This window comes from Marmota flaviventris, chromosome 1, assembly GCF_047511675.1.
Source record: "Marmota flaviventris isolate mMarFla1 chromosome 1, mMarFla1.hap1, whole genome shotgun sequence".
In the NCBI taxonomy this organism is placed as follows: domain Eukaryota; kingdom Metazoa; phylum Chordata; class Mammalia; order Rodentia; family Sciuridae; genus Marmota; species Marmota flaviventris.
In genome coordinates this window covers 96,418,398-96,520,992 of record NC_092498.1, presented here as the reverse complement: position 1 = coordinate 96,520,992, position 102,595 = coordinate 96,418,398, and the positions used below count along the sequence as shown (strand labels likewise).

Genomic DNA, 102,595 nt, shown 5'->3' with positions numbered 1-102,595 from the left:
CTTCCATTTTGAGTAGGATTTGAGTTTTGAAAGGTTTTTCTTCTCGTCTTATCATCTGGTCCTTTTCCTTGAAAGCCCCAGGGAAGAAGGCATGCTGTGGGCTCTAGCCCTACTTCTAGCCATCCTGCCTCCTGGTAAGTATGTGGCACAGATGATCATGGGGCGTAGTTTTCCCCAAAAGAAGCCACAACAAAGAATTCCATTACCTCTTTGTCATTAATTTTTATTGTTACCATTTCAGGCAGTCAAACATCTTCCAGTTTGGAAGGGAGAATGATGTCACTCAAGAGAACAACTGGGTCCACTGCAGTAATTACTTGTGATTTTGCTGAAGAAAGAAATTTCATCCACTGGTACCAACTCAAGGAGGGGAAGGCCCCACAACACCTTCTCTACCATGATTTTTACAATTCCAAGATTGTGATGGACTCAGGACTCGATCCAGTGAAATACCATGTGTATGAAGGCACAGGCCAGAGATCTAAATTCATAGTGCGAAATCTGGAAGAGAGTGATTCTGCTGAGTATTACTGTGCTTACTGGAGTGCCTGTCACAGTGATTCAAATCTGCTCTGTACAGTACACGAAATGTTACTTGTGGCTGCACATGAGACACAAAAAAGACCAGCCTCCATCTCACTTCCTGCTGCCGGCCTCACTGTTTGCTGAACAAAGTGAAACTCTGAGACCAAAATCTAACCCCAAAATGTATGTGCTACTCCCCTCTCATTAGCTTTATCCTGATAGAAATCATATCCACAGGACATTCTACTATCACCAAAACTTGGCCAAGTAGTCTGGTTGACAGCATCATTTCTTTCAGCTCTTCCAGGGACTGATGACGTCCCATTCAATTTGCTGTCTAGGATAGACAAGGTCACCTAGGGTTGATAGATTATGGGAGACATTTAGGAGACCATCATAGTTTAGGTTTAGGGGACCATTATATTTGTATTTAATCATTTATCCAATCATGATCTCTGGATAATGGCTGGGAATGATGCTCATAACCTTACTTAAGTTTATAAGTAATAAGGTGATGATAAATTTGGGTTTCATGAATACTTCATGCTGATGGTCATATTTATTATCTTTTGAACAAACTGATATTTCCCTCCCCATAATCAACTATGGTATTATTGGTATGAATGATAATGTAGGAAAAAAGTGAAAACATTTTATCTACTTACCCAATGAAAAAACATAACTTAAAGAAATCAAAAAATGTGTCATTTGTTAATGATTCATAAACCAGATAGCATCCAGTCTGCAAAATAGGTGGGAGCTCCACTGAATTGTGACCACTGTTGGTGATTTCAGGAAAGCCTGAGGAATAACAAGGAGAGAGCAATAGTGCAAAGAGCAGATTGGCAACATCTTTCTTACTCACACATTCCTGGTATGGGTTAAAATGGAGGGACTTCCTTACCATGCTACCTAGGGTTGACTGGGCCCTGGGTGATTGGTGGCTATGATTTCCTGGTTGTTTATTTTGTTATGTTTGCAAACTGGCTTGTTTAGGTCTCTGGCTATTACCTCTCTCATGATTTATTAGATGATCCTATTGAATGAGTAAAGAGTTTGGGTTTAGTTTGGTGGCATCTAAATATTAGCCTGAGTGACTCCATTTTGGGTTATTTGATTGGGCTCCTAAAACAAGAGCTCTGTATCAATCAATTCCCTTTCATAAGTCTTACTTGATACACTGTCTGTTGAAGTGCATCCCAAAGCCAGATCTGCTCTCTTTTTTTATTTTTATTTTTTAAAGAGAGAGAGAGAGAGAGAGAGAGAGAGAGAGAGAGAGAGAGAGAGATTTAATATTTATTTTTTAGTTTTCAGTGGACACAACATCTTTGTTTGTATATGGTGCTGAGGATCGAACCTGGGCCACACGCATGCCAGGCGAGCGCGCTACCGCTTGAGCCACATCCCCAGCCCAGATCTGCTCTCTTTAAAGTGAATGAAGCTAAAACTCCTTTCCACTATTATCCTCCTACATAAACACATTAATTCATTAACTGGAGTACAATTATTTACTTCTACAATTATTATTTTTGCTCAAGGATTGAAGCTGAAGAACTCTTTGAGAGAATAATCACATTATGAATGGCATATATTTAACTTAAAAATTTTATTCAGGGAAATGATGATAGCTACTCTGCTAGACCTCTTTTAAGGATCTACAACTAATTGAGATAAGAGGAGAAAGAACAATACTGTTGTTTGAGGGCCTCACTATGATTATCAGAAGATATTGATTTGTAGCAATTTTAAAATTCATGTTCTAAAATTTCATTTTTCTATTTATGAATTTATTTTAATTAGGCATATATGACTGCAGAATGCATTTTGAGTCATTGTACACAACTGCAGCATAACTTCTCATTTCTCTGGTTGTACACAATGTAGCATCACATCATATGTGCTAGAGTGTAGCACTCCATACATGTACCTAGGGTGATGATGTCCATCTCATTTCACTATCTTTCTTGCCCCCATGCACCTTCACCACCCTCCCTCCCCTTTGCCCAATCAAAGTTCCTACATTTTTCCCATGCCTTCCCCCTCCCCATTTGTTACTACTATAAAGAACTGCAGTCAATTCTGTGAGGGTACATATTTAGGATATATATATGTATGTGTGCGTGCATGTGGTGTGTGTGTGTGTGTGTGTGTGTGTAGGATCTCATGGATCTTAATTTTATTGATCCTTTTTTTGGGGGGGGGTTCTTTGTTATAAATTTACTTCATTTGAAAATGAAGGCAGCTTCAGTTCTTCCTTACAATCCCTTTAAATAGTATCCAATCTGTGACTTTAACGCCCTGGTTGAGACTTCTGGTACAATATTTAGTAAAAATGAAGTTGACTAGCATCCTTCTCTTAGTCCTGATCTCAGCTGGAACTTCTATGTGTATATATCCCTTGCTACTTATTCAGATTTCAATTTATGGTTCTTAACAAAATCTGTAGTTATCCCTAACATGCACTTTTTGAGTACTGATTTCCTCTCAAATTGTATATGAAAAATTGTATATTGCCTGGGCTGTTCAGATTCCCCAGACTATGTTAATGTCAGTCATGATGATGCTCATCTCTTTTTTATTCCTAAATTTAATGAGAAAGCTTATAATATTTCATCATATTTACTGAAAGCTTTTGTAAGATGCCCTTTCTTAAATTTGCATATTTAGTTCTATTTTGGACTTGCTAGAATGTTTTCTAATCATGAATCAGTGTTGAATCGTGTCATACACCCTGCTTTTAGTTTGTCTTTTCCTTTTTAAAGTGTAGATTTTCTAGTGCTGGGCAACCCTTGCATTTGTAAGATGGCTTGAACCTGTTCATGCTATCATGAACAATGCTGCTAATTAAGTGTTGCATCTATGATTAAGTGAGATGGGCCATGCTTTTCCTTTTTCCTTATTGTCTTTGCCTGCTTTTAGAATTACAGCTAGCAGCAGAGGTTTCTTTATAGACTGTGCCAGGTTAAAGACATGCAATAAAACAAGTGCAAGAAGTCCACTCTGATCTGTGTGCTGGTTTTCAGGAGCCAAAGATGAAATTCCTAAGTGAAGGATGCCCTGGAGAACAGGCAACATTCTTGCTATCGGGGATGGAAAGTTAAAGTTTAAAGCTTGTGGAATCTGTACAAACCTTGTTAAACTCACCTTGATCCTCCTTCTTATTTCTCCACCCAGTTAACCCTCCCAGACCCCTCCTGTCTCCTCATCACATGTCAAGACTCTAATCTTCATCCAATACAGCACAGAGGTGATGGGCTCTAACTGCCTCTCTGTCTTCATTTCCTTAGGAGGGCTTCTGCATCCTGTGAAACTTCTAGTAATTAATTCTCATGCTTTTCTCCTGCTAATCTGTCTTAGATTTAATTTTTGGATTCAGTCATGAAGCTAAGAAGGTGAAGGTGATTTTTTTTTAATTTATTTTTTTATTTTTTAATAAAAATGTAATAAAACATTACATAGCTTTTGACATATCATATTTCATACATTTGATTCAAGTGGGTTATGAACTCCCATTTTTACCCCATATACAGATTGCAGAATCACATTGGTTATACATCCACGTTTTTACATACTGCCGTACTAGTGTCTGTTGTATTCTGCTGCCTTTCCTATCCTCTACTATCCCCTCTCTCCTCCCCTCCCCTACCATCTTCTCTCTCTACCCCATCTACTGTAGTTCATTTCTCTCCCTTGTTTTTTTTCCTTTCCCCTCACTTCCTTTTATATGTAATTTTGTATAACAATGGGGGTCTCCTTCCATTTCCATACAATTTCCCTTCTCTCTCCCTTTCCCTCCCACCTCTCGTCCTTGTTTAATGTTAATCTTCTTCTCATGCTCTTCCTCCCTACTCTGTTCTTAGTTGCTCTCCTTATATCAAAGAAGACATTTGGCATTTGTTTTTTAGGGATTGGCTAGCTTCACTTAGCATAATCTGCTCTAGTGCCATCCATTTCCCTGCAAATGCCATGATTTTGTCATTTTTTAGTGCTGAGTAATACTCCATTGTGTATAAATGCCACATTTTTTTTTTATCCATTCAACTATTGAAGGGCATCTAGGTTGGTTCCACAGTCTAGCTATTGTGAATTGTGCTGTTATGAACATCGATGTAGCAGTATCCCTATAGTACACTCTTTTAAGGTCTTTAAGGAATAGTCCGAGAAGGGCACTAGCTGGGTCAAATGGTGGTTCCATTCCCAGCTTTCCAAGGAATCTCCATACTGCTTTCCAAATTGGCCGCACCAATTTGCAGTCCCACCAGCAATGTATGTACAAGTGTGCCCTTTTCCCCACATCCTCGCCAGCACTTGTTGTTGTTTGACTTCATAATGGCTGCCAATCTTACTGGAGTGAGATGGAATCTTAAGGTGGTTTTGATTTGCATTTCTCTGACTGCTAGAGATGGTGAGCATTTTTTCATGTACTTTTTGATTGTTTGTATGTCCTCCTCTGAGAAGTGTCTGTTTAGGTCCTTGGCCCATTTATTGATTGGGTTATTTGTTTTCTTATCTTCCCCTACAATTGGCATAAAGTTATTAATTCAATTTATCTTGAATTTAAATTTCTATATTTATATTGCCAGTTATTTTTCTGCTATTAGTGCCATTTGTATATTGTCTATTTTTTCTTTCACTACTTTACCAGCAATGAGAACATTTTTGTAATTTTTCCAAGGAACCAGCATTTTATTTTATTTATATATTTAATTTCTATTTCATTTTTTCTTATTGTTTTCTTCCTTCTATTTTACTTGGTTATGCTATTTTCTTTTAACTTTTTGGGTTGGATTTGGAAAACTAATTTTTAGACATTTTTTTCTTCTGTTTAAGATACATATGTTTATATATGATATGTATATAATTCTAAGAATCCTTTCAACTCCAAAGAACTCATTTTGAAATAAAATTTTTTTCCTTATACAATTGTTATTATAGATCCTGCTTCATTGCAAAAAATTTACTTAACTGTGGCCTTTGTTTCCAAATACAGGTATTATGGTACAAGCTTGGTTATATACTCTGTTGAATCAGCGTATATTTTTTCACTTTGGAGATTTTATTTTATATTTGCTTTTCCTTTCTTTCTTCCTTCCTGTTTTTTTTTTGGTAAGCATATTTTCAATATAGTAACTACTATTAATAAGTATAAAAATCTCTATTTTGGGGGAGTAGGTTTCTATTTCTATTCATTCTATCAAATTACTAACTATATTAACTGTTGTTAAATCTTCTGTATGATGTTAAATCTTCTGTAACTTTCTCATTCAAATGGAATATTTATGAATTTATCTATAAAGTTTGAGAATTATTGCTTCATATAATTTTATTCTATGTTGTTAGATTCTTAATTTCCATTTGGTTCTATTTTATATAATATTTGAAACATCTATCTTCATTCCCTTGCTTGAACCTTACTTTTTATCATAATACAGTGAACACATAATTTATATTTTGTGAATTCCTTCTTATGCCTTACTTTTCAGAATAATTATTTTATTTGCACATTTATCTTTTAAAAGTAATAAAGATCTCAAGCATACAGAAAGAGAATAAAATAATAACATCGAGGTACTCATCATTCGGTTTTGCTTACTCTTAAAATTTTGCCACATTTGCCTCAGGTGTTTTCATTGTAGGGAATAAAATATTATACAAGTAGTTGAATGCCTGGGGTATATGTTCCCATTCCATTTGTTATGGTTTGGATGTGAAATGTCTTCCAAAAGCTCATGTGTGAGACAATGCAAGAAGGTTCAAAGAAGAAATAATTGAGTTGTAAGAGTCTTAACCCAATTAGTGAAGTAATCACCTGATAGGGGTTAATTGAATGGTAATTGAAGTGGTAGGGTGTGGTTGGAGGAGGTGGGAATTGGGGTGTGGGTTTGGGGTATATATTTTTATCTGGAGTGTGGAGTTTTTCTTTCTCTGCCTTCCGATAATGATGTGAGTTGCTTCCCTCTGCTATACTCTTCCACCATGAAGTCCTGCCTCCCTTACAGACCCATGGAATACAGCCTACTGTCTATGGATTGAGACCTCTGAAACCATGAGCCCTGAAATAAACTTTTCCTCCCCTAAATTATTTGGTCAAATCCTTTTAATCACAGCAGTGAAAAAGTTGACTAAAACACTGTTCCTTCCCCATCTTTCCCCAGGGGTAACTATTACACCTGAATTTGGTGTCAAGTATCTCATATATGCTGCAAATATATGTATCCAAAAATAATTATATAGTATGCATCATATTTTAAAATTTTATAAAATAGGATTTACATATGTATAACCTTAAAAATTTTTCTCTGCCAAATGCTTTATTTACTCGTGTGAATGTATAAGACTTTAGTTTACTTATATTAATGAGTACATGGTATACCCAGTGTAAAAATATCATAAAATTTTTACTCAAAATTTCATTAAAAAAAAGCCTGGTGCTTGAAAAAATCCTGGCACTTGAAAGTATCATACCACTTCCTTCCCCTTTTCTTTCTGTCCTATCTCAGCTTTTACCTGTGTGACACCCTCATTCTCTAAGGCTGCTCTATGTGTCAAGAAATGTGTCTACAGTCATATCTAGAGACCCAACATACAGATGATGGCTTACCCAGGCCAACTGAGACGACTTCCTTTAGTCTCCTCTGTGTGTACTGTAATCAACAGACTTGGATGTTTGATTGGCCCTGGGATCATTAGGGTGACCAGGAGGCCAAGGGACTATTATGGGCTCCAATTGGTGGAGTGCCCCTCTGGTGGATAGGGATCTTCATCAGAACCATAGAGGGTGAGGGCTGAAGAGTTTCCCAGAGAAGAAAGATACTGGTTTAAAAATTGTGGTTTAAAAATTGTTTAAAAAATCAAAACAAAAGTCATCGATGTCTTCTATATAATTCATGAACAATTTGTGTGTATGCAGCATGTGTATTTTATTTTGACACATGCAACACACACAAACACACAAACATACATATTCTTTTTTACCCTTCAGTAGATTTTTATAGTTACGTCCATGTAGATGCTATATATATTCTTCTAATATTGCTTCTGGTTTATTATTGCTTTTGTTGTAGTAAATGAAGTATTTGGTCTTTGCATTTTCTAAATGTCTATTTTTAATATATAAGAAAGTTATTAGTGCTTATGTAAATTACCATTATCTTTATATCTCCAATGTTTTTGATAGTCTCAGATTTTCTAATTATCATTTTAAGATGATATGATATATATTTTTTTCTTTCCAATACTTTTATATATTATATTATCTTCTCCAGTTGTATTACTTTAAACCACTTGCAAACTATTAATTGTTAATGATGCCAATTGGCATTTTATTTTTCACTTTAAAAGGAATACGACTATATCCCTAAGATGATGGCATCTGAAACACAAAGCATCACACATAAACTTCATATATGACATTTAGAAAATAATATACCAATGTTTTGAACTTTACCTTTTAAACACGTTCCTACAAATTTCCTAAAAAGTAAGTTTTGTTTAAAACAAATATCTATGAGCCTCTTGAAAACTATTAAATCTGTGGAGGAGGAGAGGATTATTGGGAGTATAGTGATCCTTGTAGATGGACAAATAATGAAAATTAACCTCAGAAAAATCCCTTAAGGTGGGAAGAATAAGTAGGAGAATCCAATCTCCTCAGGCACATAGAATACATTAAGAGAGGTAAAATAGAGGTAGGCCACCTGTTTCCCCTGGCTTCCCCTGAGGAAGAGTTTGAGAAGGGCTTGTTTGTAACATCCAGATTGATTCAGAGTCAACTCAGGCTTCACTCTCATAAAATCTTTCCATCAGTTCGCAAGGATTGACAAGAACTCAGTACCCTAACACTGCCAATGACAAAGGAGAGAGACCAGTGAGATCTACAGGACTCCATTGAAATGTGCCCCTTAGCTGTCTTCTCCATTTCTGAATTCCCCAGAACTGGCATAGGGTGACTTGATCCTATCTCCAGGTCTTCAATGTCCCTTGATCCAACAGAGGTTTCTTCCTTCACACATACACACACAGTTCTTTCAAATTGTCATCTCTATAATTTTTACTTTATCTGGTTCTAAGAGATTATCTATTTCAACCTGTCCTGTTTTGAGATGACACAATAAAACTTCACATTTCTTGAGTGTTTTCCATGCCATCTGCTGCTGCTGGTCTATGTGGTTTGGTCACAGGATCCCAATTATTTCATGCAACACCTTGAGGTTCCTTTTCGGAGAAGAAAAGGGGGCAAAATAATTTTTACAGGTTAGTCTCCTGCTATTTCAGAGGAGTGAAAATCTTGATCAGAACCTCTGGGTGACATGTTTAGATAAGGAGTGTGCGTTTCTTGGCAGGGATTGCTTTCCTATGCTTATCCCTTCCTCCTTTGTAACCAGCATGCTGGTGGCCTTATTAGTATAGATTGTCCCAAAGAAGAAGGGGATTTGGGTACAGTCAACCTGACTTCAAATCCCAACCCTCATGCTATTTATGTGTTCAGATGTTGACACATTACTTAAATGACAGCAACACTTTGCACTTTTCTAAATTGAGGATAATACTATTTATACCACTGGGTTATTTTCAAGATCTAATAAAACAAAACCCATGAGCCAATCATGGTGCTGCCTGAGCCCCTGCACAACTATTTGGGTGTTACTGTGGAGGAGGTGGCCCACCAGTGCTTTCCATTATTGATATTATCATTGCAGCAGCAATTTCTAAGCATTTCTGAGACCCCGTAACTATTCAGCCTCCCTTCCTTCACCTTGTGGTCAGATCTGTCTTTCTACTGTCTGGGCCTCTTCTTGTCTTCCCTGTTTCTCTCTCCAATTACCTCCTTGTTCCAGGAAAGCAGCAGCTCACACCCTAATGTGACCTGTACCAACCACCAGGATGTGGCTCATGCCAATAGTCTGAGATCAGTGTTCACCATGGGTTCCTCTTCTCCTGTTCAGGATGCAGAGCCATGACAGATTGTCTTGCCCTCTGGAAATTCCCATTCCAGGTAAGTCCCCCACCTCTTACTCTACAAAGAGAGTCTACAAAGACTGCCAGGCTTGGATCTGTCCCTGCTGCACCACTCTCTACCTCGCAGCTGACCAGTCCCTCATCATGATGGAGCAGCCAACATGGTCCTGGGACACAGTGGAAGCTTGGTCTTTCTTCAGCGGTCCACACCAGGATCATCTACATCTACTGGTACCGGTAGCAGGAGAAGAATGTTCTCCAGAGGCTCCTCTGGCTGACCATGTTCAGAAGGAATGTGCACACCCCCCAAAAAAGATAAAATCATAGCCCTGAATACCAAGGATGGCAGTAGTTGTTACCTGTCAGCATTGGAGGTGGAGAAGGATGATGAGGACATGTACTATTGTGGGCTCTGGGGACAAGTACAGCCCTGTGTGCCAACTCAGACCCTGTACAAGAATGTCTCTCTGTTTGAACTGTTTGGTGGCAGGGATTAAACTCAGCGGCACTTAGTTACTGAGCTACACCTTCAGCATTTTTATTGTTTACTTTGAGACAAGGTCTTGTCAAAACACCTAGGGCCTTGCTGAGTTGCTGAGGCTAGTTTTGAACTCACTGTCCTCCTGCCTCAGCCTCCCAAGCTACTGGGATTACAGGTGTGCACTCCCATGCCCAGCCAAAAATATATTTTGCTTCCCAGTCCTGCCAGGCCTTGGACATGTTCACTGACTCTTGATCTTTCGAATTTGCCTGTTGCATGAGAGAAAAACTCCATTCCCTATGTTTCCATCTCCTGTTCTTTCCCAGATGCCCCTCAGTATTCCCACTACAGATAAGAGTATAAAGCTAAAGAGAGGTGAGTGTTCAGGCTGGCACAGACTCCGTGAGAAATCCACGGAGGGCCTCCTGTCCAGCATTTCTGAAATATTTGGAGGATGAGCAGTGTTGATCTGTACAGATGCCACTGGGCCCATGTGGTTATCGAGCACTTGAAAGTTAAGTGCTGCAAGAGTCCATGTTGAGATGGGCTGTAGGTCTAAAACTTTTGAAGATCTCATGGGAAAAAAAGTGAAATAATTCATTGATAAATTTGTATGGGTTGACTTCTTAAAGAGTTATATTGTGGCTATCTTGGACTAAACAGCAATAATATTAATGTTCCCATTTCTTTGTAGTTTTTAATGTAGCAACTAGAAAACATTGAATTTGTGGCTCACATGAGTTATTTACAATTGTTTCTAAAAAGACAATATCATTAGAGATGGGAAGTTTAGGAATCTGACTATCTCCACTGAAGAATGCACAAATTATTTGGCAAAAGATTTCAAAGGTGAAAGATTCTGGAGATTTTTCCACACAATGATCGAAAAGCTAAATTGAGAAGATTACTCTGGTGTCCAGCTTTTCAGTTCTTGCCCCAGGGATTAATCTCATGTGGCAGTAGAGTGAGCAATTGTTGGGAAACAGCATTGTCAATACTTAGCACCTAAATCAATTGGAGGGCTGGCACAGGAACGATGTTAAGTGTTGTATTGTGGCAGGGATGAACCCTAGAGCCAATGGGCACTTCACCTTCTACTTCTCCTTGAGCATCACCCAGCATGAGATGTGGATGCACTCAACTTCTCTGGATTTTTGTTCTCTCATCTGACAAATGAAAGGATTAAACCAAATGATTGATAAGTTCTGATTATTATTCCTACAATAAATCAATGCCATTCAAATAACATTGTGCTATCAATCCTCCAGCACCACCCAGGAAGGCTTTCATTTCACCATGCATACACACATCAAAATGTCTCATTTCATACATTGAATGTGCACAGTTTTTATTTGTGTTATACCTCAATAAAGCTGAGAAGGAACTTTATAATTTCAATATGACACAAATTGTTCTTTTAGAGACATTTTTATTCAACAAAGTGCTATAAAAATATCAACTGAAATTAAAGTAAAATTTTATCTTTATGTTCTACTCATCTGTATATATCAGTGGCTTTCCTCTGGGGTTTCCCAGACTTGGCCATTTTATTAGTAATTGTCATCACATGCACATCCAATTTATTCTATCGGGCTGAAAGATGAAGTCAAATTAGGTTCATTCTCAGATCCTAGAACGGCCAGAAGCCTGACATCCTGGGTCAAATACAACAGGCAGGAGATTCAGGACTCAGGTCACAAGGCCCCACCCACAGCAGCAGCAGCTGGATCTTCATTCAGAATCTGATGAGTCTGGACTCACTCTCACCACCCTCTAATTGGCCATCCCAGGCTGGCTGAGTCTGATCCACCAGAGTGTTTTCCTCTGGAGGAAGCTGTCAGAGGATACTAGATGGCAGGGTATAATGTTCTCTCACACAACCTCTTATTCCTTTTTTTCTGAAGACCACGACAGTTTAGATTTGAAATTCCAAATCCCTACTGAGGGCTGAAAGAGCACACTTTTGACTTATTTCTCTCCTATTTCCCCTCCCCGCCAGAATGACAATCAAACTCATGGCCTTGTGTGTACCAGGCAAGCACTCTTCCAACTGAGCCAAATTTCTAGTGCCACCTCTGTCTCCTTTTGACTGTGTCTTGCCCCAAGAATTTCTCCATACTATTTGTTTCAACTTGTAATTTAGATAACTATAACCTGTTGGTCCATTGGAAAAGGATCACAGATGCACTGTACTAGGAAGAAAAGTGCACCAAAAAAAAAAAATGTCACCCAAAATATAAGTGGCTTTTTAACCCACAAGAGTAAGGGGCTGCAGATTTATGGGTGATTTTATTAAAATTTATTTTTGTCAATTGCAAATGATTTTCAAGTTTTAATGAGCAGTAGCTGATTAAAATGGTCACAATAACAACTGAGAGACAAAATTTTGAGTGTTGACAACACAAAATAAAATTTATTTTCATAAAATAGTGGTTACAAACACAACCCCCCAATAATGTCATCTTACTGTTGAAAAGCTGGAAAAAAAATAAAAATAGAAAGCAAGTGATTTGGCCATTTTCCCACCACCACATTGCTCATGGTCTCCACTGTGACTCTTTCTAACTGTTTTTCATGTGGAGATGGCATAGCTGTCACTTCCTAACTCTTAACTATAGCAGTACTAGATGTCGAGAGAGGGTATATATAGGGGTACCAAAATATCATTCTTCAAAATTTTCTATTTCCTTTATGTTTGACGAGCAGGTCACCAACTCCGTACAACCTGAAGCCTGGTTCTGGGGACACTGGAAACTTTGGTTGCACTGAGCAAGCCTGGCTCTACCACAGAAGAGGAGCTCAGGAGCCGGATCTGGCGTGGAACCTCAAAGACCCATAACTTCCCTTAGGGCCAAGCCCCCTTTCCTGCCATGCCCACCGCCTTCCCTCATGGCCATCTGCCTGACTACTTAGAAGATCCTTAGGTGTAATTAGCGTAACTGAAAATAGACTTCCATTTCCCCTGGAGTCAAAGCCAGGTCTGTTTCTCCAAGCTTCAATGCAGATGTGTGACCCCTTCGATGTTCTTCCCAACATCTAGGAATCTCATGATCCTGGAGTGACCTGGGCCTGCCTCTAGGTTCTGGTCCTTGGTCCAATGTAGGCTTCTTCCTTCTCATATGCACATGCACGTGTGCGCGCGTGCGCTCACACACACACACACACACACACACACACACACCTCTAAAACCATCATTTCTATTTCACACCAAGTCTCCAGAGAACGGAGAACATCTACTGAACTCCATCCAGGGTGAGGCGGACTAATAATACCTCATATCCTTGCATATTTTCTATGCATCTGAGACTGTGGCAAATGCATTGCTCACATGATCCCTTTTAGTCAGTCCTCTGGCAACCCATGATGTCCCTCACCATGGAGGAAGAAAAGGAAGAGAAACAACAGAGCTGTTGTGCTCTTTAAGGGACTGAAATTCTTCCACAGGACCTCTGGGTGACAAGCTCCAGTGACAACACTGAAGGGAAGCATGTGTATTTGGCAGAGTTTGCCTTTCAGTGTTTGTCTCTTCCTCCAAAGTAAGCAGCACACTCATGGTTCTATGAGGGTAAAGTGTCTACTTGGTCTCCAGCCAGACCTATCTTCATGTTCCATCCTCATTCCCTCAGGTGTCCAGCTTTTGACAAGTTCCTAAAAATAACAGCCTCACTTTCTACACTTCTAATCTGAAAGTAATAATTTGGGTAACACTGGATTATTTTCATGATTTAATAAACAATGGCCATAAATCAATACTTAAGGTGCTAGAATGCAGGTGTCCCCAGCAATCCCCGTTGTGTTGTTGTTTTTATTATTCTGCCAATGTTCTCTAAGTGTTTCTCAGAAATCCAACCACTCAACCTCCCTCCCTTCACCTTGTGGTTATTTTTCTGTCTGTCCTCTGTCTTCCCCTCTTCCCCATTTCTTTCGCCAATTACCAATTAGGGCCTGAGCTGCTGCTTCCCGCCCTACCCCGCTCCCTACCACCACCGTCACCACCAAGCTGTGGCTCTTGGCAGCAGTTTGACACAAGCATTCACCCTGGCCACTGTCACCCTAGTCACAACATAGAGCCATGCTGGGCTATCTCACCCTCCTGTGGGCTCTCCTGTTTCCAGGTAAGTCCCCCACCTTCTTTCGTGGTGAAGTTTTCAGAGACTGAAAACTTACCCCTACCTCACTGCTCTCTCCCTTGCAGCTAGCTGGTCATTCACTCATCCAACTGGAGCAGCCAGCCCAGGTCCTGGGACACAAGGGAAGCTCTGTCTTTCTGCAGTGCTTGGTCCATATGAGGGTCAGCTACATCCACTGGTACGGGCAGCAGGAGGGCCAAGCCCCCCAGAACCTTCTCAGGATGGGCGTGTCCAGGAAGGATGTGCATTGGGATTCAGTTCTGAAAGCAGATAAAATCACAGGCTTGAACAACAACAATGGCAATAGCTGTTCCCTTTTGGTGCTGAACCTGGGGAAGAGTGAGGAGGGCATGTACTATTGTGCAGCCTGGGACCAGCACAGCCCTGTGTGCTAAGCAAGATCCTGCACAAAAAGGTCTCTTACTCCCTGATCCTGCCTGGCCATGTTCACTGACTCTTGGTCTCTTGGGTTTCCCTGTCTCATGCAAGTAAAAACAAAATTTGTCCTCTGTTTCTCTACCTCCTGGGTTTTCTGAGATGTCCCTCTTTGTTCTTTCAATTCAGGTAAAATGATATGACTAAAGAGAAGTGAGCTCTTAGCCTGATGCAGACTTGAGAAACAATTCAGTCAAAAGGGGCCTTTCAAAGGTTCTTCGTTCAGCATTTCTACTGTACTGGAAAGAGAAGCTGTGCTGTGTGGGAGGCATCCTCTCATGTGATTTGAGTTTCCTCCCTGGCTGGGTGAGAGGCACTTAGGAACATCATGTGTCCAGAGCTTTCCCCACCCTTCTCAGGTCCTATGGCTTGTCCATGTGGAGGCGTGTCTGGCCACTACCCCAAAGACCCAATTGTCGCCCCTGACCTTGGGATGCTGCCCCTCCTTAATCTTCATTGGATGGGATTTTCCCCAGAATTTTTTGTTCCCCAATAAAAGTCTACTCCCTGGCATGTTCTCTCTCTCACTAGCCTCTTCAGTAAACCTTGCTACAATAATAGGTGGCTGGAGGCTGGAGCTAGGAGGAGCCATCCTGGAGCTGGTTTAAAGGTAATTAGAGTCTGTCTCTTTAATTCAAAACTCCCTAGAGATTTCTCAGGTTTCAAACCTTCATTCATGAAGCCGGTGCTGGTTGCGGGCTAAAGTGCTGATCAATCCAGGTGTCCCTGGCTTGATGAAGTTATTGAGTATTTGAAAGTAGGTACTGCAATAATCCAAGTTGGAATGGACACTAGTTCTAAAATAAACACTGTACATTGATGGGATACTGGGAGAAAGTAAAATAACTCATCAATAACTTTTTAGCTTCTTGAATGTTAAAATGATTATATTTAGGATATCTTGGACTCAATGACAGTAGCCCTATATCTAGCTTTACCTGTTTCCTTTAACTTTTTCAATAAACCCCATAACAATTTTACTTTTGTGGCTGAACTTACTAATTCCCATCAATTTCTATCAGATAGAGTCCAATTATTAGAAACTGATAATTTCAGAATCTGAAATTATCTGCACCTCTCCAGCTTCCTCATTTTGTACCCACTGACTGATCTTATGTGGCAGTAGAGCCAATAATTGGAAGTTTGGAAAACAACATTACCCATGTTCAGCACCCTCATCCAGAGCTTGCACCAGAACTGATGTTACAAGATGGTCATCATGTGGGGGATGAGATAAACCCTGGAAGAGACCTTGGACCCTTTCATTGCTCCCTGTCCTTGAACATCACTCAAATGTGGGATGTGGAAGCACCCCAGCTTCTCTGATTTTTGTTTACTCATTTGAAATATATAGGAGTTTGACTAAATGTGAATATAATTTCTGCATTAAATCCAAGTCATTTCAATAAGATATCACTATGTCCACTATCTTCCTATAAAGAAGCCAACTTCCATAAAAGAAAAATAAATGAATAAAAGGAAGAAAACCTGTGTTCCAATGATCCAGCACCAAATAGAAAATCCCTATGCTGCTCTATGTGTGGAAGAAAAATAGCAAAAGGCTCTTTAAATTCTAAGCTGAATATATACATGTTGACTCTTCTTTCAATGGAAGAGTCAACATGTATATATGACTTCCTCATTAAATCAATAACATAAAAACATTAATGTTTGGAAAGTTCAAATGATTCTGAGAGAAACTGATTCCTCAGATTCCTTAATTCATAGTTTCTCTCTCAACTTCAGATGTTTGTGGCTGGAGATTTATAGTTAAAAATATGCCTGGCTTCTGCAAAGGCCACATATTAGTCCCCTCTAGTGAACCCCCAAGTCCAGGTGGGAGAGGGGATGGGTAAAGAGGGGTCAAGTCCTACTTTCCTTTTGTTCTCAGCTTTTTCTCTTCATTTCTTGTTCTCCTTTGTGCTGATGAAAGTGATGGGCACAGGAGGATAGGCCCTGCACCTCTCCCAGAACCTGGCTCCAGATAGGAGTGAATCCTGAGAATTGGCTGTGATGGGGCACCTAGACATTAGGAGGGAAAAACTCCTCACTCACTTCCTTACCGAACAAGATTCTCACCTTTAGGATAATCATGACAACGTTTCAAAATTTTATTTCTAAGGAGTGGTCCCAAATTCTTTCACTCTCACTGTCACTTGATTCTGGGAGCCTTGCTGCTGGCCTGTCTCTACGGGAGGGAGTCAGTGTGACAGGAGCAGGACTGGTGTGCTTCTGATGCTCACCTGGGCATGTTCATTGAAGGCAGCATGGCAGAGTCTGCCAGGAACCAGTTTCTGAGGGCTCACTGTGTGTTAGGCACTGTTGCAAACCCTCCACCTGGGCTAACTTATTTATGTTTCAAAAATATCTAATAAAGTGGGTCCTGATTTTATTCTCACTAGATAAATGAGAAAAAGGAGAGGGAGGAATTCAAATGGCACAGGCTTTGTAGCTAGATAGAACCAATCTCAAATCTGTCAGGGACAAGGTATTAAACCTTGAGCCTTTTCTATATTTGATTCCCATCAGGCCCCATGGAATTACATTAAAATTTTGGAGTTCAATATGATAGTGGCTACAAAGTACTTTAAAGGCTTTAAGTACTTGGTAACTCTTCTTTACAAATTATACTTTAAATGGTGATCTTTCACTGATATCAGCAAGAGGAGAAATACTTCAATGTTCACGCTTCCACTCATTATTTCATTCTTTCTCCTATTCTACAAACACCTGGGAATATAAGAAATACAAGATATGGTCTCACTCCTCTGCTAGTGATTGCCTGATGAGTCTGAGAGAACAATGAATAAGCAGGCCAAGATTTAGGCAGGAATGGCTATGAGAGAGGGAGACACGAGGTGGCGCCACTAAAAAGCAATTGGAGGCACATTCACCCCTGACTTCCTCCTAGGTGAGAAGCTTCCTGGAGGATTCAGTGTTAAGTTGAGCCCAAACATGAAGAGGAGTTCAGCAAGAAGTGTGGGATATACAGTGGTCCAGAGAGGAAAACTGCCAATCAATGTATAGATTTGGATCATGTGATTCTGGGGAGAGAGTGGCTGAAGACAGAAGGGAAGGGAACAGGTGGTTACCACATAGGGACCTCAGGTCCTAACAGCTCTGACTTGATCCTCAGAAGCAGAGTAGAGCAAGATGGAGAATCCTAAGCAGGGAAGTGACTAGGTCAGTTCAGTCCCCAGGTGATGGAGAAATTGGGACGGAGGGACCATGTTGGTGGCAAGGCAAAGAAGCGTTGGAGGCAGGGTGAGCCAGGAAATGTTTGAGTAGAAGAATCCACAGCAATTGAAGTGTAAAAAATTAGTTAGAGGAGAGAATTCAGGCTTACACTCAGGACCCTGGCTTGGACAACGGTGTTCCCTAATTTAGGGAAATGTTTTTCATTAGAGGAAGAGTTCACTCTGTCTTTGTTAACTTTCACTTTGAGGTCCTGTGTAAACAAACCTGTAGCTGTCTGAGCTGGAGATGTGCACATGGAGCCCAGGAAACAAGAGTGGGCTGGCAATGGAGGAGTAATGTCCCCATCATTCCTTCTCTCCTCCCCTCTAGGATAATTAAAGCCACCAATGGGGAGCAACCACTCAGGCAGAGTAGATAAAGTAAGAACAGAAATCTACACAACCACCCCCTTTAAGCATTTTGTATAAATACTCCAGCACTCACGAAATATGTTGGTTTGGGAAGTGACACAGAGAAAGCAAGCTCAGTAATCCATAAAGAGGGAATATGGCTTCCCCCCTCTAGGGGAAGCTAGGGTTTAGTAGAGATGTATAGCTCAGTAGCTGGGAGAGGACATGAACTTCACACTTCAACAAAAGTCAGTCACCAGGAATGGAATATGAAGATCTGTGGAGTGAGGTGACCCTAAACTGTAGGATATGGGAGTAGCTGAACAGGGGTCAGTGGACTGATGATCCAGAGTCTCCAGCTGAGTGAAGATACACTCTTTGTGGGCAAATGATACACAGCACAGCCTGACCACCTGCCACCATGGCCTGACAGGTGGGGTTATTGAAGATCTACTTTGTGAAAGATACTGAGTCCATTAAAAGAAAGAAAAAGCTGGGCACGATGGTGCAAGCCTGTAATCCCAGTTTGAAAGTTCAAAGCCAGCCTCAGCAATGGCGAGGTGCTAAGCACTCAGTGAGACCCTGTCTCTGAATAAAATACAAACGGGGCTGCAGATGTGGCTCAGTGGTTGAGTGCCCCTGAGTTCAATCCCCTCCCCCACCAAAAAAAAATGAAAGAGAAAAAGAACACACCCTTGCCCATGGCTGTGACTCATGCCATCTCTCTGTTAGTCAGCTCTGTGGTCAGAGGTCATACCACTGAATCTCTTTTCCTAAACCCCATCCCTTGCCCACAGTGGGAGCTGCATGAATACCAACTGTGTAAGTGGGTCGTCTCACCGTTCAGAGATGCCATCTGTGCTCCATGATCTGACATAAGGTGTGGACCTTGAATTCCTATCGTCACAGAGTGGAAGTGCTAATAGGTGTTGGGGACCCCCTTCAGGAAGAGGCAGGAGAGCTGCATGGGGAGGCCCATTTCACCTGCTCAGTGGGGAGTTTGTCTCCTTGACTCACCACTAAACCACAGGAGTCTGAGCCTCTTCTCAGTGAAAACTGGCTGCCCCAGAGGAGAGCACAGTCTTCAGTCATGCTGTCACTGAAGCCAGCAGTGGCTCTGGCCATCCTTGGAGTTTGTAAGTTTTGTTTACTTACTTTTGACTGATGTTCTCTAATTTTGTATTTTTTATAAAATCCCAAGAGTTTGTTTTATTTACTGCAACTTCTTTCTTTTCAGTGTATGTGTATGGTGCACGTCACCTGGAGCAACCTCATCCTTCCATTACTAAAACCCTCTCCAAAACAGCGCGCCTGGAGTGTATCGTGTCCGGAGTAACTATTTATGCCATGTCCATATACTGGTATCAGGAAAGACCTGGCCATCCCCTGAAGCACCTACTGTTCATTTCAGCTGATGACACTGTCAACCTGGAACCAGGCATTACAGTGGGCAAATTTGAGGTGGACAAGATACCTGAGACATCTACGTCTACCCTCACCATTCACAATGTAGAGAAAGAAGACTCAGCTACCTACTATTGTGCCTTCTGGGAATTGCACAGTAGTAGACAATCAGAGCCATCTCAATCAATAAATGACCTTTGGTTCTTCATTCATTATTATGAATTGGGGAACCACAGTCACCACCAGCATGCTTTTTACAGTCTCCTAGGTAATTGTTCAGTGGTGGATTTTACATATAGTTGCTAAATTCTGCATTTTCTGGACCTAGAGACTTTACATGAGAATGAACCAATGCTCAGCCTCATCTTTTTCAGACATTTTCTTTCTCCAAGTATTTCTCTAGGTCTCCCATGTTTATTCATCTGGGACAACCTCCACACTCACTATTCTTTTATGCCAAGAGGTTATAATAATTTTTCAAAACTTCTTCTGTCCTAGTCAATTTGCATTACAATGTTTTCTCAGATCCATGTATCCCCCTCAATTAGAAAAAAAATATATTAGATAGTTTTCATTTTTCCTAGAGGGTAGAGTATAAGACACACTGCAGGATCTAACCATACCCAGGGAAGACTGCAATGACATGTTCATCTCATGCATGCCTTGCAGTGGGTGATGTTTGATTCTGCACAAAACTTGGAAACCCTCCTACTAATCGAGTCCAAGCCCAAGTTCTACTCTGAATTGGGGTTTGTGGTGTAGTTCAATTTTTGGCCTGATTCCATTAATCTGACAATAATTCTTTTTAATGTTTGTATTAAAAAATAAATTGGCAGTATATGTGCTTAGCATGAAATTCAAACAGGGCAAAAAGATATTAAGGAAAACTTTATTGCCACATCTGCTCCCAAGTAAGTCAAACAACCAACCGCTAACATCAGAGATACTTAGTGAAATGCTTTCCTTTTTTTGTTTTTATTTATTTTTTACTATTAATTAATTAACTTATTTTAATTAAGTATATATGGCAGCAGAATGCATCTTGATTCATTGTACAGAATCGCAGCACAACTTTTCATTTATCTGGTTGTACACGATGTAACATCACACCATGTATGCAGTCATACATGTACCTAGGGTAATGATGTCCATCTCATTCCACCATCTTTCCTGCTCCCAAACCCCCTTCTCACTCCTCCCTACCCTTTACCCAATCAAAGTTCCTCCATTTTTTCCTATGCTCCTCCCCCCCATTATGGATCAGCATCCACTTATCACAGAGAACATTGGGCTTTTGGTTTTGGGGGATTGGCTTACTTTGTTAGCATGATATTCTCCAACTCCATTCATTTACTTGCAAATGCCATAAGTTTTTTCTCTTTTAATACTTTCACACCAGTCAGAATGGCAGTTATCAAGAATACAAACAATAAGTGTTGACGAGGATGTGGGGGAAAAAGGCACACTCATACATTGCTGGTGGGACTGCAAATTGGTGCAACCAATCTGGAAAGCAGTGTGAAGATTCCTTAGAAAACTTGGAATGGATATTAGGGCTCTATCTGAAGTGTGAGGAGTAAAGATTTGTTCCCCGGATGTAGGCTCCCTATTTACCTCTCTTATTGTTTCTTTTGCTGAGAAAAAACTTTTTAGTTTGAGTAAGTCCCATTTGTTGATTCTAGTTATTAACTCTTGTGCTATGGGTGTCCTATTGAGGAATTTGGAGCCCGACCCCACAGTATGTAGATCATAGCTGACTTTTTCTTCTATCAGACGCCGTGTCTCTAATTTGATATCAAGCTCCTTGATCCATTTTGAGTTAACTTTTGTGCATGGCGAGAGAAAGGGATTCAGTTTCATTTTGTTGCATATGGATTTCCAGTTTTCCCAGCACCATTTGTTGAAGATGCTATCTTTCCTCCATTGCATGCTTTTAGCCCCTTTATCAAATATAAGATAGTTGTAATTTTGTGGATTGGTTTCTGTGTCCTCTATTCTGTACCATTGGTCCACCCACCTGTTTTGGTACCAGTACCATGCTGTTTTTGTTACTATTGCTCTGTAGTATAGTTTGAAATCTGGTATCGCTATACCAGAGTATACAAAGAACTCAAAAAATTAAACAATAAGAAAACAAATAACAAATGGGCCAAGGACCTGAACAGACACTTCTCAGAGGAGGACATACAATCAATCAACAAGTACATGAAAAAATGCTCACCATCTCTAGCAGTCAGAGAAATGCAAATCAAAACCACCCTAAGATATCATCTCACTCCAGTAAGATTGGCAGCCATTATGAAGTCAAACAACAACAAGTGCTGGCGAGGATGTGGGGAAAAGGGTACACTTGTACATTGCTGGTGGGACTGCAAATTGGTGCGGCCAATTTGGAAAGCAGTATGGAGATTTCTTGGAAAGCTGGGAATGGAACCACTATTTGACCCAGCTATTCCCCTTCTTGGTCTACTCCCTAAAGACCTAAAAAGAGCATACTACAGGGACACTGCTACATTGATGTTCATAGCAGCACAATTCACAATAGCAAGACTGTGGAACCAACCTAGATGCCCTTCAAATAGAGGAATGGATAAAAAAAATGTGGCATTTATACACAATGGAGTATTACTCTGCATTAAAAAATGACAAAATCATAGAATTTGCAGGGAAATTTGTGGCATTAGAGCAGATTATGCTAAGTGAAGCTAGCCAATCCCTAAGAAACAAATGCCAAATGTCTTCTTTGATATAAGGAGAGTAACTAAGAACAGAGTAGGGAGGAAGAGTATGAGAAGAAGATTAACATTAAACAAGGACGAGAGGTGGGAGGGAAAGAGAGAGAGAAGGGAAATTGCATGGAAATGGAAGGAGACCCTCATGGTTATACAAAATTACATACAAGAGGAAGTGAGGGGAAAGGGAAAAAAAACAAGGGGGAGAAATGAATTACAGTAGATGGGGTAGAGAGAGGGGAGGGGAGGGGAGGGGAGGGGGGAAAGTAGAGGATAGGAAAGGCAGCAGAATACAACAGACACTAGTATGGCAATATGTAAATCAGTGGATGTGTAACCGATGTGATTCTGCAATCTGTATACAGGGTAAAAATGGGAGTTCATAACCCACTTGAATCAAAGTGTGAAATATGATATGTCAAGAACTATGTGATGTTTTGAACAACCAACAATAAAAATTTTTTAAAAAAGAAAACTTGGAATGGAACCACCATTTGATCCAGCTATCCCACTCCTTGGCCTATACCCAAAGGATTTAAAATCAGCATACTACAGGGACAAAGCCACATCAATGTTTATAGTACCTCAATTCACAATAGCTAAACTGTGGAAGCAACCTAGATGCCCTTCAATAGATGAATGGATAAAAAACTGTGGTATATATGCACAATGGACTATTACTGACAATCATTTTTAATAGACTACTCTGGGCCAGGCATTATGCACAGCAGAAATTACAAGTTTTATTTGCTCTGTCAAGGGTGGAGGTTGCTCTTGTTAAGTCACTTTCTGCTTCCAGGTTGCAGTTTGCCACTGCAATGACAGAGCTCAACTTAAAAGGCATCTCATGGTTGTAAATCTCCATAAATTGTGGTTACATCTAGCTCAGTTCATGATTGTTTGAATGTGTTTATAAAACACTTTCTTGAAATATGGTCTTAAATATATAAACAGAAAAAAAATTCTATATTTTTGCTGATAAAAGGGTTGAGGTAAGAATAATTCTGGTTCTTATCTTTTCCAATAGCCTTTATATTGATCTTCCCATGAATATGGAGGACAAAGTGGTCAGGTGGTAGGCCTCTCACAGAGATGCTCAGGGCTCACTTGGGCTACCTCATTTTGGGCTGTGTGGTGATGCATAGGCTATTGAGCCACTGCAGCCTTATCTCCTCACCTGTAAACAAAGGTCTTGTAATTATCTTATATTTTTCATTAAAACTGGTCATGTGGTAAAAGTGATATTTATTACGTAGGAATCTTCTATGAAAGTCATAATTCTAGAAATTGCTAGACGCCGTTGGAAAACCATGTTTGATACTTGTCTTGAGTGCTCTTTTTGTAGTCCTATGAATGGGCTCCCTAGAGGCAACCTGGGGTACAGATACTGGCAGAGACTTGGGAGTGGACATCTCTAGATGCTGACCTTATGAACACATGATTATTTTTTCTTTCATTTTTGTAGTCTCTAAACTAACAGCAAACATTTATTTTTTTATTTTTAAATTTTTTTAAACTTGTTTTAACTAGCTATACATGGCAGTAGAATGCAGTTTGATACATCACATCAAAATTTCTCATTCTTTTGGTTGTACATGATGTAGAATCACACATTTCTCATTCTTTTGGTTGTACATGATGTAGAATCACACTGGTCATATAGGCTGGTCCCTAAGATCACTCAGACAACAAGGAACTATTAATGCAGCCCATGGGTCTGACCCTTAAGGAGTGGGGAGGGCAGAGAGAGGTGGAGAGTGGATCTGGAGGAGCAGAGAAGACACAAAGCAGATGCCAAAGAAGTAGGGTGATAATATCTGATTCATTCTACTATCCTTCCTACCTCCATACCCCCTGGACTCCCTTCACTCCTCTCTACCTAATCTAAAGTAACTCTATTCTTCCTTGGCCTCTCCCATTGTGAATTAGCATCCACATTTATCTCTTAAAAATATTATTTTAAAATTTACTTTTTAAAAGAATTCATATGCTTCATGATGAAACTCTCTCTACATATTATTTAGCACTTAGAGAACACCTAAAAGCCTAGGATGGGCTCTGCTTGGCCACTAATTTTTCTTCTTTTTTAAAAACAGACCCTTCTTTTAATAAATAAACTATGCCTTTTCTCCTCATTCCTACTGATAGAATCTGACAAGTTAGAGACAATGCTGACACTTTGGGTGCTCAGAGTAGCTTAGTGGGCTTGTGCATCTCCTTGGGACCTGGGATTTCAAGCCTGTGGATTCAGGTGCCAGTGGGAAAATCCACAGACTCCTCAAGTTGGCTAACTGATGTGGAAGAGTGCTGGGAGCCATTAGCCAAGTAGGTATGACAATTTCCTTGCCAGCGTACCCCATGTTGCAGTGACATTGAATGTAGGTGACCTTGCTCAAGGACCAAGGCGGTAGGGCGTTCCCGGTTTAGGTTCCAGGTTTAAGGTTTAAGATTATTCCTGCTGGGAATAGGGCGTATCCTGCTGCCTGAGTTCCCCTTGAGTTCTCAAGGGATTCAGACAGTATATATTTTGGAGATAGAAGCCCAGTGGAGGTGGATTTGGGCAGAGAACGTGGATTTCCCCGGAACGTGATTGTAGACGGCTGGTGTGAGTTCGGGAATAAAGAGTTGCTGTTTGAATCTACAAGCTGTGTGGTGGCTCGTGATTGTGTGCCCAGCCAGACTGCGGCATTTGTGCCCAGCCAGACTGCGGCAGAAGAGAATGGGCTTTCCTAGCTCCACCTCTTGGATCCTGGACATGAAGCTTCTGGCCATGGGGTGAATGCCACTATATCTTGGCCACTGGGGAAGATGCAATCAACTCAAGGCCACTTGTCAGGGAGGGAACCCTGGCTTCACCCCTCTCCCTCTTCCTAGTCCTCTACTGGTGCTTCCTTTGGCTGGTCCCTAAGATCACTCAGACAACAAGGAACTATTAATGCAGCCCATGGGTCTGACCCTTAAGGAGTGGGGAGGGCAGAGAGAGGTGGAGAGTGGATCTGGAGGAGCAGAGAAGACACAAAGCAGATGCCAAAGAAGTAGGTGAGGCTTATCCCCCAGTGAGCACAGCACTCTGAAAGCAGGAAGACAAATTTATCCAACAGCGTTCACTTCACTTTCCACAAAGCCACCACGATCTCACCTCTAACATAACAGGATGTGTGGCCGTTCCTTGAGTGATACACAGGAACCTCTGCAAGTCTTGAGGGAGTATCATTAAATTCTCTTCTTTTGAGAATTTAATGAACTTTTTTCTTTTATTTTTCATAGTCTCTAAACTGTCTAATAGCAAACATTTATTTTTTATTTTTAAAAAATATGTGGTAATTGCAAGACCTTTGTTTACAGGTGAGGAGATCAGGCTGCAGTGGCTCAATAGCCTATCAAAATAGAGAGGATCATGTAGAACACTTGTAATGTAATTATTCTTGTGTTATGTGATGGATTCTTATCTCAGATATTTGTGGATTTGTTAAGTAAATCTCTGACACATAGGTAGAATAAGGTCAATAATACAAGAGATCTATATTTAGATGAATGTTTACTGTGCTTTGTGAACCAATATTATGATAAATCCAATTCCATGCACTTAATATATTGTGTTTATTTGTTTGCAGTGCTTGGGACTAAATTCAGGACATTACCAATGTTGGGTGAGTGCTCTATCACTGAGCTTGATGTTCTTTAAAACCATAGATAAGGGCAGGGTGGCAAAACAATCCAAATTTTACTTACCTGTTGAGGGAGAGGAGTGCCTGATGCATTCATCTAAAATCCAATTCTACTATTGCTAAAATAGATCTGTCTCTTCTGCGGATTTAATCCACTTTCTTGGCACTTCTAAGTCACATTTTTTGGTATTTTAATTAAATGCCAATCATTAGTATTCTACTATGGGCCTGTTGCCTTTATTTTGTTCACATAAAATTGCAGAATAATTACCAAAATTTATACTTATGTATAGAAAATTTGCAGTCTATGAGTTGGTAGATTGGGCTCTTATTTTCTTTGCTTAGTAAAAAAAAAAACTAAAAACAAATCAACTAAACCAAAAAGACAATGGCATAACAAAACAACAATAACAAAGAACACCTATAAGTTAGCCAGTTTATGTGCACAGGATTGAATACACAGAGTATTTTCTCAAGGACCTTAGTTCTATAGGAAAATAAAAATTTTAATAAAAGTTCTGATAAGATTATAATAATAATAGCACTTACGTGCTAGGTACAATAGGAAGCAATTTATATACTTAATTCTAATGTTTATAGCAGCTCAATTCAAAATAAGCAAAGTATGGAACCAACCTAAGTGTCCTTCAATAGATGAATGGATAAAGAAATATTGTATATATTCAATGGACTATGACTCAGCTCTAAAGAAGAATGCAATTATGGCATTTTCCAATAAATGGATAGAGTTGGAGAATACCATGCTAAACAAAATATGCCAATCCCCCAAAACCAAAGGCTGAATGTTTTCTCTAATATGCGGATGCTAATTCACAATAAGGAGGGAGGCAGTAGAGAAGAATAGCGTTAGATAGGTGGAGAGAAGTAAAGGGAGGGGAGTTCAGGGCATATGGGGATAGGAAGGATAGTAGAATGAAACAGACATTATTTCTTTATGTATATATGAGACTGCATGAACAATATAATTCTACAATGTGTACACTCAAAAATGAGAAATTATATCCCATCTATGTATGACATATCAAAGTGCATAAACATATTCTACTGTTATGGGCCAGGCTATATAAATGACCAAACAGACTCCATTTTACCCTGAAACTTCATATTATGTAAGAAACGCTTCTCCGGGAAAGCCCCACCTCTGTACCCATTAATAGTTACCTAGCATAACATACTGGGCAACACAAAATAGCAATTCTTACACAATGTAAAATTATTCTCTTTGGTTTCCATTTTTCTTGGGCAATGTACCTTGTCAGAGATTGATTGTTTAGATATTAGTAACCATTCTCTCACTTGTACTGAACTGGGGTCATTTTGACCACTTCCCTTCTGCTTACTTGCTGCTATACCACCCTGGAAAGTCCCATGGGAAACACCAATGTCCCCATCGCATTGTCTCACTAACTGTCCAATTGTCTCTGTATCTGCTTGTTTGCAGTTATGTCAACCCAGGTGTGGTTTTTTTGCCTTTAAATATTCTAAAATGCTCAGTCTCCTTGAAGCGACAGTTATGAAAAGCAGTCGCTGGCTGGCCAGCTCTTTGATTTGGACAAAACTGGGACTTGGTGTGTTTTCTGAATGACCTGCCCCACAACACTACTACACAAATAAAAAAACTTTTATAAAAATAAAAGCTTTCTATTGTTATTATCTCAATATTATTAATATCTTACAGTTATAAATTTGGCACTTTAATCAAGAAAGTGACTTGATAGCTGGTATTTAAGCCCAGGTCTGTCTGATTCACACTCTACTGCATGGATTGCAGAGTGATTTGCAAAAAGTACTTTTGAATGGAGACATTTTGGGAGAAATCAAAGAATTTTTCCACTCACATTATGATTTCTTTCTTGAACTGTGTTCTTAAGCTCCATTCTCCAGGGCTACATTAAAGCATTTAAACTGTTTAAATACAATGTTTACTTAGAAACCATCTGCAGATAAATTTATTATGCAATCATTTTTTTTCTCACATTGAAGTTCTAATGATCTATATTTAAACAAGGAAAAAGGGCACAACAAAAAGCTGTTTATTGAGCATCAGAAGTTTGTCAAGATGGAACACAAAGATATAAACCTTTATAAGCTTTGACACTGCAATTCCCACAGTTAACCTGCTAGGGAGCACAGAAATATTTTCCAACATGGATGGGAAATAAAGTTCGAACTAGACAAAACCACAGTCTTCCCTGAGAAGGTCACATTCCGTTCTGCTTCCTGTACAACTATCCAGGGAGGGACTGGCAGGGGCTTAGGACCAAGCAGGTGTCAGATCCTGAGCTTTACATAGTTTTTCTGACTTAGATATTATTGTCCACCTCTAATAGATGAGGGGTGTGGTGAAAACATAGAGTTTGCAGCATCCAAGATCCTGCAGACATTGCCAGCAGCAGGGAAGAGATTTAGAGCCATGTATAACCATCATTAAAACTTGCCATTCCCATCACACTACACTGAACCAGCAAGACCTGGAATCCAGTGCAAAGAAGAGAACTAAGATTAGGCTTTTCTGTTCGTGAAGGTCAGACTGCAGATTGCATTCCTACAAAAATGTACCCAAGTAGGAAATTTGACTGGTTAATGAAAAGTGTTGAAGTTGAGAGATTTACCATTCACAGATAATTAAGCAATCAAATGGCTTGAATGTTTGAGTAAGTAATGCCAGGAATAGAACTCTGTTATCACTCTGTACCTCAAAGGAGAAAAAAAAAATAAACTAATGATTCCTTGATTTCATTATGATCCAAGTTTCCTGAGAAAGCAGAAATGAATGGGTCATAGGGTAGGCTTCATGGAGCCAGAGATTCCAATAAAGGTACTGCCAAATAAAAGAAATAAACATCCACTTTTATCACACAACCCAGTAGAAATAGTAAGAAGAATGCATTCAGTGGTTTTTCCACCAAATTATTTCACATGATGAAAGAACCTGTCTTAGAAAAAAATGACTTCCTCAAATTTCAAATATTGTAGATCTTTATTATTTTTAATCATATCTTTGTATTAATTATTTTTCTCAGCCACAGAACAAATAGGACATTACAGTCATTCCCATCCTTGACCATCTCTGGAAAGAGGTGGGCTATAGGGGTGTCTCTGAAGAAAGAAGGGGAGGTGGCTGCTCAGGATCTTGACCATGAGGCTCCATCCCCCAGGGCATCTACCAGGAGAGCAAAGCTGAGTACCCCACAGTGCCTCTTCCCTCTGGAGGGGCTATTGATGTGATTTAAGTCAAGGAACTAAGATTATATAAAGATAAGGGTCCCAATCCCAAATGGTAGTCACAACAGTAGCTCTGTGCTGATCCTGCTTCAACAAGGAGGCAGAAGAGGGAGGAGGAAGAATGGAAAGGATACAGAATCCACTGAGCTTCAGTGTTATGCTCTGTTCTGTGCCCAGTTCCTTTCTTAAAATGATGCTGAGGGACAGATGTGCTTATTTCACTTTCATAGTTGAGGTCACTGAGTGTCAGACAGAACCAAGTTAAGCTAGTAACAGGCAGAATTGGAAAGAGAAGCTGGAGTGGATAGTTTCATGCTCCCTTTTGTGGTCCACCAAGTTGACTTGGTGTGCAGAAATGGAATAGAGTTTCCAGCTCTACCATTTACTAGCTTATTCCCTCTGGGACTCTCTCTGGATTTAAAATATCATTGATTGGGTAGAATAAGCCAATGTCCATAGACATCTTTTGGAAATTTTAACCACCACATAAAAGTAAAGGATTGTGGTTTTATTTTAACATTTTTCACTCATTCCAATTAGATCTCTAGAAAAATTATCTCTAAATGATAGACAATATTTATGGAGCTCTCACTATATGGAAGGTATTGTGGTTTACTTATGAAAAAGATAATAATCACTAAAAATCATAGGCTGATGTCAAAAAAAGGAATTTATTATCAAGTATATGAAAGTAACAGGCAACAATTGGTGAAGCAAGGCAGCAGTGCTATCTGCTAAGTGATAGAATTATCATTATGTCCACTCCTATTCCTCAATAAAAGATATTGTACAAATAAGAGTAAATGATTTTGCTCATGAGCTAATAACATGAGATTTTTTTCATATTGGAATTTAGTGGAAATTTCATTTTGCTCACATCTTGGCTGAGAGCTAAATTAAAAAAAATAATAATCAGTTTTATGTGTTTCTTAAAACAGCACTAGTTTTCACCTGAGGGCAATCCCCTCTCCAGGGTGCATTGGCAATGTCTGAGGATATTTTTGGTAGTCACAGAAGCGTGGGGGGAACACTACTGGTATGTGGCTGGTAGAGGCCACAGATGCTACTAAATATCCTACAGTTCATAAGACTGCTTCCCTCTCTTCTACCATGACCAAAGACTATATAGCCTTAAATGTCAACAATGCAGAGGCTGAGAAAACCTGGACTAAATACATTTCCCAAGGACATGCTAAGTGATGGAAAAAAATTGTTGACCCCAACCATTGGCTCATGAGCTATGTCAATACTGAATGTAAGAGGAGCTTAGAGAATTTGGGGGGACAATATCTGTGTAAACTTTCTCTAAAAAGCCCTGTTGGGAGTGCCATGGCAACGTCCTCCCCTCCCAGGGAGGAAGGAGGGAATAAGTGCTTCCCACATTCACACCAAAAAGGATTCACCAGATGCTGGAGCCAATGTGAGTCCAGAGCAAAACCCTATGTGAGAGTCATGGGTGGGTTTGACCTTTGTTGTGAGGGTTTGGTGTACACAATGACCAGTGATGGCCTCACCTGGAGAAGTCCACAGGTGCCTTCAGGTCATGGCAGACTTTTTAACTTAATCCAACTTTTCCCTGATATCCATTAAATAATGTTGATAAAACATCAATTATAAAAAGAAAGCACCCTAAAACCTAGAATGTAAATGGACTGATTATTTTGGTGTCCTATAGAAAAGTCTTATAGAAAGAATGGATCTGGGCGGAGGGGTCTGAGATACCTATTTTCTCTTCTTACACTCTAGGACTCCTTCCCCTACATCCTGGTATGTCGACTACTTTGCTTCAGTATCCCACCTCCTCCGTCTTATCCTTTGGCACACAGTGTAAAAGGCAAGATGTTATAGCTACAACGTTCATCTGCTTGTTGCTCCAGAAATATGATTTTTTTCCTATTTCTCAGATTGATTAATGGATATTCAGAAAATGAATGCTTTTCTCTTGATAATTTTTGTTTTGTTGGAAATACTATTGTTGAAATTGAATAAATACAATGAAAACAAGTGAAAATATTATTTCAGTAACAGAAAGGAAGCATATATTTCACTGCCTGTTATCCAGGCATAATTTTTCATACACATTTTGGTACTGACAAACTCCAAACAGTGTTTTTGAGGATTTGATATTTACTTGGGGAGAAAAGAAATTTTTATTTAAGGTCGGTTATAAGCAAATAATTCCATTCATGAAATATATATTCTGTCTGCCTCCTTTTGGTATTCAAAATAAAATTCACAGAAAAGTAAGACATTATGACTTAATATTATAGCCTCTGAAACTATGTCATTAGAGCTAAAATAATGAGCATACCCACCCCTCAATATGTCTGTGACTACCTGCTCCCCAACATGGAGCTGCCTCCTTCAGCCCTGAGCCCTGCTAGGCCTCAGCCCCAGCCTGCAGCACTTCCTGTCCTCCTTAGGTTGAGGCCTTCCTATAGAGGAAACAGGAAAGAGAGTCTGATGACTATCAACTGCACCCTCAGATGCTGGTAACTGTGCCCCTAATGTCTGGTTTTGCATAATTGCCTGCTGAGTTGGTTTCATATGTAGACAATGAGTATGTTGAAACTGCCTGACCATCTCAGAGAGCAGGCAAATTCCACTAATCCATTTCCCTGAGATTTCTAGTAATGATGAAAAACTCAGGATAAAAGTGCTGGGAAGCAACAGCGCTCCCATTGGTGCCTCATAGTGTGTGTTAGATGTTTTAAATGTGTTCCGAATCTCAGGGAATCATCATAAATCCCCTGAAAATAGAATTATTCCTAGAAAAAATAACTACTAATTAGAGGTGGTCACTGTGTTTCAGTTTGCACAATTGGGCCATTTCAAATAACTTCATAGGTTACTAACATCACAAGAACATACTGTGGAGTTTAAGAGTAAATGTGACTTGTCCAGATTTACTGCCTACCCAAGCCCAGCCCAGCTAGGACAGATGGAGTAGTTGCCCAGGAAATCATGGCTGAGTTTCACTTTGGGCACACATCAGGAAGAGATCCAGTCCTGAATATTCTGCCCCAAGACCCTTTTCCATGCCAGAGAGGAAAAGACTATGAAAGCCACTTATCAGTTAAGTTCATGAATTTGGTTTAGCATAAAATGTCATGGGTGGGCTACATGGAGAAATATTAAAACCACAAAGCCAGGACTCAAGCAAGTGATCAAAATGAGTAATGAGGATCAAGTCTTAGAAATAGATATTGACCATATTTTCATTCTCTCCTTTACATTTTGTCTCCTATTGCACTTTCTTTATTAAAACTGAACAATGAGATAATGATTGATTGATTGATTGATTGTGCTGGAGAATGAACCCCGGGCCTCACATATGCCAGGCAAATATGCTCCATCACTGAGCCACATCCCCAGCTAAACCCTGAGATTTAAAACCCATGGAAGGAGATTGTAGATGTGACTAAAACAAACTTACTTTTGAGTTTATTGTAAGAGAGTAGGCTTCAAGACCAGTTAAGTTTAAAGCAAATGCTATTTTCTTTCTTTTTTTTTTTTTTGAGAGAGAGAGAGAATTTTTTAATATTTATTTTTTAGTTTTCGGTGGACACAACATCTTTATTTTATTTTTATGTGGTGCTGAGGATCAAACCCAGGACCCCAAGCATGCCAGCCAAGTGCGCTACCGTTTGAGCCACATCCTCAGCCCAAAGCAAATGCTATCTTCTAATGATGAATCTGCATTTATAAGTCAGAAGACAAGCTTGGAAACTAAGATGAGAATTTTATAAGAGGTATTATATAAGGAAAACTCAGGGTATGAAATCAGCATTCGCCCAGAGGAAAGGGTGGCATTTCCTGCTGGGAATTTCTGTGAGATTATAGGAAGAGTTAAGAGAGGCAAAGAATTGAGTGAAGGCCATTCCTGTTCCGCATAACCTGAGTGTCCTAGCCCAGAAGAGGTAGAAACACTAACAGAACTCAAGATAGACCTGGGGAGAATCTGAGAGTTTCAGTTGATGTTGAGCTCCTCCAATACTGCCAGGGTAGAACTTCACCAACAGAGGCAGGTATAAACAAATATGAGCCCAACCCAGCACTATTTTCTGCACAAGTGTTTATAGAGGAGATCTAAATGCCTTTCAGGGTTTCTAATAGGTTACAGAGGTACTGAGAGTGTCAGGGAACATATTGAATAAGATTTGGATGACAAGCTGCAGGGGGAAGCTTTGCACCCCAAGGGCTTGGTGTGGAGTCAACAGTGATGAGTTCAGGTCTGTTAGTGCACCAGCAGATTCAGAGGGGTAGTCAAAATCCCAGATGACACAGAGCAAAGTGCTGGATGCTGCTGAGGACAGTGAGTAGCAGAAAGATGACTAAAAGGATGATACCCGACTCCTAGTGGGTTCCAGGGTGGCAAGGGCAGCCCAAGTCTTAACAGCACCCAGGGCCCACAGACTGACTGAGGCAACAGCCTCCACTTCTTTTCTACTTTCTCTACTGGAGACAAATACCTGTGTGAATGTTCAGCCAGCCCTTCTAATGGTACCCCATGGGACTTCTGGCCTAGGACTTCCAGTGTTGAGCATCTCAGAAATGATATTTATTGGAAAAGAGGGAAAACAGGGCCTCAGAAGGAAGATGCAGCTATCTGAGCCAGAGGGGTTCTCCTTTCTCCTCTGTAGGAGCTGTGGGACCTGTATTCATACCTGCTGAATGTGGGACCTGACAGGGGTGACACAGTGTCACTTATGATCACTGTCTGGGGCTACAGGAGCCCTGATGCACTTAGATTATGTAGGAAACCATATGGAAACCATGATGAAGTTGGTTTAGGAAAGAACAGAGTAAAGGGAAGCTCCCCAAAGTGGAAAAATATGTTAACGATATTTAGTGATTTTCCTTGATTTACCCAGGTTACAACTTCAAATTAATCACCAAAATTTTCAACAGGTGAAAGCTGAGAGAAAATGAAATGGTTGAAAGGAAGAGGAGGTTAAATTTTAAAATGTAATAGTGATAATTATAAACAATAGAAATTTACTATATCTCAGAAACCATCAATATGCTTTATTAAATTTGCATAAAATTTCGATATATGTATAATTATTGCAGCCATTTTCAGAGGAAGTATGTGAGGCTTAAAGGGATGAGGAAATTTTCACAAGACAGACAGGTCCTAAATGATAAACACAGACCATTAATAGTTGTAGACATCAAAAAATGCCTCAGTGCTATGGGAAGTTTTTCAGAATACTTGATGAACTGAATAAAGAAATCAAAATTCTGTACATATAAATATATTTGTAGTTCATGGAAACATATTCCTATCAATGTATCTGCAAATAAAAAAATCTGGAAATTAAAAAACCATAATGATTTATAGCTGTTGTCCTTCATGATCTGATCATGGATGTTGTCATTTTTATCTTCATTTTGTTTCTCTGAGTTTCTTCATGAGTATATTTGCCAGCATGCTCTGCTTTTCAACTATGTGAGTTTGTGAAGTCCATTCAGCAGTCTGTATCCTCATTTATATAATGCAACTACAAGTGTCTATACTGATTATTGTGGTGGCTATAAAGGTGGAGAACATTTTTTTAAAGCTAAATAAATGTTTATTGAATATTTGATACAATTAAAATTAATATTTATTAAATATGTAATATATAAAAATGGGATGTAGAGAAAAGGAGTTCATAAAATATCTCCTGGGCACTTCCCTTGAAGCTAGGGCACCTTCCTGTTCTCACATTCATGCAAAGAGCCCTATGACCATCAGCCCTATTTCAATATGTACAGGGCAAGCCTGCTGGGCACAATGTTCAGTCTGAAGCCAGTACTGAAGGGCCCAAGAATCACCCAACCCACTAATTCCTTTCCTCACCCAAGTTCAGGTCACACCCTCCTGTCACTGACCTGAGACATCCAGACACCAGGTCCCCACTTCTTGAGTACACAGCTGGCAGTCAACATGTCACTACTGCAAGTTGTAACCTTCTTCTCCTTCTGGGCTGGTGAGTCACTCTGCCCAATTCATTTTTTCTTTATGAGTGACTGTAGTGATTCTTTCATGTTTACTTCTCATATTCTCCTTTTTACCTCACAGTTGGACTTGGATGGTCAGAAATGGAGCAGTATGATGTATCTGTTTCTGCAGAAATAAAGAAAAGTGTTAACATAAATTTCAAGTACATATTCAACACATATTCTGAAAATGAAGCCATTTATTGGTACTGGCAGAAACCAAATCAGACCTTGGAGCATCTGATTTAAGTTACCTAAACAAAATCCCCAGCTCGAGGTCCCTTGAATGGGAAGAAAAACAAAATTGAGGCCAAAAAGTATTCTCGAACTGTTGAGGTGCAAACGTATTTTTGAACTCTGTCTTCAGTCCTTACCACACATTCCATAGAAAAAGAAGATGCAGCCATGTACTACTGTGCAGTGGGGAAATCCCCTCCTTGGGCTTGAGTACTCCCACATCCCTCCCTAAACAGGCAACCACAACCAGTTCCACAGCTGGGCTTCCAGTCTCAGGCTGCCTTCTCTGAGCTCTCCTGGACTGCCCAGAAGCTTTCATGGGCCATGCCTACACTTGAGTTCACAGCTGGACCCAGGCACTGTGCTTCCAAATCTTCACTTGACTGTTTCCCAACCAATTCTATCCCTGTCTTTGGACTGAGAGGCATGGGCTTTGCCAATGTTCATCATGCCAGCATCCAGAGATGTTTGCTAAGTGCAAGGTGCAGGTAGAAAGTTACTCATGGTGTGCCATTGTTGTCACACACAATCAAGACAACCCCTGTGCAATGCACCCCTCATTGGTTCACTAATATTTCTTTAACTCACATCCTTATCTAGGCTGTTTCTGACCATGACCAATTATTAAGGGTAGACCTTTAACTTTCTTAGTTCCCTATGTTTTTAAGCATGTCAAATAAAAATAAGCATCTGGGAGAAACACACTAAATGTAGGAAGATGGGTATTTACCAAGAGAAATGGATGAAAAACGTGAATTAATTTTTTTCAAAGACCTTTGATAAAGTTTCTGCATGGATATCCTCGTGTAAGGGACAGAAGATCAGTGTGCCTTGGTAAATAATGTAGTATCTCCAGAGGAGTTGGCCTTATGAAAAAAAAAATTTAGCAGATTTTAATATGATCCCTATAAAAAATAGTGACACAGTTCAGTGATGAATGAAAGAGGCAAGTAATTTGTGTTGCATTCAAATGATAGAAACATGGGAACTTAAAAATGACATTTTGAGCATTTATAATAAAAGTGAAAATGTTTATAATCCAACATAAGATAACATATAAAGTATGAATATGTGTATATTAACTCTCAAATATGGAAATTTCTGTATTGATGGAAGAAATAAAATTTTAAAAAAGCATTAAAGTTTAAAGATGGGTTTTATTTCCTAACAGGGTGAATGGGTTATTTCTTCTTTATACTTTACCCTGTTACATACATCTGAAAGATATTTAGGCTATTACAGATGTAGAAACTGAGAAACAAAAATTTTGTATAATTTAGTTTACATCAGAGAGGGTTAGTAGTTAACAGGGGTGCTTATTATTATAGGTCATTAATTATGATATTTACCTAATTCTTTTAAGGACCTGATATGTTTTTAAACATAAGGCTTACTCAGAGAAGAGACCAGGAAACTACCTGTAAAGGCCATCTAAAGTAAAATATATGCAATGATCCAGACATATTATAAGTATTATGAAAATGCTTAAAAGAAAATAATGAATGCTTTTATTATCATCATTTCATAGCACATTTACTCAGATATCTTCAGTGAGCATGTGTTACTTATCCAAGCTCACATGGTTACCAGAGTTATGATTGGAGTTAAGTCATCTTTGTCCTACTCTTCTCACCTGTCACAGGGAGATCACTATAATACCACTTCTCAGGATTTGGTGACACGGAAAATGGCAGCAAAAGAATCATTTAAAACACCATTAGCCAGTCCTCAGTACATGTTAGATATGTTATTAATTGTAAAGCCTTATTGCTACAAGTAAAAATGAGCAATACTTAAAAATAACCCTCTCTTTGACAGTATAGGTGAGAAAGCTCCAAAATTGTTTTATCTAGTGTACCAGAGAGCCCCAGAGAGCAGTGGAGAGGTGTCTGCAGTGAGATGCCTGGGCTAGATCTTAGAGAACTCCCTGGCAGACTTGCAGGACTCAAAATATTAGGCAAATAATGGGGAAAGAGACACAGAGCCCCAGCACTTTCCAGGGATGGAATACCACACAGCCTCTGAAATCAGTGTATTATGGATTTAGCAGCAAAAGTAGAAAATGTTCACAGTACAGTATAAAGAAGTGTTTATGGAGTATATAATAACTTTTTAAAATTTATATTTGTTTTGATAGAAGGATTTTTTTTTAAAAAATGGGAATATAATTGTTCAAAATTTGAAGAATGATCAAGGAAATTTGAAAATTCCCAAGGAAATACATTACTATGCGTTCTGCCACACGGTGTTCTTAATTTTGCATGTTTTCCTTAACAAGAAACTATGGTTTTGTTGAAAAAAAATTTCAAAAAGTAATTTTATCTTGAGGCTGGGTTTGTGGCTCTGTAGTAGAGCATGTGCCTTGCACACGTGGGGCACTGAGTTAGATCCTCAGCACCACATAAAAATAAATAAAAGTATTGTGTCCATCTACAACTAAATAATATATTTAAGAAGTAATTTTATCTTGATAGATGATAACAGTAATACTAAGAATAGATAATATCATTGAAGAATCATGATGTGTTGAGTACTAATATCTGGGAATTTTATGCATTATCCTTGTATAATATGATAATGTAAGCACTTTACCACCTCTAAAAATACTTATGTAAGCACCATACTCTTATGAAAACTGAGGCACCAGATCTTAAATATCTTATTTAATATTCTATATAGTTAAGTGATAAAGGAGGGCATTAATTGTCTCTTGTCCTAAAAAATAATGTTCATATAGATTATCTAAAGATCTGCATTATTGGTCCCAATTATTTAACCATAATAAAATAATATAAAGGCAATTATGCAAATCTCACTAAATATATATATATCTATATATATATGAATAACACCAAGCAATCACATATCTATTCATTACTATGTAGAAAAAAGTTTTGAATAAATCATTTAATGCTTTTTCCACTGCCCTTCTTCTCCAGATGGAAATGATTGTAATACCCACTTCACAGGACTGTGGAGAGAGTTAAATGAAACAACATAAGGAAACCTCTCGAGCTTTGTCTGAGAAGTAGCAAGTCCTCAGTGGCTATTAGATGCTATCATTGAGTATTAAATATAACATTAATTTGAGACCACCCTTACACACAACAAACATTCATGAAATTCAATGGATAAGGGAGAATAGAAGCTGATTCCTAGAGATTTTTCTGTATTGAACCTTCCAGAAATTGCAGTCCAGTTTCTTCCTAGAGGTACCCAGATTAAGGTTGAAATGTGACTCTTCTGAGTGATAATCTGCTTGGAGATATCCCAATTGCTTTAAAAAGAAACAGAAATATACTCTAGTACTTGTATATATGACATATTGAATAATGTTACTGAAAGCCTCTGAGTCTCTTGGTTGTGATATTGAAAAATTAAGGTCAGGATTCTTACCTGAATTCTGACTCAAGAGCAAATCACAGGCAGACAGACATGATGACAGGATGCAGCAGCCATGTCTTCATAGGTCCAAAGCAATAGTTTACAGTGTGAAATTGCAGAGGGAAAGGGTGAGTAGGTAACAGAACCATTCCTCCCACCAAACAAGAATAACAGTGTGTGTCAGGGAGTCTTTTCACAGAGTTAATACATATATCCAATCTGCTCAGCTCATGTGGTGCAGGAAACCCCAAAACCACTCATAATAGCAGCAGATCTTGAAAAACCCAGAAAATCACCTGACCCTCCACTTTTTTGAGACACTAGAACATCCATACCCTCCTGCACTGACCTGAGGCCTCAGCTCCCAGGATCGTCACTTTCTCATCCTATCTTCCCTCTGGGCTTGTGAGTTGCCCCTTGCCACTTTAGTCTCCAGGAGAAAATTAAGTCATTCTTTTTTGTAGCTTCTTTGTGTATCATTTGTTCATGGGATTTTTTTTTTTTTTTTTTTTTTTTTTTTGCAGTTGGACTTGGGCAATTGGAGCAACCTGAAATATCAATTTCCAGAGCAAAAGATGAGAGTGTTGACATACATTGTAAAGTGTGGTTCCAAGATAGTCTCAGATTAAGCTTATAATGGTACCAACAGAAACCAAATCAAGGTTTAGAGCATCTGTTATATGTCTGAACAACTGCTCAAAGGGATTTAGGCAGGAAGAACAAATTTGAGGCCAGTAAAAATACAAAACACTTTCATTTCAATCTTGACAATATTTTTCTTAGAGAGAGAAGATGTGTCCACTTCTTACTATGCCTATGGAGAGGGCACAATGTTATAGTTGCCAGAATAACCCTCACGAGAAACACCTCCAGGCCTCCTTCACATATGGGCAGCCACAGTGGCTGCTAAGCTGGGTACTCAGTCTGAGCCTCCTCTCCCTATTGCACTTCTAGAGTTTCCCAGGGTTTCTCCTGGATTCTACTCTTCCATTGATCCCTGCACAGTATTAACAATTATACTCTGAAAATACAGGGTGGATGGCAGACCAACAGTACAGTCATTGTTTATTTGACTGTACAGATTTCCAACAATTGAATGGTTCAAAATGAAGGCAGGAGAGAGTTAAATGCCTGGAGAGATGTGCAACTATTATATGGATATTTTCTGTGACTGTCATTTTCCCATTTTACACCTGAGCACTGGAAGTTTTCAGAGATAGGATGATCTGTCAGACATGATAATTGTATGCCTTCATTGGTATCCTGAGACAATCTGAAAAAATCTAGTGATATTTAAATCTATAAGGAAACAATCAGCTATTAGGGGTCTATGAGAAATCATTGTACAAATCTTGTATATGGGGAAAGAGGAAGCAGCTCTCTCTACACTCAGGACTCCTGGATGGGACAAAACAAGCTCAGCATATGCCCTGAAAACTTTATGTCAGCATTCTGCAAAGAAAGCCAAAAATCCCGAATAAGAGGAATAGACAGTTAAAACGAGATAATACCTCCTTCCTGCATCTACAGAGAATGAGAAGCTAGTATTTCCCACAATCAGCAAAGGAAAAAGTAATTATTGACAATTATTTTACATCTATTCTGTTAATACAAGTTGGATGTTTGAGAACAACCAAAAAGTAGAGGGACAAAATGTTAAGTGCAAAATATGAAAACTCCACTCCTACCTTTGTTATAATCTACTTTCAAACAAGGCAGAAATTAATGTGAAAAATTCTTACATTGGACACTTTTCTCATATTGATACCTTTTATAGATTTCTTACCACATAGTATCCATGCATATAGTTTTTCTGAAATTACTGCAATGTGGTCTTGCTCCATTTCTCTCTTCTAAAGATCAGGTTGTGCTATTAAGAGCAGAGATGCTGTTGAATCCCAATGACGGAACACCAGGGGGCTCCAGGGCATGTTTGGGGGGTAGACTTAGGACCTCAGCTCCCACACCCTGTTTCTGGTGATTCCTGACCCTGGGGTCACAGTAGGATGGACCAGAACACCTAAATCTCAACAGACATTGATGAAAAAAAATTGGAAAGAAGTTTTAAAAAATTTAAGGAGTGATCATCTGTGAAAGGATGGATCATTTTAACTTCTTGATAATTTAGTAGTATTTGTGCATTTTAACAAAAATCTTCTACTGAATATAAAAATAATAATAGTTTAACAATATATTGTTTTTCTACAGTTTAAAATTGCTATGTCATACTTTGAATATACACTTTAAAGACTTTTCTGGAGTCTTTCTGCTCTATTTATCTATCTCATTCTTCTTACATCATTACCACATTATGTCAGTAGCTCTGCTATTACCATTAGTATCTACCATGCTAAATGTCTACAACTAGTTTTTAGTCACAGTCTCATGTTTATGCATCCTTTAAGAATATATAATATGCCCTATTTTTAACATAACCTAGAATAAAAAATAAAATTTTATGGCGAATTTGATTAGAATTGCAGTCATTTACATATAAATTTAGTAGGTATAGTCTTCATTATTACTGTAGTTTTTATCTTCTTGAATTTGCCTTTCCATTTATTAAGGTTTTATTGTGGGTCTTTGGTAAAACTTCACTCAGTGCTGTTAATAGATTTCTCACATTTTTTTGTATAAATGTAATAACAAATTTTAAAATTAACTCCTTTTCCATTTTATTAAATTGTTCATGGCTCTAGAAATACAGTTTGAGGCTTCTGATAATTCTTCTTATGATCTTAGAATAAGGGAAAAACAGGGCAAAGGGATTGAATGGTCACCATTCACACATTTACTCAAGGTGCAAAGTATAAATAACAGCTCTAAATAATAAAAATAATGAAATTGTTGGTTTCAAAGAAAATCTTTATAACCAATGAATCAATCAACCAGTCATTCAAAGTTTAAAAACACTTTACAAGTCTTGGAATAAGCACCCAATGAAGTGTAAAGTATCTGATCACTGATAAAAATAAATACATCTATGTATAACATTTAAAAACCCCACTTTCTGAACATAATTTTTATCCAGTTCTCTTGTTCTAATTGGGCTGGTAGTTGTGAGCTGAGTGGGGACAAAACGTAATCCTGTTCCAGGTTAGGGATGGGGAGAAGGGGATGGAAAATATGTTGATTTTAAAATAAGCCTCAGTGGCAGAGCATCAGGTTAATTTTTTCAGTTTAATTTATACTTATCTGAACTTTAGCTGTTCATGGTAGGTGAGTGGTATTATTTAAAAGGGCATCACTTTTATACCAGTTCAAATAGAGCAGATTTCTAAAAATAATATATTAAATCTGTAGAACACTATATTTTCCACTTTATACAAATTTATAGTTGTTGAAATCAATTTGATTCCTGTCCCTGGGACCAATTTGTTTCAAATTCATCTGCTTCAGAGTTCTAGAAATTGGGGAATCAACTGAAAGAACTATTTGTATCAGAGTTGGGGAGCTGACCACCTGGGAGGATAAGGAGGTGTTCGGTGGTGGAAATGTGGTGAGCGACACTCCTGAGTGAAGCAGCAGTCTGAGCCAAAGTTTAGAGTGGAATAAGCAGGGTCTGTGGGAATCTGGCATGCCCAGGGCTGAAAGGTATATGACGGGTGGGGATGGAGACGGAGCTGGAAAGAGAAGCAGATCACATACAGGGGAGATCCCACAGGACCTAATGATGCCCAAAAAACACTTGTTGAAGAAACAAAACAGAGATGGTAGGAGCCAAAGGAGGAGGTTTGGACCACATGGTTCTTCTAAGCCATTGTGTTCCCTGACAACTAAGTAAGACACTTCTCGAGGGTAGGGATGTCCAATGCACACTGTCCTCCCTGCCCCACTCCCCACTGGAAAATGGCTCCCTAACAACTGAAAACACAAGTAGAAGCTCCTGAGGGAGTAAGGACCCTTTCCTGGGGGCTTCCTGTGAGTTCACCACACAAAGTTGGGAACAGACAATTCTATGGTGGACCAGTCTTTCATGGAAGACAACATGCTCATGAGATGTCATAAGATGGAGTCCCTTATTCCATCAACTGCCAACCACTCTACAAGCACCCGCCCAAGAATTCCTGAGGCTCAGAACCCGGTGATCTCATCTTTAGAGAACAATGGGACTGGGACCTTCTGGGGACTCCCATTGGTGGGCAGAGTAGTGGGTGAGTTCACTCTTTGCAGAGCTATAGTCCTGGTAACCAGAGTGAATTTTATGGATTCGCGAAAGGAGGACCTGGGCCTCCCTGGCCATAAGTACACCCAGACCTTTTGAGTGTGAGCGACAAACTTTCAGGGAAGACCCTTTGCATGGATGGGGTGGTGGCTGCCTGAATGGAATGCTATTTAGTTAAGAGACAGACTCCTCTAGGAAACTAAGGACTCCTCGAAGGCAGAGACCATGTTCTGCCCAAGCAGAAAAGATACAATTGAGGTCCTTGCCCTTAGTGAGGCTTCTCGGTCTGAATGACTGCATGGGTCCTGGACTGGGAGCCAGAAGGCCTGTCTTGAGTCTGGGCAGGTCTGGCCACTCTACACCTAGTGTTCCTTATCTGAAAAAGGCTAATGGGGTCTCTTATGTGCCCTGCAAATATAGCTTTGACTGAATCAGGAAATTATTAGGCATGTCTTTGAGAAGGGTGGGAAGGAATGAGAGGAAGAATGAGCCAAATCCAGGAGAGGAATGAGAAACAGTTCAGGTCCCAAGTTAGAGCTGTCAGTCAGCTTGCCTCTTTTCTTTTCTTTTTTTTTTTTACTGCCTCAGCATGGGTCCCATGGTATTTCGGATTGTTGGGGCTCTGCACCGTGATAACTGGTGGCTGCATGCTCTTACTCCACTGGAGGAAGAACCTGCGGAGGAGACAGCATGCCCAGCAGTGGGTGGAGGTGATAAAAGCTGCGACCTTCAGTTATAATCCACTGCTCTACTGGGTCAACAAACGACGCAGATATGGCATGACGGCGGCCATCAGAATAGACCCTCCCCGGGCTGTTGCCTATACTGATATTCAACTCGAAATTCCGGATCTTCCATCAGAGCTGCACCCCCGTGAAGACAGGCGTCATGCCTTCAGAGGCAGCAGCCCCGAGGCAGAAGACCCTGTTCCCCTCCAACCTGCTCTGGTGGTCCCACAGCAGCCCTCACCTAAGGGGATGCCAGAGCGACAGACCCCATCGCCCTTCCCAATTGTCTTTCCAGAGATCCCCTCTGCCCCTCCCCTCTGCACCCTGAACTTTCCTCACATGCTGTCCCACTCGGCCTCCTACCCCTTTCTCAAGGCTCCTGAAAGGCAAGTCCACTTCTATTCCCTTTCCGCACTGGCCCAAGGGATGAACTGACCCAATGTATAGACTTTTACTTCAGGGTCGAAGCCTACTGTCACTGAAAGTGAGAGCTTCAGGGGCCAGGTATTAGAAAAAGGAGTCAAAGTCAAGCCTGTGATCCTGATCATAACCCATATAGATGTTACATAGTAAAGTTTTTTTGAAAAATCAGAATCATTTGCGTCTCATTTGCCAGTAAGAAGGCAACGTCCTTCCCCAGTGTGATGGTGGCACAAGTCTCACCAATACAATGGGAACTGGAGGCTGGCTCTGAAGAGACACATTGAGCCAATACTTGTGGATGAACTCAATTTCCTCCATCAAGTATTCAATGTGTTCAAGACCCTGGGCTAGGTCCCCAAAGGCACTGCTCTTCTGCAGGATGGGAAGTAAAATTGCCACAAGAGTAACGGTTGTCAATGGCACATGGCTACAGCAGTCCGCAGTGGCTATGCCACTGGCCAAGCAAGTCATCATGAGGTCAGTGAACCACACCACACTATCTGCTGACTGGGTGATATCTATGATGTATCGATTCTTAGCTGGTTTTTCTCTACATTATTTCTAACAGAACAACACTGCAAACTGGTTATTATGATTTTTCTTTTACTGATGAGAGGAGACAGGTTCCAAGGTTTCTTTTTTGTTGTTATTTTCTCCGAGCCTCTTCTCCCATGTACATCTGCCTGGCATTACAGTTCCTGCTCTTCCACCCCATGGTATCCCTTCCCTAATCACATCTTCTTAAAACATCCTTGGTGAATGAATGCTTCACTGTGTGTGGAGTGTCATCAGCTTGGCCTGAAGATTTGCTTACTGGAAGGGCTGGTGGTAACCGCCTAATATTATATGGAGTAACACATCCAAAGCATGTAACTTAAGATATCCATGGCTGCACAAAAGTTGAGTCCCCTGTCATTCTTCTACATGGGAATATTAATAATTTTTATACTTTCTGGATAAGGTCCAAAAAGGAGACACAAAGATAATTATGTGATATTTGCCCCAGTTTAAAGATAAGAAAACCTGATCTTTCCCAAAAATTTTTCCCATTTACTCTAAAAAATGAGCAAAACCACTTACCATATTTCATCTAAACTTTAAATGTACATGGCCCTGAGAGAAGTGCCTGTTTTTGCCTATTTTGTGGTGTGTGGTGTGTGTGATTGTGATTCTCAGAAGTTAGTAAACATGTAGCCAATCCCCCCACCCCTGTGTGGGCTGAAGGGCTTAGATCCAGCAACTGCAAAGAAAGCCTGATTCCTATCTATATGACCTCTAGCAATATATTTTAAGCCATTTTTATTTTTTAAAGTTAAGTGGAACCATTTCTTTCTTGTGTAAACATGATCTTATATTGTATCTCAAAATACAAAACAGGACTAAGCAGATCTTCTCTGGAAGAACAGGGGCAGAGGTTCACTTCTCCCTCACCTTGGCCTCTCTTCACCTTGCCCCCTTCAACTCTGCAGAGACCTTAAGCCCCTGACATATAGTCTTCACTTCTTCCCATCCAAGACTCTAATTATGAAGGTAGATTCTAGAACATTAATTTGTGCCAATGACCAGTTAGACCCTGCTGTCAAAGGAGGAGAGAAGCCATAAACATAAATCAAAGATTTGCTTTCTCTTAAGAATGAAGGGAGTGGGGGGAAGCTTTGTAACACACAGTGACAAAAAAAAAAAAAAATGTTTTATTCAGATAAATTAAAATGGCTATCACTGATATGAAATGAAGCTCAAACTGAGTTTAAAAAAAAAAAAAAAAACAAACTTGAATTCACCCCGTAAAATGAACCAAAATTGCTTATATGTGACCAAAATAGCTCCACTAGAACAAAAGTAGATTTGCATTACTTCATATGAGAATACAGGTTAGGTTAGGTTCATGTAACAAAAATTACATGCTCTGTAAAATCTCAGAATACCCAAATGTATTCTGGTTTGGATATGATAGAAACAAAATCTAGTTGGTGTTGGTAAGCAGTCAATGAGATGCACAGCAAACAAAAAGCTGTCAATAAAAACTACTTGACAGGCCACTGATCCCATAGGAGTCAAAATTCTCCACTGTGACCAGCAGCACCAGCACAGGCGGGTGGAGGGGTTATGTGCAGCAATGCAAAGAAAGGAAACTGCTGTAGAATGCAAAACAGCCAGCAGCAGAGGAAGGGTGTCCACTCCTCAGCTTTGTTGCCTCAGACCCATTCTTGGGTGCCAGGTACATTGCAGCATCTTGAAGCCAGGCACTTTATTCCTCTGGGAATTCTACAGGACCTGTTGCCTCTCTAAATAATGGAGAGACTCTTTTAAGTAAACATTATGATGCCAGATTATATATATATATATATATAAAATAATAATAATAATAATATATATATATATATATATATATATATATATATATATATATATATATAATCAGAAAGCAATGCTTCGGGAAACTAAAGAAAGAAGAAGTAGGAGCTGCCACACAGAATAGCTAAAGGATTGCAAGTGAAACCCAAACTCAGATCACTACCCAGTCTTTCTCAGATAGCTGAGGATGTGGCAGTTGATGCTTGACTATAGCTCAACACAAGGACTAGGCTGGGTAAGTGAGGACCCCATACAGATATAAATCCCACATTCACAGTAAGTAATTGGTTTCTGGGGCTTCTAAGCTGGTCTTCTTAACAAGAACAAAGGAAGTTGAGACAATGACCTGTGTCTTTATTTAAATTAATTTTTAAACTAATCTTAGAAAAATTCAATAAAATTTTAAATGTAAATCATAATTTTATTAAATTAATAAATAAAAATTAATAAAATGAATTAAATTAATGAAATAAATTAAATTTGTAATTTAATTAATGAAATAAATTAAATTATTGAAATTAATTCATAATAAATTATAATATGATTTACCTTAAATAATTTAATTTATATTAAATTTTATTTGAATCAATTTTAATAAAAATATTCTTAATGGTTTTAGAAATTACAGGTGTCAGTGAAGCATTTGCTACATAATCTGCTTTCTGAATTCTCTGATATCACCTGAATTAAGCTAGAAACTTTTGATTTATCTTTTACATTAATTTACCAAAATAAGAAAGGATTTAATTGCCCCTTTGTTAACTTTTTCATCTTTCAAAACTTTGAAATGTTTTATCTCTCTATCCCACTTTTTTCTTGATCAAATGTTTTTAAAAATGTGTTTATAAGCATTACTGAAGGGCCCAGAGCAAAGTACGTAAACAGTCCAGATATTTAATGATACATTCTTACAAATTAAAAAGGATGCATGTGATTGTACTTTGGGTCTGACAAAAGTCATCTTCCTTCTGGACTTATTTGACACCTAGAAAACAAAATGAACGTCAAATGATTTTTATACAATGAAGTAAAGTGGATAGGTGTCATAGTATTTGCATTAAAAGAATCTTAGAATTTATACACTAAACTTCATGTTCAGGCCCTCCCACTGTAATTTTCTTTTAGTAGTTATACAGTGTTTTCTTTTATAAACTAAAAAATTCACAACTTTTTGCTACATCATATTTTGTTTTCAGCTAGCCGAAATTCTGAGGTATGTATCTTTTTCATACGGGTTTCATATGGGTTGGATGTTTCCTCTACTGTGTTATATAAATGAATCATTTTTATCTTAATATAATTAAATTTAACAAATATAATACTAAAAAGGGGGGTTGGAGCTATATTTATTATTGCTGTTGATTACCTGATAGCATCAGAACAAAATATCATATGAAAAAGGGGACTACGATAAACAAAGAAAAATTTATTTTAAAACAGTGCTACGGCAAACAAACACACATTAAAAATGGGGAGGGGGAGACAAAATACCTGGTACTTCTATGGATCAACTGTTTTCTTTGTCCTTACAAATACACAACTTCTTTTTGTAAAGGCCACTTTATAAAAAGAACAAAATGTTTATTTCTTCTTTAAAGTGCTAACTCATCTCTGGCTTGAGAATCACTCTGAATTGCTTTCAAAGGTCCTTTAGTACAACCCTGGCGCTATAGTCCAGCGACACTGGCAATGGTGTAAAGGTGGCATGAAGTCTGCGATGGGATTCAAAAGGAGATTCCCAGGTCCACCAGGTCCAAGTCCAGCTAGGCTAATCAGTGGCACAGCCGCAGAACGCGGTGCCAAGAATGGATTCACAGCCTCTCTTTTACCAGCTCTGAATTCTGCTGCCTCTTTCACACTTCTTGGTACATTTGCACATTCCTTTCTCCTTCCTCTGGGGTCTAGAAACTTCAAGGCATGAGCAGAAAGTTTTGGTGATGGAATGGATGAATGAAATTCTGTTTCCAGAAATTTGACAAAAAGTTCTGAAAAAGAACTCTTCAGCCCAGGTTGCTCATTTGGTGTCAAAGGTGTGTTGAGGACACATTGGGATCCTCCTGCAAGCCAACTCGTCATCCACTTAGTAACACCACCATCATCTCCATTCAGCAACTGCTCCATTTCCTCCTTTTGAATGCCCAGGATGCTTCCCATTAACCTTAACACTTTGGGACACTGATTTTTTGGTTTCTGGAAATGCCCAGTGAACAGGTTTCTCATTAAGGCTTTGTCCACTTTTCCTTCTGTGCCATTTTCCGAGTTCATCAATTTCTTTTGGGCATCGTCCAATATTTCACTTGGGAGCTCACTTTGTTCAATCTGTTCTTCCTCTCAATGGAACTGTTGTGTAAGTCTGGTTGCTGGATCCATCACACGGTTGGCTTCTCCCAAGCGTTCCTGTAATAACAATACCTCTCTTTCTAGATTTTCTGCCTTTTCCTTCCATTCAGTTGTATGTTGTCTTTCCTTTTCTAATTCAGTGGAATACATAGCTTTTTCTTCTTGTTGGAATGCTCTAGAACCTTTTGCAGGTTAGTGAGTGACATGGCATACTGCTTTCCTTGTTCCTGGTAGAGCAAAAGCTGCAGTGTATTCCCATCCCTCTCTTGGGAGAGGAAGCACACCTGATTCAGCAGGGACTCTACCTGCACACTGGCTTGATGACTTTCATTAGAAGAGGAAAGTAGCTTTTCCTTCAATAGTGTGAATTTCTCTCTCAGGTTCCTCTCTCTCTTCTCTGCAGCTCAAATTTCCTGGGTGTAAGAATCTTCTGATTCTAGAAGATGGCTCCTCAGGCTTTGAACCTCCTGCTTTAAGTGTAATTCTTTGTCACGTAAGTGTTGAACCTCTTGCTCTAAGGTCCGGTTTGCCATTTGTTGGTGCTTTAGAGACAAGGTGACTTGGTCTCTCTCCTGCTGAAATAGGATGGTCTTCTCCTGCATGGATTCAAGTGCTTTTAAAAGCTGACTTAAGTCCCCAGCTTTGCCATGTTCTTTTTCTAGTAACAGCTGCTCAAAGGCAAGAGCTCGCTCCTTCATGGACTGGCACTCGTACTCTTGTTCTAGCAGGATCACAGAGAACTTCATGTTATTCTCTTGTAATGCTTGATACTCCATTTCCTTTTCTTGGGATGTTTCTATCATTTTTTCATTTTCGCCTTTGAGTTGAGAAATGTCCATTTCTAAAATTAATATTCTCTCTTTTAGGTTTGTTGTTGCTTGCCTCAACAACTCGTTTTCATTCACTTTGTCAGTGAGCTTTTCATTTGAAGAAGGTACCTGATCACTTTTGGCTTGGATGAAGAGGTCTTTTTCCTTCAGTAAAATTTTTAACACATCTTGTTTTTCCTTGAGCTCTTTAATTTCAGAATCCATTTCTTCATGTTCTTTGTTTTCTCTCTCTCTGGCGGCAACAATTGCATCAGACAACCTGTGGTTATTTTCCTGGAGCATCCTAATGGTGGCCATTTTTTCTTGCAGTGATCGTCTCAGCTCTTGGACCTCTTCTGACTGGGAGGTATGTGATGATGCAGCCAAGAGCTGGGGTGGAATCATATCAAGTTTTCTTTAATAAATTTTTGCCTGAAGAGCTTGTATCTCCATGCCTTCCTGCTGAATAGCTTGAGTGAGTTTACCAACTTGAAGTGGGTTTACCAACTGCTGATTAATCTGGTTGGTTAAAGATCTAATCTTTTCATTTACAAGTTGCATTTCAAGTTCTCGTTCTTGGATTCCTTTCACTCCTTTTTCAGTTTCATAGTTGTGTTTTTCATTTCCGTTTCCTATATGAAGATTTTTGACTTTTGTTTTTTGAAAACTATCAGAATTGTCTGCTGGAGTGTTGTGTGTGTCTTCCTGCAACTGGCCTTTTATTTGTTAACTGGTTTTCTGCAAATTCTTAATTTCCTCATCTTTCTGCTCCATCACAGAAGGCTGCAATTGACTACATTCCAGCTTCAAGTTTTCACACTGTTCCAGTGTTTGTTGCTTTTGCACACTGAGCTGCTCTTTTTCTCTCTTCAAGACCTCTATGTCATTTTGTGCCAAAGATAATTGTTTATTTATGTCTTTTAGTTGATCCTCAAGTTGTTCGATCTTCCTGGCAGACTCTAGTTTTTCAGTGCGTTTGGCATTGCAGTGGCCGTAGCAGAAGCCACATTCTATGTTCCCTTCCTTGCTGCAGAGACTTTTCTGAGTGGCACTCCTCATGTGCTCTCATAGGGCAGATTCTTCAAGGCCACACCTACTCAGCAGGCCAGGTAGGTGCTGTGCCACTGTGGCCTAGGCCTTGGGCCTTCAGGCTCCTTAGCTTCCCTTCTTCTGGTGCTGGGTCCCCTCAGTGGGAGTCACCACCATGATGGGCCATGAGGGGTCCTGGTGCAGAACCTAGAGCATAGGGCCTTCCCACTGGCTCCCCCTGCTTCCTGGACACTGTGTGTGTGTGTGTGTGTGTGTGTGTGTGTGTGTGTGTGTGTGTATTTTGCAGGAATTGGAGCCAGGGCCTTGTGCATACAAAGCATGTGCTCCAATAGTGAGCCACACCCAGCCCTATGTATAACTTTTCCTCTCAGCATAATGTTTAGGAGACTTAGCTGTGGTGTTTTGTGTACTAGTACTTTATGATTTTTATTATTGCTGATCATGGTCCATTGTATGATTATATAAAAATGTTTTGTTTTCTGTTGATAGATGTTTGTATTTTGTCGAACTTTTGGCTATCAGGAATAATGCTGCCAGGAATGTTCTTGTAGAAGTCATTCATGGGCAGTGAACTAATCTCTCTTGAGCATGTGGTGTAGTCCTGAGTCCTAGAGTAGGTGTATGTTTGGTTTCATAAGGAACTAACAAATAGCATGCATGAGAGTTCCAGTGACTGCATATCCTCAGCAACCCTTGAGAATGACCATTGAAATTCATTAACCATTTTGCTGAGCATCTGTTTGTAGTTTTAATCTGCATTTCTTGGGTCATATCCTGAGCACCCCTAGGATCTATGTTGGTTGTTAGAATGTATTTTGTGAAATGCTTGCTCAAGTGCTTTGTTCATTTTAACGTTGAAATAACTTTTGCTTATGGATTTTTAGGGTACCTTTGTATATTCTCTATATAGATTCTGTATTAGTTGATAGCTGATGTATTTACAGCCTTAATGATATCTTTTGATAATGAGATGTTTATGATTTTAATCCGGGCTGATTTACCAATTTTCTGTTTTGGTTTAATGCATTGCGTCCTGCAATATAAGAAATCCTTACCTACCCCAATCCAATATCAGAAAAAAATTTGTTTTTGATTTTTTATATAGATGTAGACTAAATCTAAAAAACATTTTTTTTTTTTTTTGTGTGTGTGTGTGTATAGCTTGGATGAAGGACAAGAGTTTATTATTCTCCATGCTCGTGTTATTCCAAAACCATTTTAAAAAATACCATCCTGCCCTATGTGATTGCAGAGGTGATCTTAGATGTAAATTAAGTAAACATACAGTAATCCCCTTCCTCTTGATTTCCCTGCCTGCTGCAGCCAGGGGCGACCTCTGCAGAAGGGGCTCAGCTCAGGGGCAGGGTAAGGGGACTCGATGTACAGTTTGTTTCATTTTCATAATTACACATAGAGGGTCACTGGCGGGGAAGAGGTGGGAGATGCCCTGGAAAACTGAGGCGCTCTGCCCTTTGGATCCTTCTGTTGGCCCCCAGGTCCCTCCAGAGTCTAGTCAGCCCTGGCCCACGTCGCATTGCGCTGGCCTCGGGTCTGCCTGGGACCCCACCTCAGTGGCCTGACCTAGGAGACCAAGGTCCCTGGGACCTCACCCGCCCAGCTGGCGCCTCACCTCAGAGGGCAGTGCTCCCTCAGAAGCTCCAGGAGGCTGTCGTTGACCTACTGGTTACCCAGGAGAGGCAGTCAGAGACGCCAGCTTCCAGAGGCGGCAGGAGCTTGGTGTGGGTCCCTCCAGCCTGGGAGCGCGACGAGAGCCCTCAGAAAGGCTGGAGAGACACAGCAATGGCTGCTGGAGGGCTCCTTACTGAGAGCTGGAGCAGGCTGTGAGGGGCCCCGCCTGGCAGGAGAGCGTTATCTGCCAATCTCCTCTGCTTTGCATATTCATGAGACTGACTCCGCCTCCTGTTCCTGAAAGCCCGTATGAAATATATGTCAAGAGCTATGTAATGTTTTGAACAACTAATAAAAAAAAATTAATTAAAATTAAAATTTAAAAAAGAGAAAAATACATTATTCAAGAGGAAGCATCACCTCGCCCAGGAAGGCTGGGCTGATTATTCATGAGGCAGCGTCCATGGGCCCAAGGAGACTAGTTGATTATTCATGAGGAAGCGTCGCCCCGCCCAGGAAGGCGGGGCTGATTATTCATGAGACAGAGAGGTCAGTTTGGAAAAGGCCCAGGAACCAGGGCAACAGGGTGAGAGGGAGGCTTTGACCTCTGAGGTGAGCGCTGTCCTGGGCCCTGTCTCCAGAGAAAGGGTGCTTGGGCCCTGTTAGTCCAGAGCTCTTCATGTTGAAAGGGCTCTCAAAAGATGTCAGAAGATCAAATTTCCAGGACAAAGTTGTTAAACTGTTGATCATATCATGAAGCTTAAGAATAGGCTGAGATTTTTGTAGAAACTGTGAGCATTGTGATGACAAAGATTGAATCAAGATATTTGCAGAAGGAACTAACCTCATAGTTAACTCCCCCTGGTAAGTAACAGTTTTCTATTTTTATCCTAGTATGAAAAATGGACCTAAGCTTTGTAGAAAAATTAACTTACCATCAACCTTCTCTGACCCTGCCTGAGAACATGAACAGAAATTTAACAGGTATTGGGTACTGGATATGGCAACCAAACTACTTTGTAACTGGTTTCTTCCCTTTCCTGTTAGGAAGCTGACTGAAATTCTACATTCAGTACTGTGCCTATATATAACAAATAATAACAGGCTAGAAATTAACAGGTTCTGAAGACCATGTATATAGCCTATTGTTATCAATTTTTGCTTTAAATACTTTTTAAATAGAAGATTTTTTAATTGAGAATTCTCAAATGGAATTTTATTAGTTACCTCTTCTCTATATTTTGAGGTATGAGTGAAGTTTTGTCCAGATAACTTGCAAAATATCTGTTGTTAGTTTTGATCTCATGCAATAGAACAGTGAAAAAATACTTTGAGTAAAGAGCTATATAATATCAATGAATCCTCTTCTTATTGCTCTAACTCCTTAGAAGGTGAACTGAAAATAGTTCAAAACTGCTACTCTTATATTACCTGGAGAAGCATAAATTATTACAACCTGAAATTACACAAATTATTTCAGCCCAAGATCTAGTGAAACGTTCTTCATGATTTTACAATCTCATTTGCTCATTTATTTACTCAGAAAATATTTATTGAAACCAGTTTTTGTGTTGTGTTTTTATAAAGGCTTTTTTAATAGTGTGTCATGGATTGCAATGTAATCAAAGTGTTTGGTGCTGGCACAAAGCTCATCATTTCAGGTTAAATTTTCTTTCAATTCTGCACTGTTAAGTAGGGAGTGGAACCAGGGATGCAGGTGCTGCAGGCTCAGGGTGGTGCTGATCAGAGTTCTTGGAATTGCTCCTAGTTTGTTCACTTATCATAGTATGGCCTCTGGAGTGGTCTGGAGACTTGGTCCAGGTCCAGAGAGGCAGTATTCTCCCTGATCTGGCATGGGAGACATTAACAAGGAATTCAGAGTGACTGTGGATCCCTGAGGGATGGAGGCTTAAAACTTTATGCATAAAGGTAAAAGAAAACTGTAGTGGAACACATGATTTTTTAGTAATTTATTTTAAAAGCACACCGAATTTTCAAATACAACATTTTTGTTATAAAATTAGAAAAGGATATCAATGCATGAGTCCTTTAGGAGTAATGGGAAGTATGGGGTGTATATGCCCTACAATATCTATTTGGAAATGGCCCTTAAATTGTCATGTTGGAGCACACAGTCATAGAAAACAAATTACTGATGATGATGATGATAGTAACCTCTTGTGTCACTGTAGTGGTTTTAATCAAATTGGTTTTTCATCTCATTCCATTTTGGTCTCATTTCCTTTCTGGTAACAATACTGAATGGATTTCCACTTTCATCATTGTTTCCAGTTAAATAAAGCACAAAAAACTTTAAAGTTATTTTATTTTCTCAGCCACAGAACTTGTTTTGAGCAAACTAAAAAAGGATCAAAACACTGCTCTCAAGAGAATTCCAGGGCATCATGTGGCCACAGGAATTTGAAGAGCACAACCTAGTCTAACATTTTTGATATGGCTAAAATCACTGTGGTAATTGGATGAGAAAGTCTTCAGTCGTGGAACTAAGCTTGTTGTCACAGGTGGGTATCAGAAGTATACAACATTTCCAAGGTAATATAAGGAAAACTAGGAAAGAGCCTATTGCAATAATAGTTTTAGGGGACAAAAGTGGAACGTAAAGGAGATTTTATGGAGAACTCTTAGGAGAGATTTTAATTGAATCCTTATACTGAAGGAGAACATAGACAATGTTGTGCAAATGCTATGAGATTGGTTTTGTGTACATGTGAACTTTTAAAAGGGCTTATATGTAATATATAGAATAGTATCATTAAGGTGTTTGACTCTGAGGCAAAGTTAATTATTACAGGTAAATTTGTGATAGACTCAAAAGAGAAGACACATTTCCTTTTATTAAGGTCAAGCATGGGGCAGACTTGGAGCTCTTTCTCCACCACTTACTGCTTAGTGAACATGGGAAATTGTTCTTTGGCCTGTTTCCTTCTCCATAAATGGTACAACAATATGAACCCAGCAAAATAAAATGAGAATAGCATGAAATAATGTGAATGAAGTTCTTGGCATATTGTTGAATACATAATAGGTGTCCAAGAAATATTCTTCCAATTAAAATGTGAAGGGAATGTTATATCCACTGTGCAGAGCTATTTCCAATAAATAAAATTTACAATAGATTGTCAAAAGGATTTATATATTTTTAAATATTTAATTTATAAATATATTTATATAAAATATATTTATATATTTATAAATATTTAAATATTTATATATTTATATATATTTTGATTCATGAAAATGAAAGGCTAACATCCACTCACACAAAAAATTTAATGTGGAGGTACTTGATTCTATTTAGCAGGCATCCTTTTGCAAGAAAATCTACACTAAAATGTGTTTTACAAAACATTTAATTCTTAACCTTAATTAATAATAAAATCTGTAGACAATAAGACTAGTCTTTTGCCTATATCAGATCTTTAAATTCATACAGAAAGTGATCAGGATATAAAATCAACTAAATATAGTTGGAAATATTATAAATCTTAAATGAAAAGGTAAATATGAAATAGCTATTACTATTTAATGAAAGAAGACACAAAAATAGAGAACAATTAAATAAAACTTCATAAGCAGATTTGAAATATAATACTTTAAATATAAATTGTGATTGATATTTGATCAATTTATATGGAATTCATATTATTATATCTTAAGTTATAAGCAACTTGGGTAATTTAACTCAAATATATGGATTGATTATTTAATTTAACTCAAAATATGTTGTTTGATTGCTCAAAGGGATAAATGTAAATTAATTGGACAGATTTACTATTTTTTTTAAAGAGAGAGAATTTTTAATATTTATTTTTCAGTTTTTGGTGGACACAACATATTTATTTTATTTTTATGTGGTGTTGAGGATCGAACCCAGCACCCCATGCATGCCAGGCGAGCGCGTTACCGCTTCAGCTACATCCCCAGCCCCAAGATTTATTAATTTTTAAAATACCTGAAATAAACAGTAGCCATTCTATTAGCTGTGCAAATAAAATAGAATGACTGCCATGGTAAGCATCATACAAAATTTTGAGCAAGAAAAAAACCCACTTTTAATATGTACATTTAATAGTAAAATTTTAAAAGACTATGCAATATGAGGATCCAGAATGCAGATACTAATTATATTATAAAGAAGTACACTACTTGATGCTTAGGTATGTATTATGTAGAGAAAATGATGGAATTTCTAGGTTATTTTTATCCTAAAGAGAGTGAAACCTAAAGAATCTAGCTAAGAAAAGGAAACAAAAAGTAGTGAATGGTGAGTTATAGTACAGAAAATTTTCAAGTTCATCATTTTTCAATTTCTTTAAAGTAATGAAACAGAAGTATTCCCATGAAGAAAAGCAAGTTTCTAAGATGAAAATTAGACTTGTCAATATATAGAATAAAAAATAAAAGTATAGTATTACAAAAATTTTACCTTTTAAAACCTTTTATTGGAGAATACACACTATCTAAGTATGTGCATTAAAAACAAGATTCATAAAATTAAGCACATTATGACCTTATTTTTAGGCCAAAAACTATTAACATATTAACATTATATGCTTACTGATTTTGTATTAAAAAAAAACAAAAACAGGATCTCAGCTGCAACAGGCAGAAATCAAGAATATTTTTTTCCTTTTCTTTTCAAATGAAAAACCCAGTTCTCCTTTTCTTAAGAAATTATGTTGAATTATTATAATAACTTCAAAGTAGCTAAAACATAATAAGTTGGTGAAGTATTTGATTTTCTACTGGAAATCAAATTAGATAGGGTTCCAACACATATAATTTAAGTCATTAGTTTAATATGTGTCTAACCAGTGAACATTCGAGGTGATATAGCTTTGTAAACACATGATGCTTCATTTTGTTGGTATTATGGTTGTGAGAAACTTTAGAACCTTAACTTTCAACCTTACATCAATTATAAATACATTTTATTCAGCAGGTTAAGATGAAGAGAAAAACTGAGTTCCAAAACAGTTAAGTTACATATAGATTGGAACAAATTTGGGGAGAGGCAATGATATTCAAACGTTGATATAGAGATATGTATAGAACATCTCGGTAGACTCAAACGAATATAAAAATACCCCACTGGTGTAATCCTAGTGATACTTGAATTTCAAGTGAAATTACAAAATGAAATGTGCTTTTGGTGAATATTTTCTAAAGCCAAAAAAAATTATGATAAGTGCATTAGTTGATAAGATTAACTTCACCAGAGTATTTCTGAAAATAATCAATATGAATTTAATAAAGTTGTGGAAATGCTACTATTTTGCTTGCAAATTCAAGGCACCAAATATTTTGGAGGTGCAACTTTAACTATTACCTGCCCCAAAACTTTGGAGTAGTTCAGATGTGACAATGAGATGTTAAATCAAGTTAGAAATTGATTAGGAGAACCTCAGAAATATCAGAATAGGTCTCAGGATCCTCATTTGAATCTCAGACATCAACTTGATTGTTAAGTTTACATGGCAGTAGATTCCTGTTAAAGCAAGTGACTGCTTATTATTACAAAACAATTGAAAAATCTACTTCCTGACACTGATTTGTAGAAGAAATAAGATAAATAGTGTGCATTCTAGAGTCAGCTAAATAAAAAATGGGTTGCACAGAATTGCAGAGTATGAGACTGTGAGCTACTTGGCCAGAGAGCAGAAGTGACAAAGGATGGGCAAAGGAAGCACTTTAGAAGGTCACTAAAGTGACCTGATTTCCTTCTCTTCCCTCTTATCCCTGGCAATATTCTCTACTATGAGAAAAGCAAGGAGAGTTAAATAATACTACTTCTAATAAATAATAATAATAATAAATCAGTGGGATTTCATGAGTTTTGAAAGCCTTGGTTAGGAACAGTTAAAAGTCATCCCCTTCTTAGCACATGGAGAAAGGACAAAGGCCAGATTTGCCTTCAGATTTGCAGAGCCACCTAACCTCTTGAACCTCTCTCCACAACTTCCAATAAGAACAATAGAAAGTACTTTGCAACCTATGCGGGAATGAAAGACCATCTTGGGCACTAATTCAATGTCATCTTATTCTCATGCACTAGGTTTTTCCAAACTATGTAACGTTTCTGTTTCTCTAGTAATTCTTTTTATTGATATTCCATTTTCTCCACAGATAAAAGCTCTGACACAGACATTTCCCCCAAGCCCACGATTTTTCTTCCTTCAGTTGTTGAAATAGACCTCCATAAGGCCGGGACCCATCTTTGTGTTCTTGAGAATTTTTTCCCTGATGTCATTAAGGTATACTGGGAAGAGAAGTATGGTGAAAGGATTCTGGAATCCCAGGAGGGAGACACCACAAAGACTGATGACACATACATGAAGATGAGCTGGCTAACTGTGACTGGAGAGTCAATGGATAAAGAGCACAGGTGTATCGTCAAACATGAGAATAATAAAGGAGGGGTTGATCAAGAGATTCTCTTTCCTGCGATAAATAAAGGTACGTGTATTTAAATGTACATATAACCTCCTTGAAAACTTCCATTTTCTTTTCTTATTTTTGAAATTGGGTCTCCTTATGTTGCCTAGGTGAACCTCAAAATCACAGTTCTCCTGTCTCAGCTTCACATATCCCTTGGATAACAGTTGCTTGCTACTGCTCCAGAAAACATATTAGATGAAGAGTATCCTACCCTTTTAGGATGTAGTAGTGAACAAGGATGTAAATCCTTCTTAAATGCCTTTGTAGAAAATGGAAGCCTAAATGGTCTACTGTTTTTCTGTTCATTTAAAATGGTATTGACTTTGGAGAAAAAAAAAAGTTGAAAATTTTTCTTCATCTTTCTTGGCCTCAGTTTCATCATTTCAAAGATTCAGATCACATGATATTCTGTAGATTTTTTTTTTTTTTTAATGAATTAGGTCAAACAACAGGGCTCAGTGTGTAGCTCCACGATAGAGGGCTTGTCTGACACATGCAAGGCCTTGGGTTCCATCCCCAGCATTGGAAAAAGAAATGAAAAAAGAAAAAGAAAGAAAGAAGGAAAGAAATAACATATATTAAAGCACCTAGCAACTTACCCATGATAAATACTAAAGAAAAGTTCCTACTTTTGATAAGTTAGCAAAATAGGAGTAGTTACGTCTCTTCCAGGAATGTTCTCTCAAGCAAACAAAGTCATCAACTTACATCTTGTTATACACAAAGTTTAACCTGCACAGAATGACAAAATTTTCTGACAAGATCCAGGGCATGGTTCAACAAAACAGAATCACCTTGGCTGTTGAGTTCCATGAAGGCCTTGGGTTTTTCTGGTTTTTATTTCATATATCATCATTACACAAAATTTCATCATTAAAGATTGGGTGAGGCTAACATGCACAAAAATGCTTGTATTCTGTATAATGAATATATTTCTCACCATTGGTAAACACAGGTCAAAAAATATTTCCTGTACTTCTAGCATATGCCAGGCCTGAACGGCATCCATCTAGGAGAAGAGAGAATCCTCTTTTCCTAATCACTTGGGGTCATACATGAGTTAGGCACAGTTCCTAAAGGAATTCCTTTGATGCAATGAGGTACATTTCCACACAGCTAAGCAGGGGGCTGAATCTGCAGGGTCCTGATGGCAGTTCAGTGACAGTGCATCATAGTCCTGAGTGTTAAACAGAAGTCCAAATGCCCCAGAGTGGCCATAAGGACTTGTTCTTGTTCTATTCCTTGTGGCTATAAGCCCTTTTCCACCAATAGAACAAGTACAAAATAGAACATATGAAGACCTTTGCCATTCAAGACCCAGATTTCTTAAGTGAGGCTTTGTCTTCTGTACTCTTAGTTTCTGCAGTGATCCATGTGGTTTGAATAGTTGGATTGGGAAAATGCATGATTTGGAGTAAAATTTTAAATAAACCATAGCTGCTTTTTGTTGCAGGTGATCTCAGACATTTATCATAACAGTGGTTAAAAATGTATCCTTTATAAGCAGAAACATAAAATATAAATAATATCTACTAAATTATAATTATAGCGTGAGACCAATTATTTCTGTAATAGGGGGGCTTAGATTTTTAATGCCGACCTGTCTCTGGGTGGACTTATTGTATATATTTATTTATGTACACATTTAAATAGCACATACACTCATGCTGTCAAATATCTGCCATGAATAATTGACCAGTACTTGCTCTGGTTTTTAGCACGTGTCAACAAGACTGAAGCTTGCTTTAAAGATAAATATGGTAAGTTTTTGTGTATGTTTGCCTGCATGTCAAGCTTTAGCACTTTTCTCCTTCTTTATCATCTTCACTTTTGAACAGCCCTGGTATAAGGTGGGAAACCAGAATGGCTGCCTGCTGTAGAATAGACTGAGTGATCTGTTAAATTAATGCCTCACTTCTTAGGCATCGTATTAACACAGAGAATTATTGATTTGCATAGGAGATGACTGTGATTGGAGGATACAATGATATGTTTGAAATATTTCAACAAAGGAACTTCTTTCATTCACCTGTCTATCATTTCAAATGACTTGGGAAAACGTGATATCAGGTTGATTCTAGATTTATTTCAGAGTTCAACCTAGTTACTAACAAGTTGAACTAGTGCCTACATAAGGATCTTTGACAGAAGACCTTGGATTGTGTCCTCTGTGCATTTTCTTGTTTACTCCTCATCATACAGATATTAGTGGTACAGTAGTTTTCTCTGTTTTACTGATGAGGGTGATGAGCTAAAATTGATTGAGTCCCTTGCACATGCCACACAACCAGACCTTGGGTTTCAACTCAGGCCTTCAAATGAAGAGTTACTCAGTTCTCTATTCTTCCTTGAAGATAGAGTCACAGAGCAAGAAGTTCCAAAGCCTGGGTCCTGAGGCAGAATGGATACATGGTGGGGTGGGAAGTGCATGGGCCTCAGAGTACCACAGACTGGTCAGTTCCTCGTTCTCAGGGCAATCAGTTGTATCCACATGGGTGAGTAATTTCTATTTGTAAAACTCTGCCAATGATGAATACTTATACTAAATCCACCTATATTAAAGAGATAAAGGTACAAATGTGAATGTCTAGCATAGGGCATATCTTTAGCAGAATAAAAACTAGTTTCTGGCCCTTTTCTCCCTTCATATGCACCCAGAAGGTGACCAGAGGCATTGGCTCCAGCCAGGCCTACCTTTCCTGCATTTCCAGTATCCCTGGTTCTGGACCTCAACTGTACCTCCACTGCCATACAGGCAAGGAGAGGCTGGAACCCACACCTGACCCAGGGCAGAGAACCATGAAAACTTTTCTGGAGATCTCTTTGTACACTGAGGGTCAATCTTGAGTTCTGACTCTATGAAGATGGAATATGTACACGGAATTTTCTACAATAAGAGACTTGTCCTTGTGGCCACAGTAGCCCACTGTCATTATCTTTAATTGTTACATGATATCATATATTTCTTATAAAACTTCCAAGGATATCATATGTCATTACCCCAAAATATTACAGCATCAACAAAAGCATTTAGAGAAGTAAGGGGAGTGTGACCCAAATCCCCTAATATCTCCAGGAATTTAAATTAACTTCTTTTTTCCATTTTACATGATGTCCTCTTTTCTAAAATCTCCCATTCATCCTGCTCTGAAAATTCTGCCCCCTATCTCAATTCTTTATCCCCTTCTGAGAGATCTCACTGAATACACAATGTGCAATGTCTTAATCAGCAGTTCATCTTTGTATATGCCTAACCTTCTTATCTACAGGGTGGTGATTACACTTGGAGATGAAGAGTCACAGAGTAGATGAAAATGTATTTATTAAAGTCATGTTGCTGGGATCAAAAATCTATGGTTGTCACCAAATACCTAACATCAGCCAAATTATTTATTACTGTGTCCAAAATTTGTATGCAAAATGAGAATGGAATTAATCCTTCTCATAGGTCATCGTAAAGATTCAGTAAGAGGAGAACTTTAAATATGAAGCTCTTAGAATACTGTTTGGCCTTTGTTTACTGGTTGATTAATATTGTCTCTAATTATTATTCAGAGACAGGTTAGGGTAAAGCAATTTGACTACCTAATTTTCACATATACTTTTGCTTCTTGTTGACTCATCTATTAAAAATGCAGTTCTGCTTTTTGACATTAGGAGGTTCTAAGTGAATATGACAGAGGTTGTTAATGAACTTGATTATAAGCTAAATCTTGCTCTTGGTAGTTTGGGTGAGATTGGTAGATGTTGACCTTTGGGGTTTGGTGGGGGTGGTGTCACTTCTGTGTATGTCACAAAAAATAAACATCTATGGCACCCTCCCCCATGAGGAGTCCTTTCCTGTCAAAGAACAGGTGAAATTAATTGCACAACTTCTGTTTAGATGCACTGAGGCTGCAGCTCACATATACCTCCGCCTACACCTCTGCCTACTGCACCTACCTCCTTCTGCTTTTCAAGAGTGTGGTCTACTTGGCCATTGTCACCTTCTGTCTGCTAAGAAGAACAGCTGTCTGCAGCAATGGGAAGAGCTCCTAACAGACAGTGGTACAACAGGATCGTGTTGTGTTCTTCATTTATTGTCCTGAACAGCATTTGATGAGGACCTGGCTGGGTTTGTTTACTGAGTTCGGGCTCCTTAAGTTCATATGTGTATTATTCTGTCGTTATTGCAGAAGGTTTTAAAACCAATGGGCAAACTCAGGAACTTCACTCTGCAACAACAGGGAGTAAGCCCATGGTGGCCCCTTGTCCCTCTGTCTCCACAGTCCCCATCAGCCCCTCCAGCCAACCCAAATCATGGCAGTGTTTGGTGTGAACAGAGTACACCTTTTAGTCACAGCCCTCAGTGCCCTTTAAGCAAAGACTCTCTTAAAGTCTTCCTTTCTAAATACCCTAAAGCAGCCTTGTTTGCTACTTGAAATCTCTGCTTTGTCTTTCACAGTAGACACAATAAATTTTAAAAATCAATATCTGCATTTGGCCGTGCATATTTTAATTTGATGAAAATGAATGTTTCCAAGGTGAGATACAGAATGACGACTTAGCCATGACCTAGCCGAATGTGTCCCTCTGTTCAGAGATGTGGAACTCTCCCTGCCCTGGGAAAGCAGACACAAAGGCAGGAATTTTGGAAATCACTGAGAGCTTTGTGGGCTGACATCACTGGCTGGGCACTAGGCAGCTTTTTCTGTGGTTTCAAAGGGGTTTTCATCCCCTTCCTTCCCCCAGTGCACCTGGATGGCCCTGAAGTTGAGCAGTGCAGAGGGAGAACACTGGTGGTGGGGGACACAGAGTGGGTAGGGGTGGGCACTGGTGTGGCTGATGGTGTTTTAATTTCTCAGGATTCTTTTGTTTCCGTGCTCTGTCAAATGTGGTTGATTTGTGGAAAAGACTCAGTGTCAAACCAGCCCCTGCTGGTTAGGGCAGCTCAGGGGTGGCTGGAGTGTTAGAAGAGAAGGCCAGGGCAGTTAAACCACAACCGACTTTGTCACTTTTGAAAAGTCACAGTGAGTGGGAAAAAAAAAAAAAAAAAAAAAAACATCCACCTTTATATGGGTGAGGCTGGCTGGGACCTGCTCTCCCTGCTGTGATATGCTGGGCTCTCTGTGTTATATATGCAAAGTAAGTTATCCTTTGTGGGAGGAGTTGGGAATCTGATGTTCAGGATTGTTCCGACACCACACCTTCTGTCCACTGTTCTCATTTCTTTCTTTTCTTTTCTTTCTTTCTTTTTTTTTTTTTTTTTTTTGTTGTTGTTTTGTTTTTGCTTGTGGTGCTGGGGTCCCAATACAGGACTTGAGCATACTATCTATGCAAACTATCCCTGAGCCTCATCCCCACCCTTCCTGACACTGTTCTGAAGGAAAGAGCAAAGGTGAAGCCCCAAGAAAATACTTAACATTCCAACAAGTGTCTGGCTTTTCTCAGGTATTTGATTCAAGGATTCTGGTACCTTTTTGTTTTATTTTCTTGGTATAGACCAAGGAGGAAAACCCATGTCTTGAAGCCATTAGCATAGGTATCTATAGATATAGACAACAGCAAGGTGCTTCAGGAGTAGAAAGACATATATAGAATCAAAATAGTCCTTCTTCAGAGAAAGCATGACATCAGACTCAACCTAAGTGATGTTTTACACAGGACATTAACATCACATAAATAGGTGTTCGGAGTCAGTGAGAAGAGGGATGTAGGCTAATTTGAGCATAAAAACAAGAAAGTCCCACCCCTATCCTACCCAGCCATGGTGCAGAGTGGATGCTTAAGTCCTGTCCAGTTCCAGGGGTAGTGTAGACTTTTTCAGTCTGACTTTACAGCACATTCTAATCATACACTCATTTTACATTTTCTTTGCTCACTGTCAGCCTTTAAGAGGACAAATATTTCATTCCTCCTATGAGGATGAGCTCCATTCTACTGGTTTATACCGGTGTATCTGGGGTAACGCTCCTTCTTAGATAAAATTATTAACCTGACATCTGGCTAATCTGTGGATTTAGTGTAATTTCAATTCCACTCCTGAGATGTAAAAGGCATTTTGCTTACTAAATATGTGTTATTTCAACACATCAAGCATTCTTTCCATTAGGATCCAGGATGTGATTTTCTTTCAATTAGTAATTGACAGGTCAGATTCAGTTTTTCTGAACAGAGGAAGGATCATGATATGAACTGACTGACAGTGGAGCATGCTGGGACCTGCAAAGTCATCCCGCATGTGACCTAGGCCCTCTGTTTCAGAGTTCCTCCTGTGGTAGCTTCATATGCCCTTCCACTATCCCCACGTCCCACCCACATCTATTTGTTTGAGTAGTGTCATGTGCAGCCAACATCCCCAGTCCCTTTTAATAAAGTAGATCTAAGGATGATTATTAGATTTGCAGTTGTTGGTTGCCCAAAAGTCAACTTAGAGATGAAGTGCAGGTTTCAGGCCATAATAAAAAAGTTTTATCTCAGGACAAGGTCATGGCAGCAACAGAAACCTGAAAACTCTGAACTTCAGGAACCTGAAGTTCAGGAAGATAGGCATTTTCATACAGGGCTCTGCCTCTGACCATATTTGTGCTCAACCTGATTCAGCTCTTGTGTTCTCCAGGCTCCTGGCTTCTCCTCCTCTGCAGAGGGCCTGCCCTCAGGGTCCACTGGGGGGCGCTAGAGAATTGAGCAGAAACAAAGAGGCTGGGGCTCCTCCCAGCACCACCCCTTCTGGTAAACAGCTGGGTGGTCTTCTCAGGCAGCTCCTCAGTTCCTTCTCCTTGTCTCTGACTCAGTCAGGAGGATCAGGAGGATCTAAGTCAGTGCTGGAGGTATCACTTCCAGTTTGAGCAGGATTTGAGTGTTGGAAGGCCTTTCTTCTCCTCTTATCATCTGGTCCTTTTCCTTATAAGCCCCAGGGAAGAAGACATGCTGTGGGCTCTAGCCCTACTTCTAGCCATCCTGCCTCCTGGTAAGTATGTGGCACAGATGTAATGGGATGTTGCTTTCCCCAAAAGAGCCACAACAAGGAATTCCATTCCCTCTTTGCCATTAATTTATATTCTTGTTACCATTCTAGGGAGCCAAACATCCAGGTTGGAAAGGAGAATGATGTCAGTCACAAGTTCACCTGGGTCATATGTGCCAATCACTTGTGATTTACGTGAAGCAAGTACCTACATCCACTGGTACCAATTCAAGGAGGGGAAGGCCCCACGATACCTTCTGTACTATAATCTTCTCAATTTCAGTGTTGTGGTAGACTCAGGAATCATTTCAGAAAAATATGATGCTAATAAAGGCCCAGATAGGAGATGTAAATTAGTAGTACGAAATGTGGACGAAAGTGACTCTGCTGTGTATTATTGTGCCTACTGGACTCGCACAGTGGTTCAGACCTGCCTGTATCTGTACTCAAAATGTTGCTTTGACTGCTCCTAGTACACAGATAGAGATCAGCCCCTTCCTATTTCCTGCCCCTGACCTCACTGTAATCTGAACAAAGGGAAAACATGAGCCCAAAGCTTAACTATTGCCCTGTATCTATAACACTCCCACTAGCACTTATATCCTGCTCCCATTTGCACCCCAAGACCAAACTCCCGTACTGCTATCTCTCATCCTTGGTCAAGCATCCTGGCTGACAGCATCATTTTCTCAGCTCTCCTAGAGCCTGGTGGAGGCTCATTCAATCTGCTGACTAGGAACACAAGGTCACTTAGAGTTGATCAGTTAGAGGTGACATGTAGGAGAACATTATGGAAGGCACATTGCATTGTATCATTTATCCAATCATGACCAACATATAATATCTGGGTATGACTCTAATTCATAACTTAAGATTAAGAGAAATGATAGAATGAAATATTTGGGCTTCATGAAGACCTCATGCAGACTGTCATAATTATTGTTTTGAACAAATTAATATTTCCTCCACCATAACCAACCATGGTACTGCTTGTATGAGCGAGAACATAGGAAAAGATGATTGTTGTAAATATGCTACCTTTTGTATCTAATTACACACGTCAGAGAACATGACTTCAAAGTCCTTTTTGGATATCGTCAAAGATTCAAGAACCAAGAGGCTTCAGTCTTCAATATTGATGGGAGCTTTTCTGGGTGTGACAAGTGGTGGTGGTTGCATGACAGCCTGAGCAGGAACAAGGATGCAAGATAGTGCAAGGAGCAGACTAGTGACCTTGGGTTTTCTCCGTGTGGCTTAAAGCCTAGGGATTTCCTTAACATGCCTGTAACTGTTGATTAGGCCCCTGTAATCGGTTGATGTGAATCTCCTATTAGTCTATTTTTACATTGTTTACAAACTGGCTTGTTTGGGTCTTTGTTATTCCCGAGATTTCTTGGAAGCTTTGATCTTACAATTAAACAGCTTACATTTTGGGATTTTTGTTTTGTTTTGGTTTGGGGAACTAGAATTGAACCCAGGGGTGCTTAACCACAGAGTCACATACCCAGCCCTTTAAAAAAAAAAAAAAAATATATATATATATATATATATATATATATATAATTTAGAGACAGGGTCTTGCTCTATTGCTTAGGGCCTCACTAAGTTGCTGAGGTTGACTCTGAATTCATGATTCTCCTGCTTCAACATCCTCGGCTTCTGGGATTACAGGTGTGTACCACTGCTCCTGGCAACAGTTTAGGTTTAATGATAGGGAGTCTTTGCACAGTGACTCTATTTTGGGTTAATCTGTTAATCTCCTAGTACACAAGCACAAGCTCCATCTTTATAGATGACCTCCCATAAATTTTGCTAACATACCTCTTATTGAAATTCAGCCTTTAGTCAATCTATTCTCTTCTAAAAGAACAAAACTGAAACTTTCTATCCACATCTGCCCTCTTTTATGAACAAACAGATGTGCCATTAACTAGAGTTTTTATTAATTTATAACTTTTCTCAATAATTAAAACTAACAATCTCTTTGATGAACAATCATATAAGGATATTTTATTTTTAAATCAAAAAGTCATACAGAGAAAGGGGAAATCACTATTAAGCCATGGTTAGTGTTATAATATTAATCCAGATAAGAGGAAAGTGAACAGCGCTAGAGGGTTGGCTGTGACTATCAAGGGAAATAGGTTTGTAGAAATTTTAAATTTCATGTTCTGAAATTTCATTTGTTAATGGTATAGAGAAATAAAATAGATTCTGCAAGGGTATGGGTGCATTTTACCCATTAGTCTTGCTGAATTATCTTATCAATTTTTATTTTATTCATTGATTCTTTAATTTTTCCCTGTTACTTACAAATAAAGATAGTTTTATTTCTATTTGAAATTCCTAACTTTTATTAATTTTGCATTCTTAATGCCCTCTTAAAGACTTCTGGTAGAATATTTTTAAAAAGTGAGGTCACTGGCATCCTTGTCTTAGTCCTGATCCTGCAGGTGTTTCAGACCCAACTGTGTCACACAGTGGACATTTATTCCATGGTTTTGTGTTCCTGGTTATGTATTTCTGTTTCAGTTTAACTTTCTTAGCAACGTTCTACCGTTTTCCTTTAAAGGATCCTGGATGTCATATTGCTAAACTCATTCCTATGTATCTTACAGTACTTATTTGTTTGTGTATGGTAAAATTTTGTTATGTACTTCTCACTCTTCACTACTGTGATATAGAAATACTACTGATTATTTTCTGTGTTGACATTCTATTAAACAAATGTGGTGAATTTTGGTATTATGCTTATTTATATGGAAGTTTTCTAGTTGGTTATAGTATCATTAGCAAATCATGACATCATTCCAATGAAATAAAAATTAGCAATCACCTTTATAGTTCTGATTATGTGTCCTGTTCTGATCTCAGTATGTGATACATCATATTATTCTCACAAGCACCCTATGAGATACATACAGTTGTTTCTGTTTTCTACAAGAAGAAACTGAGTCAGCGAGGACTAAGGAACTTCCCCATAGCTACACAGGTAATAAGCAACAGGCCTGGGAGTTGAACCTAAGAAGCCTAGATTCCAGATCTCTACTCTTACCTTCTACTTTATTTGCTCCTAAAGTAGAAGCAAGTTACCCTTGAGAAAAATCTACATCCTCATTAGACTAAGAGCTATGAAGAGAAGGAATCTTTTTAAATAATTTTTAAAATTTATTTTAATTAGTTATACAAGACAGTAGAATGCATTTATGCACTTTGGTATGTCATACATAGATGGGATATAATTTCTCATTTTTCTGAGTGTACATGTTGTAGAATTACATTGGTCATGCAGGCACATATATGCATACAATAATAATGGTCTGTTTCATTCTACTGTCTTTCCTATCCCCATATTCCCCCCGCCTTCCCCTCCCTTCATTTCCCTCTACCTAATCTAAGGTGATGCTATTCTTCTCTAGTGCCCCCTGCCTTCTTGTGAATTAGCACCTGCATATTAGAGAAAACATTCTGCCCCTGGTCTTCTGGGTTTTGCTCATTTTGCTTAGCATAGTGTTCTCCAACTCCATTCACTTACTGGCAAATGCCATAATTTTATTCTTCTTTAAAACTAAGTAATATTCCATTGAATATATATACAACATTTTCTTTACCCATTCATCTCTTGAGGGACACCTAGGTTGGTTCCATAGTTTAGCTATTGTGAATTGAGCTGCTATAAACATTGTTGTGGCTGCATCAATATAGTATGCTGATTTTAAGACCTTTTAGTATAAACCAAGGAGTGGGATCACTGGTTCCAAGTGGTAGTTCCATTCCAAGTTTTCTGAGGAATCTCCATACTGCAGGCAGAGAAACATCTTCTAACTTGGAGTGGAGAATGTAAATCAACAGGCCAACTGGGTCCATGAAGTAATCACTTGTAATTCTCCTGAAGAAAGGAACTACATCCACTAGTATCAATCTAAGGAGGGGAAGCCCCATAACACCTTCTCTATTATTATTTCTCCCAATCCAGGGTTGTGGGGATTAAGTACAACCCGAATACTGCATAGCATGGAACCTATATTTATTTTTGTGCCCTTATGAAACTTTTCAACCCTACCTGAAGCAGCACTTTGACTTGAAGATGAAGAGAGATCTCAGGAAAATACCATTGCTTATATAAGTTCAGAGAGAATTTGTAATTTTGTAGTATGACATCTGAAAAAAAGTGACTACTGTGTTTTACTGTGCCCCCTGGACTGACATAGTGGCCTCATCCGTACTCAAAATTTTACTTGTGTCTACTTCTGGTACACAGGCTAGACTATTCACCCATCTCACTTCCTCCCCTGACCTCACTGTTCTCTGAACAAAAGAAAACCATGAGCCTAAAGCCTAACTCCCACCCTGTATCTATCCCACTCTGCTCTCAACAACTGTCCCCTGCCCCCAACTCTACCCCCAGAACTTTTCTTAAAACTGAACTACCATCTCCAGAATTTGGCCAAGCAGTCTGGCTGACAACATTATTCTTTCAGCTCTCCTAAGGATTGGGGTTGTTCTATTTAATCTATCATCTAAGACACACAAGGTCACTTAGAGTTGATCAGTCATAGGTGACCATTAGGTGAGCATTGCTGAAGGCTATTTGTATTAAATCGTACAACTATGATTTATGGATAATAACTGGAAATGATGCTTATTCATTATTCAGGGTTATGAGAATTGGTGGAAGGAAAAATTTAGATTTCATGAAGACCTCATGCTGAGAGTTGTGTTTATTATCTTTTGAATAAACTGATGCTTCACTTACCATAACCAACCATGCTACTGCTCACTGAATGAGAACAAGAGATGAAAGAGCTTGCTATAGATTTGCCAACCATTATATCTACTTACATATGAGAGTAAGATACTACTGTAACCACTGACACATGAGAAAAAATAAAACTTCCTTAAGTCGGGTCCCAAGATTGAATTGCCTTTTGTTTGTGATTCATGAACTTGGTGACATCAGTCTATAAAAACATATCTGAGTTCTGCTAGGTGTGACAACTTTTGTGTTTCCATAGCAGCCTAAGCAGGAACAAGGATGCAGCACAGTGCAAAGAGCAGATTGGTGACATCAGATGACAAGCAGAGGGACTTCTTTACCACACCTAGAAAAGTTGATTGGGCACCTGGTGATTGGTTGCTATGACTCTCCTGTTTGTTTCTTTGAATACTGCTTATAAACTGGCTTGTTTAAGTCTCTGATCATCATCTCTCTCCTGAATTCTTGGAAGATCAGATCTTACAAGTAAACCATTAGGTTTAGTTTCGTGACATGAAACGTTAGCCTGAGTGACTCCATTTTGGCTTGTTTTGTTGGGCTTTTGGTGTAAGAGCTCTCTCAGTCAATGGTCTCCCATAAATCTTATTTGACACACTTTCTGTTGACACACAACCCATGGTCAGACCTGTTCTATTTTAAATGAATAAAGATAAAACTCCTTTCCACCCCAACCCTCTTATGTTGACATACCAAGCCATTAATTAGGGCCTCTATCAGATCAGTGTTTTGTTGTCAATAATTAAAACTAAGAAACCTGAGTGACCAATCACAATAATTTGAAAAGTCATTCAGGGAAAGGGTGATTGCTATCACATGAGGCCATGTGTGAGATTGGAAAGTTAATTCAGTTAAAATTAGTCTGAAAAGGGAGAAATTTTTGTAGGAGAGCCTGACCATGATTAGGAGGGGGAAATAGGCTTACACAAAAATTAAATTTCATAGTGTAAAATTCCATTTGTTACTGGTATAGAGAAATGCCATTGATTCTGAGAGGATGTACATGTGTTGTATCCATTAATTGTATCCAGTTCTCTCTTTGATTCTAATTTTATTTAGGGATTCTTTAAATTTTTCTGTATATAACTTTATATATCATAAACAAATAAAGGCTGTTTTATTTTCCTTTGCATCCTTCTAACTTTTTCATTTACTGCCATGGTTACCACTTCAGCTAAAATATTTAGTGAAAGTGAATGTGACTGGCATCCTTGTCTGGTCCCTACCTTACAGGGAACCAGGGAATGGACACTACATTATTGTACCCAGAGAGGATTACCACAGGACCTCATTGTTCTGGGTGTGTGTTCCTTGTTAACGATCCAGATATCATTCTATGCTTCTTAGCAAAGTTTTGGTTTTTTTTTTTTACAGTTTTTCCTAAAAATGTCAAACATATTTGTTATATTTAATCCCTAGAGATCTCATACATTTTCATTAACATGTATGATAAAATTTTATTACATGTTTCTTACTGTTTATGACTATTATATGGAAGTGCTACAGACTTCTTTATGGTGATATTCTATTAATGATATCTGTCATATTTCCTAATCCAAATATTTCCTATGGAGGCTTTAAAAATTATAATAGTAAAAAAAATTATAACACCAGCAAATCATGGCATTTTAATTTTTTTATTCTGTTGTTTTTTTATCATATTATTTCAAAATACAAGTTTTTCAGTCTCTCTAGACTATGTAAAAGTCTGCTGAGATTATAAACATCTCTTTAATATTCTTAAATTTAGTAAGTAGAATCTTTCTAATGTTCATCATGGTTGCTGGAGGTTTTTAAAAAATGTTTTTTCTTAAATTTGTACTTTCAGTCCATTTTGAGGTCATTGGGATCTTTTTAAAATCCTGAATCATGGTTGAAGGACTTCATTTGGATTTTTTGCTTTTACTGAATTTTTTTTTTTTTTTTGAGAGAGAGAGAGAGAGAGAGAATTTTTTAATATTTATTTTTTAGTTTTTGGTGGATACAACATCTTTATTTTATTTTTATGTGGTGCTGAGGATTGAACCCAGCCCCCCACACATGCCAGGCGAGCGCTCTACCGCTTGAGCCACATCCCCAGCCCCTGAAATGGTTTTTATAATGTGTCAATTATCCAGTGTTAGGCTATTGTTGCAATTGTAAGATTTTTCATACCTAGTCATATTGTTATTAGCAAGGTTGGGAAATATGTAAAGATTTTGCATCTGTAGTTAAGTGAAATGGGCCATAATTTTTCTTTTCTTTCTTTCTTTTTTTTTTTTTTTTGTCTTTGCCTGCTTATAGGGAAAAAAAAAAAAAAAAAAAAAAAAAAAAAAAAAAAAAAAATGATCCCAGAGATTTTTCTGTTTTCTGTTATCTAGTACCATTTGTTGAAGATTGTGATCATTTGTACATCAAAATTTTCATAGAACTGTCCTATAACTGTATGCCTTGTTAGGCAATGTTTCAGATGAGATTGTATTTACCTAGTTGTTATGGAATTTTCTTCTCTTCTAGAGTAAATTTTATTATTTACGTTTGCCTATAATATTTCAAAAAATATTTCAAATTTCCTATATATCTAAATGAAGATGTTGTGAATATACACCACTCAAAATACACCACTCTGGGATATGGACTGTGCTGGGTTAAAGCCATGCAATAAAACAGAGAAGCAAGAAGGCCACTCTGACCTGTGTGCTACCACTCAAGAGCAGGAGAGAAACTCCCATGTGAAGGACCCCCTGCTTGTAGAACCACATTCTTGTCTTAAAAGATGGAAAGTTAAAGCTCAGGGAATCAGTAAAAACCTCCTTAAACTCATCTCTATCCTCCTTCTCACTTCCCTACCCAATTAACTCCCCTAGGCCCCGCCTTTCTCTTCCTCACAAGTCAGGACTCTTCTTCATCCAATTCAGTACATACATAGCTGGCACTTGCTGCTTCTTTGGGTTTTCATTTCCTTAAGAAGCCCCCTCCCCATGCCAGGAGGAATTTGTATTCCATAAATTTCCATGCTTTTGTCCTGTTAATCAGCCTTTTGTCAATTTAATTTTCAGGGTCAGCCAGAACCCTGTGAGATGGAGGTGGAAAGTTGTCTTCACTAAAATTGGCATAAAGTTATTAATGCAAGTTATTTTGAATCTCTGTTTCTGTATTTGCATGTAAAGTTTTCTTTTCTTCTATAGTACCATCTGTGTGTTCTCTATTTCTTTCTTTGCCTACTTTGCCAGAAATTATTCTACTGTGTGATTTTTTCTGGAGAACCAGCTTTTGATTATTTAATTTCTGTTTGATTAATTTCTGGTCTGAGTATTCCTTCCTTCTTCTTGTTTTTGTTATACTTTATTTCTGTTTTTAACTTTGGGGGTTGGATATTAGATAACTAATTTTCATATTTTTTGTCTCTTATTCAGATATTCATATCTATAAATATCCTTCTAAGAACTCCTTCAACTGCATAATGCAAGTTTTGAAATGAGTAGGTTTATTTTTCACGTAACCACCATTAAAATTTATATTTTACCATATAAAAAGTCAGATTTTGTATTTTATTTAGAAGGATCTCACTGAGTTGCCTAGCACCTCACTTTTTGCTGTGGCTGGCTTTGAACTCTCCATCCTCCTGTCTCCACCTTCCAAGCCACCTGGATGATAGGCATGAGCCACTACTGCACCCTGCTCTGCTTTGTATTTGCTTTTGTTGTTGGATAAAGTATTTGTCCTTTGTATTTCTGAAATATTTATTTTTCATATATAAAAAGTTACTAACTGTTATGTAATATTTTTGGTGGGCTCTCAGATTTTCTAATTATCATTTTAAGATAGGAGCCGCCCCCTCCCCCTGCGCCGGCATAGTAGAGGGAACTGGGACCGAAGACAGAGCAGGCCCAGCGGCCTGCTGAGGGGCAGAGCCGCCCCCCACCCCCATCGCCTGCCAGGTAGGGGAAGGGTGACCACCAACAGAAAAGGCCCAGTGGCCCAGGGCGGGACAGAGCTTCCAATCACTCCTGCAAGGTAGGCGGGCCTGTGACCCACCGGCAGAAGAGGAGCAGTCGCCTGCTGAGAGGCTGAGCCGCCCCCTCCCCCTGCGCCGGCATAGTAGAGAGAACTGGGACCAAACACAGAGCAGGCCCAGCGGCCTGCTGAGGGGCAGAGCCGCCCCCCACCCCCCTCGCCTGCCAGGTAGGGGAAGGGTGACCACCGACAGAAAAGGCCCAGTGGCCCGCAGCGGGACAGAGCTTCCAATCACTCCTGCAAGGTAGGCGGGCCTGTGACCCACCGGCAGAAGAGGAGCAGCCGCCTGCTGAGAGGCTGAGCCGCCCCCTCCCCCTGCGCCAACATAGTAGAGGGAACTGGGACCAAAGACAGAGCAGGCCCAGCGACCTGCTGAGGGGCAGAGCCGCCCCCCACCCCCCTCGCCTGCCAGGTAGGGGAAGGGTGACCACCGACAGAAAAGGCCCAGTGGCCCAGGGCGGGACAGAGCTTCCAATCACTCCTGCAAGGTAGGCGGGCCTGCGACCCACCGGCAGAAGAGGAGCAGTCGCCTGCTGAGAGGCTGAGCCGCCCCCTCCCCCTGCGCCAGCATAGTAGAGGGAACTGGGACCAAAGACAGAGCAGGCCCAGCGGCCTGCTGAGGGGCAGAGCCGCCCCCCACCCCCCTCGCCTGCCAGGTAGGGGAAGGGTGACCACCAACAGAAAAGGCCCAGTGGCCCAGGGCGGGACAGAGCTTCCAATCACTCCTGCAAGGTAGGCGGGCCTGCGACCCACTGGCAGAAGAGGAGCAGCCGCCTGCTGAGAGGCTGAGCCGCCCCCTCCCCCTGCGCTGGCATAGTAGAGGGAACTGGGACCAAACACAGAGCAGGCCCAGCGGCCTGCTGAGGGGCAGAGCCGCCCCCCACCCCCCTCGCCTGCCAGGTAGGGGAAGGGTGACCACCGACAGAAAAGGCCCAGTGGCCCAGGGCGGGACAGAGCTTCCAATCACTCCTGCAAGGTAGGCGGGCCTGTGACCCACCGGCAGAAGAGGAGCAGCCGCCTGCTGAGAGGCTGAGCCGCCCCCTCCCCCTGCGCCAGCATAGTAGAGGGAACTGGGACCAAACACAGAGCAGGCCCAGCGGCCTGCTGAGGGGCAGAGCTGCCCCCCACCCCCCTCGCCTGCCAGGTAGGGGAAGGGTGACCACCGACAGAAAAGGCCCAGTGGCCCGCGGCGGGACAGAGCTTCCAATCACTCCTGCAAGGTAGGCGGGCCTGCGACCCACCGGCAGAAGAGGAGCAGCCGCCTGCTGAGAGGCTGAGCCGCCCCCTCCCCCTGTGCCGGCATAGTAGAGGGAACTGGGACCAAACACAGAGCGGGCCCAGCGGCCTGCTGAGGGGCAGAGCCGCCCCCCACCCCCCTCGCCTGCCAGGTAGGGGAAGGGTGACCACAGACAGAAAAGGCCCAGTGGCCCGCGGCGGGACAGAGCTTCCAATCACTCCTGCAAGGTAGGCGGGCCTGCGACCCACCGGCAGAAGAGGAGCAGCCGCCTGCTGAGAGGCTGAGCTGCCCCCTCCCCCTGCGCTGGCATAGTAGAGGGAACTGGGACCAAACACAGAGCAGGCCCAGCGGCCTGCTGAGGGGCAGAGCCGCCCCCCACCCCCCTCGCCTGCCAGGTAGGGGAAGGGAGACCACCGACAGAAAAGGCCCAGTGGCCCGCGGCGGGACAGAGCTTCCAATCACTCCTGCAAGGTAGGCGGGCCTGCGACCCACCGGCAGAAGAGGAGCAGCGGCCTGCTGAGAGGCAGAGCTGCCCCCTCCCCCCCGCGCCTGCAAGGTAGTCGGAACTGAGACCACCATCAGAACAGGTCAGACCTGCAACCGAGAGACAGAACAGGCCCAGTGGCCTGAGGAAGGGTAGAGCCGCCCCCCCCCCCACGCCTGCAAAGTAGGCGGACCTGCGACCCACTGGCAGTACAGCCCCAGAGGCCTGCAGAGGGGCAGTGCCGCTGCCTGCGCCTGCAAAGTAGACAGAACGGCGACCACCGACAGAACAAGCCTAGCGGCCCGCAGAGGGACAGAGCCGCCGCCCGTGCCTGCAAGGACGGCGGACCTGCTACTGACTGGCAGAGCAGGCCCAGCGGCCTGCCGGCGTGGTAGGCACATTGCCCCAATTGGCGGAGGGGCAGAGCCGCCGCCCGTGCCTGCGAGGGAGACTTTGCAACTATACAAGACCAATATAAATATATAGGGGGAAAATTCAATAGCACAACAGTTTCACCAAGAAGAAAGGAACGCGAACAGTATGAAGAGACAAGGAAAGAAAGGACCACAAGCATTGCAGGTCAACTCAACTTTAGAAGAGGTAATAGCTGCAGCTGATGGAATGTCAGATAAAGAATTCAGGATATACATGCTTCAGATGATCTGGAGTCTCAAGGAAGACATCAGACAGCAAAATCAGACAATGAAAGATCACTTCAACAATGAATTACATAAACAAATCCAAGAAGCAAAAGATCAACTATACAGGGAAATAGAGGTTATAAAAAACAAACAAACAGAAATCCTAGAAATGCAGGAAGCAATAAGCCAACTTAAAAACTCAATTGAGAATACTACCAGCAGAGTAGAACACTTAGAAGACAGAACATCAGACAATGAAGATAAAGTATTTCAACTTGAAAAGAACATAGACAGCTCAGCAAGACTGTTAAGAAACCATGAGCAGAACATCCAAGAAATATGGGATAACATCAAGAGACCAAATTTAAGAGTCATTGGGATACAGGAAGGAACAGAGTTTCAAACCAAAGGAATGAGCAATCTATTCAATGAAATAATTCGAGAAAACTTCCCAGACTTGAAGAATGAGACAGAACCCCAAATCCTAGAAGCCTACAGGACGCCGAATGTGCAAAATCATAAGAGACCCACACCTAGACACATTATAATGAAGATGCCCAACATACAGAACAAGGAGAGAATTTTAAAAGCTACAAGAGAAAGGAAGCAGATCACATTTAGGGGTAAGCCAATCAGGATAACAGCTGATCTTTCAACACAGACTCTGAAAGCTAGAAGATCCTGGAATAACATATTTCAAACACTGAAAGAAAATGGGTTCCAACCAAGAATTGTGTTTCCAGCGAAATTAAGCTTCAGGATGGAAGATGAAATTAAAACCTTCCACGATAAACAAAAGTTAAAAGAATTTGCAGCTAGAAAACCATCTCTTCAAAACATCCTTGGCAAAACATTACAGGAAGAGGAAATGGAAAATAACAATGAAAACCAACAGTGGGAGGTAGGACACTAAAGGGGGGAAAATAATCAAAGTGGAAAACAAACCATGTTTAGTAACATAAATAAACAAATATGGCTGGAAGAACAACCCATATCTCAATAATAACCCTAAATGTTAATGGCTTAAACTCACCAATCAAGAGACACAGGCTAGTAGAATGGATCACAAAACAAGACCCAACAATATGCTGCCTACAGGAGACGCATTTGATAGGAAAAGACATACATAGGCTGAAGGTGAAAGGTTGGGAAAAATCATATCACTCATATGGACTTCGGAAACAAGCAGGAGTATCCATACTCATATCAAATAAAATAGATTTTAAGCCAAAGTTAATCAAAAGGGATAAAGAGGGACACTACATACTGCTCAAGGGAACCATACACCAACAAGACATAACAATCATAAATATATATGCCCCAAACAATGGTGCAGCTATGTTCATCAAACAAACTCTTCTCAAGTTCAAGAGTCTAATAGACCACCATACAATAATCATGGGAGACTTCAACACACCTCTCTCACCACTGGACAGATCTTCCAAACAAAAGTTGAATAAGGAAACCATAGAACTCAATAACACAATTAATAACCTAGACTTAATTGACATATATAGAATATACCACCCAACATCAAACAGTTACACTTTTTTCTCAGCAGCACATGGATCCTTCTCAAAAATAGATCATATATTATGTCACAGGGAAACTCTTAGACAATACAAAGGAGTAGAGATAATACCATGCATCCTATCTGATCATAATGGAATGGAACTGAAAATCAACGATAAAAGAAGGAAGGAAAAAGAATATATCACTTGGAGAATGAACAATAGGTTACTGAATGATCAATGGGTTATAGAAGACATCAAGGAGGAAATTAAAAAATTCTTAGAGATTAATGAAAACACAGACACAACATATCGGAATCTATGGGACACATTGAAAGCAGTTCTAAGAGGAAAATTCATTGCTTGGAGTTCATTCCTTAAAAAAAGAAAAAACCAACAAATAAATGATCTCATACTTCATCTCAAAATCCTAGAAAAAGAAGAGCAAAACAACAGCAAAAGAAGTAGAAGGCAAGAAATAATTAAAATTAGAGCTGAAATCAATGAAATCGAAACAAAAGAAACAATTGAAAAAATTGACAAAACTAAAAGTTGGTTCTTTGAAAAAATAAACAAAATCGACAGACCCTTAGCCATGCTAGCGAAGAGAAGAAGAGAGAGATCTCAAATCACTAACATATGGGATGAAAGAGGCAATATCACAACAGACACTTCAGAAATACAGAAGATAATCAAAAATTATTTTGAATCCTTATACTCCAATAAATTAGAAGATAGTGAAGGCATAGATAAATTTCTTAAGTCATATGATCTGCCCAGATTGAGTCAGGAGGATATAGACAACCTAAACAGACCAATATCAATTGAGGAAATAGAAGAAACCATCAAAAGACTACCAACTAAGAAAAGCCCAGGACCGGATGGGTATACAGCAGAGTTTTACAAAACCTTTAAAGAGGAACTAATACCAATACTTTTCAAGCTACTTCGGGAAATAGAAAAAGAGGGAGAACTTCCAAATTCATTCTACGAGGCCAACATCACCCTGATACCTAAACCAGACAAAGACACTTCAAAGAAAGAAAACTACAGACCAATATCTCTAATGAACCTAGATGCAAAAATCCTCAATAAAATTCTGGCCACTCGGATACAAAGGCACATCAAAAAAATTGTGCACCATGATCAAGTAGGATTCATCCCTGGGATGCAAGGCTGGTTCAATATAAGGAAATCAATAAATGTTATTCACCACATCAATAGACTTAAAAATAAGAACCATATGATCATCTCGATAGATGCGGAAAAAGCATTCGACAAAGTACAGCATCCCTTTATGTTCAAAACTCTAGAAAAACTAGGGATAACAGGAACATACCTCAATATTGTAAAAGCAATCTATGCTAAGCCTCAGGCTAGCATCATTCTGAATGGAGAAAAATTGAAGGCATTCCCTCTAAAATCTGGAACAAGACAGGGATGCCCTCTCTCACCACTTCTGTTCAACATAGTTCTCGAAACACTGGCCGGAGCAATTAGACAGACGAAAGAAATTAAAGGCATCAAAATAGGAAAAGAAGAACTTAAATTATCACTATTTGCAGATGACATGATTCTATACCTAGCAGACCCAAAAGGGTCTACAAAGAAACTATTAGAGCTAATAAATGAATTCAGCAAAGTGGCAGGATATAAAATCAACACGCATAAATCAAAGGCATTCCTGTATATCAGCGACAAATCCTCTGAAATGGAAATGAGGACAACCACTCCATTCACAATATCTTCAAAAAAAATAAAATACTTGGGAATCAACCTAACAAAAGAGGTGAAAGACTTATACAATGAAAACTACAGAACCCTAAAGAGAGAAATAGAAGAAGATCTTAGAAGATGGAAAAATATACCCTGTTCATGGATAGGCAGAACTAACATCATCAAAATGGCGATATTACCAAAAGTTCTCTATAGGTTTAATGCAATGCCAATCAAAATCCCAACGGCATTTCTTGTAGAAATAGAGAAAGCAATCATGAAATTCATATGGAAAAATAAAAGACCCAGAATAGCAAAAACAATGCTAAGCAGGAAGTGTGAATCAGGCGGTATAGCGATACCAGACTTCAAACTATATTACAGAGCAATAGTAACAAAAACAGCATGGTACTGGTACCAAAACAGGCGGGTGGACCAATGGTACAGAATAGAGGACACAGAAACCAATCCACAAAACTACAACTATCTTATATTTGATAAAGGGGCTAAAAGCATGCAATGGAGGAAGGATAGCATCTTCAACAAATGGTGCTGGGAAAACTGGAAATCCATATGCAACAAAATGAAACTGAATCCCTTTCTCTCGCCATGCACAAAAGTTAATTCAAAATGGATCAAGGAGCTTGATATCAAATCAGAGACGCGCCGTCTGATAGAAGAGAAAGTTGGCTACGATCTACAGTCGGTGGGGTCGGGCTCCAAATTCCTCAATAGGACACCCATAGCACAAAAGTTAATAACTAGAATCAACAAATGGGACTTACTCAAACTAAAAAGTTTTTTCTCAGCAAAAGATACAATAAGAGAGGTAAATAGAGAGCCTACATCCTGGGAACAAATCTTTACTCCTCACACCTCAGATAGAGCCCTAATATCCAGAATATACAAAGAGCTCAAAAAATTAGACAATAAGAGAACAAACAACCCAATCAACAAATGGGCCAAGGACCTGAACAGACACTTCTCAGAGGAGGACATACAGTCAATCAACAAGTACATGAAAAAATGCTCACCATCTCTAGCAGTCAGAGAAATGCAAATCAAAACCACCCTAAGATACCATCTCACTCCAGTTAGATTGGCAGCCATTATGAAGTCAAACAACAACAAGTGCTGGCGAGGATGTGGGGAAAAGGGTACACTTGTACATTGCTGGTGGGACTGCAAATTGGTGCAGCCAATTTGGAAAGCAGTATGGAGATTTCTTGGAAAGCTGGGAATGGAGCCACCATTTGACCCAGCTATTCCCCTTCTCGGTCTATTCCCTAAAGACCTAAAAAGAGCATGCTACAGGGACACTGCTACATCGATGTTCATAGCAGCACAATTCACAATAGCTAGACTGTGGAACCAACCTAGATGCCCTTCAATGGATGAATGGATAAAAAAAATGTGGCATTTATACACAATGGAGTATTACTCTGCATTAAAAAATGACAAAATCATAGAATTTACAGGGAAATGGATGGCATTAGAGCAGATTATGCTAAGTGAAGCTAGCCAATCCCTAAAAAACAAATGTCTAATGTCTTCTTTGATATAAGGAGAGTAGCTAAGAACAGAGTAGGGTCGAAGAGCATGAGAAGAAGATTAACATTAAACAGGGATGAGAGGTGGGAGGGAAAGGGAGAGAGAAGGGAAAATGCATGGAAATGGAAGGAGACCCTCAGAGGTATACAAAAGTACATACAAGAGGAAGTGAGGGGAAGGGGAAAAATAATACAAGGGGGACAAACGAATGTCAGTAAAGGGGGCAGAGAGAGAAGAGGGGAGGGGAGGGGAGGGGAGGGGAGGGGGGATAGTAGAGGATAGGAAAGACAGCAGAATACAACAGACACTAGTATGGCAATATGTAAATCAATGGATGTGTAACTGACGTGATTCTGCAATCTGTATATGGGGTAAAAATGGGAGCTTATAACCCACTTGAATCAAATTGTGAAATATGATATATCAAGAACTATGTAATGTTTTGAACAGCCAACAATAAAAAATTAAAAAAAAAAAAAAAAATAAATAAATAAATAAATAAATAAAAATAAAAACAAACAAAAAATAATAAAAAAAAAAAAAAAAAAAAAAAAAAAAGATAAAGCAATATTTTTCTTCTCAATGTTTATATCATAATATTCTATTGTTCAATTGCATTTCTTCAGACCACTGGCACATATGAAATAATAATGCTGCTATGAGTGTTTTGTTTCTCAAATGATTACATCAATATACATTTCACATGATATTAAAAGTATGAAATCACTATTTTAAGTTTTTCCTTTAGAACATATTTCCCAATAATTTTTTGAAAGGATAAATATTGTGTAAAAATCAGCAACCATGTGGTACTTGAAAGCCACTATTTCCTCCGGAAATGAACAATTTGGAAGTGATGATGCTGCAAGTGTTAGTTGCTAGGCAGATGCTTTGGGGCACAATCACCTAAGCTTGCAGGGAAGAGATGCTTCCCCTTTGAATGACTGTAAACCAAGGCTATTTTTTTTTGTTTTAGTAAAGGCCATCTAGAGAATCTTTCAAAGAATTGGCCAAAATTGCTACCCACCCATTTGAGGTGATGTGGGGAGTAGGCTGTGCCCTGATGTGTTACTCCATGATATATAGAACAGTAGTTCTCAGACTGTTCCTAAACCTGTGTTACTCCATTTTATAATGCTGTAGTTTGCCATGAGATCTCCATTTTGAATTTATGTGCTGAGGTAGAATAACTTTGAACCTTGTTGTACAAGTAAACAATGGTTTGCCTAGCAAAGTACAACCTGACAAATATATTAATTGTGCTAATAAAAATGACTACCTGGATTTTAATCAGAATTAATTAACCCAAATCATATGGATCCAAATGCATATTCAATTCATATTGGAAAAAATAAGACCTATTAGTTTATCAAACACATCAGACCAGCAAACAAAGAAACCCCAGGCCCATAAAGGAGGAGCACTTAAAGACTGAGCACAAAGGCCCACTGACCCCATCACTGGATCACTCATCATGAGCTTTGCCCAAGAAAATCACCACAGCATCAAATCTCAAATCTCTGTCCTTAGGCTTCAGCAGAGGGAAATTTCTCCAGTTCCTGATGACCACACATGGCCCACTCCAAGCTGATATGTCAAGCTAACACTCTGAACCTGTCCTCTGTTGGGACCCTGGAGTAAGTTCCTGCATTTTGACAGCTCTGCACTCTGAACACTCTTAATTAGGAATTAATTAGGACCCAGAGAACTCTCTTAATTAGGATGATAAAGCATGTTCTGAAATTAGATATGCTAGATTTTCGAGAACCTCAGTAGGGGGACTGTGCTCTCTAGGGCAGGGCTAATTACAGAGATCCTATTAAAGAATTAGCTTCCTAGTGTCACTGTGGATGAAAGCATTAAAAATAAAAGACTAATGAGCAGAACTAGGGTAAAATGTAGTAAAGTCAGAAAGGCAACCCTGATCTACAGAAACCTGTAGGATGACTGATATTCCAAAGTATTCTTAGGGGTAAGGAAATGGCCAACCCATTGTGGTATGGTATTTTGTGTGTGTGTGTGTGTGTGTGGTTTTACATATAAAAAATCAGCACATATCAAAAGAAGAAAAACTTGTTAACTTAAGTTAAAGTTGTTAACTACCCAAGCTCTGAATCCTTTGAATGAAAGAAGCCAAGGCCTATAAAGAGACAAACTTTTGATGCTGTAACAAGTTTGTGTTCTAATAATTCTCCAGAACTTTACCTCAGTGAGATCTAGGAATCAAAATAAGGAAGGAATCTGAGGAATTGTACTCACAAGGATGGGGAATATGCAGATCTTTCTAGGCTGTTGGAGGCAGGATTTGAGCTAATGTGGCTCCTACTATAGCTAATGATAGTATTTCACACCCAAGTCCATCTTAAAGCAGAGTCCAATTGGTAAATGGACCTATTACAGTCATTATCCTGGTTCCAGAAAATGTCTAATGTCATGTAATGGATAGCATCAAAATGCATATAGAATAAGGAGGTCAAGCCTGCCCAGATTGTTCAAGTTACCTTCATGCATCTATTTAATTTGAAATTTACATGGATTTTTAAATTTTTACTGACTGAAACTCATATTCTGTTTATTTTAACATGCATGAAATCCTTTGTTTCCAAGAATATCTCAATTTAAATATTTTTATCTTCTATTGATACATAACAATTGCATATATTTACGAGTTACTTTGTGACATTGAAATACATACATAAAATGAGAATGTATTCTACACATGTTTTTTGAGGCAGGCTGAGAAAATAATTTTTTTTTTTTTTTTTTAGTTTTTGATGGACACAACATCTTTGTTTGTATGTGGTGCTGAGGATCGAACCCAGGCCGCAAGCATGCCAGGCGAGCGCGCTACCGCTTGAGCCACATCCCCAGCCCCAGAAAATAATTCTTTTTGTTTCAAAATGATTTGATTAATTTGAGTCACAGCCCATGCAAGAAAGAAGAATGTAATTACAAGTGAGGAAAAAACAGGAGCATAAAGGAAAGAAGCAACACTTACACTGGCAAATTAACTTTCGCTGAGAATTAATCAGAGCAGATGTGCTGAAGGCCATGGCTTGTGTGAAGGAGAATAAGCAAAGGAGGTCATTCAGAAAGGTGTTTGAATAATGATGAAGGAGTTCCATATTACACCAAACTCCAGGAGTCCAGATACTGAGGGAAAGAAATGCTGGATTCTCAAGTGTGGGAATCCTACTAGATTCTCCAGTTTTCACCCAGGACCTATAACCCTGGGTCTCCTTAAAGACCAAGTTTCTAGACCTGTGGTCCATGGACCACTTGCTTCAGAAGCAACTCAGAGGTTTTAAATAATAAAGGGTAGTTGGGTAGCACCCAACATAATAATTTCAAACATTGGAATAAAGACTGGGAACCTAAACTTTTAAATAATCCTGATAGCTAATTCTTTTTTAAATATAAATTACATTTATTTTAACTAATATGTAAAAACATACAAATTGTACATATTAGCGGGGTTCCAGGTGATGATGTGTTAGTACAAGTATACATAGCATACATAAAATGAATTTTAAAACAATATTTTCAAACTTTTACCTTACATCCTTCACAGTATTTTAGCAAGATATCTTGTTTAAATGTTTTTTTAAAAAGGTTCTGAATGTGTTTATTAACATGTGTTTATTAATTTGATTGCTCAAAACTAAAGTGAAGATCTAGTTATAGGTCAGGGGTAGAGAACTTGCCCAACATGCTTCAGGCTCTGGGTTCTACCTCAAGTATATAGATAGATAGATAGATAGATAGATAGATAGATAGATAGATAGATAGATAGATAGATACCAGTTCTTTCAGCAAATAATCATTTATGTAATACTCTATGGCTGCTTAGTTATGTTCATCTTTAAAAAACAATCTAGATATAATGATTTGACACTAAAACTATCCCTTAATGGGACTCTTGCTTAAGTTTGAAGTTGTTTTCATAGGTACAGAATCATAATATGTGAATACATAGTAGGTACTTAGTAAGTGTTGAAATACCATAACTTACTGAGGGAAAGACAAGAAGTTACACCTTTATTTTTAAAAAATTTGTTCTTTTTAGTTATACATGACAATAGAATACATTTTGACATACTATACATACATGGAGTACAACTTCCTGTTCTAGTTGTATATGATGTAGAATTAAATTGGTTGTGTATACATACATAAACATAGGAAAGTCATGTCCAATTCATTCTGCTATCTTTTCCCTTCCAATTCCCCTCCCTTCCCTTCATTCCCTTTGTCTAATCCAAAGTACTTCTGTTCTTCCTACCCTCCTCCCTTTATTGTGAGTTAGCATCCGCATATCAGAGAGAACTTTCAGCCTTTGATTTGGGGGATTGGCTTATTTTGCTTAGTATGATATTCTCCAGTTCCATTCATTTACTGGCAAATTCCATAATTTCATTTCTTTTCATGGTTGAGTAATACTCCATTGTGTATATATACCACATTCTTTATTCATCTGTTGAAGGGCTCCTAGGTTGGTTAGATAGTTTAATTATTGTGAATTGATACAGCTGATAGCTAGTTCTTATTAAAACACTTGCAATCACACCTGTCTAAGCATTAAGAGATGGAGAGATTATCCCCAGCCTGACATACTCAGGTGTTCTAGAAAGTTGTCCCTGAGCTCCTTTCCAACCCCACACCTTGCTCACTCTGATCTCAGTCCTGTGCTGCTGCTCTAACAGGTCCTCATATCCCTTCATGGTAACCGGTAACCATAGTCAAAACTATTAGTTCTTCTTCTTCCTGTGTCCTTAGGGAGAAAGAGTGGTGTACTCCATAAGCCTGTGTTAACCTGCTCTGCTCTACCAGGAACTGCGCCTTTATCCATTTTATAGCCATAAGAAAGCCTTATTTGTTATTTTAACTTGTTTTCATCCAAGAGTGTGAGGTTTATGCCCATTAGTTTCTTTCACCCACCCGAAACAGAATTTTGCATATGTGTCAAGTCAGGGCTCTTAATGTGGAGAGTCAATTTCTCCCCTAACTTCTTGTCTACTGCATCCTTAGCCCACCGGTTTTCACTGCTGTTTTCTCCATGGCGAATGTGCAGCATCTCACAAGGCCATTTCTGCTCTCTCTTCTCTTTGCACAGGTGTGTCTGCTTGGTCCCTCTCTGCTTTCCCAGTAGGTTACAGGAGAGTCACTGTTTGTTTCAGTCAGCTTTTTCACTGCTGTAACTGAAGGATCTGACCAGAACAACTATAGAGGCAGAAAAGTTTATTTGAGGGCTCACAGTCTTAGTCCACAGAAGGCTGTCTCCATTCCTCAGGGCTCCAGGTGAGGCTGAACATCATGGCAGGAGAGGGTGGCAGGGGGGTAGGAGCTCACATCATGGTGATCAAGAAGCAGAGAGTGATCTCCACTTGCCAGATACAAATATATATCCCAAAGCCACACCCAAATTCCCACCTCCTCCAGCCTCATCCTACCACTTCAGTTCCATTCAGTTAATCCCTATCAACGGATTGATTCACTGATTGGGTTAAGACTCTCAAACCCATCATTTGTCCTTTGAACCTTCTCGTATCGCCTGACATGTAAGCTTTTGGGGAATACCTTAAATCCAAACCATAACACTGTTTAAGCACAACTTCGACTGGACAAGTGGGCAGAATTCCTGTTTTGTGTAGTCTTCTTCCAGGAACATAATATTTTCATCATTTTAGCTTTATAATAATTCTTCCTTTCTAAAAAAAACTTTTCTTCCTTTTTAAAAAATTTTCAAAATATTTCTTGATTTTATTTTGTGAATGAATAAACTTCAAAATTCATGTCCATTTATGTATGTATGAATTAGTAAGTTATATGTACTATGGCATAAATGCTTTGTGTGTAGTATAAACACACACAAAAATAAAAATTATAAAATGTGAGATAATAAATGTGTTTTAGTCAGCTTTTTTTCACTACCTTGACTAAAAAGACCCAACCAGAACAACTGTAGAGGAGAAGTTTATCTGAGAGCTCCCAATTTCAGAGGTTTTAGTCCACAGAAGACCAGCTCCATTCCTCAGGGCTCCAGGTGAGGCAGAACATCATGGTGGAGACTGTGGCAGAGGGAACCAGCTCAGACGATCTGGAAGCAAAGAGAGAGGTCTCTGCTTGCCAGATATAAATATATACCCCAAAGCCAAGCCCCAATTCCACTTACCACTCAGTTAATGCCTATCAGGGGATTAATTCATTGATTCAGTTAAAGCTATAACCCAATCATTTCTCCTCCAAACCTTCTTGCATTGTCTCACATATGAGATTTTGGAGGACTACACATCTAAATCATAACAGAATGCAAGTAGTTGCCTAACTCTTTCTTCTCATTTTCCAGTGTATTGTTTTATGTAATCCTTCCTGGACTAGCCACACCAGTAGCAAAGCAATTCCAATTCCAATAATACATTTTGGTCTAAATTGTTTTCTGACTTACCACACATTCCTAAGACATATCAAACTCGTTGTTTGCTTATTTTCTTCAAACAAAATTCTCCTAATTCCTTCATGGTACACCTGTGTTTCATTCTCTGATTTATTTCTAGGCTTATGACCAGACCCTGAGAAAAGGTTTTTCTCATTTTTGATACAAAGCACTCCCAAACCTGATAGGGCTCAGGCCTTCTCAGCTTTTTAAAGGGATTCTTTGTGAGTAATGTCCCAGGAGTCTTGAGTGTCAGCATCTGAGGGATGAGGACACTAGCTGCACTGCAAAGAGTTTTATTATTCCCAAGGGTTAGATTAAGTTGTATGGGTGACAGGTGTGGGTACTCTGGATACATTGGTTGAATTTGAGATGCTAGATTCTTTCCTGGCAAGTTACTCCCTACAAAGAGGGGAATGGAATGGGTGTTCCAGTCTTGCCTCAGCTGTTCCTGGTCCTGTGATACTGAAGGAGTCACCTACATTTGGGGGCTGTTTTCTGCTCATGAGCACTCTGGAACAAAGACTCTCTTCCATCCTTAAGGTTCTAGGATTCTGTGATTCCTTAGCCAGGTGCAAATGACAGTGTGCTGCCTATGATATGCTTTAAAATAGAGGATTGTTCAGCTCACACCTGTGAGGAAAGTCATTAACTAAAAGTCAGAAGCTAACTAGAGCTGGTGAGGATATTAATAAAAGGGAACTGTTAGATATGGTTGATGGGAACCTAAGTTGGGGCAGCCATTGTGGAAAACAGTATGGTATTTCCCACAAAAACTAAAAATTGAGCTATCTAATATTATCAGCAATCCTACTTTGAGGTATAAATCAAAGGAAATAAAATCACTGTCTTAAAGAGATGTCTGCCCTTCCATGTTCATCGCAGCCTTCTTCCCAATAGAGAACCCATGGAAAGCACTTTAGCATCTGGATGGCTGAATGGGCAACGTGATTCACACACACAGGCATGCACACATACACATGCAACAGAATATAAGCTTTAAGAAGAAAATTCTGCCATTTTCTACAGCTTAGATGAAACTGGAAGACTTTGAGCTAAATTATATATGTCAGAAAAAGAAGAGCAAATATTGCCTGGTCTATTTACATGTGAATTCTAAAAAGTCAAACTCCAAACAACAGAAATAGAGATAGAGATAGAGGAGGAGAGTAAAAGGTGGTTACTAGGGATTGGGCTCTAGTGATGAGGAGATGTTGGTCCAAGGATACAATCTTGCACTTATAATTTTGGGTGGCTTGAGCTGGGGTTATATAGCTCAGTGGCAGAGCTCAGTGGCCTGTGTGAGGCACTCTATTCCATCCTTAGCACCAAATAAAATAAAGGCATTCTGTCCATCTACGAGTACAATTTAGAAAAAAAAAATTGGGGTGGCTTAATGAACAATGTGTCTATTATTAATGATTATGGATTTTGTGTATAGAATTTTCTAAGTCAGTAGATCCTAAGTATTCTCACCATGCAGTCAAAATAGTAAGTATGTGAAGTGACAGATTAATGTTAATTGTCATGATTCTGGAAATCATCACTACCACTTAACCTGGGACCAGCACAGCTCTGTGCACCAACACAGACCCTGCACAAAAAATGTTTTTTACTCCCCTTTCCAGCCAGGACTTGGCCATGTTCACTGACTCTTGATTCCTTAGATTTCCTGTGGTGTGAAAGTAGAAAAAAACCATCCCCTTTTGCACAGTCCCCCATGTCTTCCCAAATGGCCCTCAGTTGTCCCACCACACCTAAAAGAATGAGGCTAAGGAGAGGGGAGGTTTTGGGCTGGCACATATTTGGGAAGCAATCCAGTTTTAAGGGAATTTCTTTCTTTTTTTTTTTAAAGATGTCAGATAGTTGGTATATTTATTTAATATCTTTCTGGTTCCCTCTTTTTTTTATTGGTTGTTCAAAACATTACAAAGCTCTTGACATATAATATTTCATACATTTGATTCAAGTGGGTTTTGAACTCCCAATTTTACCCCAAATACAGATTGCAGAATCACATCGGTTACACATCCACATTTTTACATAATGCCCTATTAGTAACTGTTGTATTCTGCTACCTTTCCTATCCTCTACTATCTCCCCTCCCCTCCCCTCCCATCTTCTCTCTCTACCCCATCTACTATAATTCATTTCTCTCCTTGTTTATTTTCCCATTCCCCTCACAACCTCTTATATGTAATGTTGTATAACCATGCGGGTCTCCCTCCATTACCATGCAATTTCCCTTTTCTCTCCCTTTCCCTCCCACCTCATGTGTCTGTTTAATGTTAATCTTTTCTTCCTGCTCTTCCTCCCTGCTTTGTTCTTAGTTGCTCTCATTATATTAAAGAAGACATTTGGTATTTGTTTTTTAGGGATTGGCTAGCTTCACTAAGCATAATCTGCTCTAGTGCCATCCATTTCCCTGCAAATTCCATGATTTTGTCATTTTTTAGTGCTGTATAATACTCCATTGTGAATTTCTTAAGATCCTATTCCTATTTGGAATGTTTTTCCTTTTCCTTTTCCTTTTCTTTTCTTTCTTTCCTTCCTTCCTTCTTTCTTTCTTTCTTTCTTTTTTGTGTATTTATGAGACTGGGGATAAAAACAGGGCCTTAGACATGCTACACAAACCCTCAACAAAAAAACCCCCAGTCCTTTTTAGTATTTCTGAAACACTCAGAAATACCCTACATGTGATTAGGGATTATTTGGGATATAGCTAGTGGAAAGTCCAAACTGAGATGGGCTCTATGTCCAAAATACAAACCATGTTTGAAGACAGTGAAAAAAATCAGTAATAACTACTAAATTGAACGCTAAAATGCTTATACTTTGGATATACTGGACTAAATAACAATAGTAATAAAACTAATTTTGCCTTTTTCTATTTACTTCTTTAATGTAAAACCTCATCCCCTTTTGCACAGTGGATGGATACATTTTTTAATGTAGTACATGGAAAATTTTACATTTGTGTGGCTCACATTGGTGATTCACATTATTTTAATCAGAGATTATTACAATTTAAGTTTGTGACCATCTCCCGTAAAGAAAGGCTAGAGATTGCTAGGGTGAGGGACTTCACAGAGTTATCCCCAGAAGTTCGGAAAATGAGACAAGGATCAGTCTGTGACTTCCAGCTTCAATGTTCTTGCACCAGTGATCTCCAGTGGCAGTAGGGTCAGCAACTGGAAGGTAGGAAACACATTGGCCTTGCTCAGCACTCACATGCACTCCAGGGCTGCCACAGGAACTGCTGTTAGGAGGCTATATTCTTGGCAGAGTGACGCCACACATGCTGGAGGAGGCAGTGGGCCCTTTTCTCTCTCACTCACTGTGGGATATGGATGCCTCCCAGCTTCTTGGATTTTTGTTCTCTCATCTGACAAGTGAGGGGGTTTATACCAATGTCTGCCAAGTCACGTGAACACAATTTCTACAATGAATTGAAGTCAAGCAATTAAGAGATCACCATGTCCACTGCTTTATATGATACTGTCAAGTTCATTTCTTTCATGGTGAAACTAACCTTTAATGGTTAGTCATTTGAGATGTTTATATTTGCTATATTGGCATTAAAGATAAAAATTTGTTTTAAAAAATTTGAAGATTAATTTTTTTAAATTAAATTTTCATTTGTTCTTTAAATATTTACTAAATTAAACTTTTTATTTATATATGACAATGAAATGCTTTACAACACTTATTACACATATAGAGCACAATTTTTCATATCTCTGGTTATATACAAAGTTTATTCATACCAATTCATGTCTTCATTTGTTATTTTTAGTTGTACATAACAGTAAAGTCAATGATAATAAGTTTATACTAATATGAAGCTTATCTTATTCTAATTAGAATCCCAGTCTTGCGGATGCACATGATGTGGAGATTCACTGTGGTGTATTCATATATGAACACAGGAATGTCATGACAGATTCATTCCATTGTTTCCTATTCCAATCCTTCATCCCTTCCCTTTATTCCCTTTTGTCTAATCCACTGAACTTCTATTCTCCCCCACCCACACACACCCTATTGTGTATTATCATCCACATAACAGAGAGAACATTTGACTTTTGGTTGTTTGGGATTGACTTATTTCACTTAACATAATAGTTTCCAGATTCATCCATTTACCAGCAAATGACATAAAGTCATTTTATTTATGGCTGAATAATAAATATTCCATTGTGTGTATATACTGCATTTTCTTTATCCATTTATCTGTTGGAGGGCACCTAGATTGGTTCCATAGTTCACCTCTTGTGAATTGAGCTACTATAAACATTGGTAGGGCTGTATAACCATAGTATGCTGATTTAAAATCCTTTGGATATATACCAAAGACTGGGATAATGGGATCAATGGTGGTTCCATTCCTAGTTTTTTGAGGAATCTCCATACTGCTTTCCAGAGTGGTTGCACAAATTTGCAGTCCCACCAGCAATTTATAAGTATACCCTTTCCCCCACATCCTTGCCAAAATTTATTGTTATTTATACTCTTGATAATTGCCATTCTGACTGGAGTGAAATGGAATCTCTGTCCTGTTTAGTTTCTTTGCCATTTATTGGTTGGGTTATTTGGTTTTTTGACTTTTTTGAATATTCTGGAAATTAATGCTTTATTTGAGGTGCAGGTGGCAAAGATTTTCTCCTATTCTGTAGGCTCTCCCTTCATGCTCTTTATGGTTTCCTTTCTTGTGAAGAAGCTTTTTAGTTTGATATCATTCCATTTATTGATTCTTGATTTTACATCTTGTACTTTAGGGTTTTTTGTTTGTTTGTTTGTTTTGTTTTTTGAAAAAAGTTGGTTCCTAAACTAACATGTTGGAGTATTAGGTCTACAGTTTTTTTCTAATATGTGCTGTGTTTCTGGTCTAATAACTAGGCCTTTGATCTACCTTGAGTTGAATTTTGTGCAAGGTGAGAGATAGGGGATAAATTTCATTCTACTACATATAGATTCCTGTAAAACTGTCAATTTCTTTAAAAGAAAAATAAATGAAAAAAGAAATCCTCTAATACTAAACAGGAAACCATCTGCTGCTCAATATGTAGAAAGAAATAAAAAAAGAAAGAAAGAAAGAAAGAAAGAAAAAGAAAAAAGTTGTTTGAAGCCTATGCTGAATTTAAATGTCTTTTCATTTGAGGGTTCAATGTTTTACATATGACTTTATCATCATAAAATCAATTAATAAAAATATTGGTGAATGAAAGTGCAAATGATGACTCAGATTCCCCACTTTTCTTTTTGGGGCTGGAGATTTATAATTGGCACATGCTGGCTTCTCAAAGAGCTCCACATTAGCGCCCCCTAGTGAAGCCCTAAGTCAAGTTAAGACTTCCCAGCATGAATGGAAGGCATGAATGGAGGAATGAATGGAGGAATGAAGGCATGCAGAGAGATGGACTGAACCTTACTTTTTTTCAGGTTGTTCCTTCATTTCTTGTTCCCCACTGTGCTGATAAAACTGGGTGGACACAGCAAGGAGAGGCCTTGTGCATTTCCTGCACTCTTTCAAGCCTGGCTGTGGACAGGAGTGCATTCTTTGGACTGGTGAGGATGTGGGTCTGGCCACGATGAGGAACAAACTCCTCAGTTATCTATGTGGAACAACATCCTTCACTTGTCCCAAGAGAAGACTCTGCCAAGAGGTGAAACGTTACCCTTACCAACTCCTGCTTTACCCTCAGTGGGCTTTGTGACCTGAAGCTTTGGTTTTTACTCCTACTGACATCAAGTTTTCATCTTCAAAGAGAGGTAGCAATAGTGCCAAAGATGGGCTGTCCCTGACCTCTGCCACTTCTTTTTAATTCAACCTATGGAGTGATATATTAGTACTTTCCTGCTCAAAAGTTCCTCTGATTTATTTACAAACCTGGATTATATCTTTCTTGAATGAACTTACCTTCTTGGTAATAGTTATTAGACAAATGTTTTATTTCTAAGAAATAGCCTGCAACTTTTTGTCTCACTGTCCCTTGCTTTGGGGTATCTTTCTGCAGGGCTGTCTTCAGCAGAACAAAAGCATGGCAGGTGTGTTTCTCCTTGTGGCCTGGTCATGTTTAACAAAAGCAGCATGACAGAATGTGTCAGTAACCACCATCAGGCTTTGAGGTTTGCTGTGTTTCAAGCACTGCTCTAAATATTCTACCTGGTCTGACACATATAATATTTGCAAATATTCAGTAACTTTAGCCCTGATTTTATTCTAATTGGACATCTGAGAAAACAGAAGCAGACAGATGTATTTAAAGATACAGACTTTGTAGACAGACACAACTATTTGAAATCTGTCAGCAAGAATGTGCTAAACCTTGAACAATTTCCATACCTCTTTCCAGAAGGGTCTCCTGGATATTATAGTAAATTTATGGAGATCAATAATGATAATAGTTACAAAGCACTTGGCACACTGAAAGCATTCAGTAAGTGTTCATTACTTGGTAACTCTCTTGAAAAATTGTCTTTCAACTAGTGATGTTTTCCTGAAATCAAAATGAAAAGAAATATTTCAATGTCCATTATTCCTCTGATTGCTTCATTTTTTCTTTATTCCAAAAAAAACTAGGAATGAAAGAAATATAAAACAGGGTCTCCCTCTCCTACTAATGATTCCCAGATGAGTCTAATGAGAGAGAACAATCAGTCAACAGTCAATGCTTGGGCAGAAGTGGCTAGGAGAGAGGGAGACACTAGGTGGCGCTACCAGAAAGCAATTGGAGCACATCCACCCCTTACTTCCTGGGTCAGAAGCTTCCTGGAGGATTCAGTGCTAAGCTGAGCACAAACATGAACAGGAGTTTGGCACGAAGGGTGGGATCTACAGTGGTCCAGAGAGGAAAACTGCCAGTCAATCCATAGATTTGGATTATGTGATTCTGGAGAGAGACTGGCTGAAGATGGAAGGGAAGGGAACAGGTGGTCACCTCATAGAGGCCTCAGGTCCTAACAGCCCTGAACTTGATCCTCAGAAGCAGAGTAGAGCAGAGTAAAGAATTCTAAGCAGGGAAGTGACTAGGTGAGCTCAGTCCCCAGGTGGTGGGGAAATCCGGAGAAAGGGACCAAGTTGGTTGCAGGGCAAAGAGTGGTAGGAGGCAGGGTGAGCCAGGAAATGTTTAGGTAGCTGAATCCACAGCAATTGAAGTGTGAAAAATTAGAGAGAATTGAACTGACACTCAGGGCTTGGGCAGTGGTGTTCCCTGAAATAGTGAGCTGTTACACCTTAGAGGATGAGTTCATTCTCTGTCACTTTCACTTTGAGGTCCAGTGCAGAGAAACTTGTAGCTGTCTGAGCTGGAGATGTGCACACAATCAATGCTCAGGAGACAGGCATGGAGTGGAGATGGATGAGGAATGTCCCCATTATTCCTTCTCTTTTCCTGTCTAGGATAATTAAAGCCACCAATGGGGGAGCAACCACTCAGGCAGAGTAGGTAAAGTGAGAACAGAAATCTACACAACAAATTTTAAGGGAATGACTGGGAGAAAGTTATTTTATAAAAACATTCCTGCATTGCTTAAATGTCTTAAAGAAAAGCAGAGAAATCCAACTCAGTAATCCATAAAGAGGAAATATTGCTTTCTAGAGGGGAGGGGAGGGTTTTTGCAGAGATGCATAGCTCACGTAGCTGAGAGAGGACATGAGTCTCACACTTAAACTGAAGCCAGCCACCAAGAATGGCCAGGTGAGCCCATGCTGTAGAGTGAGGGGGTAGTTGAACAGGGGTCAGCTGACTGATGAACCAAAGTCTCTAGCTCGGTAAAGACAAGCTCTTTATGGGCCAAATGATGCATAGCACAGCCTGACTACCCACCACCATGGCTCACAGTTATTATGGAGGGTTTGCTTGTAAAAGGTAACAGGTAAAACAAGAAAAGAACAAGACCATGGATGTAAGTCATACTTTCTCAATTATACAGTTCTCTGTAGTCAGTTGCTACCTCATTGTATCTGTATCCCAAAGGACTATGGGCCATGCCTAGCACACCATGGGACCTTCCTGGATACTGATAGTGTACATAGGTCATCTCATAATTCTGAGGTGCTGCCTATATTCCATGGTCAGATGTAAGTTGGAGGACAGGGTATGGCAATTCACACAGATTGGATATGCTCACAGGTGTTAGGACCCCTTTTATGATTAGGCAGGAGAGCTGTGTGTGGGGGTTGTTTCACTCACACTCACAGGGAGTTTGACTTGTTGGCTCAGCCAATCTGAACCTCTTCTTAGAAGTGACTCAAGATTCGCTGGAGGGGACCTCAGCCCACCAGCCAAGCCAACACTGCAACCAGAAATGGCTCTGGCAGTCTTTCAGTTCTGTAAGAAGTTGTCCTCATCCACTTACTTTAGGCTGATATTGTCTCATTTTGTAATTATTTTAAAGCTCCAGTTGCTTTTTTCTGTCCACTGGCACTTTCAATTTTTTTTTGTGCACATCACCTAAAGCAATATCAATGTTCCATTACTGATCTCTGCCTAAAATAGCATGTCTATAATAAAGGTGTCTGGGGTAACCATTGCTGTAATGTCCCTACACTGATATCAGGACAGACCTAATTACACCTACAGCTCCTGATATACAAGACAACACTATCAATGTAGACTCAGGCATTGCATTGGGCATACATGAAGTAGACAAGAAGCCTGAGACTTCTATGTCTACCCTTACCATTCATACGTGGCCGCATAACCAATGTGGTCCTGCAACCTGTACACGTGGAAAAATGAGAATTCATACCCCATTTGAATCAAATGTATGATATGTCAAGATCATTGTACTGTCATGAGCAACTAATAGAAAGAAAGAAAGAAGGAAAGAAAGAAAGAAAAGAAAAGAAAAACAAGACTCACTACCTACTATTGTGCCTGCTGGGAGGTGCATGGTACCAGATAACCAAATAGGGCATCATAGACAATCTTTTTTTCCCCTCATTTATTATTATGATTTGGGAAACCATAGTTAGTACCACTGCAATTTTCTACTGGCTTCCAGGCGGTAGCTCATGTGGTGATTTTATGCAGAGTTGTCACCATCTATATTTTCTCAAAGAGGAGATTTTGTGTAAGATTGTACAAATGCTCAACCTAATCTTTTCATACATTTTCTCTTTCTCCACAGATTTTCTAGGTCATACATGTTTATTCATCTGGTAAAACTCTCCACTTGTGATATTTTTTTCTGTTAAAATATATAAACATTTTTTGTGACTTTATTTGTACTAGTCAATTTACATTAGATTAAGTTTCTCTGATCCAACTATCTTGAGCAATTAAAACAAGTGTATTAGATTTAATAAGATTCATTTTCCTAAAGGCTAAAATGTGACAGACACTGCATGATCTAAACACAGTCAGGGCAGACTGTGAAGACAGACATTTTTCATGCATGCCTTGGGGTGGTGATATTTAATTTCACACAAAACTTGTAATCACTTCTAATGGAGTCTGAGTCCAAGTCTATTTTGGAATGGGGCTTGTGCAATGGTTCATTTTCTGTACTAATATTCAGCTTGTCTGACAATACATTTTTGCTAGGCTGCACTGAGCCAGACATTGAACACAGCAGAAATTACATGTCTGGTTTGCTCTCAAGCTTGGAGGTTGCTTCTATTCAACCACTTTTGCTTCTGGGTTGTCATAAGCACTCAACTTAAAGGCAGCTCATGGTTACAAAACGCCATGAATTCTGTTTACATATAGCTCAGCTCATGATTTACCATTTGTGGTTATTGCTTCAATTTTTTCCATAGCATCCTTTCTTGAAATATGATCTTGCATTCATAAAACATTCAAATTCTGGTGAAAGAATTAAGGTATGAATGATTCTTGGTCTTATCTTCTCACGTAGCTCTTAAACATTCTGATTCTTCAATACCCTAGTACTGATTTGGTTATCCATATGGTGGACAAAGTGGTGAAATCCTATTCCTCTCACAGAGATACCCAGGGCTGACATGGACACTCTCACCTCTGGGCTGTTGGTAAGGCATAGGGTATGGAGCTGCTGTAGCCCCATCTGCTCACAGGTGAAACAAAGTTCTGTAGTTATCTCATGGGTTGTTATGAGTCCTCCTGGGAAGAAACAGGTTTGTCCCTGTGCCTGGCATACTGTGAAAGCCCAGTAACGGTTAGTTGAATTTAAAAAGCTCAAGAAAATAAACAATAATAACAACTAGCACACACACACACAAACACACTTCTAGCTATCTTCTATCATCTTCTGTCTTTACAGTAACAGATACAAGCACACATACACATAAAGAGACTTGTATATCCAGAACTTGGCACCACTTCTGTCCCAGTAGGGCTGACCAATACAGTTTAAAGAGTGAATATGTTCATATGCAGAACGTCTCATAAGATGCCACTGTGAATTAATTTAGTGCTTTAACTCATGGTTCCACAGCCCTTAGACTTATGCCCAATGAGGGAGGACAGTTTGCATGGAGCAAACAACCATTATAGGGGAAACAAGCCCATGTTTGGAGTCATTTACTTTTCCCGCCCTTTCCTTGGGGCAACATGATTATCACCTAGGCTTTGTGGCCACATCAAAGGTATATTAGCCAGAGAAACAACTTTTGTCTCAAGGAAACACTTACCAATTAAATTGCTATTTGAATTTCAGATATCAAGAATCACTTAAAGCATCCTACTATAATGCACAGGACTGAATAGAGTAGGGACTACATTAATGCTTATTGAATGGAGATAGAAGATTTGATTATTTCTTAGGTGTCCATATTACCTCAGATGTGCAAACTCTGTGGAGATGGATGCTGTGATATTCTGATGATTTTGGTTCTACTTATTTTCTTTCACAATTGAGGTGGGTGAGACAAATGACTTTATTTAATTAAGGTCAAACAAAACCTAAGAAAACCTTCCGAATTAATGCATTTTATACCATTTCATTTATTACTAAACACCCCCCACAAACTAGCCATGTGGGAAAAGTGATATTTATTACCTAGGAAATTTATCACTTTATGAAAATAGTCATTCTAGAAATTGCCAGACCCCCTTGGAAACTCTTGTCCACTGCTTATCCTTAATGCTCTTTTTAATTTTAATTTTAATTTTTTCAGTCCCTTGAATGGAGAAGCAGCCTGAGATACAGGAATGGGCAGCGACTTGGCTCTGATCTGATTATCTTCAGAAACTGACTATGTTTTCCAAGTCATTTTTGTAATTTTCAAATTATCTAATATAAAACATTTATTTTAAAAAAGTATTATTTTAAAAATTACTTTTCAAAAGAATTCATATGCTTCATGATAAAACTCTCTCTGTATATTATTGAGCACTAGAGATAACTTCTGAAAGTTTTGATTAGGAACTCTGCAGTGGGCTCTGCTTACCCATATTTTGTTTCTTTTGCTTTAATGAAGTATGCTTCTTGTAATAAATAAATTGTGCCTTTTCTCCTGATTCTTGCTGATACAGTCTGCCAAGTTAGAGAAAATGCTGATGCATTCAGTGCTCAGAGTAGCTTAGTGGGCTTGTACATCTTCCTTGGGACCTGGGATTTCAAGCATGGGGCCTCAGTGTCCTGGGAGGAAAAGAATTGCTTTTCCAGTGGGTAATGGGTATAGAAGAGAATGGCCATTCTCAACTCCACCTCTTGGATCCTGGATCTGAAGCTTCTGGCCATGGGATGGATGCCACTATATCTTGGCCACTAGGGAGGATGCAGTCAAGGCCACTTGTCAGAGAGGGAACCCTGGCTTCACACCCCTCTCTCTTCCCACCCTCTTGCTGATGCTTCCCTTAGTTGGTCCCAAACATCACCTGGACAACAAGCAACCACTAATGCAGCCCATGGGGTCAGACCCTTAAGGAGTGGAGAGAGCAGAGAGAGGTGGAGAGTAGATCTGGAGGAGCAGAGAAGACACAAAGCAGACGCCAAAGAAGAAGGTGAGGCTTATCCCCCAGTGAGCCCAGCACCCGGAGAGCAAGAAGACAAATTTACCTGGTTGCATTCATTTCACTTTCCACACAGCCACCAAGATCTGATCTCTAACAGGCTGCATGGCTGTTCCCTCAGTGACACATGGCACCTGGCAAGTCTTGAGAGAGTATCATTAAATTCTGTTAATTTATCTTGGTTATTTAATAGAGAGGAACATATAGAGTAATTGTAATGCATTTTTCCCCTATGTTGAGGAATAGACTCAGAATTTGTGGAATTACTAACTAAATCACTAAATATATGAGTAAAATAAAATCAATAATAAAAGATCTACATGTAGATAAATGATGATCATGCTTTGTGAACCGATATTATGACAAAACCAATTCTGTGTTCTTGATTTTTTTTTTTCTTTCTGTTTTTCAGCACTGGAGAGCTAACTCAGGGCCGCATGCCATGGTAAGCAAGCACTCTAGTACTGAGCTACATCCTCAGTCCTTGATGGTCTTTAAAATAATAATTAAGTACAGAGTAATATAATAATCCCAGCTCTTATGTGGCTATTGAGAATAGAGAAAAGTCTGCCATATTTATGCCATCTAAAATCAATCCCCCATACATTTGTTATGGTTGATTGTTTCTTCTGTACTGTTTTTAAAATATCTTTGCTTATTTATTTATTTTTATGTGGTATTGAGGATCCAACTTAGTGCCTCACATGTGTGAGGCAAGGGCTCTGCCACTGAGCCACAACCCCAGCCCCTCTTCTGTAGTCTTAATCTACTGTCTTAATCATCTTTTGTACTTTTGAATCACCTTCTCACTGTTTTAATCACTTGCTGATCACTAGGATTCTACTGTAGTTCCATTGAATTTCTTTCTTTTTTTAACTTCTAAAGTTATGAAGTAATTACCAAAAATCTATACTTATATTTTGCAAATGAAACAATCAAAATGTGCATTCTATGTGCCTTAGTTCAGTAGATTACTTTGACCATCTTTATTTTCTTCGCTTAGCTGCTCCTACGCCAAAAAGAGAAAAAGAAATCAAACAAAATGCCATCAACAACAAAGAAAATTGAGAAAAGTTAATTAATTTGTTTGTATAGAATTTATTATACTAAGTAGTCTCTCAAGGTCCCAAGTTCTGTATGAAAATAATGTAATAATGTTCTCAATAATATAGTAATGCTAGCTATCAATTAGTGATATCTTACAAGCTAAGTTCTGTTGTAAACATTTCATATAGTTTATGTCCTTTAATCCTAACTTAAAACATGGAAGATAGCTATTACTATTATCTCAGTTTTGTAGATGTTTTATAGGTACTGATTTAAGACTTTGATAAATTGATAGCTTGATAGCTGTTTTTTTTTTAATTTTTTTTTTGTTTCTTTCTTTCTCTCTCTCTCTCTCTTTTTTTCTGATACTGAGGATTGAACCCTGGGGTACTTTATTACTGAGGTATATCCTCAGTCCTCTTGATTTTTTTTTCTTTCTAGATAGGATCTTACTAAGTTGCTGAAAGTCTTGTTAAGCTGCCCAGGCTGGCCTCAACCTTGTGATCCTCATGCCTCAGCCTACATATTGCTGGAATCACAGCAGTGTGCCAACACCACACCCCGCTGAGAAATGGCATCTGAACCCAGTTCTGTATAATTTCAAACTCCTGATCTCAGAGAGATGAGCAAACTAAAAGACTGCAAAGTTTTTCTAAGGAAATGTTTCAGGGGCAACTGAATTTTGCTGTTTCCTTGATGTTCATTTCTTTACCTGCAGCCTTAGGCTCAACAATTCTTCAGGGTCACATGAAGTCATTCAAATTGATGCTTCAATTGAGTGTTAACTTAGAAACAGTATCCAGAAAATGTTGTTATACAATCTGTTTTTTTCTACTTCTGGGTTATGAGCAGGTTTTTTATTGTTTTGTTTTAGAATGAAAAAAATGATGTAATAAAAAATATGCTATTGAACAAACAGAAAAGCATCAAGATGGAACACAAAAATATGCCCCTTGACCATCAGCTCTGATGCTCAACCTGCTGTGGAGCACAGACATGTTATTCAAAGTGGATGGAAAAGGAAGTTTAACACTTACCCAAATGGAAGCCTTGCCTGAGATGGCCACGTTCTGTTCTGCTTCCCTTGTAACTGCCCAGGGAGAACCTGACATGGGCTGAGGACCAAATGGGTGTCAGATCCTGAATTTTATATGTTTTTGTCTTAGTTAGAGACTATTATCCCCTCTATTAGATGAGGAACTTGGGATTCAGTGTGACAACAACTTCCAACGTCAAGCAGACTTTGTTAATTGCAGAGAATGGATTTAAAGGCAACTTTGTCATTAAAACTTACCCTTTTTCCCACCACACCACCACACGCTGACCCAGAAATAACTAGAATAAAAGATAAAGAGAAGTTGTAGGGTCAGACTTCTCTGAATATTCATGCAGATGCAGAATGCATGCCTACAAATATATCCCAATAGGGAATTTGATCCTTTAATGAAAAGTATTGACACAGAATTCCAACTTTTTGAATGAAGCATAACTCCAGCAATCAAACATCCTCGGTAATTAGATTAAATAATGGTAGGAGCAGCGCTATGCTGTTCACTATGTACCTGAAAGGAAATAAAGAATTAAAC

At 39.2% G+C, this 102,595-nt stretch overlaps 1 protein-coding gene, 1 long non-coding RNA gene and 1 gene segment (V, D, J or C); 2 read left to right on the top strand and 1 right to left on the bottom strand.

Moving 5' to 3' along the window:
• Nucleotides 1–413: 413 nt before the first annotated feature.
• On the bottom strand, nucleotides 414–38,958 carry LOC114096210 (uncharacterized). Its single transcript, XR_004618457.2, has 4 exons — nucleotides 38,786–38,958; nucleotides 35,045–35,279; nucleotides 1,191–1,326; nucleotides 414–501 (listed from the first exon to the last, which is right to left on the bottom strand). It is a non-coding gene; the product is annotated as an uncharacterized lncRNA (long non-coding RNA).
• On the top strand, nucleotides 18,888–63,201 carry LOC114096207 (T-cell receptor gamma chain C region C7.5-like). The segment is given in 6 exon segments: nucleotides 18,888–19,253; nucleotides 19,355–19,674; nucleotides 54,752–54,794; nucleotides 58,420–58,749; nucleotides 60,450–60,491; nucleotides 62,615–63,201. Coding segments are annotated over 6 exon segments (936 nt in total).
• On the top strand, nucleotides 42,978–44,101 carry LOC139702803 (testis-expressed protein 38-like). Its single transcript, XM_071605127.1, has 2 exons — nucleotides 42,978–43,015; nucleotides 43,528–44,101. The coding sequence occupies exons 1-2, from the start codon at nucleotides 42,978–42,980 to the stop codon at nucleotides 44,099–44,101; spliced, it is 612 nt and encodes a 203-aa protein (XP_071461228.1).
• Nucleotides 63,202–102,595: the final 39,394 nt, after the last annotated feature.

Coding starts and splice junctions, on each gene's coding strand:
- LOC139702803 (XM_071605127.1), top strand. CDS start 42,978: ATGGATTCGCGAAAGGAGGACCTGGGCCTCCCTGGCCA. Junction 43,016..43,527: donor GACCTGGGCCTCCCTGGCCA/TAAGTACACCCA, acceptor TACTGCCTCAGC/ATGGGTCCCATGGTATTTCG.